The sequence below is a fragment of the Choloepus didactylus genome, chromosome 1 (assembly GCF_015220235.1).
Source record: "Choloepus didactylus isolate mChoDid1 chromosome 1, mChoDid1.pri, whole genome shotgun sequence".
Lineage (NCBI taxonomy): Eukaryota > Metazoa > Chordata > Mammalia > Pilosa > Megalonychidae > Choloepus > Choloepus didactylus.
The window spans coordinates 97,107,955-97,252,133 of NC_051307.1; the positions used below are offsets into that span (position 1 = coordinate 97,107,955).

The 144,179-nt window shown below is 37.1% G+C and overlaps 2 protein-coding genes and 1 pseudogene across 8 annotated transcripts; all 3 read left to right on the forward strand.

The window, feature by feature from the left end:
• The first annotated feature begins 18,494 nt into the window (after positions 1–18,494).
• Positions 18,495–109,587, forward strand: ATP13A3 (ATPase 13A3). Of its 7 annotated transcripts, XM_037838053.1 has the most exons (35): positions 18,559–18,581; positions 19,398–19,441; positions 35,000–35,055; positions 39,718–39,816; positions 41,130–41,303; positions 41,918–42,100; positions 42,370–42,440; positions 44,254–44,334; positions 47,230–47,299; positions 48,876–49,010; positions 50,114–50,186; positions 52,502–52,633; positions 54,291–54,470; positions 54,607–54,764; positions 55,489–55,677; positions 60,867–60,928; positions 64,248–64,398; positions 70,329–70,445; positions 71,027–71,044; positions 71,133–71,286; positions 72,297–72,417; positions 74,998–75,122; positions 76,646–76,818; positions 77,371–77,493; positions 77,573–77,652; positions 78,233–78,275; positions 78,368–78,477; positions 78,788–78,884; positions 80,525–80,597; positions 82,217–82,394; positions 83,082–83,269; positions 88,855–88,943; positions 97,844–97,924; positions 99,438–99,527; positions 106,101–109,587. In XM_037838053.1, the coding sequence occupies exons 4-35, from the start codon at positions 39,766–39,768 to the stop codon at positions 106,296–106,298; spliced, it is 3,768 nt and encodes a 1,255-aa protein (XP_037693981.1). In that variant the 5' UTR covers positions 18,559–18,581; positions 19,398–19,441; positions 35,000–35,055; positions 39,718–39,765; the 3' UTR covers positions 106,299–109,587. The 7 variants fall into 7 exon arrangements, with proteins under 7 accessions (XP_037693947.1, XP_037693981.1, XP_037693964.1 ...); XM_037838019.1 differs by lacking the exon at positions 35,000–35,055 and having other exon boundaries at positions 18,495–18,581; XM_037838036.1 differs by lacking the exon at positions 99,438–99,527.
• A 5,930-nt stretch (positions 109,588–115,517) lies between these two features.
• GP5 (glycoprotein V platelet) lies at positions 115,518–118,498 on the forward strand. Its single transcript, XM_037843085.1, has 2 exons — positions 115,518–115,586; positions 116,556–118,498. The coding sequence occupies exon 2, from the start codon at positions 116,558–116,560 to the stop codon at positions 118,280–118,282; it is 1,725 nt and encodes a 574-aa protein (XP_037699013.1). The 5' UTR covers positions 115,518–115,586; positions 116,556–116,557; the 3' UTR covers positions 118,283–118,498.
• Positions 118,499–136,966: 18,468 nt separating this feature from the next.
• On the forward strand, positions 136,967–142,979 carry LOC119518790 (annotated as a pseudogene).
• Positions 142,980–144,179: the final 1,200 nt, after the last annotated feature.

The window sequence follows — 144,179 nt, forward strand, 5'->3', positions numbered from 1 at the left end:
GGTTGTTTCCATCTCTTGGCAATTGTGAATAATGCTGCTATGAACATTGGCGTGCAGATATCTGTTCGTGTCACTGCTTTCCGATCTTCCGGGTATATCCCGAGAAGTGCAATCGCTGGATCGAATGGTAGCTCTATCTCTAGTTTTCTAAGGAACTGCCAGACTGACTTCCAGAGTGGCTGAACCATTATACAGTCCCACCAACAATGAATAAGAGTTCCAATTTCTCCACATCCCCTCCAGCATTTGTAGTTTCCTGTTTGTTTAATGGCAGCCATTCTAACCGGTGTTAGATGGTATCTCATTGTGGTCTTAATTTGCATCTCTCTAATAGCTAGTGAAGCTGAACATTTTTTCATGTGTTTCTTGGCCATTTGTATTTCCTCTTCAGAGAACTGTCTTTTCATATCTTTTGCCCATTTTATAATTGGGCTGTCTGTACTATTGTCATTGAGTTGTAGGATTTCTTTGTATATGCAAGATATCAGTCTTTTGTCAGATACATGGTTTCCAAAAATTTTTTCCCATTGAGTTGGCTGCCTCTTTACCTTTTTGAGAAATTCCTTTGAGGTGCAGAAACTTCTAAGCTTGAGGAGTTCCCATTTATCTATTTTCTCTTTTGTTGCTTGTGCTTTGGGTGTAAAGTCTAGGAAGTGGCCTCCTAATACAAGGTCTTGAAGATGTTTTCCTACATTATCTTCTAGGAGTTTAATGGTACTTTCTTTTATATTGAGATCTTTGGTCCATTTTGAGTTAATTTTTGTGTAGGGGGTGAGGTAGGGGTCCTCTTTCATTCTTTTGGATATGGATATCCAACTCTCCCAGCCCCATTTGTTGAAAAGACCATTATGGCTCAGTTCGGTGACTTTGGGGGCCTTATCAAAGATCAGTCGGCCATAGATCTGAGGGTCTATCTCTGAATTCTCAATTCGATTCCATTGATCTATATGTCTATCTTTGTGCCAGTACCATGCTGTTTTGGCAACTGTGGCTTTATAATAAGCTTCAAAGTCAGGGAGTGTAAGTCCTCCCACTTCGTTTTTCTTTTTTAAAGTGTCTTTAGCAATTCGAGGCATCTTCCCTTTCCAAATAAATTTGATAACTAGCTTTTCCAAGTCTGCAAAGTAGGTTGTTGGAATTTTGATTGGGATTGCATTGATTCTGTAGATGAGTTTGGGTAGAATTGACATCTTAATGACATTTAGCCTTCCTATCCATGAACATGGAATATTTTTCCATCTTTTAAGGTCCCCTTCTATTTCTTTTAGTAGAGTTATGTAGTTTTCTTTGTATAGGTCTTTTACATCTTTGGTTAAGTTTATTCCTAGGTACTTGATTTTTTTAGTTGCTATTGAAAATGGTATCTTTTTCTTGAGTGTCTCTTCAGTTTGTTCATTTCTAGCATATAGAAACATTACTGACTTATGTGCATTAATCTTGTATCCCGCTACTTTGCTAAATTTGTTTATTAGCTCTAGTAGGTGTATCGTTGATTTCTCAGGGTTTTCTAGATATAAGATCATATCATCTGCAAACAATGACAGTTTTACTTCTTCTTTTCCAATTTGGATGCCTTTTATTTCTTTGTCTTGCCGGATTGCCCTGGCTAGCACTTCCAGCACAATGTTGAATAACAGTGGTGACAGCGGGCATCCTTGTCTTGTTCCTGATCTTAGAGGGAAGGCTTTCAGTCTCTCACCATTGAGTACTATGCTGGCTGTGGGTTTTTCATATATGCTCTTTATCATGTTGAGGAAGTTTCCTTCAATTCCTACCTTTTGAAGTGTTTTTATCAAAAACGGATGTTGGATTTTGTCAAATGCTTTTTCAGCATCTATTGAGATGATCAATTGATTTTTCCCTTTCGAGTTTTTAATGTGTTGTAATACATTGATTGTTTTTCTTATGTTGAACCATCCTTGCATGCCTGGAATGAACCCCACTTGGTCATGGTGTATGATTTTTTTAATGTGTCTTTGGATTCGATTTGCAAGTATTTTGTTGAGGATTTTTGCATCTATATTCATTAGGGAGATTGGCCGGTAGTTTTCCTTTTTTGTAGCATCTTTGCCTGGTTTTGGTATTAGATTGATGTTAGCTTCATAAAATGAATAAGGTAGTGTTCCATTTTTTTCAATGTTTTGAAAGAGTTTGAGTAAGATTGGTGTCAGTTCTTTCTGGAAAGTTTGGTAGAATTCCCCTGTGAAGCCATCTGGCCCTGGGCATTTATTTGTGGGAAGATTTTTGATGACTGATTGGATCTCTTTGCTTGTGATGGGTTGGTTGAGGTCTTCTATTTCTTCTCTGGTCAGTCTAGGTTGTTCATATGTTTCCAGGAAATTGTCCATTTCTTCTACATTATCCAGTTTGTTGCCATACAGTTGTTCATAATATCCTCTTATAATTTTTTTAATTTCTTCAGGATCTGCAGTTATGTCACCTTTTTCATTCATTATTTTGTTTATATGGGTCTTCTGTCTTTTTGATTTTGTCAGTCTAGCTAGGGGCTTGTCAATCTTGTTGATCTTCTCAAAGAACCAACTTTTGGTGATATTTATCCTTTCTATTGTTTTTTTGTTCTCTATGTCATTTATTTCTGCTTTAATCCTTGTTATTTCTTTTCTTGTACTTGGTTTAGGATTGGTTTGCTGTTCATTTTCTAGCTTCTTCAGTTGATCCATTAGTTCTTTGATTTTGGCTCTTTCTTCCTTTTTAATATATGCGTTTAGTGCTATAAATTTCCCCCTTAGCACTGCTTTTGCTGCATCCCATAGGTTTTGGTATGTTGTGTTCTCATTTTCATTCGTCTCTATATATTTAGCAATTTCTCTTGCTATTTCTTCTTTAACCCACTGATTGTTTAGGAGTGTGTTGTTTAACCTCCAGGTATTTGTGAATTTTCTAAGTCTCTGATGGTTATTGACTTCTAATTGTATTCCATTGTGGTCAGAGAATGTGCTTTGAATAATTTCAATCTTTTTAAATTTATTGAGGCTTGTTTTATGTCCCAGCATATGATCTATTCTGGAGAAAGTTCCGTGAGCACTAGAAAAGTATGTGTATCCTGTTGATTTGGGATGTAATGTCCTGTAGATGTCTGTTAAATCTAATTCATTTATCAGATTGTTTAGGTTTTCAATTTCCTTATTGGTCTTCTGTCTGGTTGATCTATCTATAGGAGAGAGTGTTGTGTTGAAGTCTCCCACAATTATTGTGGAAACATCAATTGCTTCCTTTAGTTTTGCCAATGTTTCTCTCATGTATTTTGTGGCACCTTGATTGGGTGCATAGACATTTTTTTTTTTTTTTTAATCATCATTTTATTAAGATATATTCACATACCACGCAGTCATACAAAACAAATTGTACTTTCGATTGTTTACAGTACCATTACATAGTTGTACATTCATCACCTAAATCAATCCCTGACACCTTCATTAGCACACACACAAAAATAACAAGAATAATAATTAGAGTGAAAAAGAGCAATTGAAGTAAAAAAGAACACTAGGTACCTTTGTCTGTTTGTTTGCTTCCCCTACTTTTCTACACATCCATCCATAAACTAGACAAAGTGGAGTTTGGTCCTTATGGCATTCCCAATCCCACTGTCACCCCTCATAAGCTACATTTTTATACAACTGTCTTCGAGATTCATGGGTTCTGGGTTGTAGTTTAATAGTTTCAGGTATCCACCACCAGCTACCCCAATTCTTTAGAACCTAAAAAAGGTTGTCTAAAGTGTGCGTAAGAGTGCCCACCAGAGTGATCTCTCGGCTCGTTTTGGAATCTCTCTGCCACTGAAGCTTATTTCATTTCCTTTCACATCCCCCTTTTGGTCAAGAAGATGTTCTCCATCCCACGATACCGGGTCTACATTCCTCCCCGGGAGTCATATTCCACGTTGCCAGGGAGATTCACTTCCCTGGGTGTCTGATCCCACGTAGGGGGGAGGGCAGTGATTTCACCTTTCAAGTTGGCTTAGCCAGAGAGAGAGGGCCACATCTGAGCAACAAAGAGGCATTCAGGAGGAGACTCTCAGGCACAAATACAGGGAGGCCTAGCCTCTCCCCTGCAGCAACCGTCCTCCCAAGGGCAAAACCTATGGTAGAGGGCTCAACCCATCAAACCACCAGTCCCCTATGTCTGTGGTCATGTCAGCAACCATGGAGGTGGGGCAGGCGAACACCCCTGCACTCTCCACAGGCCCCTCAAGGGGGCACCACATCTTTTTTTTTTTTTTTTTTCCTTGTTTGTCTTTTTCCTTTCTTTTTTTTTTTTTTTTTTTTTTTAACTTTCCCTTCTTTTTTCAAATCAACTGTATGAGAAAAAAAGTTAAAAAGAAAACAAACATACAATAAAAGAACATTTCAAAGAGACCATAGCAAGGGAGTAAGAAAAAGACAACTAACCAAAGATAACTGCTTAACTTCCAACATGTTCCTACTTTACCCCAGGAAAGTTACATAACATAGCAACATTTCAGTGAACTTGTTCCTACTACATCCATCAGAAACTAACAGACCATAGTCATTTCTGGGCATCCCCAGAACGTTAAATAGCTTATCTGTTCTTCTTGGATTATTGTTCCCCCTTCCTGAATTGCTCTCTACTGCTAGTTCCCCTACATTCTACATTATAAACCATTTGTTTTACATTTTTCAAAGTTCACATTAGTGGTAGCATATAATATTTCTCTTTTTGTGCCTGGCTTATTTCACTCAGCATTATGTCTTCAAGGTTCATCCATGTTGTCATATGTTTCACCAGATCGTTCCTTCTTACTGCCGCGTAGTATTCCATCGTGTGTATATACCACATTTTATTTATCCACTCATCTGTTGAAGGACATTTGGGTTGTTTCCATCTCTTGGCAATTGTGAATAATGCTGCTATGAACATTGGCGTGCAGATATCTGTTCGTGTCACTGCTTTCCGATCTTCTGGGTATATACCGAGAAGTGCAATCGCTGGATCGAATGGTAGCTCTATATCTAGTTTTTTAAGGAACTGCCAGACTGACTTCCAGAGTGGCTGAACCATTATACAGTCCCACCAACAATGAATAAGAGTTCCAATTTCTCCACATCCCCTCCAGCATTTGTAGTTTCCTGTTTGTTTAATGGCAGCCATTCTAACCGGTGTTAGATGGTATCTCGTTGTGGTCTTAATTTGCATCTCTCTAATAGCTAGTGAAGCTGAACATTTTTTCATGTGTTTCTTGGCCATTTGTATTTCCTCTTCAGAGAACTGTCTTTTCATATCTTTTGCCCATTTTATAATTGGGCTGTCTGTACTATTGTCATTGAGTTGTAGGATTTCTTTGTATATGCAAGATATCAGTCTTTTGTCAGATACATGGTTTCCAAAAATTTTTTCCCATTGAGTTGGCTGCCTCTTTACCTTTTTGAGAAATTCCTTTGAGGTGCAGAAACTTCTAAGCTTGAGGAGTTCCCATTTATCTATTTTCTCTTTTGTTGCTTGTGCTTTGGGTGTAAAGTCTAGGAAGTGGCCTCCTAATACAAGGTCTTGAAGATGTTTTCCTACATTATCTTCTAGGAGTTTTATGGTACTTTCTTTTATATTGAGATCTTTGGTCCATTTTGAGTTAATTTTTGTGTAGGGGGTGAGGTAGGGGTCCTCTTTCATTCTTTTGGATATGGATATCCAACTCTCCCAGCCCCATTTGTTGAAAAGACCATTATGGCTCAGTTCGGTGACTTTGGGGGCCTTATCAAAGATCAGTCGGCCATAGATCTGAGGGTCTATCTCTGAATTCTCAATTCGATTCCATTGATCTATATGTCTATCTTTGTGCCAGTACCATGCTGTTTTGGCAACTGTGGCTTTATAATAAGCTTCAAAGTCAGGGAGTGTAAGTCCTCCCACTTCGTTTTTCTTTTTTAGAGTGTCTTTTGCAATTCGAGGCATCTTCCCTTTCCAAATAAATTTGATAACTAGCTTTTCCAAGTCTGCAAAGTAGGTTGTTGGAATTTTGATTGGGATTGCATTGAATCTGTAGATGAGTTTGGGTAGAATTGACATCTTAATGACATTTAGCCTTCCTATCCATGAACATGGAATATTTTTCCATCTTTTAAGGTCCCCTTCTATTTCTTTTAGTAGAGTTATGTAGTTTTCTTTGTATAGGTCTTTTACATCTTTGGTTAAGTTTATTCCTAGGTACTTGATTTTTTTAGTTGCTATTGAAAATGGTATCTTTTTCTTGAGTGTCTCTTCAGTTTGTTCATTTCTAGCATATAGAAACATTACTGACTTATGTGCATTAATCTTGTATCCCGCTACTTTGCTAAATTTGTTTATTAGCTCTAGTAGGTGTATCGTTGATTTCTCAGGGTTTTCTAGATATAAGATCATATCATCTGCAAACAATGACAGTTTTACTTCTTCTTTTCCAATTTGGATGCCTTTTATTTCTTTGTCTTGCCGGATTGCCCTGGCTAGCACTTCCAGCACAATGTTGAATAACAGTGGTGACAGCGGGCATCCTTGTCTTGTTCCTGATCTTAGAGGGAAGGCTTTCAGTCTCTCACCATTGAGTACTATGCTGGCTGTGGGTTTTTCATATATGCTCTTTATCATGTTGAGGAAGTTTCCTTCAATTCCTACCTTTTGAAGTGTTTTTATCAAAAACGGATGTTGGATTTTGTCAAATGCTTTTTCAGCATCTATTGAGATGATCAATTGATTTTTCCCTTTTGACTTGTTAATGTGTTGTAATACATTGATTGTTTTTCTTATGTTGAACCATCCTTGCATGCCTGGAATGAACCCCACTTGGTCATGGTGTATGATTTTTTTAATGTGTCTTTGGATTCGATTTGCAAGTATTTTGTTGAGGATTTTTGCATCTATATTCATTAGGGAGATTGGCCGGTAGTTTTCTTTTTTTGTAGCATCTTTGCCTGGTTTTGGTATTAGATTGATGTTAGCTTCATAAAATGAGTTAGGTAGTGTTCCATTTTTTTCAATGTTTTGAAAGAGTTTGAGTAAGATTGGTGTCAGTTCTTTCTGGAAAGTTTGGTAGAATTCCCCTGTGAAGCCATCTGGCCCTGGGCATTTATTTGTGGGAAGATTTTTGATGACTGATTGGATCTCTTTGCTTGTGATGGGTTGGTTGAGGTCTTCTATTTCTTCTCTGGTCAGTCTAGGTTGTTCATATGTTTCCAGGAAATTGTCCATTTCTTCTACATTATCCAGTTTGTTGCCATACAGTTGTTCATAATATCCTCTTATAATTTTTTTAATTTCTTCAGGATCTGCAGTTATGTCAGCTTTTTCATTCATTATTTTGTTTATATGGGTCTTCTCTCTTTTTGATTTTGTCAGTCTAGCTAGGGGCTTGTCAATCTTGTTGATCTTCTCAAAGAACCAACTTTTGGTGATATTTATCCTTTCTATTGTTTTTTTGTTCTCTATGTCATTTATTTCTGCTTTAATCCTTGTTATTTCTTTTCTTGTACTTGGTTTAGGATTGGTTTGCTGTTCATTTTCTAGCTTCTTCAGTTGATCCATTAGTTCTTTGATTTTGGCTCTTTCTTCCTTTTTAATATATGCGTTTAGTGCTATAAATTTCCCCCTTAGCACTGCTTTTGCTGCATCCCATAGGTTTTGGTATGTTGTGTTCTCATTTTCATTCGTCTCTATATATTTAGCAATTTCTCTTGCTATTTCTTCTTTAACCCACTGATTGTTTAGGAGTGTGTTGTTTAACCTCCAGGTATTTGTGAATTTTCTAAGTCTCTGATGGTTATTGACTTCTAATTGTATTCCATTGTGGTCAGAGAATGTGCTTTGAATAATTTCAATCTTTTTAAATTTATTGAGGCTTGTTTTATGTCCCAGCATATGATCTATTCTGGAGAAAGTTCCGTGAGCACTAGAAAAGTATGTGTATCCTGGTGATTTGGGATGTAATGTCCTGTAGATGTCTGTTAAATCTAATTCATTTATCAGATTGTTTAGGTTTTCAATTTCCTTATTGGTCTTCTGTCTGGTTGATCTATCTATAGGAGAGAGTGATGTGTTGAAGTCTCCCACAATTATTGTGGAAACATCAATTGCTTCCTTTAGTTTTGCCAGTGTTTCTCTCATGTATTTTGTGGCACCTTGATTGGGTGCATAGACATTTACGATTGTTATTTCTTCTTGCTGAATTGCCCCTTTTATTAGTATGTAGTGGCCTTCTTTGTCTCTCAAAACATCCCTGCATTTGAAGTCTATTTTTTCTGAGATTAATATTGCTACACCTGCTTTCTTTTGGCTGTAGCTTGCATGAAATATTTTTTTTCCATCCTTTCACTTTCAGTTTCTTTGTGTCCCTGTGTCTAAGATGAGTCTCTTGTATGCAACATATTGATGGTTCATTTTTTTTGATCCATTCTGCGAATCTATATCTTTTAATTGGGGAGTTTAATCCATTTACATTCAACGTTAAAACCGTGAAGGCATTTCTTGAATCGGCCATCTTATCCTTTGGATTATGTTTGCCATATTTTTCCCTCTCTCTATTAATATCCTTTATTGTACCCATACCGAATCTCTTTAGTACTGAACCTTTCTCCAAGTCTCTCTGTCCTGTCTTTGTTTCTCTGTCTGTAGGGCTCCCTTTAGTATCTCCAGTAGGGCAGGTCTCTTGTTAGCAAATTCTCTCAGCATTTGTTTGTCTGTGAAAAATTTAAGCTCTCCCTCAAATTTGAAGGAGAGCTTTGCTGGGTAAAGTATTCTTGGCTGGAAATTCCTCTCACTCAGAATTTTAAATATATCGTGCCACTGCCTTCTCGCCTCCATGGTGGCTGCTGAGTAGTCACTACTTAGTCTTATGCTGTTTCCTTTGTATGTGGTGAATTGCTTTTCTCTTGCTGCTTTCAGAACTTGCTCCTTCTCTTCTATGTTTGACAGTGTGATCAGTATATGTCTCGGAGTGGGTTTTTTTGGATTTATTCTATTTGGAGTTCGCTGAGCATTTATGATTTGTGTATTTATGTTGTTTAGAAGATTTGGGAAGTTTTCCCCAACAATTTCTTTGAATACTCTTCCTAGACCTTTACCCTTTTCTTCCCCTTCTGGGACACCAATGAGTCTTATATTTGGACGTTCATATTATCTATCATATCCCTGAGGTCCATTTCGAGTTTTTCAATTTTTTTCCCCATTCTTTCTTTTATGCTTTCATTTTCCATTCTGTCATCTTCCAGGTCACTGATTCGTTGTTCAACTTCCTCTAGTCTTGTACTATGAGTGTCCAGAATCTTTTTAATTTGGTCAACAGTTTCTTTAATTTCCATAAGATCATCCATTTTTTTATTTAGTCTTGCAATGTCTTCTTTATGCTCTTCTAGGGTCTTCTTGATTTCCTTCATATCCCGTACTATGGTCTCATTGTTCATCTTTAGTTCTTTGAGTAGCTGCTCTAGGTGTGTCTCTTCTGGTCTTTTGATTTGGGTGCTTGGGCTTGGGTTATCCATATCGTCTGGTTTTTTTCATATGCTTTATAATTTTCTGTTGTTTTTGGCCTCGTGGCATTTGCTGACCTTGATAGGGTTCTTTTAGGGTTTGTAGACCAGTTGAAGTCCTTATCTCTAATTTATCAGATCTACAGCTTCGTGGAGTACACTTTCTCTAACTAACCAGCAGGTGGCGTCCACGAGCCACCTGTTCTCCACAAGCCAGATCTCCCCTGCTTAGCCTTTTTGGTGAGTGGGGGAGTGAGTCTTGTGGGGCCCAATTGGTGTCCCAAGCTTGCGTGTGTAGTTGGTGTTGCCTGCCCTGTATGTGGGGCGTGTTTCTGGGCAGGCGGGGAGGGGGGGTGGCCCTAACAATCAAATCTCCCTGATGATCCTAGAGTTTTAAAGCTACTGCAATAGTCTAATCCTTCAGTTCAGTCCTGCCACAGTTTGTCTCTGCCACTGACCCACAAGTCTTTGGTATTGGCGTATGGCTCCTGAGACTTGCAAGTGGGCCCCTCTTCCAGGCTGTGCACCCCGGGTCCTCTGTTGAGGGATGACTGTGCTATGTCGCAGGTGAGTGCCGTCCCCCCAGGGCAGTTCTGGGCTGCTGGGCTGTGTTGGGAGGCTCCCAGTCTGCTCAAATGATGGCTGAATGGGGCTCTGTTAATTCACACTGCTCCCCCTTCCCAGCTCTGGGACATTCAGCTGAGGTTGCAGGGAAGGCTAATGTCCACGCCCAGTTTTGTGGTGTGTGCCTGTTATTTGAAGCACTTCCGTCACACTGGGTTGTCTGGGGCAGCTCTGGGCTATGGGGCTGGCGATGGGCAGGAGTGTTTCCTGTCCACCAGGATGGTGGCTGTGAGCGGACACCCCCCTTTTCTTGGGAAGTTGTGTTGTTTAGTGAATTTTCTCAGCCACTGGATTATTGCCTTTTGTCTCAGAGCTCTCTTAGTTCTGCTCTTGACTTGACGTGCCCAAATTTCAATTCTTTGAAGCTGTCTGTATTGAGCTTCTTAGAGTAATTGTTTTAGAAAAAGCAAAAAGGATTTAAAAAAAAAAAAAAAAAAAAAAAAACGGCCCTCCTCAGAGATCTAATGGGTTATTGAAATGCTAATAGACAAAGCAACCAGGGCCATTAAGGAAAAGTGCCCAGGGCAGAGAGATCAGCCTTGCTTCGGGATTTGCATATGCGCCTCAAGGCCTGATCTCTGCCCTTCCCCTTTCTGTGTTCACCAGAACTCCAAAAATCCTCTGCTTTTATTTTGGAGTTTTTCGTGTTGTTTTTTTTCTATGCCTGTCTCCTCTCTGCTGGGCTGGCTGCTCTCAGAGTCTCTGGTGTCTGGCCTCAGTCTATCTATGGTTGGAGTTTGAATCAGTAGAATGAGTTTCCGGTAAGAGCAGCCACTGCAATTCTCCCTTCTCCTTCCTGGAGCTGACAGCCCCTCCTTCCCCGGGACTGAGCCTGGCAGGGAGGGGCGCGGGTCCCCTGGCGGCAAAAACTTACAGATTTCGCTGATCTCAGCAGTTCCACGTTTTCATGAGTGTTGTATGAAGTATGCCCAAAGACAGATTGCTCTGTGGTGTCCAGTCCACGCAGTTCCTGGCTTTTTACCTACTTTCCTGGAGGAGTAACTAAAACATCCCCATTTCCTCTTTCAACAAGATTGCCACCTTTAAAGCCCCTCCTCAATAAATTCTGTGGTTGCCACTGTTCCCCATTTTCATGGAACTTACAGTCTGGTGGGGGAGATAGGTATTAAATAAATACATACATAAACTCACAGGCAGTTAGAAGTGTGATAATGGCTATACATTAAAAACAAAACAAAACAAAACAAACAAACAAACAAAAACCATGGAGGTAATGAGAAAATAAAAAGAATAAATGAGTGGTCAGGAAGGCTTTCTCAAGAACTAATGCATGTGTAGTTAAGTAAGAGCTGGACTTGTGTAAGATTTAGCTAGGCAAGCAAAAACAGGAAGAGAGAGAGAACAGTTTGTGCAAAGGCTCTGAGGTAGGAAAGAGTTTGGTGTTTTCGAAGAACAGAAAGAAAACCTATTGAAATTGAAGTGAGATGAGGAAGGGAGAATGCTATGGGGATTGGGAGGATAGTGCCAGTAAAGGAGGAAGGGAGTGGTGGGCAGGCTATATCCTACACTGGACCTTGTAGGTGAAAGAAGTTAACATCTTATTCTAAGTGCAATGGGAAGTGATTGAAAGCCTTCGTCTGGAGCTATGCTCCAAGTCACACATAAAATATTATTCAGGCTTCTTTGTGAGATTGGTTTGTAGCGGTGGGGAAGAGTAGAAGTGGGGAAAGCAGTTAGGGACTGTTCTGGTTTGCTAATGCTGCCATTATGCAAAATACCAGAAATGCATTGGCTTTTATAAAGGGGATTTATTTGGTTACACAGTTACAGTTTTAAGACCATAAAAAAGTTCAAAGTAAGGCATCAACCACAGGTACCTTCACTGAACGATGGCCATTGGCATCTGGAAAACCTCTGTTAGCTCGGAAGGCACAGGGCTGGTGTCCGCTTGCTCCCAGGTGTGTTTCAAAATGGCGTTCTTCAAAATGTTGCTCTGGGTCATTTTGTCCTCTCTTAGCTGCAGCTCCTCTTCAAAATGTCACTCTTAGTTGCTCTCCAAATTGTCACTCACAGCTGCTTTGCATCTGGGCCTGTGTAGCTCTTTTTAAAGTACTCCAGTGATACAGTGAAGACCCACTCACTGCTCCATAGAAATAATCCAATGAAAGGTCTCATCCACAGTTGATTGAATCACATCTCCATGGAAACAATCAGAAGGTTCCAACCTAATCAACACTAATATGTCTGCCCACACAAGATTGTATCAAAGAACACAGAGTTTTGGGGGACATAATACATCCAAACTGGCACAGGGGTTAATGCAGTAGTCCCAGGTGAGAGGTGACATGGACTATTCTAGTGTCAGTGGAGATGGAGAGATGTGGAAGGGTTTAAAATGGTCTTGGTATTGGATTGGATATGGGTGATGGAGAGGGAGGTATAAAGAATGACTCCCAGATTTCTAACTTAAGCAGCTGGATGGATGCAGTGCCTTTTGCTCAGGTTGGGAAGCCTGGGAGAGGAGCAGGTTTGGGGTAGAAGGGCAGGAGTTGAGTTTTGGATAAATGAAATTTATGAGAGTTCATATTATTAAAGATGTGTGGCCCTGGGATTCTGAAGAATGGCTGTGGGTATGTAGTTGAGAGTTATTTTCACACATTCAGTTGATAGCTACAACCATTGTGAATAAGAGTTCACCTGGGGGAGAAGAGCATGTATATCATTGCTCTTACCTATTTTTGGGACCAGACACTTTTGAAAAGCTAAAAGCCGATGAAAGCTGTACTTTCTTTAAAAATATTTGCATCAATTCAGTTATATAAAGGAATGAAGTTCGGATACATGCTACAACATGTATGAATCTTGAAGCCATCATGTTACATGAAATCAGTCAGACACAAAAGGTCAAATATCACATGATCTCACTGATATGAAATAACTAGAATATGCAAATTCAAATTCATAGAGATAGAAAGTAGATTGCAGATTACCAGAGGCTGGAGTTGGGGTATGGAGTGGGGAGTTAATGCTTAATGGGTACAGAGTCTCTGTCTGGGGTGATGGAAATGTTTTGGTAATGGATGGAAGCACAACATTGTGAATGTAATTAACACCACTGAAAGCCAGGAGCCAGGAAAGGTAGCAGAGGAAACTTTTATTTTTTTTTAATTTTTTTTATCTTCATTTTATTGAGATATATTCACATACCACGCAGTCATACAAAACAAATCGTACATTTGATTGTTCACAGTACCATTACATAGTTGTACATTCATCACCTAAATCAATCCCTGACACCTTCATTAGCACACACACACAAATAACAAGAATAATAATTAAAGTGAAAAAGAGCAATTGAAGTAAAAAAGAACACTGGGTACCTTTGTATGTTTGTTTGTTTGTTTCCTTCCCCTATTTTTCTACTCATCCATCCATAAACTAGACAAAGTGGAGTGTGGTCCTTATGGTTTTCCCAATCCCATTGTCACCCCTCATAAGCTACATTTTTATACAATTGTCTTCGAGATTCATGGGTCCTGGGTTGTAGTTTGATAGTTTCAGGTATCCACCACCAGCTACCCCAATTCTTTAGAACCTAAAGAGGGTTGTCTAAATTGTGCGTAAGAGTGCCCACCAGAGTGACCTCTCAGCTCCTTTTGGAATCTCTCTGCTACTGAAGCTTATTTCATTTCCTTTCACATCCCCCTTTTGGTCAAGAAGATGTTCTCCGTCCCACGATGCCAGCTCTACATTCCTCCCCGGGAGTCATATTCCACGTTGCCAGGGAGATTCACTCCCCTGGGTGTCTGATCCCACGTAGAGGGGAGGGCAGTGATTTCACCTTTCAAGTTGGCTTAGCTAGAGAGAGAGGGCCACATCTGAGCAACAAAGAGGCATGCAGAGGAAACTTTTAGAGCCAGCCCCGCCCTGACCACTTTCTACATTTTGCCCAACACTTCTCCACCCTTTAGCTCATCCAGTCATCTCAACATTTCAACACTGTGGTTTGAAAGTAGTGAAAATGGGAAATGTTTTGTTCGTATATATGTTCCTACAATAATTTTTTTTCTTAAAAATCTGCATTCGAGTTTAAGAAATTTACAGATTCCCTGAAGCCCATCCATGACTCTTGTAAGGACCATAGACCCCAAATAAATAAGTAAAACTTGTGTAGAGAGAGAAATGGGCCCTGGATGTCCTGGGGAACAGCAATATTTAGAGGTAAGTTAGAGGAAGCACCCAGAAATAATTGAGAAGTAGAGAGGGAGAAGGAATTTGAAAACAGAGTATGTTATCAAAACTAAAAGAAAAGCGTTTCAAGAAAGGGAGTTAAATGCCGCTAAGAAGGCTAGAAAGATAAGGCCTGAAGAGTGTCCATCAGAGTTGGCAACAGTGGCAACTTTTGGGAGGGTGCATATTGTACTTGGGAAGGGTTAACTCTGCCAAGAGGAAGCATTGCCTCTCTGCAAAAACTTGAGCAAGGGAATAGACACTGGATGCAGATGTGGGTTGATGTATAGATTTGTGGATGAGAAGATGAAAGTGTTCCCTCTTGACAGGGTCTGCATTTTCTCAGTGAAATAGGAGGTAAGGTGACAGTGGCAGTGAGATGGCAGGGATAGGAGTTTTGAGGATGGGGGAGATGTGGAATAGTCTTTGTGGAAAGTGAATTGAGAGCTTCCTAGTGGGATTGTTATCTATTTCGAGTGGTGACCACGGGTTGGGTCTTTTTTTTTTTTTTTGTAATGTATACAGACTTTAGGATTGGGTCTTAAACAGTGAGTAGGATCAGAGGAGGGAATCATCATGGAGATCAGCAAGCCTTTAGAACTTCTTAGGACTTTGCTCCACTGCCTTTCTCTCCCCTGTCTTGAACTTCTCCTCTTTTCCTGGTTTCTTCTTTTTCCTCAGCCTGTAAACATTTTCAAGCCTTTCCCAGTGAAATGTCCAAATTCTTTTCTCTCCATTCCCAAAGCATCTACAGCAGGGAACTTTTTGAAATAATAAATTGCTGTTTTTCTTCTACTTTTCCCTTGCCTGGCTGTGTGTTGCCTTACTTCGGGGATTTGGGTTCTTTCCTGAAGTCTGGGTCTATTTTGTGGTTTTTTAGAAACCTGAGTACTTTGACAAGTCTATGCTGGGTGCCTTGGAGGTTCCCACTGCAGCCAGAGGTTGGGGGAGTGGGGGACACCCCTGCAGGATTTTAAAGAGGGGAGCATTTTAGAAGGTCACTCTGGAGGCTGAGTGGAGGGTGAATTTGATAGAAGACGACGGTTAGGTGGCTGCTGTAGCACTTCAGGCTCGAGAGTAGGACAGTTGGAACTTGTGCCAGTGAGAATGGAGATAGGAATTTGAGGCTTACTGAGGAGGTGAAATTGATAGGACTTGGTGATTGGGTGGGGCAGAGGGCTGAATGGAGGATGACTCACTCATTCCCAACTTTCTAACTGCTATGACTGTGTAGACAGGGGTGACAATAGCTGAGGGAGGTATGAAGGCAGAGGATGAGTTCAGTTGTGGAAATGCTGAGTTTGGGATACCACTGTGATATCTACATAGAGCTGCCTGGTAGGTAGTTGGATATTTGGGTTTAAAATTTGTGGAAGAGGTCTGTTCTGGAGATCACTGATTTCGGAGTTGAAACCACGAGGATGGAGGTAATCTCCCAGGATTGAGTGGAGTGAGAGGAGCAGTGGCCTAGGTTGGAGCCCTGCGTTTAAGTGCAGATTTACAATTGGTGGCATTTAAGGATGCTGTTTTGGTTTGCTAATGCTGTGGAATGCAAAACACCAGAGATGGACTGGCTTTTATAAAAAGGGGGTTTATTTGGCTACACACAGTCTTAAGGCCATAAAGTGTCCAAGGTAACACATCAGTAATTGGGTACCTTCACTGGAGGATGGCCAATGGCGTCTGGAAAACCTCTGTTAGCTGGGAAGGCACGTGGCTGGTGTCTGCTCCAAAGTTCTGGTTTCAAAATGGCTTTCTCCCAGGACGTTCCTCTCTAGCAAGCTTGCTCCTCTTCAAAACATCACTCACAGCTGCACTGAATTTCCTCTCCTTGAGCCAGCTCATTTATATGGCTCCACTGATCAAGGCCCACCCTGAATGGGTGGGGCCATGGCTCCATGGAAATATCCCATCAGTTATCATCTACAGTTGGGTGGGGCGCATCTCCATGCAAACAACCTGATCCAAATGTTCCAACTTAATCCCCACTATTCTGTCTGCCCCACAAGATTTGCCTCAAAGAACATGGCTTTTTCTGGGGGACATAATACATTCAAACTGGCACAGATGCCAGCAAAGGAGGCAGAGGCCTTATTTACTGAGAAGGGAGAAGAACTGGGAGCGTGCACTCTTAGGGAAGTCACGGGAGTAGAGAGATTCCGGAAGGTAGGAATCATAGGTGCCAAATGTAGCAAAGAAATGCCCACCAGGTTTGGCAAAATTAATCATAGATTACTCTGGCCTGAGCAGGGTGGGGAAGGGTATGTGTATGGGTGTGTGGGTTGTTGTGTGTTGTGGGGAGAAGCAGCCAGACTTCAGAGTGTTAAGAAATGAGGAAGTGGAGACTGCTGTGGGAGACCAGCGTTTGAGGTCTGCATGAGAGGGAGAGAAGCACTTGGAAGCTAACTGGAAAGTGGAGGGTTGGCTTGATAGTTTGTTTTCAGGACTGGAGAGACTTGAACTTTGGAGACTGAGGGGAAACAGCCAGGAGCCAGGAGAGGTAGGTGAGAAGACTTTTAGGGCCAGCCCCACCTTGACCACTTTTTACAGTTTGCTCAACACTTCCACACCCCTTTTCTCATTTAATCATTTCAACACTGTGAAGTTTGAAACAGTGAGACTGAACTGGTATGGGAAAAGGGAGAACTGTGGATTCATCTCAGTCCAATGCACTGTCCACACTACACAGTGTGAGAAATGCGGCAAGCTGTCCAGCATCACACAACTGATGGTGGTGGCACGTGTTGGGGACCAGGGGCAGTGTGCTAAGTGTGCTACTTGCTCCCGATAACCTGTCGGCAACGTGTCACTGGTTCCGTGGTCTTGGGGCGGTGTGCTGCCCCTGATGACATGTCACCATGTGCCGTGGACCAGGGGTGGCATGCAGCCCCTGAGTAGTGTCACTGTGTGCTGTGAACCAGAGCCTGAATGCTCCCAGTCCTCCACGAGGTATCCCAAGTGCCGTGGAACAGGGCTTGCATGCTCTCTGCTCCGCTCAAGCAGCTAAGAAACCCGTTTGCTGCAAGGTGGAATAATAACAGTGATAGCCGAGCCTCAATGGCGCAGTAGAGCTTGTCCCCGAGTCGAAAGATGGCCGGGGTCCGAGATAGCAGCTGGCTAAGCGCGCTCCCCGTTTCCCGCGCGCGCGGCAGAGAGGACGCAGCCAAAACCGAGCCCGCGATTTGGAAATCCGGTCCTGGCGCTGCTGGGAGATAAATCTGCGGAGGGAAGTATTTAATTTGCATCCAGTACAGTCGGAAGAAACTCCTTCCTGCTGGAGGCCAAGTGATGTGTCTGTGAGAGATTTCTCTTGAGTAGTCCTCCACCCAAGGTCGGGCGCACAGAGCAGGTTAAGTGCGAATTGTTTTGTGTTTTGGGGGTGGGTGGTAAACGAAGGGAATGAAAGAGACCGGGATTGGGAGCTAGGATTTGGCCTCTACTCTGTGACTCCGGCTAAGTTTAGTTTATTTAGGCCTCTCACCGGGCCTCAGTTTCCCTGTTCATAAAATGGGGGTTTGGACTATGAGCTGTGGCGTTGCGCAGCCAGAGCACCAAATTCCACCTCCTCGCGCCAATAAAAGGGCTGTTCTCCCTTAGGAACCCCTCCACCCAAACACCTATCTCTGTCTGAGGGAGTCCCCTTTTCATTCCTTAGCCTATTTCAGCCGCGCTAAAGGCGAAGGGGGCGGGGCAACCAGTCTCCCCGCCCACTCAGACTGGTTCCGCCCCGCTTGACGTCTCCACCGCGCCCCTCCTGCCCTCGGCGCTTGCATGAAGCATCACGTGACCTCACATCCGGCGCGGGATTCCCGAGCTCGCCGCGCGCGCGCTCCCCCTCCCGCCCGCCGGCACTCGAGGCAGCGTGATCCGGGCGCCGCCGCTGAGGGGAGGGGGGTTCGCTACGTCGCTAGCGGCGGGAGGCTGTTTCGGAGTGCAGACCGCCCCCCTCCCCTGCCCTCCCTCCCCTGCTGCCCTCCCTTGTTCTCACTCTGCCCGGGCGACACGCCACCACCGCGGGCGCTGAGTCGGAGAGCGCTGACGCCCCTGCGCTCCGCTCGGCCCGGGCCTCGCCGCGGCGCCTCCCTCCCCTCACCCCGAGCCGCAGCGCGCGGCGGCAGCGGTGCCTCGAGCCAGAGCGACCCGCGGCCGCTGGTGCCGGCCGAGGGCGATGGGGCTGGGCTGAGGCGAGGGGGCGGCGGGGGCGACAGCGGCTGCCCCGGCTCCCTGTGGCCCCTCGGCTGCTCCAGCCGGGAGGCCGCGGGAAAGACGGCGCGACGGCAGCAGCAGGCGGTGAGTGGCTCTGGCTTCCCAGGCGCAGTATGGCAGGGCGAGCGAGGCGTGGAGAGGATGGGTGGTGATGACGGGGGAGGTTGGGAGAGACGAGTGGAATTGTCAGCGGTAGCGGGTACCAGGTGAGTTTACGGTCTGCCTCCTCGGGCCGACATGGGGCATCATTTCTCCTGGAAGGTGTGTGTGACGGGGAGAGGTGGGAGGGAGTCACTGAGACCGCGGAGTGTCTGGGACAGGTGAGGCTGGAAAAAGGAATTCACGTTGTGGTTTTGAAGGCCTGCTTTGAATAAGCTTCTTGCCGGGAGGGCGAGTATGTTTTGGGGCCAGGGAGCGGGATGGTGGTCCAGGCCCCTTAGAAAGTCCGGGAGGTGGTGTGGTCTTGTGGTCGACCGTGGGTATTGGCAGGGCCCTTCATGGCTTTGTGCGGGTGCTCGCCGAAGGAACCGTGAGTTCATCCTTACTCGCTGAGTATTGGAGGTCCCTGTCAACTACCGCCTTATATAGATAAACTTGAGTGAGGCCCCGGGAGAATGACTTTGGGTTGCCTAAGGCCCGCTCACTCTGACTCAGTGTCAGAACTAGAAAAACCCAGATCTTCTCCCCCGTAGACCAGGGCCCTCTCCTCCAGTACTTTCATAGCCATTCTTTTTATGGCCTTTCCCTCTCTTCATTCCCTTCACGGAGTTAGCTCCTGGTGGATGTAGGACCTCTGTTTGGGAAGGAAGCCGGTTGCAGATTGACAGCAGTAACTCAGTTTGGGGCTTCCCAATTTGGACAGCTCTTGTGACAGGTGTTAATTGTGTCTTCTTCCTGTAGATCTGGCAGAAACATCCTTGGAGCTTGGTGTCTGGACTTAGGAGGTATGAATCACCCATATAATTAACTACTTTTTGATCATCAGTGTCTTCGAGCTATATTTAGTGGTTACATTAGTGCAAAATGAATGGGTATGCAGTTGTAAATCTCAAAACAGAAACCTGTCCTCTTTTACACAATTCTGAACTAAACGAATAGAACGTATTTGTGTATGTAATAGCTTTTTTAGATGTATAAGACAGGAAGTTAGAGTTTTAGAATCGAATAAATGCAGGGGCTTTAAAGATTATTGGCAAATGAAGACTGTCTTTGAAGGGTTTTGTTGTTAAAATAAAGGTGTTCTGATTTGGTTGTTCTTTGAAGGGGGAGTGCTTAGTTGAAAGTGTTTTTCCTTGGTTAGAACTCAGCCTCTTTACCAAGAAACATGTATTAATTTTGTTTCACTGGACTTTATGCAACATTCTCTTCTTTAGAGGATTGTTGCTTTGCTGAATAGGCTACAGTTGCCAAAATAAATGTGTGTGGGCATTCCATTCTAGTTTAGGAACCCCTTTTAAACAGAAATCAGTTCCTGGAAGTTGTTGGAAGTAGTAGTCCTGCAACCATCATTAATAATAGAAGTTTACTTTTGCTACTATCCTTGTTTTTGTATTTTCCATTCTTAGATCAGAGTGAGGGTGAAGCAGTTAAGAAAGTAAAATTTTGTTTGTTTGTTTGTTTGTTTTTTAACATTGTCAGTGTAGCAAAGCCTGTTTTTGGTCAGGAGAGATTGGATAGGAAAAGTGAGGATGTGGTTTGGTTGCTTCAGTTTATAAATAAAGTTGACAAGCTTCAGTTTGATGCATTGTTCAAATTATGTAGTAGGAGGGCTGATTATTCTTTGTACAGGCCAACCAGTAAGCTTTCTTTGGGAGACCTCTGGCAATTAACATTTTTATTTTCAAACTATTTGAGATAAAGAGAATACATTCCCACAGAGATAGGAAAGTAGTTCCATAGTCATTAGAACAAAGATCCGTAAACTGAATGTCTCAACAGTATCTTGTGATGCATTTTCTGCTTGATTCTGCTTGTTGCTTATCAGATATTAGAGCTAAAATTCTAATGCTGGTTTAGTTAGCTCTTGATATTATCTCAGTATTATATCAGTTTTCCATTTATGTCAGATTAAAGTATGGGTTCTTATTATATAAATGTGTGTTGGCGGCTATAGCATATTTTAGTGAAAAGAACTTAATTGGGAATGAGACCTGAGTTCAAATTCTGACCTTCATAGCAAACTACTTGACTTTTAACAATGCTTATAGTTACTGAGTAAACTTACCTACAGTTGACAGAAATTACATGAATTAGCTCATTTAAATGTCGTTTTACAGAGGATGAAACTGAGGTTGCCCAGAGTCACAAATAGCTAATAGGATAAGCCTAGAAATTGGAACCTCTGTGTCACATACAGTTACGTAGAATTGGGATTCTGGTTCTCCCTTATACTGTAAACTGCTTAACTTCCCTGATCCTCCTGCTACCACCCCCCTCCTTTTTTTTTAAATTAATAAAGTAGAATAGTAATATTTCCATCAAAGAGTTTTGAGAATTAGCTGAGAACATATTCAGAGAAAGGAGCACTCTTCCTGGTACATAATAGTTTATTTTCCCCTTCCATTCCGTATACTCAATAAAGTTGTGCTCGTTTAGGATGGTGGTTTTGTAACCATTGTGACTATGAGTGATTAAAATATGAATGTACTTTATTCCTTAGGTTAATATTAATCCTAGGAGATGGGCTCTGGATCGTATTACTAGGGACATACCCTATTCATCTGCCAAACTTAGTGAGAACTGATCATTGATAGGAGTGTCTTTATTTTGTATTTTTTTTCCCCAATGGTCTGGATGATGGTAGAAATAAGAACTTCATGCATACTTGTGAATGACAAGATGGTGGTAATTTCTAAAATCTTGGAAAACAGAAATAGAATTTCAAAATGATCTTGAATGACCTAAAGCTGGATTCTGTTCCCTGGTACTTGGTGACCAAAATCAACTATACAAGTACTAAGTGGGAGATATGTCAGTGGACCACAGATGGATGGGAGTTAGCAGCTTACCATTTTTTTTTAAATGCAATTTTATTGAAGTATATTCACATACCATACAGTCATCCGAAGTATACAACAGTTGTTCACAGTATCATTGTACAGTTGTGCATTCATCACCACAGTCAGTTTTTGAACATCTTCATTACTCTAAAACAAAGTAAGAATAAAAATAAAAGTAGAAAAGAACACCTCAAACATCCTATACCCCCCTCCCCCCTATTATTCATTTACTTTTTGTCTCTATTTTACTACTCATTTGTCCATACCCTGGGTAAAGGGAGGCTTATCACTTATTAAAGTCTGTCTTAAAACTCTTAAAATAGTTCACAGGGTATGCTAAAAGGTGATAATCTAGTATCTGAAGTTTGTTAAGGTGATATACTTGATGCATCACAAGGGCTTGTTCCAATAATGGAATACATTCTGGTTAACTCTGGATCCAAGAGATAGCTCAGTGGATTTAGTCTTTGGTTTTGGAATATAGTTTGCATGTGTGAAATGGGGCTTACTGGCCTCTGGAGAGAGTAAATTTGTGGTTATCAAAACCATGTTCTAATTAACTCACCTAACTAGTCCAGATAACATGCATGAAGCAAGAAAATAATTATTAGAGTCTTACTTGATTTTTGTTGATCTTCATATTTTGAGAGTAGAAACAAGAGAATAGAAACAGAATTGGGGCACATATTTTAAGATTTCAGCAAAAACAAAAAGTAAAAGATTTTAGGCTTCGTCTGGAGAAAGGTAGGACTTATAAGGTAGAATGTTGTGAAGTTAATGGTTATTTCTGATTTTAAAAGTTTTAAGTTAAAAACATTTGTATCAGTAAGATTAAAAATAACGATAATGTGAGATGTCATAAATAAATGATAATTGGGAAAAAATGTTCACTCTTACAATAATGAGTTAAAAAATGATTTTATGGTGATCAATGAGGAGGAAGACAAATGGAATGAAGTAAAGAGATGTCCAGACAATCAAATGTCTGATACTGAGGAAAGTTGTTTGAGATTGCTGAAGAGTTTTCATTGAATAATTCTCCAGAGAGAACTACCTCAACACCTGATCTGTTAACATCTTAGTCCCAAGGCCTCACATTGGGGTCATTGCTAGAGTCTGAAATGGTAAAAAATGAACTTAAGTAGCAATCTTGAAGACCACCAAATACAAAAAGGGACTAATGTACCACAGGTCATTTCCCCAAGCAGAGACCATATGGACCTATGAAAATGAATTTCCTCCTATATGCATGTCTTTGAAATTTCAAATGAACATACTTCTCTTGCCTCTTCCTATCACTAAGAGCCATTAACACTTTTAAGTATCAACTGAGATTGCAGGAAGAGGTGCCTTGTGTTTGAATGTTTTATGTATGGGAAATGGGATGAAAGAAGTGAGTTGTAAAATTAATTTGTTAATCACAATTCTGTCTCTCTTTTGACTTTTACATTTACTCCTGGTGGGTCTTTTAAATGATTAGTTAATGATAATCAGACTAGTTAGGTAGGAAATTAAATTTCAGGGAAAAGTGAGTTAACTGTGTAAGGTACAATTTCCTGATTCTGTGGTGTAGAACTTGCTGATGAGTGTAAAATCTTTTTCTGGAAATTGTAATGAAGAATACTTTTAACTGTTGGGTGGCAAGGTGAAAGTTCTACAATGATGACAAGTTGGATTAGTTGATCCATCTTTATTTTATCTAGTTTTTCTTATTTTCTTCACAAAGGAATTCATGAGTTGAATATTGAAATCAAGCTATGAGATTGGAAAATAATGCTGAGAGGTCATAGATAATTTAGATTAGCCCCCCAGAAGCAGAAACTGATGCCTGGAGATGTAAGAGAGACAGCATGTTATAAAAGGTTAGATAGAACCCATGTCTTTCTCTTAGTTGGGTGTTATTTTCACTCTTGCCTTTATTTTGTATTCTGTATTGATGGCACATCTCAAAACTCAATGTGTTTTTTTCCCTATTGAGAATCAGTTTGTGTGAGTGTGTGTGTGTGTTTGTGTGTTTTTTTTAACTTGTTTTGCTTCTGGTCAGAGGTTTCTTTCTGGATGGCAGTCCCTGCCACCTACAGATAGTGAGTGCTTGTATCAGCAGGCTAAGTCTCTCCCAGGCTCTGAGTAACAGATTTCCTCACTCCCTGGGTAATAGTTTAAGAACTCAGGCACAGTAGTTTGAGACTAGTCTGTTGCTCTAAACCAAAGTGGTGATTCCCTCAAAGCTGGACTGCTTACAAACCTGCCTGCTGCCTGCCTGGCTGACAAAGAGACAAAGACAAGTGCTTTGGCACTTAGTTCTTTCTGATCAAAATAGCTGAGTAAAGTGAAATCACCTTTTATGGGGGGCTTTGGACCTAAAGTCCCATTTAAGGTAACAATCCTGAATAGTAAAAATTACCCTTGAAAAAATCCTTTAGGGAAGTACCCGTTTGAAAACTGGTTGAAAACTGATATGCTATCTTTTGATTCTCTCAGCTAGCTTTCCTTTCAACATTAGGTTACTTTTTTTTGATAAGCTGGAATCATAACAGCTATGTGAGATGCCTTTGACAGGTAAATGGGAATTTAGATTGCTGAGGAATAGCAGATTTATAGTTTCCATTTCATGCTAACTCTGGGACAGAGATGTAAATGGCAGGTATCTTGCCACCATTATTTGGATTGTTTCTCTCTCCTGTCCTCCCCCCCCCCCCCCGCCCCACTCCCAGCATCCATAGTTGAATTGTTACACTTAATTAAGTGCACATATGATGTGACTTCTCAATTTGATTAATGGAGAAGGATTAGACATTTATGAAAATCTGCTAGGTATTATACACCACACAAAGAACTTAGTATAATTAAAAGGCTTGGTGGTTTGTATGATTCTGTAGTGATGCTCAACTACTTTCACTGTTTTTAAGAGTTAATGTCTTTCTGCCAGCAAGATCTGCATACTGTTTGAAAAGAACTATATAAATAGTTAATGTTTCCATGAAATTTAAACTAACTGAACTTAAGTGTCACTCTGGGAATAGCAAAGTAAGAAAACAGCAGTCTAAGAAAACCATTACAGTGCCTAAAGATTTGTTAGCAGTCATATACCCTGGGAGAGGGTGTGTACTAGATAAAATGTGGGCTTCCAGAGCCAGATAGAAGTGCTTTTGAATTCTAGCCCCAGCACTTACTAGTTCTGTAAACTGGGTCAGGTCACTTTACCTAGTTTCTTCATTTGCCAAGTGGAGTTAATAATAGCTATTTTATAGAATTGTGAGGACAAAAGGTTCATTAAATGGTGACTTACTATTACTTGCTAGTTTAATACCCATTTTATTTATTTTTGTTTTAAAATTTTTATTGTGCTAACATATACAACATATAAAATTTCCCATCTTAACCACTCCCAAGCATATAATTCAGTGGCATTAATCATATTCACAGTGTTGTGCTAACCTTACCATCCTCCATTACCTAAACTTTCCCATCATTCCAGACAGAAACCCATCATCCATTATGCATTAACTCCCCATTCTCTGACCTCCCCCACCCCGTAATCTGCACTCCACTTTCTGTCTATGAATTTGCATATTCTAGTTATTTCATATAAGTGGAATCATACAGTATGTCTTTTGTGTCAGATTTATTTCACTCAACATGATGTCTTCAGGGTTTTTATCCACATGTGGCATGGATCAGAACTTCATTACTTTTTACCTCTGAATAGTGTTCCATTGTATGTGTTTTGTTTACCCGTTCATCTGTTGTTGAACATTTGTGTTGCATCCACCTTTTGGCTACTGTGAATAATGCTGCCATGAACACATTGGTGTACAAATACATTTCTGTTCGAGTTCTTTTTTCAGTTCTTTTGGGTTTATACATAGAAACTGGGTCATATGGTAATTCTATGCTTAACTTTCTGAGGGGCCATCATACTGTTTTCCACAGCTGCTGTACCATCTTACATTCCCACCAGCAATGCACCAGTGTTCCTATTTCTCCATATCCTTTCCAACACTTGTTATTTTCTCTTTAAATGACAGTCATTCTAGTGGGTGTGAAGTGGTTTTTATTTGCATTGTGGTTTTTATGTGCATTTCCCTAATGGCTAATGATTGAACATCTTTTCGTGTGCTTATTATATGTATTGGCCATTTGTATATATTCGTCGGAGGAACATTTGTTCAAGTCCTTTGTTCATTTAAAAATTAGGGTGTCTTTTTATTGTTGAGTCATAGAAGTTCTTTACATATTTTGGATCTTAAACTCTTATCAGATATATGGTTTCCAAATATTTTCTCTCATTCTTTAGGTTGTCCTTTTATTTTCTTGACAATGTTCTTTGATGTACAGTTTTTAATTTTGATGAAGTCTAATTTACCAATTTTTTTCTTTTGTTGTTCCTGCTTTTTGTGTGAAGTCTAAAAATCCAATGCCTAATAAGGTCCCAAAAGTATTCTCCTGTGTTTTCTTCTAAGAGTTTTAGCCCTTTATAAGTAGGCCATTGATCCATTTTGAATTAGCTTTTTTTTTTTTTTTTTTCCCTGTATGGTCCACTTTCATTATTTTGCATATGGATATCCAGTTTTCCCAATGCCTTTTGTTGAAGAGACTATTCTTTTCCTGTTGAGTGTACTTGGCATTCTTGTCAAAAATCAGTTGACCATAGATGTGTAGGTTTGTTTCTGAATTCTCAATTCAATTCCATTGGTCTGTATCTCTGAGCTTGTGCCAGTACCACACTGTTTTGGTTATTGTAGCTTTGTCAAGTTCTGAAATTGGAAAGTGTGAGTCCTCCAACTTCGTTCTTTTTCAAGACAGTTTTGGCTACTCAGGGTCCCCTGCCCTTCCATATGAATTTAATGATTAGATTTTCCATTTCTGCAAGAAAACTGTTGGAATTTTGATTGAGAGTCTAATACCCATTTTACGTATTCAAACAAGTCTTTTGTGTATGTGTCCACACGTGTGTGCTCTTGTGTGTGTTGTGAAAGAGGATTTTTTTTTTTTTTAAATTAACTGGAGCAGCAGGCAATAATTACATAGTATTATATTCAAGTTTTTCATAGTGAAAACACACCATGATATGGCATCTTAACTGGCAGCATCCTCAAAAGCTTAAGATGTTAACCTCATGTATCTCTAATGTACATTTTATGTATATTTGTTGTTTTCTTTGTGTCCCTGTGTATGTTTGTCAGCTTCCCAACCCCTCCTCCATCCTCTTTCTTTATACTGTTACCCATTATCTCCTTCAGCCACATTATAAAATTAAAAAGTATGTTTGTGTTTATTTAATAGGATTTTATGTTTCTTATTTTCATTTTGAAACAAAGATTAGTGAGAGTTTATATCTTTTTTTTTTTTTTAAAGAAGACTTGAAATTTTCTTTTACTTCTGTGGTTTTTGGATTGATTTCTTTAACTACGGGTCACTGGTTCTTCGGAGAAGAGTTTTCACCCATCTCTAGTTTATGCCTTAGCTTCCTAATCCATCAGTTTTCTAAATTCATTTATAATTTACTTTCGTTCATGATTTCCTAAAGTTTCTCTTTTCTAATGTTTTTCCCTTAAAATTTTTACTTATTTACATGTTAATTATAGTAATGTAATTCAGTTTACTAAGTAAAATGTAAAATACCTCAGGAAAGAAGAGTAATTTTGTCTAGAGCACTGAACTGAAAGACTAGACAGACTAGCAAATATTTTTATTCCATGGGTCTTTTTGAAAATACGTTTTTTACATTTATCACTACTGCCTTAGAGTTAGTTGAAATTTTGAGGTTTAACCCATGTTTTCTTTTTTCTTTTTTTTTTTTTTTTGCCAGTTCAATTATGGTGAGAAGATTAGAATAAGCTGTTTAATTAGTCAGGTTCAAAATTATTTACATGTGTTTTCCTGAATTCTTTCTTCTCTGGTACAACCCATAGTGAATGATCCTTCTTATGTGCTGTTAAAAGTTGTAGCAATTACCAATTATTGTAGTACCTGAATTATGCTTGTCCCTTTAGACCTCCACTCCCCTCTCCTCCCTGCCCACATTGCTCCTGTGATACCTACTTTGTTGCAGTATTCAACCATTGTGTTTGAAGCAGGTTTGCTTACTTATCTGTCTAGCCCACTAGAACTGGGTTTATTAAGGTAACAAGTTTAATCTTTGTAATTTACAGCATTTAGCACAGTCTTGGCACATGGTAGATAACAGACATTTTAACATATTAATTTCTATGAAATTTGGAGTTGTAATAAACTATAATGATTCTTGCTAGAATGCTAATTTACTATTTACAGACTTATTTTGAAATATTAGTATACTTGGGTAACATCTTGGTCTTCTCAATTAATTTGCCTTTTCCAAAATCAAGCAGTGGTCTGGGGTTATATTTCATGGAACTTCTTGGCTAGAATAAAGGCACTGTTTATGTTTTAAGTTCATTGGTGACCATATCGGTGAAACTTTCTGTTTGTAATAATAAAAGTTGACCATAGGTGGTCCCTAACTAAAACAAGTAAACAAAACTTGAGCCCAAGAAGAATGGGTGATAATAAGATTGCCAGGTGGCCCCTTTGCCATCTCTATCTCTGCCAGTAGCCCACTGCTACTGCTCTCCAGGAGTAGGTAAAGTGAAAAAAATGGTACCATTTCAGGGAAGCTCAGCATGGAAGAGACTCCCAAACTAGTTATGTGGGCTTGCGTCTCTGAATCATAGAGCTGCAATGCCCACTCCTCACACCTTCTCCATACTTCTGTGGTTGCTTTGTTACTTAGAGATTCTTATTAGGTTTGTAAGCTTTGAGGAGCTTTCACTCATCACTTACTAATTTCTGGATAGAATGGTTCTTGATTAAGAGGAGAAGAAAACAGATGATACTTAAGAACATAGTGCTGTGGTAGAGGGTTGTTTGGGGTTATATTACATCTCTGTGGGTCCTGGGAAGAGAATATGGGAGAGTTGGAAAAGGATCATAGGGATAGGATGTGGAGCATGCCGAAGACAAAACTTATCTGTTGTAAAATTTTGCCCAGTAAAAGACGAAGGATTCCACTTCCGTAATCCCCCATGTCTTGCTCTGTCTCATTCATTCAGCTACATTTCTGGGTGCTGCCTGATATCCCAACCTTTAAGGTTTTTAGTCTAATTTCAGTATCATGGGACAAGTGCTCTGACACATTCAGGATACAGAGGTTGACAAAAGTGGGAAGAGTCCTGCTGGGAGGTAGAAGGAATAATTGAAGAAAGCTTAGTAGAGAAGATACATGATCTGGGTCTTGAAGTACAAGTAGAAACTCCAGCCAGGCTAAAGTGATGGAAGGATATTCTTGACAGAAGGAACGGTGTAAAAGGAATAAAGTCAGGAAGCAGTAGGACTTTTGGGGAACTGTAAATTGTAGTATATAAATGGATGGGATGTAAGGTTATTGAGGGGCTAATTATTGCCATTGGTAAAAAGCAGATGGCATTAACAACTGGGCAAGGCCAGATTCTGAAGGATTTTACATGTCTTGTAATTAGTTTTGATTTTGCCCTTGGAGCCCAATTCCCTGTGGTAGAGAAATACATAGAATATTGTGTTTAATAAAAGTTTTCAAAGTCTTGCTACAGAGAGACCTGCTTATCTTTAACCCAGTATTTCTTCAATTTATATGAACAGGTGGTGCCTTTAAAGTTTTATTTTTATTTTTTATATTGGAGGCATTCATTTATCAATTTGGGATATGATGCTAACACACAATGGGAAGCTACAGAAACTTTAAGCAGGTGGAGAAATGGTCATATCCAGTTTGTGTATGGATTTGATTTGATGCCTATGTTTTGTAAACTAAAAATCCCTGTACAGATATCAGTTAAAATGATTGTGGCTTTTTGTATCAAATACATTGTTGTTGTTGTTTTTTTAAATCCTGAATACTGGATTATAAGGATGACCGTAGGAAATTTGAAAGTTAAGATTTTTGTGATGGTTGTACCATGGGTAAGGTCATTGTCTTCTTCAGTGACAATTTATGTTGCTGTACTTTTAAAATATTTGTTGCATATAAATGTTAAGGATTTTGTACTGCCTTTCTATGCATAAGTTTCAAATTGGGAAAAGGAGTAAAGTGGAAGAACACAAATTAAGTAATTAAAAAACAAACAAACCTGGCTCTCAGTTACAATTACAAGTTTGCAGAGATTGTACTTTTAGTACAGAATAGTTTCCTATTTATTTTGTGCTGCTTTGTGATTGGGTCTTTAAATCACAGTGTTCTGAAAGAGTGAAATGTGAACCATACTACAGTATAGATCATGAAATGAAGCTAATTTTCTTGCAAATATAATACAATATAAGTGAACCATACTGAGTTAATGAAAAAAATTATTTTTAAGGTTTGCTGCTAATAAGGAACATGTACATCTCTAAAATCTATGTGTAACTCTTTGAAATACTTGAAGACTCAGAAGTTTAATTTCTGGAAATTTTATCTATCTGGTTCTTCCCCTCTTTTCTTTACCCCTTCCTGTTTTACTCCCTCCCTCTCCACCCCTTGCTCACCCTAGGTCTTCCTCCTGCTCTCAACCTCTGCCCCTTTACTTAGGTTATTGACTGCAGTTTTCAGTCTAACTCATAGTTGGCTTCATATGAATGTTACGTGGAACAAGAGGAATTTTCTGCACTGTAAGATTTTAAGACTCATTAGTTTATGTACCACCATGAAAGAAAAAAATTAAGATACAGTGTTTTGTCTCTTGGAATCAGCAATTTATGCTTCTTTAAAGAGTTCTTTTGCCTCCCAGTCCCCGTCCCCCAATATCTCTCTTCTGCTTGTATAAAAAGGAAAATGTAAACAAAATAAATTGATTTAAGGCATTCGTAAAACCTCTACATTCATAGCCCCACTCTGCTGAGTCACTTTCACTATCTGGTCTGCTGTTTTGGTACTTTAATGTGCATACTACTGCGTTTTGTTTCAGTATGCAACTACATTATGATCTTTTTAAGGACTTTTAATTAATTTAAACTCAACAATGTTCTGCCAACAAGGCACATAAGTGAAGTGACAATACTCTGAGCAGTTGAGACCAGCTTTGAGCATGTGCATGCAGTTACCACTGTCACTTGTTGACAGCTAAGATTTCATCAAAGGTACATCCTGATTTTAGCTATATTAAAGTGTGAAAAGTATGAGTCTTAGAATTTGTGAATGTCTAGATTTCAAAGACTTTAAATTGTTTATTGAAATGTCAAGCAAGTTGTGAGGGATTTTGATTAAAAACATTACAATTTAAAAGAAGTAGTCACTAATTTGCTTTAAAATGGAAGAAACATCCATTTATACATTAATTAACAAAAGCCTCACCTTATCTTTTCACTTGAAAGTATAATTTTTAGCTTGGGAAAATTACAGTCACTTATCGATTTGGTTGTACACAATCTATTATTGGAGCTCATGATTTGTTGATCCTATAATATTAAATGTCCATGCCACACAAGTTTTTTTTGGCTTGTTTTAAAGTACTCTTTATCTGTTCCAAGTACATGTTTTTGCTTTTAAGTACCCCCTCTCACCTCCAAAGAAAAACCTCAGAACTCTTATACTCTTATTTCATAATAAGCCTGACAATGCAGAGGAATTGTATTTGGCTCTGCAAATACATACCTTCTAAAATAATGGTAACAGTTTGGTGTGTATCTTACACTTTTCTCTTTTTACTTTAAAAATACACATCCACAGAGTGTTTTGGTTCTTGTTACAAAAATGTTATGTTAGATAATACTTTTTTCCTCTCTTTATAGATTATGAATAATATCTGTCTTGTTTGAGACACACAGATTTAACTCATTCTCCTTAATTCCTTAAGTTATTCATCTATTCTAATATTTATAAATATTCAGGTTTTTCTAGTTTAAAAAAGTTTTTTTTTCTGCTAGTAACAGTGCTGCAGTCAGTGTACATCTTTGTACATACATATGTGATATGGATTTTAAAATTGAGAGTGTTGGGTCACGGTTTATTTGGATAATAGATACTGCCAATTGATATTCCAAAAAGGTAGTACAGATTCACACTCACCAGGAACGTACAGCAGTGCTCCTTGTCTGTCTTTAATTTTTTTTTTTTTTTTTGCCACTTTGATGGGCAAGTCAAGTTTTACCACATAGATCTTGTTCACTAGTAGGTTCATGTGCTTTTTAATTGTTACTATTCTTCCCTTCCCTGTTTTACAGTATTGTAAGATCCCTAAATTCTAGTTTCAGATGATTGTGAATTTGGGAGTAATCTATATAAAGGGAATAATAATATTCTTGCCTCCCCCCATCCCCTTATCATTTGTTTTGTGTTTGTTGAATGTCTTATTTTTCCATTGAGACACATGAAATGGGCTCTATTATATAGGCAAACCCTACTATTCCATATCAGCATTTCAAGTGGTACTAAAAAATCTCATATATGACTTCTCATCTTTAATCACTCCTAATCGCCTTGGATAACTGCAGCTACTCTTTTTCATGACTTGTGAATGTCAATTTAATTTCCTTACCAATGTTGGAATGTCACCTAGTGGTGAAAGAGTGCAGCAGCAGGCTATATACAAAGGCAGTGCTTGTTTAGGTCACAAACTTTCATGGCTGGACTATATCATAGGAATTACCTATAACAACTGCCTCATTTTAGTTGGGAGGGAGTTGAGCCCAAGACAGGTGAAGGAACTTGCAGAATATTTCATGTTGAATTAATTGTCATTTTAGGACAAGCTCGAACAGACTCTTGATTTCAGTGCTCTTTTCAAGTTTGTTTTGTTAGTTTGTTCAGTTTGTATTGTCTGCAGAAGTTATATATCTCTTGTTGTTATCATAGCGATGACTGTAGTGTATATCTGCTCAGTTAATACTTATAGATGAATCAGTTTGATGAAATCATTTATAATTTTTTGCTACTTATGCTGTATCACCAGTTGGTAGGTCTTTTCCTCAGTTGGACCAGAATGTAGAGGAGCTGTAAAAATAATTAACCTGTAGCCTTATAGAAGTGTACTTAATAAAGAAGTTTTCAAAATCACTACTCTCTCTTTCCTGGGATTAAAATAATTAAGAGTGAGATCTAGGCATAGAGAATGGTTAGATACGGCTCCATGAAGTGTTTTGGAGGTTCCTACGGACCTAGGGTTGACCATACATTGTAGAATTAGAAGTTTATCCATATGCTCAGACAGCTATTCAACTCTCCTTCCTTCCTTACATTTTTTTTTTCATTCAACTATTTATTTTTAAATATTTGACATATGCAGATGGTAAAAGTATTCAAAGAGCACTAAAGTCTCTCCCTTACCCTACTGCAACCCAGAGGTAGTGTCACCAATTTATCTATACTTTTGGCTTTTGATTATCTTAGGGGCAGGTCTGCCAGTTTTCTTTATAGGTCCTTTTGGTTCTGCAAGTTTTGAATATTCCATCTATAAGACTGGTCCTATTAGTGTGATTCTCATGTTTCCTTTTGCCTGCTGCAGCCTTTTCCATAACATTTTGAAATCTATGTAGCTATTATAATGGTTTTGTAATTCTCAGTCCTTGAGTGTGGAGTTTGAAAAGTCACATACATAAGAACGATTTAAGGGGAAGCATAAAAGTTTTAAAGGATCAAAATAGCTTGACTAATTGAAATAGAAAATCTCATTTATGTTAAATAGATATTTACAAAATGCAGACTGTTTATTATATTGTATATAAATGATTTTTTGTTACACATATCTTCTTTTAAAAAGAGGATGTAAATGTAAATATCATTTGTCAGTCAAGGCACCTTTTCCCTTTTTATACTAAGTACCTTGCAATTAACTGTAATACTCAGAACCACTGTTTTTGCCCAATGACAGTCTTACGATGTGGCATTTTTCTGGGGAAAAAAAAAGGTTGATTTTTTTTTTAATTAGAATATATATTAGAAGTGATAAAAGATCTACAGAAGAATGGTATATAGTGCAGGCTATGTTTTAACTCGATATTCTTAATATTGATCCTAATACAAGTAATTACATTATCTTTTCTAATTATAAGTTTTTTTTGTTATACCTATCACATTGTTTTGTAACATACAAAAAAACATAATTATACAAAGACTGCACTTTACAAATGTAAATACAATCTTGATTTGGTGTATATTGGATACAATGGTCTTCCTTAAGCCTAAACACAGAAACAAAAGCATGTATTATAAGAGAAAGTCCAAGATGGGAAGTGATAAAATGGGTATTGAGTAGAGCTTTGTTAAAATTTAGCTGGTATACTTGTAAAATTTCCATGTATTCATTAAATTATATTATGTCATTCTTATTGTTAGGAGCTGACTTGAAGTGTTAAATTTTGCCCTCATTAAGAGCTGTCACAATTTGGTTTCTGTAGTTGGGAGATTCAGATATTCTCTCTTTTTATAGAAATGTATGAATATTGAAACTGAGGTCTTCAATAACTAGAATTAGAATTGTATATTAGAACATTTTATTTCAATTGCAAAAGGTGGAATTGTAGAAGGCCATCTTGTTTTGTGGATGCTACAAATTTGAAAATGAAATAGTATTTCAGAATGCTGGCTGTGCCATTTATACTTCAGTATCTTTAAAACAATCTGTACTGCATGGTCCTTGACGATGGGTTTTTCAAGTATTTATTTAACATAATTCAATATGTTCCATTCTCAGAAAACCATCTAGACCTATAATATAAAACAAAGTGAGGCTGATTGACCATTCAACAATACAAAGTATCTAAAAAGTTTTAGCACAGTTCTAATTTTAATAACTCCAAAAGTATATATGCTACAAACTAACAAAAAACATTATTGAAAGTGTAATTATTTAAATTTCTTTTATATTTAGTTTTGTGAATTTTGAATCATGCATTTTTCATTTTAATATCTTCAGTCCCTCTGAAAATGGCAAATAGGATATAAGCTATAACTCTTAGCCTAGGCTAAAGACTATATTCATAGTTCTTAGAAATTTGTGTAATAGGAAAAAAATAAGACAACTTAAAATGAAATGCATTTTAGTGAGATTTATTTCTGATAGTTTCATGTGTCCTGTACTGCTTTTTTACTCACGTAACAAATCAAGTTCATTGTAAATGCAAGGAAGGGTTTGGTCAAGCACAATAGCCTATAAGCTCCTTGCTATTTAGATAACATCAAGGCTAAGACATGCTCTCTGTGGAATTGGCCTTCAGTGAGCCAGCTAGATATGACTGATCCAAAGAATAGGCACTCTACCAGCAGCAGTCAGATGACAGAAGGGTATATCCACTTAATATACCACTTAAAATCAGTGAATTAAAAAATCCTAAATTTTAATGTCTTAATCATTTTGAAAGCAGTTTGAAAAGAACCAAAACAGAACTATCTGGCAGAAGTTCTCAGTTGAATGGATTTTTATGCTTATTTATTATTAAGAGCCAGCTTTTGAAATCTTGCTAATACCAGCAATTGGAAAGAATGATGGTATAGTCCTGTTGGTAAGCAAAATTTCTTTGTTTTCTGTGGTCTAGAAATTGACTGGATTAAAAAACAAGTGCTCTCCAGCAAACCACCACAAAATACCTCTGTAAGTTAAATGGATTTTAAAAATTTGATATTAATGCTTCATATGCCTAACTAGATGCTGTGGTACTATACTATTTAACATGTATTTTCATCTTGAATAAACACTGTATTTTAAAATATGTTTAGTTATATATAGTTTTTATTTTCATGAGTCATTGAAATAATGTTGAGGACTTTCTATTGTTTATATACACATTAAAAATTTAAATCAACGTTTATAATATATATATAATTTAAATGTACATTTGTAGTATGTATATATTTAAAATGTAAGAGCTTTATTGCAATTGTTTCATTGGATTTTACTAAAAGTTCATGTGAAAGGTGAGTTCTGGTATCCTGTGAGTTGTATATGATGTGAATAATAATTGGTGATTTTTAGAGCAGTTTTTAATTTAAGTAATTTTTAACATTTGAACTTCTGTAAAATTTGATGAAACGAGAATTTTGCTTTAAGCTAGATTTCAAATAAATAACACTTGTAAATAGAGTAATGAGATAATGTCTAGAATTTTATTTAGAAAACAATGAAAATAGGTTACTATAGGCAGTAGGCTATGTGTAGTTCATTTAAAAATAAATAATTGGAGTGTTTGTTTCTGTGGTCAGTTAATGTAGAAGTTGAGATGAGAATACAGCTTATACTGGACTAAAGTGACTCATTCAAGAGACTCTTGGGTGGAATTTTAAGTAGTTACAAGTACATGAGTTTAATGAGAGCATCGAATTTTAATGGCAATGCCTATTCTAAAATTAAAAAGCATGCTTATTCATTTACTAATATATTCTACATTGAAAAATTAGGATTTGCAAAGGTGGAGAAGTACATCTATATTTCCAGGCAATGGATGAAAACACACAAGTGAAGATAAATTAGAGTCAAAACTCTACAGTAAAAGTTAGGTGAATATATCTTAAGAGTTTATGGATAATGCCTAGCACATAATGAGTTGAGCCTTAGATTTGAGACTCTGAGAGGCAGATTTGTCAAGATTTATGGCCCTTTGTGTCAGGAGTGAAAATCTTCTGAAAATTTCTTTTATCCAAACACTTCAGATGGGTGACTATTATTTTATTTTAAAAATCTTTTTATTATGGACTTTCAGCATATTAAAAAGTAGAAAATTAGTATAATGAGCTTCCATGAAGCCAGTTACCAACTCCTGACCATCCCTTAACCAATAAAGATGGGTTTTAAAGTTTTTTAGTTGGAAATAAGTTAAAATGTATAGAAAAGTTGCAAGAATAAGAACAGTGTAAAGAACACTCACACAAATAAATACCTCTGCTCATTCACTTATTATAAACATTATATCATTTGTATCATTTGTGTTCTTTCTCTTTTCTTCTTCCACTCTCCATCTTTTTCTTTCTCTCTTAGTATAAGTTACATGAGTGTATGTAACTTACACCATGGCCCTTTCTCTCTAAATACTTCAGTGTGTATTACTACTAAGATAATACCACAGTACAGGTATCAAATTTAGTAAATTTAACACTGACAGAAAACTTTTATTTAATCTATTACCATCCATATTATAGTTTTTCTAATTGACCCAATAATAACTTTTATAGTGTTATCCCTTCTCCAGTACAGGATTCAATCTAAGGTCAGATACCGAATTTACTTTTTTTTGTTTGTTTTTAAACAGATGGTTTGCTTGGATTAGGATATAAAAAAGTCTACTTATTGCATTTGTTTGGTCTTTTTTTTTAAAAAAAAAAATCTGTATATTCTCTTTTGCTTTTTTTTTTTCAACGTTGTTGATGCTGTTGGCTTTGTTGTCATATGGAATAGTTTATATATGCAAAAATGAGAGATCTTGAGAGCCTTAAGTTAATTAATTGCATTTATAAAGACTCTATTTCCAAATAAGATCACATTTACACATACTATGGGTTAGGACTTGGACATATATTTTTGGGAGACACAATTCAACCACTGCAGGAATTTTTCATGTATCTTCCTGTGATTGATTTCTAATTTAATTCCATTGTGTTCAGAACATACTTTATATGACTTGGGTCCTTTTAAATTTATTGATATTTTTTTTTTTTAATTTTTAACTTTATCAAAAATTTAAAAAAAAACAAACAACAACAAAAAAGCCCCACAACATTTCAAACAAGCAAAGGATTAGGAAAAACAAATAACCTAAAATAACTGCTTTGCTTCCAACATGTTCCTACGATACCCCAAGAAAATTAATAAACTATATCCAAAGGAATAAGAAAAACAAATCTAAAATAACTACATTGCATCCAACATGTTCCTACCGTACCCCAAGAAAAGTACTTGTTTTATGTTCCAGTTATTTGTTGTTGCTGTTTTTTGTTTTGTTTTTGGGTAAATGTTCTGTGTACATTTGCCAAGAACAATGTGTATTCTACTGGAGTTGGGCGGAGTGTTCTATAAATGTCAGTTAGGTCCAGTTGATGTGTATTTTGCTGGAGTTGGGCAGAGTGTTCTATAAATGTCAGTTAGGTCCAGTTGATGTGTATTTTGCTGGAGTTGGGCGGAGTGTTCTATAAATGTCAGTTAGGTCCAGTTGATTGATAGTGTTGTTCAGATAATGAAATATCCAAATGTGACTGTGAATTTCTCTTTGCCTCCTTTCAGTTTTATTAGTTTCTGCTTGATGTGTTTTGAAAAACTGTTACATGCACACATTTAGGATTATTACTTTATCTTGATTGACCCTATTATCATTATGAAATTACCTGATCCCTGGTAATATTCTTTGCTCTGAAGTCCACTTTATTTTATGTTAATAGAGTCACTCCAGCTCTATTTTGAGTAGAATTAACATGGTTTGTTTTTTCCCTTCTTTTTACTTTTAACCTATTTGTGCTTCTATATTTAAAATGCATTTCTTGTAGTCAGCATATAGTTAGGACTTGCTTTAAAAAAAAAAAGAAAATGCAAGTCAGTCTCTGCCTTTTAACTCCTTTGCTCAGACCGTTACATTTAATGTGATTATTATCGCCATCATACTGTTTTCTATTTGTCTTAACTCCCCCCCCCCTTTTTTTTTAAACCTTTTCTGCCTTCTTTTAGATCAGTTGAGTAATTTATTCCATTTAATTGCCTTGTTGGCTTTCTAGTGATAACTTATTTTAGTGGTTGCTTTAGAGTTTATAGTGTGTATCTTTAACTTATCACAGTTCACCTTCAAGTGATGTTATATCACTTTATGGGAACAGTATATTTCCATTTTCCCTATTCTTTGTGCCATTGTTGTCACTTATATTTCTGCTGCTTTTCCATTCCTTTGTGGAGATCAGTATTTCCATGGGATATATATCATTTCTTTGTGCTTGAGGGACTTCCTTTACCATATTTTTGTAGTGTTGGTCTGTTGTTTTTCAGTTTTTATGTGTCTGAGAAGTCTTTATTTCACTTTAGTTTTTGAAAGATATTTTTGTTTGGGTATAGAACTTTCTCTTGAAAGTTTATTTTTTAGTACTTCGAAGATGTTGCTTCACTGTCTTTTCACTTGCATTGTTTGTGGCCAGAATCTGATGTTGTTCTTAACTTTCTTTTTGTATGTAACATGTCTTTTTTCTCTGGCTGGTTTTAAGACTTTTGTTTTTAATTACTTGCTGGAGCAATTTGATAATGATACCCTTAGTGTAGTTTTTTAAGTATTTCTTTGCATGGGTAGGTTGGACTTCTAAGATTTCTGAACTTCTTAGATTTTATCTATTGATTCTATATGTTAAAATTGATATATTTAAAAATAATAATAAACTTATTACATGTTAAGTAACATTATAAAAAAATTTCTGTTTTCCAAAACCAAGATAAATTTGCATGAAAACTGGCGTTATTTTACATTTTTACACATCTCTTTAACTTCTGGCTGAATGTCTATTTTAAATTAATCTTTTTTTTTAATGTGGAAAAGAAAAAGAAAAAAAAATGTCAATAGGCCCAGTAGATTTTTTTTCTAAACAAGCTTCATTGGTCATTAGAAATAGCCAGAAGGTTGCTTAGTAGACTTGGAATCAGAATTGGAGGAGTCAGTTGAGCGATATCCAGTAGGAATACACCTACCATAGGGATAGACTCTTAGCCAGGGCTTGCCATTCATGTAGTAGGTACTTAGTAAATATTTTTGGATGATTAATTTAATAATCCCTGGGAGGTTTTTTGCTTGGTTTCACTTCTGGTGCTTTACCTCTTTACTATACTTTAGGCACTAAGTTGAGTTATATGAAGCACTTTTGGCCCACGATGGTTCAAGAAGGCTTTCTCTATCTGGGGAATGAAAAAGACTTGGTAGTTCCTCTCAGAATTTCAGTTGTTCTGTAGCAAGACTGTTACTGGTATGAGTTAGTTAATGAAATAGGCCAACTATTGCAATAGTAAGTAATGCTGATTTAAGAACTAGCATAACCTTTGAAAATGTCACTAGAGCAAGCTAACACTTTAGTGACTACTTAAACATCAGTTAAACCTTGTTTGATACATGTTTAACAACATGAAATTTCCCATCACTGCTCTGGAAGAATTCAAATTTAACCAAAATATTTTGAAAGAACACTTTGATAGTAATAGACACTGATGATAGAGTGAAGTTTATAGTCTACCAAGATACAAAATAATTGCCTAACATTTCCTAAAAATAACAACCCTAACATTTGTTCCTTTTTCCCTCAGTTATCTTCACCTTTTCTGAAGCACAAAACATTTCAAACCACTGTAGATATGGACAAAGAAGAAAGGAAGACTATCAACCAGGGTCAAGAAGATGAAATGGTGACTAGCTTTTATAATTATTTGTGAAGTGTGAATAACTTATCTCCGCAATTTATTATTCTGGAGAGTAGAAAAAGTGAAATTAAAAAAAAACAAAAACAAACCCAGTTAAATCATTCTTATTGGGACCTTTTAGGAATCTTTAAAGTCATCACTTCTTGAGTATGTGTGCGCTTTTTCCTCATCCTGTGTTTTTTTGCATTGAGATTATGTAGCATCTCTATTTGTTGGTTTTAGCATAATCCTTTTTAACTTGTAAACTTAAAATTTAGGAGAAAGAATATGTTTCTGTGTTTGGTGATTTAAGTACTTCTAAAGTAATTATATTAGCTAATGTTTACATATAATCCTTAATCCAAGGTTTGATTTATAAAGTTTAATATGAGGTTGAAAAAAATTTTTTTAAAAGATACTTTGTTAAATTTGAATTTCAAAAACACAAGGAATAATTTTTTAGTATAAGTTTATCTCATGCAATATTTGGAACATGCTTTTACTATAAAAAATTATTCCTGTGTATCTGAAATTAAAATTTAACTGGCAACCCGGGGGTGGTGGTGGTAATTGAAACCATTAGAGTAATTCTGGTCAGTGGATCAAATTGGTCAGTCACAGTGGCATTGGGAGAATGAGCTAACCTTTTGGAAAAAAAATAAAGTTAAAACCTATCTCAGCAGTATGACATTATGAATTATATCCTGGAACAGAAGCAAAATGTTAGTGGATAAACTGGGAATCTGAATAAAGTCTCAGTTTAGTTAATAGTAAGATACCAGTGTTAATATCTTGATTTTGACAAATGTACTGTAGTTATGTAAGCTGTTAACATTAGGGGAAGCTGGGTGAAGGATGTATAGTAACTCTATATAATATCTTGGAGCTCATCTATAACTCTAAAATTATTCCAAAATAAAAAGTTTATTAAAAAAAACTCTACCTCATAACACCATAAACTCTAGAAGAATTACAAAGATAAATATACAAATGAAGTCATAAAAGTTCTAGGAACAAATGTACTGAATCTGAATATATCATGTCAGTGAAAACTTAAGCGTAACATCAGATGTAAAAAACCATAAAGAGTAAATATTAATAGATTTAACTACTTAAAAAGTATAAATTTGAGAATAAACTTGCCAAAAGAAAATTTAAAGGTAAGTTATGGACTAGGGAATTATTAGCAGTTTGTGACAAGACATAGAAGACCCACATTTATTAAGTGAACCTATATAGAAAACAAAGAAGTTTGGAATGTTATTTATTTGCCACATCAAGGATATTTAATCACATGATCACTGTTTGTGTCCATGCAGGAGATTTGTGGTTATAATTTGTGTCGCTGGAAGCTTGCTTTAGTTTCTCTAGGGGTGGTTTGCACTGGTGGCTTTCTCCTTCTCCTCCTCTATTGGATGCCTGAGTGGAGGGTAAAAGCGACGTGTATTAGAGCTGCAATTAAAGACTGTGAAGTGGTGCTGCTGAGGACTACTGTAAGTCCGTGTATTTACTTGTAGCTGATTATTTGAGGAGTAACGTAATGCTCAAAATAATATATGAAGGGAACATGGCTGCCAGGATATAATGAGGAATACTAATTCTATTTCTAAAGCATTTGTGTTAGAAGAATTTTACTGATTTGAGTCTGAAGGAGCATTAAAGATAATCAAATCCACTGTTGATACTCAGATTAGGTGCTTGTCTGATCAGATGCTTGTCTGTTAAGGTTACTGTGTAATGCTGCTGCACCCCAGGGGGGTAGTGGTGGTGTTTTTGTTTGTTTTTAATCCTAATTGAAAACATTTTATAACAGATTTTAATCTCCAGTCTCAATATATAAATGGGTATTAAGGAATTATTCATGATCTTTCATAGAATGTTGACTTAATATCAGTGAAGTATGTCATAGAATGGTGAACAATGAAAAGCACTTTATGTTTGAGTTTATGTATCTTTATGAAATGGTTCTATATTTAGTGAGTAAAAAGTGATACTTTCTCAATTGAACATGAGTAAATATGTAAAGAATGGAAATTAAATTAAAATACAGGCAATTATATAAAAAGTGTAATTGACCCATCCTCTACCTTTCTCCCTTTCTTCTAAGGATGAATTCAGAATATGGTCTTGTGCAAAAATTCGCTTTCTTTCTCTGGAAAATCACCCATTTTCGAGTCTAAAATCTATAGCTAATAACATTTCAAATGGCAGTTCTGTTCATTTAACTGAGAATCTGGCTGAAGAAAATAGACATGAGATGAGCAAATATTCACAGACTCAATCACAACAGGTATTGTAATTTTAATATCAAAGTTACTTTAAAAACTGCATTTGTTACATTTTATGTATATCTTATAATTTTTTTCCTTGCAGATACTATTTGAGGTAATTTATGTGCATAGAAGGTACTTATCACTATATGTAATACAGTTTAGAACAATTTATAGGCCACATGTAATTGCTTTAATTTTAATATATTGTTATATGATAAAATTTTTGTGAGTAAAATTAGCTGTTAATGATCAATGATATGTTTTTTGATTTATTTATACTCTACAGATTCGTTATTTCACACACCATAGTGTAAAGTACTTCTGGAATGACACCCTACATAATTTCGATTTCTTAAAGTAGGTATTTTTCTTTTGTTTGGATTATAACATGAGTATCTTGAAAATGTTGTAGGTTACTTAACGTTCTAGGTTACATTCTAGTTTCACAAAATTGAAGAGATTTTTATTACATGGAAAGTATTATTCACTGAATCATTAGAAACTCTGCTGGCATTTGAACCTTTAACATTTTTAAAATAAATCCCCACTGCAATTTGTGCTTGGGCAAATATTTACATAAAAGTCAGAAGCAACATCATCTCAAAATTGTTTTGTATCTACTCTGAGTTTTTTTTTCTCTTTGGGGGTTCACCTCAAAGTGGAATTTGAGTATATCCAGGCTATATTTGAGTATAGCCTATTTTTTATATCAGAGTTTCTGAATTACCACCTCCAAATTTACTGACAGCTCCATCCAGTTGTATTTGAGGAATAAACAGAAACTTGGTTTTACTGTGTGGCTAAAGATGGGTTATTGTCAATGTATCAGGCCTTTGGATAGGGCAAATTGGAGTAATCCCTCAAAATTTATTTCAAGTAATAAAAATTCTTTATTAATTAGAATCCTATTTTTATTACTGTTGTTAAAGTGATTATTATAAACACTCATTAAGTATCATTGCTTTAAAGTGACAAAGGCAATCTTTTTTCTAATATCAACTGTACTTTTTTTAACTTTATCAAAAAATTAAACAAATAATAAAAAAGGATTTCATACAAAACCAAAACAAAGGAATAAGAAAAACAAATAACCTAAAATAACTATATTGGTTCCAACAGACAAAGGCATTTGTAACATCGGCAATAAAAACGATCAATTTATGAACATTTAAAATATTCATGCTTGGGTTCTTCAAACACACAAGACTTGGAATGTTCTGGAATGGGTCTGGTCATTTCCACATGTCTAGTTCTGGGGACCATTCTTGGTTAAGAATCATTGCCTTAAAGAAAACTATCAAAGAACTGCTGTTTTATTATTTTTTTTTTTAATGGACTTGGACATGATCCCTGCTGCTTTCTGGAGAAGTCTCCAATCTCAGTGGGAAAAAATGTGTTGAACGTATTTCCTGCATGGACTTTGCCAGACATGCAAATCTGTAAAATTTATGATTATTAATGGAGCCTAGTCTTCCTCTGAAATAACTGGGAAAAGGATTTGGATTTGAATGATAGGAAAGATTCTCTTTGTTTCAGAGTTCTATGACTAGTATCTCAGTTAAAGCAAACATAATTAAGATTTTCTAAAGAAAAGTAAAGATATCAGCTAATGAATCTGTTAGAGTTGTTATAGATTTTAGACTTTGTCTTTGACCCATAAATTCTGTACTTTTGATCTAGGTGTGATATTTGTGTTAGATCAGGGAAGGATATGGATTGATGTTTTTATGGAAATGAAAGAAAAATAAATGAATAGGATTTCTTAGTTTGACACTTAAAAATTGAAAAGAGGAAACTATGTAGGTAAAAAGTAAGTTTTTTTCATCTTTATTTTGGAATTCTCAAGTTAGTTATGATTTACCTTTAATTGTATTAATTTGATTATTAGCACTTACAGCTTTGATACAGCCTTTAAAAGGATAAGGATATTATGTTTTTATGTGATAGAAATGTTGGACAACTTAGAAACTGGTGTGTATGAGACTTGGACCTTCGTTATTATTTGTCTTAGGAATGTGAGATTATAAAATTCTCATTCACTAATCTCTTGCTAAGGCTTTCTATTTGTAAGGAAATTGTACTTTAAAATCAGGCATAAAGAAAAAATGAAGCATGAAGAAATTTGAATATTTTAAGCTTTGTTTAAAGTAAAAACTTTGGGTTTATTTAGGGGACTGGATGAAGGTGTTTCTTGCACATCAATTTATGAAAAGCACAGTGCAGGATTGACAAAGGGGATGCATGCCTACAGGTAATTTTTATTCAACTAAAGTTAGGTCTGTTATCAGAATTCCTAAATCCAATAGTATATGTATAGTCTACCCTTTTACCATATAGTTGTACATATTAATGGGTATTTAAATGTTATAGACATGGTAGTTGGGAGCTTATTGACTTTTCTTTGAGTAAGACTGTCTCTGAGCTTAAGAATTATAAAAGTGCTGAAGCTGTTATTTTTAAATTGATATCACTGAAAATAAACTATATTTCTTCAGTTCTAAGGTGCATTTTCCCACAGTTTAACATGTCTGAGATTGGGATGTGTCATATAGTTTGATGGAGTGTTATTCTTTAATTGACAGCATTTTTATCTTTATTGCTAGGACAAAAAGAATAGTGCATCCTAAAATTGATAGTATCTTAGGTTTTCTGAAATGTATTAATGAGAATTGTAAGCATGAGCTCAAATTCACCACAATGAAAATTTTTAAATAGGGAGACAATCTTTTTTAGTGCTATTCTTTGCTAAAATATAAAAATATGCCAGTATATCTCACATTTTAAAGATAAATGCATTTGCAAATTTAATGGGAAATTTTCTTATTCATTCAGAGGATTCGCACATAAAAATTCACTCATTCAAACTTAAACTTCGTAAAAGGCAAGAATTAATCTATCATGTAGGAAGTGCTGATACAACACAAGGAATTTAAGTGAAAATATTTAAGCAACTTTTCTTAAGCATTTTTCATAAAACTCAAATGCATAGTGTTTTTTTAAATTCAGTTTTACTGAGATGTATTCACATACCATACAGTCAACCATGGTGTACAGTCAACTGTTCACAGTAACATTATATAGTTGTGCATTCATCACCCTAATCTATTTTTGAATATTTTCCTTACACCAGAAAGAATAAAAATAAGAATAAAAAATAAGAGTAATAACACTCAAATCATCCCCCCAATCCCACCCTATTTTTCATTTAGTTTTTGACCCCATTTTTCTACTTATCCACCCATACAATGGATAAAGGGAGTATGATCCACAAGGTTTTCACAGTCACATTATCCACCCCTTGTAAGCTACATAGTTATACAATCGTCTTCAAGAGTCAAGGCTACTGGGTTGCAGTTTGATAGTTTCAGGTATTTACTTCTAGCTCTTCCAATACACTAAAACCTAAAAAGGGATTATCTATGTAGTGCATAAGAATGCCCACCAGAGTGACCCCAATTCCATTTGAAATCTCTCAGCCACTGAAACTTTATTTTGTTTTATTTTGCATCCTCCTTTGGTCAAGAAGGGGTTCTCAATCCCATGATGCTGGGTTCAGGTTCATCCCCAGGAGTCAATCCTACATTGCCAGGGAGATTTACACCCACATAACGGGGAGGGCAGTGAGTTTACCTGCCGAGTTGGCTTAGCTAGAGAGAGAGGGCCACATCTGAGCAACCAAGAGGTACTCAAGGGGAGACTCTTAGACACAGTTATAAGCAGTTTTAGCCTCTCCTTTGCAGTAACAAACTTCATAAGGGCAATCCCCAAGACAGAGTGCTCGGCATACCAAACCATCAGTCCTCAATATTTGTGAGAACATCAGCAGCAACCCAGGTGAGAAGTCCAACACTTTCACATTTTCCCCAGCTCCTCAGGAGTCCCTGCGTATATATTTTTATTCTTTGCCAAAATTACTTTGGGATGTGTCGCTATTTCACACTAACCTGTACAAACGTATCAGATCTCATTTCCTATTCAAAGTTCCATGTAATTATGGTGTTTGAACAAACTGACTGTACAAGTTAAATTGTTTAGAAAATAAAGATTCTGCAGCAAATAAACATCTCTTCCCTTGGTCTCACATGGAAGTTGAAGCTTTAAAACACAGTCAGTATCGTCCTTTACCCTTTGGCTCAGTTTGCCCTAGTCCTAACCAGATCTGCTTCACTCATATCTCTAGCTGAAGTCTGGACTCTTTTTCAGCTTTTTTAAGAGTTGCTGTATGCGCTGATACCAACATTCATATCTGCCGAGCTCTAGCTTTGAGTTTCAGGTGTCACAAAGATATCCAAAGTTCCAGAAACCGATCAGATTATAGACAAAGGGATCAGCATCTCAGAATTTGGAGAGAGCCATTACAATCCAGGAATAGATGTGACTGCTGTAAGAGTTACACTCTAGGGACCATTACAATAAGCATTCCTCTGATAAGCTATGCTCTGAGATTCAATTCTGAGTTTACACATTGTAGTTAGTCCATATTGGTGAGGCATTCACCTTGTTGTGTGTGTCACATGTCTCACAGCTTTACTCCTCTCAGTTGCTCAGTATTCCATTGTATGCATGCACCACAGTTTACCATTCTGTTCTCAGTCGATGTACACGTAGGCCACCCCCCCACCCGTGCAAATCACGAATACTGCCTCCATAAACACCATTGTGCAAATGTCCATACATGTCCGTATTCTCAGATCTTCCAAGTATATAACCCATAATGAGGTAAATGCATAGTGTTTTAAAATAAATGCTCTTAGTGTTCTCATTAGAAGAATTCTACGGGACCTCTCTTGGTCTCTTTTTAGTCTCTTGGGAAAAGTAATATCATTTCACAAGTATTGAAACCTATTACGCCTAAGGATGGAGAAGAGTGCCTTTTGATCACAAAGTTATTACAGATTGTCAGAAAAGATATGAGACAGAATGAAATAAAATTATGACAGAAAAGTTACATACTCCAGTATTGACTTCTTTGATTTAAATACTGCAGGTAGAGAATTTGAATTATAGAAGATAGGTATTTAGAAACCTGAATGTTTATGATCTAAAAACAGTCAGTAGATTGAGCGTTATCTAATACAGTGCATTTCCTAAATTATACTATTATTATATAACATAATAATACTATTATTGTATTTTCCTATTATAGGAAATTGCTTTATGGAGTAAATGAAATTACTGTGAAAGTGCCTTCTGTTTTTAAGCTTCTAATTAAGGAGGTAAGGCTATTGTATATAGCTCAACACTTAGGGTCAATAGATTTGTCAGTTTGTAAAGAGCCATGATTTAAGTAATGGAAAACATCCATAGTTTTCTGGTCTCTTTGCTTAACTTCTCTTTGCTTATTTCTTTACTTAAAAGGTAAAGGTAGTAACTCGGGTAGATAAAGGATTTGGAGCATGAATGACCTTTTTTTTTTTTTCCTTTTCTTTTATTATCTGTTTATTTTGACTCAAGAAGTTGCGTGTCAAAATCTTATTCCATCTCAGGTTTACATACCTCTCTCTCTTTTGGTTTCTTTAAAAAAATTTTTTTTACTTTGTTTTCCTCTTCACATGGCATTTTGTGGTACACTGTTTTAGACTAGTTTGGAATACAAAATGTGATATGATTGACTTGATTCTGGGAGGAAAATATGTCAGTTGTTACGGTACTGGTTCATCAGTTGTGTCATAGAAGAGATGTGATTAAAGGATTGTGGCAGTCTAAGGGAAGGAAGTGAGTTTGCCTAGCAGAATTAGGTGTGCCAATCTTCCTTCTAACTGTTTTTGTGGCTAAAGATGAAGAGTTGTATTGGGTGAAAACTTTTAGTAGAAATAACACGTTGTTTTCCATTAGTTCTTTTTTTTTTTATTTTTTATTTTTGAAGAGAAGTGGGTTTACAGAGAAATCATGGATAAAATACAGGATTCCCATATACTATCCTATTATTAACACCCTACATTCACGTGATATATGTTTGTTACAATAGATGAAAACATAATTTTATAATTGCGCTATTAGCTGTAATCCATGTTGTAACTTAAAAGTTCACTTTGTTGTGCAGTTCCATGGATTTTAGATAGTGTTGCTTAAGAAAGAACATAACATAGGATAGCGACTAGGAATTGGAAAGCCTGATTTGTAACATGGTTGCATCAGTAACTGACTTTGGTATTTTAAAAATTTTTGTGTTTGCTGTTTTTTTATATTTAAGATTGTAATAACTCCTTTAGGTCATTAGGGTGGGTAATTAATGAAATTGATGAAAGGCCACAGAATTTGGGAAAATGGTGTATATTGCCAAGTTTTCCATTGTTTTTTTTTATTCCGGGTTTTATTTTCCTTAGAGAAAGTAAAACTGTAACCCGTTATCTTATATTTTTCTTCCCTTTGGAGTCCAGTGGACCTTTAACTTTTAAGCAAATTTGTGTTCTGAGTTCATACTAAATAAACATTTGTTCCAACTGATGTTTTGTATTTTTTAGTATCCTAGAACACAGTAATCCTTGGAAGTAAACGCACTTTTTTTACTAAGCAGAACCGCTAATAAATTCCATGATTTAGCTATTTCTAGCTGAATCTATATTTGGGTTTGGTATGAACCTGAATGAATGCAGACACTTTAAATTAAGCTTATTTATTTAGCCAAATTCTGGTAGTTTAGTGGTAAACAAGAACTATGCCAACATATTGACCTACTCTTTAGGGTAATATATGTTACCCTAGGGTACTGTAGAGCTTATCTATATAACTATATTGTTGATTAAGGTTATAAATATCTCATTCAGTTTGACTTAAAATCTTGTTTTTTAGGTTCTCAACCCATTTTACATTTTCCAGCTGTTCAGTGTTATATTGTGGATCACTGATGAATACTATTACTATGCTGTAGCCATTGTGATTATGTCTTTAGTGTCAGTCATAAGCTCACTATATTCCATTAGAAAGGTAAGTCCAATTTATTATGGGTTTCACAACCATAGTTAAAACTGTTTGTATTTTGTAATACATGTAAGGTATGCAGAATAGTTCTTGGTACAAGGCAAGTATTCTTTAAGTATCAGCTATTATTATTTTAGTTATATTTTAGTTATATTCTTCCCCTTCACCTCCCTCTTTTTTTTTTTAATTAAATTCAGTTTTATTGAAATATATTCACATATCATACAGTCATCCATGGTGCACAATCAGCTGTTCACAGCACCATCATATAGTTATGCATTCATCACCCCAATCCATCCTTGAACATTTTCCTTATATCAAAAAACCAGAACAAGAATAAAAAATAAAAGCAAAAAAGAACACCCAAATCATCCCCCCCCATCCCACCCTAGTTTTCATTTAGTTTTTGTCCCCATTTTTCTACTCATCCATCCATACACTAGATAAAGGGAGTGTGATCCACAAGATTTTCATAATCATGCCGTCACCCCTTGTAATCTACATTGTTATACAATTGTCTTCAGGAGTCCAGACTACTGGGTTGGAGTTTGATACTTTCAGATATTTACTTCTGGCTATTCCAGTACATTAAAACCTAAGAGGTGTTATCTGTATAGTGCATAAGAGTGTCCACCAGAGTGACCTCTCTACTCCAATTGAAATCTCTCAGCCACTGAAACTTTATTGTGTTTTATTTTGCATCTCCCTTTTGGTCAAGAAAATATTCTCAATCCCACAATGTTGGGTCCAGATTCATTCCCGGGAATCATATCCTGCGTTGCCAGGGAGATTTACACCCCTGGGAGTCAGATCCCATGTAGCGGGGAGGGCAGTGAGTTTACCTGCCAAGGTGGCTTAGTTAGAGAGAGAGAGGGTCACATCTGAGCAACAAAGAGGTATTCAGGAACTCCCTCCTTTTTTTGAGGTTAAGGAAAGGCAATTTCTTTTTAGAGTCAGATTTAACTACTTGGAGGCCATAGGGAATGTTGTATAAAGGCAGAGCAATATGCATTTATTTTATTAAATTACTTTATTTTTTAGTAACTTGCTTTTAAATATCTTGGAGAGTGGGTTCATATTTGTTATTTTTGTTTCTTTTCCTCTTTCAGCAATATGTTATGTTGCATGATATGGTAGCAGCTCACAGTACTGTAAGAGTTTCCGTTTGTAGAGTAAATGAAGGTAAGTACTTCAGTTGACTGATGGAATAATAAACCAAAAAAGATATCCGTTAAGTGCTAATGTATAAAGTAAGGCCAATATATTACACATAAGTGATTAATTTTTTTTCTATACTTCTGTTTCCTATTTAATTTTACAATATAGTGGGGTTTTTTTTGTAATTCATTTTTAAAGAAATAAAACAATGCTTCTGAATTTGTCCTTATCTCTGAGCTTGCATTATGCTCATTCATTTATGTAATAATTGTATTTTTCTTTTTCTACAATGTGACAGGTACAGTGCCTAGGCTCTGGGGTTGCAGTGGTTACAAAAATAGACATAGTACTTGACATCATTGAACTCTAGTTGGAAAGAAAGATGATAAATAAACAGTAAAGTGTGACAGAATGCTGTGATAAGAAGTCAGGGTACTTATATAATAGTGAGACTTCATTTACTATAGACATCAGGGATGCTTTTTTGATACAGTATTTTTATATAGTGACTATTTGAATTAGCCACATCACAGGTAGGTGAGAGAAGGTAAGATGGTTGTGCGAGAGGGGTAGAAAAGTACTTTAAGTCCCCAAAGACCTGGAAATCAGAGAGTGTGGTCACTGGTGTAACTGTAAGAAATTCAATATGGCAGTGCAGCAACTGGATGATAGAAGGCCTTTTAAGGCACGATAAGGAGTTTGGACTCAAATCAAAGGACAATAGGAAGCCATCAGAGGGTTTTAAGTAGGGGAGTGATATAATCTTATATAACTTTTTGGAAAGATCATTCTGGCTGCCATGCTCAGACTGATTTAAGGGGAGTAATACTGAAAGCATGACCTGCTCATTGGGATTTGTGGAGATGGAGACATGATGAGATGGATTTGACTCCATTGTGGGCATTGACAGGACTTGGAGATTGATCGGGTGTGAAATGATGGAAAGATGTCTGGCTTGAGCAACTGGTGGATGAAAATTGGTGCCATTTAATAAAATAGGGAACATTGGAGGAGAACCAGGATTGTAGGGAAGGAAAAAGTTTTGGATATGTTAGTTTGTCTGGTGAGATGCTGAAGAGGGAAAATATAGGGTAAGGGAGATAGATACAGGAGCAGTAGCACTGCGTCATGGGCCTGGAGGCAGTAGCCACTCTGATTTGTTAGAATACTAAGTCAGTCTCCATTTCTGTGGTTCAATTGACTACATCCAAGGTGAAGCACAATTTGGCGTAGAATATTGCTTCCTTCTCTGTGTTTTTTGTCACTTGTCTCGCTATTATATAAGAACCCCGACTTCTCCTTATCATAGCATTTTGCCACACTTTGGTTCCATTTATTTATCATCTTTCTTTCCAACTTGAGTTCAGTGATATCAAGTCCTATGTCTGTTTTAGTAACCACTGCAGCCCCAGAGCCTAGGCACTGTACCGGTCACGTTGAAAATACAAATTCTAGCTGGGAGTTTCTGTCTCTTCAGTCAACAACTGTGGTCTTAGAGGTGTTGTTTACTGGTTCTCCTTCCTCCTCTTCCCACTTTGCTGCTGCTTAAGATGTTGGGGATGCTGAGACAGACCTACCACTCACCTTGTATCTTCCTTACCTGATTTATGTGTGGAGAGAATTCCCAAAATTAAGGGGACCCTAGAGGAGACCTCGTTTTATCAGTGGGAAGATCTTTAAAAAAAATGTTTAGGTAATTTAGATATAATACATGAATTTCTAAGGAAATAAAAAACTAGATAAAATATCACAAAGTAATTTATTTCAAAAATTTATTTAGTTATATTTAAAATGTATCTGAAAGACTTCTAGGAATATTGAGAAGGCATTGAAACTTTGGGGTTATAAATAGTGGCAGTGAGGAAAAGAATGGTATAAAAATGCAGTTAAGAAGGAAAACGTGCTAAATTTTTTGGTGCTTTCTTCTGCCTCCTTAGGAAAACAGAAATCAGAGTTTATTTTACATGTTACAAGGACATCTCATATATAGAGATTCACTGTGTGTCTTTTATTTTCTCATATGGCTGATAGCTAAAATTGGTCATTGACAGTTGAAGCACCCATTTGTTTGGTCAGAGGAGACTTGGCAACACCTGTGCTCAGTTGGAGTCCTATCAGGAGACAGACTAGCTGGCACATTTAAGCACTGTGCTTTGTTAATCTAAGAAATAGTAATCTTGTTGATACTGTTCATTTATTGGGATTTTTGGATTTAACCTCATTATTTTATTAACTTTTTGAGATCTGGTAACCATTGGCTAAATCTCTCTCTCTCTCTCTCTATTTCTTCCCAAATTAAAGAATATTGTTTTCAAATTTTTCTTCTTCTTCAAATTCAGAAATAGAAGAGATCTTTTCTACAGACCTTGTGCCGGGAGATGTCATGGTGATTCCATTAAACGGGACTGTCATGCCTTGTGATGCAGTACTTATTAATGGGACTTGCATTGTAAATGAAAGCATGTTAACAGGTAAACATATCACAGGTTATTTGTAATGATGTTAGGATTAAGTAGTTACTGATGGGCTATTTTAAAATTAACCATTCTGTTTATATTCTTTAAGTCATGAATATGATGGATATTGAAGATTTTTTTTATTCTGAGAGGACCAAATTTTACATTATACCAGCTGTGATACTAAATCACTATGCTGGAGTTGGTTACATCTTTCTGCCTGCTTCTGGCCAGTCTTTTGGCACAGAGGAAATGCTTTATATAGTAAGGAAAGAGGAAAGAAGTCCTTTGTCCGTAGAGGATGCTTAAGGGTATATTTGTTTCCCTATTTGATGTGTAAAAAGTGGGAATAAAGATTTTATCTTTTTCTTGAACTGGGGAAAATACTTTAAAATGACTTTCCTACAGAAATTCAGAATCTGGAGATAGAGTTTTTTTAATTTTTTTTTTTATTTTGAAATAAATTCAAAGTTATAGGAACAGTTGCAAAACCAATACAAACCCTATACACAGACCTCCAGCCTACCCTGACCTCCCTCCCCCGATACCCCAATCCACCAACTTTAACATGCTGTCACATCACTATTTCTTTCCCTCCCTCCCTATCTATCATCCATCATCTATTGCTCTGTCTTCTGAACATATGAGAGCAAGCTGCACACATCCTTGAACATACACTATAATTCACATATATACTTCTCATGAACAAGAACATTCTTTTATGCAATCCTGTTAAGCGCAGCTAAGAAGTACAAGAGATTCAACAATGATACATAGCTTACATTCTATATTTCCTTTTCCTTATGTCTCAACTGTGTCCCTTTGAGTCACCTGTCCTCCATCCTCTGATCCCATCCAGGTTCATCCTTGGCATTCAATTGTCATCTATTTAGACTGTCTTTTTTATTTTTATTTTTTCAATTGTGGGAACATATATACAGCCTAAATTTTCCCATTGCACCCCCTCCCTAGCATTCCATTAGTGGGATTAATCACATTTAGAATGTTGTAATGCTCTTTCCCACCATCCATTACTAGAAATTTCCCTTCACCTCAAACAGCAACCCTATACTCATTTCTTAACTCGCCATTGCCCCTTCCCTCATTTCTCTTAACCCATATTCTACTTTTCATTGGGGATAGAGTTTTATATCTTGTTTTAATCACGTGAAATTTTTTTAAATTGTCATATCTTTGTGCATGAAAGTGATTCTTGCTAATACATTTTAAAACTGTTAAGAGTCTTATTTCAAAATGTATGCTCACACACATACATCTGCTTTCACAGTTGTCTTCTTTGAAGCAAGAACTGAATGCTACAAAGAATTAAATTTAAAAAATAATTTTTACATTTGAGAGAGCCCCCATACTTACTATTCTTTATTTTGCTCCCTTGCCCTGATGTCCTTTTCTCTTTCTAACTTGTGTATGTTGTGTGTGTGTTTAGTGTGGGTTCGGGTAAGTCTTCTTACATCTCCTCGGTGCTTAATCTTGCAGAGTGCTTTCTAATTCAGTTTTTAGGGATAGAGAACAGGTTCTTGATACTGATCTCTATGCTTTCCTTTTTTTTTAAAAAAAAAAAAAAACTTTATCAAAAAATTAAAAAAACATTTCAAAGAAAATATGCTTTCTCTTAATTTATGAGTTAAAAACTTTTTCTTTTTTTTAAAAGGAGAAAGTGTTCCAGTGACAAAGACTAATTTGCCAAATCCTTCAGTGGACATAAAAGGAATGGGTGATGAATTGTATAGTCCAGAAATACATAAACGACACACTTTGTTTTGTGGGACTACTGTTATTCAAACTCGTTTCTACACTGGAGAACTTGTCAAAGCCATAGTAGTTAGAACAGGTAATATTTTATGTAATCTCTTTTTGCATATTCTAGCCTATTTGATGCCTATTGAATGTTTAAAAAGGGTTCTGTTTTGGGAGCTAATTCTCAGTTCCTTGTAAAAACATAATTTTCCCGTTTAATTTTTTTAAAGGCTTTAGTACTTCCAAAGGACAGCTTGTCCGTTCCATATTGTATCCCAAACCAACTGATTTTAAACTCTACAGAGATGCCTACTTGTTTCTACTATGCCTTGTGGCAGTGGCTGGCATTGGGTTTATCTACACTATTATCAATAACATTTTAAAGAAGGTATGTACACGAGACTCTTAATATGATTTGTTCCTTAATTGTTTAGCATATGTGGCTATTGAGGGTTGGAAATGTGGCTGGTGAGATTGGGAACTAAGTTTTTAATTTAATTTAATTTTAATCCATTTAACTTTAAAAAGCCATATGCAGCTAGTAGTTATGGTGTTAGTACTAAGTGTAGAACATTTTCATCATTGCAGAATGTTCTTTTGGATGAGTCTCATTTAGATGGTTTTTGCTTGCCCTCTTGTGATTTGGAAAAGGAAAAACTAAAAGACAACTAGCTTTTCTCCCTGTCTCTCTCCCATGCCATCTCCCTCTCCCTCTTTCTACCTCTGGGATAGAGTACACTATATTAAATTTATTTGTGATTACTTAATTGAAGGCATCTCTAAGGGACTTTGCCAAATTTATCTTCTATAGTCACAGTATAGTGCTTGTAGAATGAGTAGATATTTGACAAATGCTTGTTGAACTTACTTTGAAGTGTGTCATGCAAGAAGTATGTAGGGATAGTAAAATGAGAAGTTTACTTTAAAACTGCCAGCATTCCAGAATCCATTGACAATCCATTGAACCTTCTATTTTGCCAAATCTCTGGTTAATGGACACACATGTGCTTAGATATATAATATTGTTTATAGATTTTCACTAAAGAAATAGACACAGTTGATTAATAAATATTAATATTGGGAGTTTACATTTATTTTTGCATTAAATATAGGTAGAAGTTGGAGTAATAATTATCAAGTCTCTTGATATCATTACAATTACTGTGCCACCTGCACTTCCTGCTGCAATGACTGCTGGTATTGTGTATGCCCAAAGAAGACTGAAAAAAATTGGTATTTTCTGTATCAGTCCCCAAAGAATAAATATCTGTGGACAGTTGAATCTTGTTTGTTTTGATAAGGTAGGTTGTTTTATAATCATTCTCAAAGGTTACTTAGTGGTTTACAATAGATAAATATTTTCCATAGTCTTTGCCAACTAATTTGCACACATTCTTTAATGTTCCTCTAGTTTTTCTCTTTCTCAATTTGGCATATGCAGCATTTTATATTTCTTATTTTTTCAATCTTTAATACTTTGGATATTGCTTATTTGCTCAAATCAGCAATTGACTGATCATTCATATCCCAAATTATGTCTTGTAGTAACAGTAAAGATTATATAATTTCAAATTTTTATATAATAGTAGGCTCCATCCATATGTATTCATAGGGATTTTATTGCTCTTAAGTATAAATGTTCAATGTTTGCTCTATGACTTTACTGAGTATATGTTCCAGAATTATGAAGGTCAATGATTTTATGTTAAAGCAACTAATTCTATACTTGCGTGAAATATGCATTACCTCTTACAAAGGTTTTTCCTTTTCTCAGCTGAAATTGGTTTTCCTAAAAGTTGTATTTTGAGAATTAGACCATGATTTAATAAAAAAAAAAACCTTCCATCAAGCTTCTTTGGGTAATTGATATGACGAAAATTGGATTTTTGTGCTTTTTCATTATTAAAGAAAAAAAAGGGAAAACATATTTTGTAAAAAAAGAAGGTCATTCTCATGGCTATATTTCATATTTATCTCGAGAAATTTTCACTTGTTTTTGTCTGCTTTGGAAACTTCATTGTTAAAATTTTCAAGATGACACAAGTGGAGAAAAGATACAAGTATTACAAACACTCATTTACCCTTTATCCAGCTGCAACAGTTATCAATATTTTATCAGTTGTGCATTGTTCTATCCCATTTTAAAATGAGCATTATCAGACTTTATATTATTTCACCCATAGATAATCTCAGTATGTATCTCTAGGAATAAGGTATTTTTTAAAACCACAGCTACAATAATACCATTATCACACTTAATAAAAAAGAACAATTCCTCAGTATTATCTAATATCTGGTTCATATTCTAATTTCCCTGCCTGTCTCAGAAATATCTCAAATTTTTACAATTACTTTTTTTTTAAATTTTATTTTGAAATAAATTCAAACTTACAGGAACAGTTGCAAAAACAATACAAATCCCATACACTGAACTCCAGCATACCCCTACCATCCTCCCCCAACACCCCAATCCACCGACTTTAACATCCTGTCATGCCACCATTTCTTTCTTTCCCTCCCTCCTTCACTCCTTCTCTATCATCCATCATCTATTGCTCTGTCTTCTGAACATATGAGAGCAAGCTGCACACATCCTTGAACAAACAATATAATTCACATATACATTACCCATGAACAAGAGCATTCTTTTATGCAATCCCATTAAGTGCAGCTAAGAAGTTCAAGAAAATCAACATTGATACAAAGCTTAGATTCTATATTTCCTTTTTTTTTTTCTTATGTCCCAACTGTGTCCCTTTGAACCTCCTCTCCTCCATCCTCAGATCCCATCCAGGATCATCCTTGGCATTTAATTGTCATTATCTATTTAGACTGTCTTTTTTTTTTTTCCAATTGTGGAAATGTATATTCAGCCTAAATCTTCCCATGCCATCCCCTCTCTAGCATTCCATTAGTGGAATTAATCACATTTAGAATGTCGCAATGCCATCATCTTCTACCATCCATTCCTAGAAATTTCCCTTCACCCCAAACAGCAACCCTACACTCATTTCTTAACTCCCCATTGCCCCTTCCCCCACTTCTCGTAACCCATACTCTACTTTTCATCTCTATGGTCATATTCTCTGATACTTTCTTTGTGTTTACCATGGGGCTTAAATTTAACCTCTTAAATCTATAACAATCTTGTTTTTCTTTGATACCAACTTAACTTCAATAGGACGCGTAAACTATGTTCCTATACTGCTTCATTCCCCCACCTTTATGTAGTTCTTGTCAAAAATTACATATTTTACATTGAGTCCAAAACCACTGATTTATCATTACAGTTTATGTATTTTAGATCCTATAGGAAGTAAATAGTGGAGTTACAAATCAAAAATACAATAGTATTGGTATTTATATTTACCATGTGATCTTTACTGGAAATCTTTATTTCTTCATGTGGTTTCAGTGAATTGTTTAGTGTCCCTTTCAGCCTGCTCAATTCTCTTTAGCATTTCTTATAGGACTGATCTACTGGTGATGAAGTCCCTCAGCTTTTGATTATCCAGAAATGTTTTCATCTCCCCCTCATTTTTACCCTCCAGTAATTTGTGAATTTTCTAAGACTCTGATGGTTATTGACTTCTATTTGTATTCCATTGTGGTCAGAGAATGTGCTTTGAATATATTCAATTTTTTTTTAAATTTATTGAGGCTTGTTTTATGTCCCAGCATATGGTCTATTCTGGAGAAAGATCCGTGATCACTAGAGAAGAATGTGTATCCTGGTGATTTGGGATGTAATGTTCTATATATGTATGTTAAATTTCTCTCTATCTCTCTCCCCTTTCTTTCTTTGTCTGTTGGTAGGGCTCCCTTTAGTATCTGAAGTAGGGCAGGTCTTTTATTAGCAAAATGTCTCAGCATTTGTTTGTCTGTGAAAAATTTAAGCTATCCCTCAAATTTGAAGGAGAGTTTTGATGGATTGGTTGGAAATTTTTCTCTCTCAGAATTTTAAATATGCCATGCCGCTGCTGTCTGGCCTCCATGGTGGCCGCTGAGTAGTCACTACTTAGTCTTATGTTGTTTCCTTTGTATATGGTGAATTGCTTTTCTCTTGCTGCTTTCAGAACTTGCTCCTTCTCTTCAGTCCTTGACAGTCTGATCAGAATATGTCTTGGAGTGTGTTTATTTGGATTTATTCTATTTGGAGTTCGCTGGGCATTTATGCTTTGTGTATTTATATTGTGTAGAAGATTTGGGAAGTTTTCCCCCAAAATTTCTTTGAATATTCTTTCTAGACCTTTACCCTTCTCTTCCCCTTCTGGGACACCAATGAGACTTAAATTTGGATGTTTTATTTTATCTATCATATCCCTAATATCCGTTTTGATTTTTTCAATTTTTTTTCCCCATTCTTTCTTTTGTTCTTTCATTTTCCATTCTGTAGTCCTTGAGGACGCTGAGTCGTTGTACACCTTCCTCTAATCTTGTATTATGAATATCCAGAGTTTTTTTAATTTGGCCAACAGTTTCTTTTATTTCCATAAGATCTTCTAGCTTTTAATTTACTCTTACAAGTTCTTCTTTATACTCTTCTAGGGTCCTCTTTATGTCCTTTATATCTTGTGCCATGCTCTTGTTGTTTGACTTTAGTTCTTTAATTAATTGTGCCAAGTACTTTCTCTCTTCTGATCTTTTGATTTGGGTCTTTGGGTTTGGGTTCTCCGTATTGTCTTGTTTTATCATAAGCTTTAAGATTTTCTGTTGTTTTTGGCCTCTTGGCATTTGCTTTACTTGATAGGGTTCTTTCTGGATATGAAAAATCCTGATCTCTAATTTGTCAGATCTACAGCTTGGTGGTGTACACTTTCTCTGACTAACCAGCAGATGGCATCGTGAGTCACCTATTCCCCTCAAGTCACTTCTCCCCAAGTTTGTCTTTGTGGTGTGTGGGGATCTTGTTCTTGTGGGGTTCAGTTGGTGCACTAAGTTTGGATGTGTTGTTGGTGCTGTCTGCCCTGAATGTGGAGCATGTGTCTGGGTGGTTAGGGAGGCAGGGCAGCTTTAATAATCAAACCTCCCAGGTGTTCCCGGAGATTTAAGGCTGTTGCAAGAGTCTAAGCCTTCATTTCAGTCTCGCCACAGATTGTCTCTGCCACTGACCCACAAGTCCTTGGTATTGGCGTAGGGTCCCTGGAATTTCCGAGCAGGTCCCGATTCTCAGCCGTGCTCTTCCAGGACCGCTGCTGAGGGAAGGCTGTGCCACGTCACAAGTGCGCGCTGGCCCTCCAGGGAAGCCCTGGGCTGCTGGACGTGCAGGGGTGTTCCCAGCCTGCTTTAAAGATGGCTGAATGGGGCGTGTTAATTTCCCCCTTTTTGTACAGCTCCGCCTTCCCAGCTCCGGGACAATTAGCTGTGGGTGCACTAAAGGCCACTGTCCATGGCTGATATTGTGGCGTGTGCGCAATGCTGTGGGAGACACTCCCCATCACACTGGGTTTCTTGGCGCGGCTATAGGCTATAGCTCCGGCCCTGGGCAGGAGTGTTCCCAGCCCGCCAGGGAGATGGCTGCAGGGGGCTTGGTTTCTTTCTCCTTTTGGCTCCCCTCTGCCCCCCTGGCCCTGAGGCAGTCAGCAGTGGGCTATCCTCCACTCCAGACACCAAGAGCTTGCCATGCTTCATTGCACGGTTCTCGCTGTCGTAACTACAGCCGCTCCCAGGGTTTTTTTTCTTTTTTTAAAATAACTAGTCCATCTCCAAACACCAACCCACGGTTTCCCCACACAGCAGTACAGCCGCTGGACTTTCAGCTGGCTCACTCACTCGTTTCAGAATGCAGACTCCCCGTTTCACCAAATGCACGGTCCCTGTGGATTTAGCAGACCTTGTCTGTCTGGTGCATTGCTGGAACTGGTGTTCTGGGTCACTTTCTGGCTTTTATCTAGTATTTTTCACGGAGGTGTTTTTTTGCCCTGTCTCACCTAGCCGCCATCTTAGGTTCTCTCCTACAGTTACTTTTTTCTATCAGAATCCAATAAGGATTGCATTGGTTTTAGTTAATCTGTGATAGTTGCCTTTTCTCATCCCTCACCCCAACATTTTGTTCAAGAGATCATGTCATTTACATCCTGGATTTGGCTGACTGGTTCTTCTTGATGTCCCATAGTCCCTCCCTCTTTTATAGGCATCCTTTATTGATTGATAGATAGGTTGATTGGTGCTTCTTTCTTTGAATCAACGAATCAAAACATCCTTCTTGTGCTTTTGCTAATCTAAGCACATACATACACTGTTGTACACATATTTTACCCCCTTCTCTTACAAAGAGAAGGTAGCATGTGGTAAGTACAGTACTGTACTTTTTTTTCACTTTAAAAATATATCCTGGAAGTCATTTTGTAGCAGCACATTCGTTTCTGATTTTTTTTTTTTATCTTTTACAGCTGTTCAGTACTTCATTGTGTGTATGTGGCATAGTTTCACTGATATGGGGCATTACCCATGCTTGATGTGTGTGTGTGTGTGTTTTTTTTTTTTTTAGACCGGAACTCTTACCGAAGATGGTTTAGATCTTTGGGGTATTCAACGAGTGGAAAATACACGGTAAGGATTAGACTTGACACTATTGTTTAATTTATATCCAGAGAGTAATATAATAGTCAATGATGTACTCACCTCTGAGATTAAATGGTTGATATATTACCATATTTGCTTCAGATTTCTTAAAAGATTTAAAATACTACAGATATTGCTAAAATTATTTTATTATTTTTGCATGTTTTTATGTTTTCACTATATTTTTATCTATAAATAAGATAGGTTGTTTTGCATTATTTTACAAATTTACGTGAGTGATACACTGTATGTATTTTTTCTGCCTTTTTCCCCCTTAACATTATTTTCAAGATTTTTCCATGTTAATAGGTGTAGATCTAACTTATTAATTTAACTGCTATATAATATTTAGTTATATGATTAAAGCAAAATATCTATCCTCTACTGAGGGACAGTTTAGTTTTTTTCTTCTTTTGTTCCTTAACTTTTACGAATAGTTGCTGCAGTTAAAATTCATGTACACAACTCCATGTGAACATGAGGTCAAGTTTCAATATGTTTTATCTCTAAAAGTGGAAATGCTGGGTCACAGCACATGCATATCTTCAACTTTACTAGGCATTGCCTAGTTGTTCTCTAAGAGGTGTTGCTAATGTACACACTTTCTTATTAGTGGATACAAGATCCTGTCGCTCAACATCCTTGCCAAACTTATTGTCGGATGTCTAATTTTTGCCAGTTGGTTGGAGATGAAATGATATTCCATTGTGGCTTTATTTATATTTTCCTCATTACTGATAAAGTTGAGCATCTTTTCACATTTTTGAAGAGAGGGTCATTTAGCATTCTTCTGTGTATTGTCTGTTCATATCCTAATTTTTCCACTGTGTTGTCGGTATTACTTATTTGTTACAAGTCTGGATGGTAATCTTTTTCAATGCTATGCATTGCAAAAGTATTGTACCAGTCTGTGGCTAGTTGTCTTATTTTGTTTTTGTTGTCTTTTGAGTCACAGAAGTTTTATTACTATGGTTGTATTTTTGTTATTTTTCCGTCTCAAAAATCTGTTGGATTTTGCTTTATGTAGTTTGAAGCTGTATTGTTTAGTTCATGTAATTTCAAAATTGGTACATCTAGCAAATACAGTATATAACATTGTACGGTGTGTTAAATCTATTTTGTCTGATATTTACATAGCTACACACAAGCTTTCTTTTGCTTTGTTTGCCTAGTGTATTTTTTTCCATATGTTTACTTTTAAGTGTTTCTATATCACTGTGTTCACATTTATTGTGATTTCGGATATATTTGAGATTATTTCTACTATCCCTCTTCCATAACACACACACACACAGCCTGTCATCTATTCTTTCTCATGTTTTCTCTCATTTTCTCAGAATTTGTACATCCTAATCTTTTACTTGTCCTTTATTTATGTTCATAGTTAGAGTCTAGAGTTCATGAGTGTTTTTACTGCCTTCCAAACAAATTAAGAAAGGAACCTTGGAATACTTTGCTTATTTCTATCCATTTTTATATTTATTTGTTACATTGTATTTTGTGATTATGATTTTGGTTTTATACAATCTGCATGCTTAGATTTATTTAGGTTTATGATTATCTTTGCTAGCTTTTACTGCTTCTTGTATCCAGTTCCTTTGGATTAAATTGCCTTCTTCTGTAACTGCATTTATTAGTAGTTCTTTGTTTTACTGTTATTCTTGAATGTTGGGGTGACTGCATAGATTTGACAATTGTGTTCTCTCAGCACTTTGCAGGGGTTAATCCTTTTCTCTGGATCCTTTTGTTTTTGCTATTGAGAAGTCTTATTCTTAAAGAGACTAAGACTTTCTCTCTGATTGCTTCAAAATTGTTTCTTTATCCTTGATTTCTGTAATTAACCATGATCATTTTGTTCGTACAGTCCTCATTTTGTTTCTTGAGTCTAAGGATTCATGTTTTTTTATAAACCAGGAAAATTTTCAGCCTCTTTCTCTTCCATGATGGCCTTTTTTATTCTTTGTTTTTTCTTCATCTGAAAATAACCTTATATTGGACAAGAAATTTTATTTGTGTGTGTTTTTTTTGCCTAATTCCCCTCCCCCTCCCCCATGGTGTCTTGTTCTGTTTTTGAGTCTTTAATGTAGAGATGCCTGTTTTGCATCCTTTCAGACAGCCATTCTATCACCTCAAATGTATGGAATTCTAATTATGGCTTTGGTATATCTGTTAACTCTCCTGGTGAATTGTTTCCTAGGGTAATTTAAAATTACGAACTTATCGTCCTTAGTAGGATTTTTCTGTGAGACTCATTGTGCCTATGTTGTAGGAGCTCCTCTCTAAAATTAAAGTTTTGACTGCTTGGCCAGGAGCACCAGGGTTATCAGTGGTGCCAGACAAGCTTTAATGTTACTTTATTAACTTAAGGGTTCTGGATCAGGCAATAGCTTTTGGTCAAACCCAAACCCATCCTTTGTAGCATAGTGGTTCAAACCTCCTGTGTTTAATCCTTGCCCTGCAACTTACGGGCTGTGCAATCTTGGGAAAGTAATTTAGCCACTCTCCTTTTTTCTCATCTATAAAATGAGAATAAAACACCTTCCTGTAGTATGAGAATGAAAAGTCAATGTATGTAAAGCTGTTTAAATAGTACCTGATAAATGGTAAATATTATGTAGATACTAGCTATTTTCATGAACTTTGGGTCAGGGGAAAAAAGAGACAAGTTTATTCTTATTTGTGCCTTTGGGTCCATGGGTAAATTTATTTCCTAATCTGTCCCTTTTTTAGGGGTTAGCTCTTCAAGAGCTGGCTTAATTGGGTGATAGAGTCTCCCAGTTCCAGCTCCCCAGTTTGTATCGGATTAGATCTTTGTCTTCCAAGTCCTTTGCATACTGAGATGGTCCCCTCCCTTCTTCCTTATCCCCCAGTCAGAGTATTGGCTCAGATTCACTACCCCTCTGTTCTTTCCATCTATTTCTGGCACTAGAAGATTTCCCTTTCTTATGAGCCCAGCTTTGCATTTTAAAGATTATTTTTTATGCATCTTTTTTGTGTTCTTACAAACGTTTTTAGGTATTCTAATCTGCCATAGGTCCAGAAGCAGGAGTCTTAATTATTACTTAGCGCTCATATTTTCAGTGGTATTATGTCTGGCTTAGTTATTTAGAGTCTTAGATAGTAGTTTATTTTAGGCATATATAACTTTCACAGAAGAAAATTTTTTGAATGCCAAATTATATTGAAAATTAATACATGCAGAAATGTGAACTTTTTTTTTTTTAATTAGAAAACCTTAAAAAGCCTGTTAGAATAGTGTCTTGACTTTTAAAATTTGTGAATCTAATTCAGTGCATTTTCTATTTAGTTTCCTTATGCCAGAAGAAAATGTTTGCAATGAAATGTTGGTGAGATCTCAGTTTGTTGCTTGTATGGCTACTTGCCATTCACTTACAAAAATTGAAGGAGTGCTTTCTGGTGATCCTCTTGATTTGAAAATGTTTGAAGCCATTGGATGGGTAAGTTTGCTAATTTTAAAGTGTAAGTAGAATGTATTTTTTTGTTGTTGTTGCAATGTGAGACAAATAGGAGGTGTGTGTATATGTTTGCGTGTCTGTCTATCTATCGGTCTATATTTTTTCTGCCTCCTTGAGTGGTCATCTCATAGCCTTTAGGAAAATATAGGAAAAATTGAATTTAGCTTGTGGAAGATTTGTTTCTGCTAGGTGTTCTGATGGCAGTTTATCTTGTACTATTAGGGGAACTAATTGTGTACTTTCTGAGGATATCACATTACTGGAGAAATATGTATAGTTGTGTAAAAAGTATCTTTTTTTGGTTAAAATGACTCCTTTAATTGAGCATAACCTGCTTCATGTTTGTAAGACATTTTAGAAATCAGCAACTTGTAGCTGTAGACCAGAAGTCATTAAGATGATTTTAAGTGGCACAGTTTGTTGGCATAGGCAAAAAGTATAATGTAGTCATGTGTATTTAGTGTTCTTTTGTAGCCATCTTCTACTTTCCCTGTGTTCCTACAGACACACACACAGGTTTTTAGTTTTGTTTCTTTATAACTTCCTTCAATCATTTTTGCCATTGGCAGTTTAATTTCTAAATGTTTATGTTCTGTGGTTGTTAACATTTCACAGCACTCAGTTCTTTTTTTGTAGAAGCAGTTAGCAATTTGTTCATAAATTCCCTTTTGGCTTCTGAATTTCTTGTTTTCTCTGGGGTCAGTTTTTTGTTTTTCCATGCTTGGTCATTCTCCTTCATGCTTCTGGTTTTCTGTATACATCTTGATGATAAGTTCATTTAAAGTGAAAGTTTACCTTGATAATTCTGGGTAGCTGCAATGAGGTTTTTATCCTCACCATATGTATGTAGTTTGTTTTCTTGAGAAATGTCTCCCCTGAGTAGAGAGGCTAGCTGTCACAATCTTTTTTTTTTTTTTTAATTCAGTTTTATTGAAATATATTCACATACTATACAGTCATCCGTGGTGTACAATCAACTGTTCACAGTATGATCCTCCTATAGTTATGGATTCACCACAATCTATTTCTGAACATTTTCCTTACATCAGAAAGAATCAGAATAAGAATAAAAAATAAGAGTAAAAAAGAACACCCAAATCATCCCCCCCATCCCACCCTATTTTTCATTTAGTTTTTGTCCCCATGTTTCTACTTTCCATCCATACACTAGGTAAAGGAAGTGTGATCCACAAGGTTTTTACAATCATACTGTCACCCCTTGGAATCTACATTGTTATACAATCGTCTTCAGGAGTCCAGACTGCTGGGTTGGAATTTGATAGGTTCAGGTATTTACTTCTAGCTATTCCAATACATTGAAACCTAAGAGGTATTATCTATATGGTGCATAAGAATGTCCATCAGAGTGACCTCTCGACTCCATTTGAAATCTCTTAGCCACTGGAACTATTTTGTCTCATTTCGCATACCCCTTTTGGTCAAGAAGATATTCTCATTCCCACGGTGCCAGGTTCAGATTTGTCCCTGGGAGTCATATCCTTCATTGCCAGGGAGATTTACACTCCTGGGAGTTGGGTCCCACGTAAGGGGGAGGGCAGTGTGTTCACCTGCTGAGGTTGCTCAGTTAGAGAGAGAGAGAGGGCCACATCTGAGCAACAAAGAGGCACTCGGGGAGACTCTTAGGCACAATTATATGCAAGTTTAGCCTTTCCTCTGCAGCAATGAGCTTCATAAGGGCAAGTCCCATAATAGAGGGCTCAGCACACCAAACCATCACTCCTGATGTTTGTGACAACATCGGCATCAGTCCAGGTGAGGAAGTCCAACACTTCCACACCTTCTCCCAGCTCCTCAGGGGGGCCCTGTAAACATATTTTTATTCCCTGCCCAAATTACTTTGGAATGTGTCACTATTTCACTCTAACCTATACTTACCTACCGTATCTCACTTCCTATTCAAAGTTCCATGTAATTGTGGTGTAAGAACAAACCAACTGTAGAGTTACACTGTTTAGAAAATATAGATCCTGTACCAGATAGACCTCTCTTCCCTTGGTCTCACATGGAAGTTGAAGTTTTAAAACATAGTCAGTTTCGACCTTTACCCTTTGGCCAGGTTTGCCCTAGTTCTTAACCAGATCTGCTTTTCACTAATTGAAGTCTGGGCTCTATTGCAGCTTTTTTTTTTTTTTTAAACAGTTGCTGTAGCGCTAATACTGACATTCGTATCTACCAAGCTCTAGCTCTGAGTTTCAGGTGTCCCAGGGATACCCATTGTTCCAGAGACCAATCAGGTTATACACTAAGGGATCAGCATCTCAAAGTTTGGAGATAGCCATTACAATTCAGGAATAGATTTGACTGCTGTAAGAGCTTACAATCTAGGGACCATTATAATCGTTCCTCTCTTAGACTGTGTTCTAAGATTCATTTCTGAGTGTACACATTGTAGTTAGTCCATCTTGGTGAGGCATTATAGAGTTTGCCTTTGTTTCTGGCATACTCCACTCAAATGCTGTATATAGGATCCATTCACCTCCTTGCGTTTCTCACAGCTTCACTCCTTGTAGTTGCTCAGTATTCCATTGTATGCATACACCACAGTTCACCATTCTGTTCCTCAGTCTGTGTACCCTTAGGCCACCTTCACCCATTGCAAATCATGAATACTGCCTCCATGAACACCAGTGTGCAGATGTCCATTCACTTCTCTGCTCTCAGATCTTCCAATGACATACCCTGTAATGAGGTTGCAGGACCTTATGGCCCCCACATACTTAGCTTTTTGTGGAACCACCACACTGACCTTCAGAAAGGCTACATCATTCTGCCTGCTCATCAACAATAGATAGGTACATCTGTCTCTCCATGTTTTCTCCAACACTTTTACTCCTGTATATATTTTTTCCTAATATATACAGGATTATATATTTATTCCTATATATTTATATTCCTGTGTGTATATATACTGTGTGATATATATGTATGTATAGAATTATATTCACATATGTATGTATATATATACAGGATATATATATATACTGTGTGATATATATGTATGTATAGAATTATATTCACATACCATACATTTATTCACAGTGTACAGTCAGTTGTTCATGGTACCATCATAAAGTTATACATTTATCACCGCAATCAGCACTTGAACATATTGATTACTACAAAAAAAAAGTTTTTTTTTTTAGTGAATAATAAAAAAGATGATAAAAAGAAAAATAACATGTCATACAATACAATATAGTAGGACAGAAAACAACACCACTACCAAAAATCCCATATTCCTCCTCTTTGTCCCCCTCTCATGCACACTTAGCATTGGTATATTGCCTTTGTTACATTTAATGGAAGCATATTACAATATTACTGTTGACTGTAGACTCCAGTTTGCTTTGATTATTTTTTTTCCCAAATACCATCCCTTTTCCAACGCTCTGCATGGTTGACATTCATTTGCTCTCCCACGTGCGAAAACATTTTTATATTTGTACATTTAGTAACAGTCATTGGCCTCTCCAGTTTTTGCCAAGTTATGCTGGCTGTCACAGTCTTGATGTATGTCAAGGTATCTTCAGTTTCAGATGAGCAGTTTCAAAATTAGTCTGCCCCAACCCACTTGCACCATGCCTACATGAGTAGGGCTTTACTCTAGGGTGTACCTGTCATATTACCAGTCCTTATTTCTTTCAGATAGGTAGTTCATATCTCTAGAGAAGGACACCCTGGTTTTGTTTTATTTGGTTTGTTTATTTTTTTGCTTAGATTAGTTATTTTGTCCCCACCTCTCTTGTAGGTCTTTTTTATATTTATTCTGGATTACTTTTTCTTTTTGTTCTCCATATTCATAATCCCATTCCCCTGCCTTCCTTTCTTTTTGGTTTTATGGGTTTATTTCTCTTTTGTATTTTGTTAATATTTTGAATGTGAGAAAGTTAGATGAGTGTATAAGTGCTCAGTCTGCCACCTTGATCAGAAAACCTTAAATAAATACTTGTCCAAAAGGAGGACCCACTTTATTTGTAGAGAGAGAAGTAAAATAGGGCTGTGTATTAATCAGAGTTCTCTAGAAAAACAGAGCCAACAGGATATAGCTAAATATTAAGGGATTTATTATAGTAATTGAACTCATGTGTGCATGGGGATTGTCAAGTCCTAATTCCGTAGGGCAGGTCACAAGTTGGAAACTCTAATACGAAGGTGACAGTGAATTCCCCAGCAGAAGTGGGCTGGCTGAAGTAGAGAGAGAAATTCTGACTGCCAGAATCCTCAGTTCTCCCGTTTAAGACCTCCAGCTGATTAGATGAAGAATGTCCTCTTACTGCTGAAGGCAGCCTCCTTTGTTGAAGGTAGTTGTAGCCAGCTATAGATGAAATCAACTGATTAATGATTTAGATCCATGTACAAAATACCCTCATAGTAATAATCAGGCCAGTGCTTAATTGACCAAACAGTCTGGAAACCATAACCTAGCCAGGTTGATACATTCATTTTTGTTTTCCAAAGCTTCTCTCTCAGTGAATAGATTTTTAATAGATTTGGTGTTCTGTTTGTGGTGTTTATTTAAAATGCTAAGTTTGTATAATAGTGTGTTTTGTTGACTTTGTGTTGATGGCTGTGCTTACCAGAAAGTTTCACATAGCCAGGTACAACTTATTTGATGTGATTATGTGTGCCATATAAGATGCATTCCAGATTTAGAGATGATAAAATATGAAAAAGAAAGGTGTCTTAGATTTGTGTAAAATTGGCTAATTGGACACCTCCCCACTTCCTCATTTTTCTATTGAATAATTCCTCCTTTTATAGAGTCAGATTAGTTTGTGGGTTTAATAGAGAGTTTTGTTTGAAATTTTTCATCCAAAAAAAGTGTTTTTAAAATAAATTTTAAGGGGTTAGTATAGTAGCATCTTAACTAGATAAAGTGCTCAAGCTGAAACACTTAAGTTCACATCTTTGCACCCCAGTCTATTCTCATCCCAGTGGTTCTGCTGACCATATCTCTGAGCTCCATGTACTTTTGAATTCTCTCCTGAGAGCAGAAAGAAATCCCTGAATGATAGACTGAAAATTTTTAGAGCTGCAAGGACTTTCTGTTTCTTGTAGAACTAGTCTATAAACCCAGTAGCTTTAGTAGCAAGTTTTTCTCTGTTTCTTTACTCCACTTCTATCCTCTGTCTCTCCTCCCCCATAAAAGCTAGTTATGTGTAACTAGCTTTGTTTACCTTTGTTTTACTTATATTAGTGATCTAGTAGTGTTCATTTTTAATTCATTAAAATTGGCCATTCCCTGGCATCGTGGGACGGAGAACATCTTCTTGACCAAAAGGGGGATGTGAAAGGAAATGAAATAAGCTTGAGTGGCAAAGAGATTCCAAAAGGAGCCGAGAGGTCACTCTGGTGGGCACTCTTATGCACACTTTAGACAACCCTTTTTAGGTTCTAAAGAATTGGGGTAGCTGGTGGTGGATACCTGAAACTATCAAATTACAACCCAGAACCCATGAATCTCGAAGACAGTTGTATAAAAATGTAGCTTATGAGGGGTGACAATGGGACTGGGAAAGCCATAAGGACCACACTCCACTTTGTCTAGTTTATGGATGGATGAGTAGGAAAATCAGGGAAGGAAACAAACAGACAAAGGTACCCAGTGTTCTTTTTTACTTCAATTGCTCTTTTTCACTCTAATTATTATTCTTGTTATTTTTGTGTGTGTGCTAATGAAGGTGTCAGGGATTGATTTAGGTGATGAATGTACAACTATGTAATGGTACTGTAAACAATCGAAAGTACGATTTGTTTTGTATGACTGCGTGGTATGTGAATATATCTCAATAAAATGAAGATAAAAAAAAAATTGGCCATAATGTTCCATTTGGAAATGGAACCAGTTAATTGAATTTTATAAAACAATGTATTGCATATTTTCTATTCAGATTCTGGAAGAAGCAACTGAAGAGGAAACAGCACTTCATAATCGAATTATGCCCACTGTGGTTCGTCCTCCAAAACAACTGCTTCCTGAATCTACACCAGTAGCAAACCAGGAAATGGTGAGAATTAAGTTTAAGCTGGGTACTGTTGATGCTCAACAGTTATTGTCATTTTTAAACCTTGCTACGAAAGGGCATCACATGTCCTTTGTTTAACTGTTTTGCAGATAGTGGCATTTTAGCTGCAGTTATCAGAAAGATGTGTTGCAGGAATTCTTTGTAGAGCATCAAGATTTAATTTGCTGTACCCTTACTTTTTCTATTTACTGAGCAGATTAGTGCCTTGTGATGTATGTACATAGTGGTTAATCCTTTTAAATTGCATCTGCATGCCTAGATATAAAAAGAATAGTGAAAGCGTTCATTTTAGGTGAATTCTTTATTAATTTGTTCCCTTAGTTTATTTTAGCATTTATTGTGTTAATATTTTCAGAATATCAATAAATTTGAAAATATTCAAGAACATACTTTTTAAAAATGAAAAGTGGTAGAAAGGGAATCTTGAAGCATCCCTGCTTTTTGCAGTAACCAAAGTTTTTCTTGGTACTCTCCAAATAATCTTTTGTGAAGAGAGTGAGAGAGAGAGAGAGACTTAATCAGATCTATTTCTTTATTCTTTTTTTGTTATGTTTTGATTTTAGGAGCTGTTTGAACTTCCAGTAAGTGAAGAATGTTTACTTCTTCCATAAGTGTATTTGTTTTTATTCTTAAGGAATAGTAATTTGTACATCTTTTGGAACTATATAGGCTATTTATGAGATTGGAATTGTTCGCCAGTTCCCCTTCTCTTCCGCTTTGCAACGTATGAGTGTAGTTGCAAGGGTACTAGGGGATAAGAAAATGGATGCCTACATGAAAGGAGCACCTGAGGTCATTGGCAGTCTTTGTAAACCTGAAACAGGTAAGGAAATAACTAGGCTTTGAATTCTGATATTTGTATAAGCTTTTTTTTTTTTTTTTTTTTTTTTGAATAATTGACCAAGTTTACCCTTTATTACATATCAGACCCTATAGTACAAGTAAGCCTAATTACTGCAAAAGGCTCGTCTTGTGATTTAGAGATATAATCTAGGTATTGATGAGGAGTTTCCCTCTGAAATATAAACGTAAAGCTGTTTGACCCAATTTCCAAAGTTTGGGTGAGATTAAAGTCTATATCCATTTTTGTTACCTTACTTTCTTTTAATTTTCTTTGTCTCTACTTCTGAATTTGTACTGGCCATCTTGTTTTTGTCCCACATTAGATCTGGTCTTTGGTCCAACCTCCGTCACTCTCTTTCACAAGATATCCAGTCATGTGATTTTGTAGGTTTAATGAATGTTTGAGAAGTTGCAAGGGACAGCTCACTTTGCTGAATACGTGGTCTTCCACTAACTCAATTTCCTTTGAACTGTATTCTTTTAATTTTTTCACTTTCCTAAGGTCCCCACAGTTGACTTTGCTTGCCATGTGAAGTTTCCTAAACATGTAGTTTAGTCTTTCTTGCACTGCCTGCTTTTCTCCATCAGGCCCATCTGTTTTTTTTTTTTTTGTTTTTTTTTTTTTGTGTGTGTGTGTTTTTTTTTTTTTTTTAAATCATCATTTTATTGAGATATATTCACATACCACGCAGTCATACAAAACAAATTGTACTTTCGATTGTTTACAGTACCATTACATAGTTGTACATTCATCACCTAAATCAATCCCTGACACCTTCATTAGCACACACACAAAAATAACAAGAATAATAATTAGAGTGAAAAAGAGCAATTGAAGTAAAAAAGAACACTGGGTACCTTTATCTGTTTGTTTGCTTCCCCTACTTTTCTACACATCCATCCATAAACTAGACAAAGTGGAGTTTGGTCCTATAAGCTTTTATTAGCAATTCTAATGATGCAACTTACTTTTTTTTTTTTTTTTTTAAGTTCCTGCTGATTTTGAGAACGTTCTAGAAGATTACACTAAACAGGGCTTCCGAGTGATTGCTCTTGCACACAGAAAATTGGAGTCAAAACTAACATGGCATAAAGTACAGAATATTAACAGGTAAGGTTTATAAACGGTTTTTCTAGATTTTTTCAGTAACATTTCATTTTTGTTTATATGTCATGTACAATGATTTGCACATAGTTGGGTATTTAGTAAATATTTACTGAAGGTATGCAGGTGTACATAATGAAGTATTTGTTTTAGGTGATTGAGATAAAAGTCCATTTTTCCATTATCTAGTTGTCTTTTGTTCTATGTTGATCATTGCCTAAAATGGATTATCTTACTGTAATTTTGTATGTTTTTATTTGTAATGCTTTGGAGTTATTTTTATTTTATTTCTTAAATATTTATTGAGTGCCTGCTATTTGACAGATATTTTATTTTTCCCAAATAATCTACTCACTTTTTTTTCTGATAATTGGAACTAAGAGACTAGGCAGTAATTTGGTCAGAGTATCGTGGCTCACAATAACCAGCACTCCTTTTCCCACTCATATTCCCCTCACCCCCGAAGTCAAATGGCATTAGCAACATCACATTTCCTTTCAGGTATAAATTTGGATTTCAAATTCAAGGATTGCCATTTTCATTGTAACTTATGTAGAGCTGTCCTTTGGGGATAGCATTATTTAGGAGTATTTCATGGTGTACCTAGCATTTTGTAAGCAGTCTGGAATATTGATTGGCTATCCTGCTAATTCTGCCTATTGAATATCTTTCCCTTCGTTCCATCCCCACTGCCACTGTGTCTAATATAGGACTCAACTTCTTTCACCTGACTTGCCTCTTTGTATTCTGTAATCACACTGCTTCCAGAGAGCGCTTTTTTAACATTCAGATGTCATATCAGTCTTCTATTTGGAATTCTTACAAATGCCTCCATCACATACTAGAGGAGTTTTCAAGAAGGGATAGGCATCGGGGGAAACAAAAACAAAAACAAAGCATACACTTAGTTTTTTAAAAAAAAAGGCAGATGCTACAAACTTAGTATCAGAAGAAGGCATACAAATGGCCAGTGAAAATGATGTGACTCTACAGTTGTCAGGACACCAAACATGAAACCAAATAAACAAACCAGAATAAACCATGAGGCATCACTTCTTTTCTACAAAGCTGGGAAAATCGGAAAGATCAGTAATACGTAGTGTTAGTGAAGGCCTTGGAAAATTTTAACAGCATACTGCTAATATACTGTTGTACATTAATAAAACTTTTTTGAAGAATAGATGTATAGTACCTATCAAAATTTAAATTTGCTCATGCATTTTGACCCAGCAAGTGCAGTTCTGGGAATCCAGCCTAAAGAAAAATTTATTTATGTGTGCATAAGGTTGATTTAAAAGTTGTGCAAATGATGTAATTTTCCCAGTAGATCAGTGATTAAATTTTTAAACCATTATGATTCTGTTAATATTCCAGGCAAATTAAGTAAAAAGGGTAGAGCAATGTTTATAGTGCTTTTCTGAATGAGAACTAAAAGAGTGGGGTGGATGACCAAATAACTGAAGGGAAAAACTGCAGTAGAGTTCTGAGACCTATTAAAACAGAATATTTGGGGGATATGGTCTAAACATGGGTAGTAAAAAAATAAAGCACTACCCAAGTGATTCTCATGCATATGCATGACTGGGAACCACAGATTTATAAAATTAAATCCTAATTCCTATGAAGGGCATGTTAGACTCTTTTTCTCTTTATAGCTTCACCTTTTGCCTTTTCTCCCCTTAAAGATTCTAATAATACTGAATTGCCTATAGTTGTCAAGCATGTCATATTTAGATATTCTTCTTTGCCCTTGGGTAGGCTGTTCCTTCTGGCCTGTCCCTTCCATCAGGTTTCCTCCTCCCCCTCTTTCCCTTTCTCTCTGTTCTGTCCCCTCCTTTCTCATTCATTAGTTCTTCAAACGAGACTTAATTTCTGTTTCCTTTCTATCTTGTAGGAACAGGTGTTGACATTTCTCTTATACTGTGAACCTTTATATACTAAATTGAATATTGTACCATTCATTAGTTAGAGGACAAGATTTCCATGATCTGTATCATCTTTTCATCTTTGGCCTTCCAATGACTAGCATAGTACTTGGTGCATAGTAGACATTCAGGTCTTTCAAGAAGTAACATCTTTATAACTATATTGAATATTAATATTGTAGAAGGCCTATCTTTGGGTCCCAAGACCCTCAGTGTTAGGCAGCTAATGGTTCTTGTATCATATTTTCAGAATCACAGTTTTACAGAATTGATCAAAGGTATGTGATGAATCTGCTTTTACTGTGGCTCTTCTGAATGTGGTACATTTTTTTCCTTTTCTCTTAACATTTAAGTTGGATTATATTGGATGGGGGACAGTAAGGAATGGGTTTATTTATCGTTATTCATGTTTTGGTTATGATATAACATGAGCATTCCTTAGTATTAGAAGGATTTATTGTCTCACAAAGAGATATTGATCTTTATATTTCTGTGTTGCAATAGGTATCATTTATTTCAAAAATGTATTTCTTGGTAATTGTTTTTCTAGATGCACACATGTAAACTGTTTTAATTTGTGATTTATAGATATTTTAAATTGCTTTCTCAGTATAATTTGTTCTGTTGACTAAACCATCACATGTTAAAACTTCTTCTGCAGAGATGCCATTGAAAACAACATGGATTTTATGGGACTAATTATAATGCAGAACAAATTAAAGCAAGAAACACCTGCAGTACTTGAAGATTTGCATAAAGCCAACATTCGCACTGTTATGGTCACAGGTTAGACTTTATAAAAAGAACCCAGAAAAAATACTGAATTTAAGTTGTACATGAATAATCAGTTAGTTGTAGAAGCATATTGTATAGTGGCTCCATCTTACATTGCCCTATTTGAACTCTTAATGTTTTTTGAAGGAATAAAAACATTGCAATACTTTTTTTGAAATCTAGCAATGCTATTTGTAGTAAAGCATAATAAAATAGTGAGGAATACAGTATAGAAATTTAAACATCGCTGCATTTTTCTGTCTTTAGTCATCTTTCTTATGGTACTTACTGTACTTTGCCTGCTGTCAGTTATTTGTAGATTTGTTTTCTCTACTAGAATATACAATTTGTGAGGTTTAAGAGTATGCTTTACTTATTTTGGGACCCTCTATAATTTTTAGGACTGTGCCTGATGCATAGAAAATGATTATTAGATATTTGTTAGAATGACATTTTTAGATATAAGGTATTACATTTATTATCATGGTTTGCATTTATAATAGTGAAAGTAGCCTATTTTTTGTTTTGTTTTTTGAGTATTAAACCTGAAGGAGTTTCCTGCAATCATTATACTGTTGGTGATCTTAGATAATTCTTATTCCTTAACTGTGTGAAAATTGTAGCAGTGCTAAGGTCTTTTTTTTTTCCTTAGCAAATATTCAGATTTAAGATGTTTACTTTGTGCCATTTATGTGTTCAATAAGACATACTTTAGACTCTGAGAACCATCTAATAGGATCTTATTATCATAGCTCAAGGTTACCAAATCTATTAATGTCTCTAAAATTCTTAGTTTTAATGTCTTCTTCTTCAAGGCATTTTCCATCTGGGTCTCTTCCTTTCCCATTTGCCATGACAGAATGGCTTTGTGTTCTAAAGGGGTCTGTCTGGAAATAGCATGTGGGAATTGGGAGAAGAAAGATCTTGCACTTCAATTCTGTAGCAGTGGGATTCCCAAACCTTTGCCTACTTCTCTTGTGATTTTATCCTTTCTTAACTTGATCCTCTTTTTGCAGTGACTCTATTCAGTTCTTTCCTTCTTATAACTGAGAAGTTGTCTCTTTTATTCTGTCTGTTGTTACCTTGCTTATGTCTTTTATTTTATGCAGCTTTGCTTTTATAATTCACCTTCCCCCACCTTACTCTAATATTCTTGTATACACTTCCAGTCACTCCTTGTTTAATTTGACACATATTTATTGAGCACCTGCTCTGTATGTAGCACTGTGCCATGCATTATATGGGTCCAAATAGTGTATGACTGAAAAAGAGTGAGAATTGTTTTCGACCTTAAAAAACTGTGGGTGAGGATGTTCTAAATATTTAGCATGCAAATGTTTGAATTATTTGAGGCCAACTCTGGTAACTATGGCCTTATTTTGTTATTTTTAAACTCTTAAGAGTAAGGACCATGCATTGTCCTCTTTCTGCCCAGTTCGGTACTGGACATTGTAATTGAGTCACAAGTACTTGTTGTTTGATACATTTATGTTTCCATTTTAATTTTAATGGGTTTAAAATATTTTGAAAATCAGGTGACAACATGTTGACAGCTGTCTCTGTGGCTAGAGACTGTGGAATGATTCTACCTCAGGATAAAGTTATTATTGCTGAAGCATTACCTCCAAAGGATGGGAAAGTTGCCAAGATAAACTGGCATTATGCAGATACCCTAACACAGTGCAGTCACTCATCAATTGACTCGGAGGTAATGTAGGGATGCATTTTTCCCTTTTGAAGCTAGCTTGTTTGAATTTAGTCTGAAAAAAATGAAAAGTGGTGTTTTAAAACAATGCAAGATAAAAAAACTGAATGGAAAAAGAAGCCTGGACATTTTTCTCAGAGATTCTGATTCAGTAGAACCTGGGTTAGACCCAGGAATCTCAATTTTTACATTGTGATATTTAGCCAAAGCTGAGGACCACAGTTCTAAAGAATAAAATTCTCAAATCTTTATCATGTTTTTAAAGTAATTAGTAGTGAATTATTTAGGTGGTATGTAATATTCAGTTCATTGATCATTTTAAATTGAAGTGAATATTTAGCCTTCCTTAAGTTTTTTTGTTTTTTGTTTTTTTTTTTTAATACACAGGTATATTACCTCAAAATTGAATTTCCTTTTACTTTGAATAAACTTTAAGCTTTTAATGTCATATCTAAAGTATCAAATGGAAGAATGCAGTTTTGGAGCAAATATATTTAAAATAGGATTGTGTTACTTGGTTTGGCTCTTTAAATAATCTGCATATCTTATAAATAGGCTCTTCCAATTAAATTGGTCCATGATAGCTTAGAGGACCTCCAAGTGACTCGTTACCATTTTGCAATGAATGGAAAATCGTTCTCAGTAATACAGGAGCATTTTCAAGACCTTGTTCCTAAGGTTAGTGATTTTGGTTTGTTTGTGTGTTCACACAAATACATTGTAAACAGTACATTTAAGAAATTATTGTTTTTTCCAGTTGATGTTGCATGGCACTGTGTTTGCACGTATGGCGCCTGATCAGAAGACACAATTGGTGGAAGCTTTACAAAATGTAGAGTATGTATTGTGGATTTTTTTTTTAAGCGAATTATAGTTTCATGTTCAAACCCAGAAAAATAACTAATATTTCAAGTATATGTAATTGTCATCTATAAGATAGGTGAGGATTTTAAGTGCCTCTTTGAAGAGTGCCCGTTTGTTTTGCTCAAGTATAATATCCATGTTTCCTTCTTTGGGTAATATCTATGAGGTAGAGTTCATTTACTCACCTGCTCTATCTTGATAGAACTGACTTTATTGTTTTAATAAACAGTTATGTTTCTGGTTTCGAAGGGAGAAATCTGTACTGGTGGCCTTAAAATAAGTGTAATAAAGGTCAAACAGGTCCTAGCTCTTTGCTCTAAGACTTTTCTAATATTGTGATAGAAATACAACAGTAACCTAGGTCATTTGATTCATATGCCGGTGCTATGTCCCAAGCAACATAACTCTGGTCCTTGTGAGGAAAAGATTCATTAGATCCACTGGGAGAATCATGGTCTGTTAGTTCTTTATAATACTATAGTAGGAGTATTTTAACAAGTGAGATTTTGTATATTTTAAGATATTAATTAAAATCTTAATTATTTTCTCATAGTTACTTTGTTGGTATGTGTGGTGATGGTGCAAATGATTGTGGTGTAAGTATAGTTTTGTGATTTTATTTTTATAGTTTTTAATCTAGTCTAAATCATTCACAAAACTCAACTGGTTTTCCTCTTGAAACTCTTAGGCTTTGAAGAGGGCACATGGAGGTATTTCCTTATCAGAGCTTGAGGCTTCGGTGGCATCTCCCTTTACCGCCAAAACTCCTAGTATTTCCTGTGTGCCAAACCTTATCAGGTATTACAGATAGAAAATTTTCCTATTATTTCTTTATATCCTGTTCTAATAATTTAGAAAGGGAAATTATCATAGAAAGTAATGTGAACCTGTTTTAATTGTATATTAATGTATTTGATCTGTAACTTATTAGTAAGCAAATCAATTGCTACCCCTCAACTCTTCCATATCTGCTTTGGTTTGCTTCTTTTGGTAGAAAAGTGCTTTGATATAGTTGTTGAATGTTGAGGTACATCTATCAGGGTATTGTTGTGATTTGGAGGAGGAGATTAAAATGTTTTTATTCACATACCAACCTTTGTTTTCATAGGGAAGGCCGTGCTGCTTTAATGACCTCCTTCTGTGTGTTTAAATATATGGCTTTGTACAGCATTATCCAGTACTTCAGTGTTACTCTACTGTATTCCGTGAGTACTAACACTACACTGTTCACAGAGATGACACTTAATGTTAAGCGCTTTAAGTTAAGATATCGAGCACGTATTTTTTTTTAAATTTAATTTTATTGAGATATATTCATATACCATACAATCCATCCAAAGTATACGATCAGTGGTTCACAGTATCATCAGATAGTTTTGCATTCATCACCATGATCAATTTTAGAACATTTGCATTTCCCCAGAAAAACAAATAAAAGGAAAAAAGAAAACCCCAAACATCCTATACTCTTTATCCCTCTCTTTATTGACCCCTAGTATTGCACTCTACCCAATTTTGAGACTTACAACAAAGGAAGGTTAACTAAGTGTAGTATTGTCAGAGATAGATACATAGATCAGTGGAACAAAATGAAGCAACCAGAAGTAGATCCATACAAACATGGGCATCCGACTTCTGTGTTTTTTGTTTGTTTGTTTGTTTGCTTGCTTGCTATATAGCTATGCAGTCATTATCAAAGATCAAGGTTACTGGATTATAGCTCAACAATTTCTGGTACTTCCTTCTAGTTATTCTAATGCACTGGAAACTAAAATGAAATATCTATATAGTGAGTCAGTAATCATAATCATTTGTTAAATCCTAATTTACACCTGTTCTCTCTCATTTAATAATTTTCTCGATCTTCAGGGATATCTGGGAAATGTCCATTTTAACTTCTTCATGCTGGAAAGGAATGTTGACCTTATGGGGTAGAGGAATGAAACTGGTTGATATTCTTGGAGAGACTGGTTGCTCTGGGTTTCAGGGTTTATCTGACATAGGAGTATGTTTGGTTTTGAATGTATCCATTAATAATGGAATCTACATAAGTAGTGTTTGTAAGTTTACCTTCACTTTACTGTATTGTGAGTAGCAGATTGAAAATCTCAATCTCAAACAGCATTTTCCTTAAGGCTGACAACTGTGGCTGAAGCCTTTTTTTGCCTTTAGCACAGATTGGACATCTTTGTTAGAACACTTCAAAATGTCAAGTCATGGCATGTTTTACCATTGTCGTTAACTTTGCTATATATTTACAGGAACAGACAGAATGCGAACAGATGTTTCAGCAATAATTTGTAGGACTTTAATGCATCTGGAGAAAAGGCATAGAACATTGGTGTCCCTAGGTAGTCTTGGATTTTTTAGTCAAAGTATATTCACTGTAGATTTTTTTCTAAATGAACATTGGTGACACTGCAGGGAGTCTTTGTGAAACTATCCCTTTTTACCATTTGTAGAGAGTACCAGAAGGGATGATGTTAGGTATTAAGGAAGCTTCAGGATAGTAATTTTCAAGAATGTTTTATACTGTGAGTAAAAGTGTATGTTTTCTTTTGCCAAAAACTTTTAAAAGGTTTTATTGAATGAATTTTAAGGAGATGCCTTTTATGCTAACATACTAAATTGAATGTTTGTAAATATATAATGTTATATTTAAATTTATTTCAAGGCAGATATATTTCAATAATTTTTTCAATTTTTAAACAGGTCCAAGTGTCACTTTGAAATTGTCCATTATTGTGAAAAAACAAACTAAAACTAGTGAAAATTGGGGAAAAGGGGACAATGTTATAAAAAGACTCAGTGAAAACTAAATATGTTGTTAAAATTACTCCTGTAGATCTTAAGTAACCTTGGAGACTTCCAGTTTCTCTTCATTGATCTTGCAATCATTTTGGTAGTGGTTTTTACAAGTGAGTATTTTGCTTGGCTCTTGATTTCAAAGCATATTAAATTCTATATCTGTGACTTACTAAACTTTGGTAAATGTACATGAACAATTATTACAGCAGTTAACAGTTTACGCTTTTCCAGAATCCCTATAAATGTGTTCTTTTATCACTAGTGGTTTATATTTTGCCTTGTTTATTTTATTGTTCTCCATTTTTTCCTGAGTTATTTGAGAATAAGTTGGAAACATCATGCCCCTTTGTCCCTGAATATTTTAGTAGATAGTTCCTAAAAATAAAGACGTTCTCTAACATAAGTACACTTATAAAGATCAGGACATTTAACATTGACGCAATATTATTTTGTAATCCATGGCCCATATTTAAGTTTTGTCATTTATGCCAATAATGTCCTTACTATCTAATTTTCTCCCCTTGTCAGGATTTAGTACAGGTTCACAAATTTCGTTTAGTTGTCATGTCTCTTTAGTCATCTTTAATCTGGAACAGTCCTTCAGCTCTTTTTGGGCTTGTGGGCTATGACATTTATGAAGAGTATAAGCCATTTAATATGGGTTTGTCTGATGTATTCTCTTTAGAATCAGGCTATTAATTTTTGTCAGCTTTGTCACAGAAGTAATGCTGTGTCCTTCTAAGTGCACCATATAAGGAGGCACAAGTTGTTGGTTTGTAACAGTATTGGTGATACCACCAAGATATATAATGAGGATAATGGAATACAGTCCATTAAACAAAATAAAAACCATGCGCCCACACTAGAAATGAATAAATAATTGGGAGAGAAGGGAAATCTCTTCCTTATAGTAGATTGCTCATAAATATACGTGGAATGATGGAGTTAGACCAGGGTTTCTCGAGGGTCTTGACATCTTGGGCCTGATAATTCACTTTTGTGAGAGCTATCCTGTGCATTGTAGGATGCTTAGCAACATCTCTGCCTCTACTTTTTAGATGTTGGTAGCACCCCCTAGTGACAACCAAAAATATCCCCAGACATTCACAAATGTCTCCTGGGAGGGAGAGTCACTCCCAGTTGAGAACTACTGAGTTAGACAGTCTTCACTAGATGCCCAGGCTAAAGAATGACAGTTTGGTGAGAAACAGGATATTTACATGATCTCAAAGTATTTCTTCATAAATTACTTATTAATTACAAAGGGAAAACCAGAAGCTTTGCAGTACAGAAAGTGGATAAGGGGTCAAAGTGTCAATTTTTTATGTTGCTGCTCTGTTTATATTGCTTCAAACCTTGAGTGGAAGAAAAATGTATTATTTTAATTGTTGCTTTACAATTAAGGTTTCAGAATATAAAGAACTTGTAATTAAATATAAGGGTGGTGATTAATCTTGCAATTTATCTGCTTATATTAAGTATTCTTTTTATTTGTACTAGTAATTCTTCTGAATGTAATAGACTAGTATAAAAATTATTCCTTAGGCTTAGTTTTATTTTGAAAAAAGTTTAAATTATTTACTTACAGAGTATTTGAATATGTATGACACTTGGCTTGGATTTTGGACATTTTTTCTATTAAAGATTTGTTAGACAAGGACATATTTTGAAAGTTCCTGTGACAAGTAAACTTAGATACAAACCTTTCCTTCTTTTCTTCTCAATATAGTGAGTTTAAATCCTGCCTGGAAGGAACTTGTGGCACAAAGACCACCTTCAGGTCTTATATCCGGGGCCCTTCTCTTCTCCGTTTTGTCTCAGATTATCATCTGCATTGGATTTCAGTCTTTGGGTTTTTTTTGGGTCAGGCAACAACATTGGTATGAAGTGTGGCATCCACAATCAGAGTAAGTTGGTTAATCTGTGTCTAATGTGTGCAACATACATGCATGTAAAAATAAGTCTGTATAGTCTTATATAAAAATGTACATGTGACTTGATTAAAAACTGAAATAATATGGCCTGCATTTGCTTTTATATCATGTTAAGGTCATAAATAATGGTTAGGCAAGGTCCAATCAATCACTAACAAGATGGGAATCTTGGACCAGTTTTTTAATCACCTGCTGAGCCTTGCTTTACTTATTTGTAAAATGAAAAGGTTGGAATTTATCTCTAAGGGTCTCTTCCAAACCCTGAATGTTTGCACACCTAAATTTTCTACCCCTAGTTTAGGAGATGGCATTTTAAAACTTAAAAAGAAAAAAAAGTATTAACTGCTTCTACTGTTTGTTTATGGGTAGATTCCTTTACAGTTCATGAATTAGAATAGCAACAGCATTTTAGGTGATTAAACTTACAAGTTATCTACTAAGATAATTTTCTAGAATTAAATTTTTAGATGCAAACGTTTTATTTTTAATTTGTGTGATTAATTGAGGGAAATTGTCTTTTAACACTTTAGAATGTTAGCGATTCATGGCAGTTAAGGTAAAATTGTTTTTTTTTTTTTCTCTCTCCCTTTAAAAATTGATTTCTTTTGGGGTTTGGGTGTTGTGTTTAGTAATGTGAAATTTTTTATTGTTGTTTTCTAGTGCTTGTAATAAAACAGGAAGTCCGTATTGGAATTCTTCACACTTTTACAATGAAACTGAACTTGATACACATAATATACAAAATTATGAAAATACCACAGTGTTTTTTATCTCCAGTTTTCAGTACCTCATAGTGGCAATTGCCTTTTCAAAAGGAAAACCCTTCAGGCAACCTTGCTACAAGAATTGTAAGTTTGGCATTAATTGTAATTTCTACCTTGCTTCCCTTAAAATAATTTAGAAGAGGAGAATCATAAATATCTTTCCAAAGTAAAATAGATCTTCACAAATAGAATGAACCTAGTGATTTAGATGTTTACTGTTCTCTTCTACTCTCATGGTACTTTCCACCTAATTTAAAAATTAAAGCCACACCAGTGCTGAACATTCTGGTTCTTACCTTCTATCACTCTGGCTCCAGCTTTCTACATCCCATTGCAGAGAGATATATAGATTGCCAGTTTTAAAATTGAGAATATACTAATATTAATACACAGAACATAAATTAATCTTTTGTTCATTTGGGACTTGAGACTTCTGCAGTATTTTGGAGTGAATAACAGTTGTTCTTTCGCTGTAGTTGTGCAGAAATGTCAGTGGTCTGGTTGGCAAAATGCACGGTCACAGATTTTGGTATATCTCATAAAATAACAACCATTGGCATCTCTATCTTGTGTTAGAGTTTACAAAATATTTTCAAATTACCTCCTTTACTTCTACTCTGGTTTGTAGGACAGGTTATATACTACCTTATCTTTTGGACAGATACGTTTGTTCAAATGTAAGTATCAATAATATTGAAATGTTTTTATTGGCGTGTATGTGTGTGTGTGTGTCTATTTGAACTAATGTTTCTTATTTAACCAATAGAAAGTATATTACCAGTAACCATATTAGAACTGTGCTGTTGGACAAAATGACTTCTGTATAAGGTTAATCACTGTATTTCTGCGAGGATTTTATAATTAAAATGAACTAGTGTAAGATGAACTTATTAAAGTTGATAACTTGTTTTTTATTTCTAGTTCAGTGTTTATAAAATTCAAGGAAATATTGAGCATGTTCGAGGGTAGTTAAAAACATCTATCAAAGAACAATGATTTCTTTAAATATATTTTAATAAATGGTATTCAGATTGGTTGGTAGCAAGATAGCCACATCAGAAAAGTTAATTTTAGAGATCTAAGTAAATTGCACTATCCATAATTATACAATTAAAATAACAGATAGAGGGAGAAGATTAATTCCTTATTTTTAAAATGCCTCTTTTATATTATTTGAAAAACTTCAGAAAAAAATTAAAGATTTAAAATTTTTGTATTTCCGTTTAATTTCTGATTGACTTGAATAAATAATAAACACTTGATTGTTAACCACTAGATATATTCTTAAAAACCTGTATTCAAATATGCTAAATTATACTTTAGCAATTTAACAAAGTAGTTTGAAATAGCTCATTAACTATTCTTGCTCGTTCTTACTACAAGCAGCTTGTCTACTTTTGTTAGTGGATAAATGGAAGTACATGCTGTTAGAAAACATGCCTCCTGAAAAATACAGAAGAAAAAAAACAGTAAATTGGACATAATACGTTTTGTTAATTTTCATCTCATGCCTGCCTGTCTTTGGAGTTCCTTATCTTGGAATAAAGATGTTACTGATGGGTAAAGAAAGAAAAGTAGAAAAGAAAATAAGAAATAACAGAAATAAAGTGTAAGTGGGATTATAGATGGAAGTGAATGGGGAAAAGGTAAAGACAGCCTCAGCTTTTCCATTTCTTCCTGTAGAATATACAGCTAACAGTTGTTTGCTGCTGCTAGATCTGCTTGGACTGGCCAGTTGCTAGTCATGATACCTAAACAGTTTATGCATTACATCTATTTTGAGATTATTATTTTGAAAACTTTATATCAATCTTGGAGGTATAAGGCATTTTCAGTCTCTCCAGCATTTTTTACTCTTTTTTACATGTTCAGTTTGATTGTAGACAAAACCTAATCTCAGTTTATAGTTACCCATCTTCAACTTTAGCTTAGCCCAGTTGTTTTTTCTCAGTTGACTGTGCTATCATTTTAAGACCTTGATGATATGCACTTAATTCTTATATTCTCATTTAGCTACATGTGATTTCTTAGAATTTGGCTTCAATATTTGCTGCTGTTTCTTGCTTGACTCCTACAGCTTGTCTTGTGAAATCCAATCCCTTTCTCAGTCTATGTGGTCATTATTACTGGACTGCCATTATTACTTTTCCTTGAGGTGTCTGCATCTTTTTCTATTCATCTACTATGCCTGAGTTTGTTCAATACCTAGAAGCCCAGTAGAATAAGAGCTTTTCAAAGACAAGGACTGAGTAAGAGAAGGGGAGATAAGAATAAAAAGACTTGAAATTTGGGTTTATAGATCAGAAGATTCCAGTTATTGAATGGGGAGGCATACATTTTTTAGGAAAAAGAAGAGGTTATGTATCAGAGTGTGGGACAAGTATTTACTCTATGGAAATGTAAGCACAATACTTTTTTTTTTTAAATTCAGCTTTATTGAGATATATTCACATACCATACAGTCATCCATGGTGTACAGTCAGCTCTTCACAATACCATCTTATAGTTGTGCATTCATCACCCCAATCTGTTTCTGAACATTTTCCTTATACCAGAAAGAATCAGAATAAAAATATAAAAATAAAAAAAGAACACCCAAATCACCCCCCTCCCCATCCCACCCTATTTTTCATTTAGGTTTTGTCCCCATTTTTCCACTCATCCATCCATATACTGACTGTATAAAGGGAGTGTGATCCACAGGGTTTTCACAATCACACTGTCACCCCTTGTAAGCTACATTGTTATACAGTTGTCTTCAAGAGTCAAGGCTACTGGGTTGGCGTTTGGTAGTTTCAGGTATTTACTTCTAGCTATTCCAATACATTAAAACCTTAAAAGTGTTATCTATATAGTGTGTAAGAATGTCCACCAGAGTGACCTCTCAACTCCATTTGAAATCTCTCAGCCACTGAAGCTTTATTTCGTTTCATTTCACATCCCCCTTTTGATCAAGAAGATGTTCTCAATCCCGTGATGCCAGGTCCAGATTCATCCCCAGGAGTCATATACTGTGTTACCAGGGAGATTAACTCCCCTGGGAGTCAGGTCCCACGTAGCAGGGAGGGCAGTGAGATTACCTGCCAAGGTGGCTTAGTTAGAGAGAGAGAGGGCCACATCTGAGCAACAAAGAGGCACTCAGGGGGAGACTAAGGCACAATTATAAGCAGGTTTAGCCTCTCCTTGCAGCAACAAGCTTCCTAGGGGCCAGCCCCAAGACAGAGGGCTCAGCACAACAAGCTGTCAGTCCCCAGTGTTTGTGAGAACATCAGCAACAATCCAGGTGAGGAAGTCCAACACCTCTGCCTTCTCCCCCAGCTCTTCAGGGAGGCCCCAAATACATATTTTTATTCTCTACCCAAATTACTTTAGGATGAAGCACAATACTTTTGAATCCCTTACTGAGAGGAATAAAATGAAGGAAAGCCTTTATAGTGCCTTATTTTGATTTTTCCATTAAAAGGATCTGGTATCAACAAGTCTTTGTTGTCGTACACTGGGACACAGCTAGTAATAACCTGAATTTACATATTACTTTACATTTAAGTACTTAAATCTGCTTTTTCCTACAGGATCTTCATCATACCCCTATTTTATAGGTAAAATAATTTGATTCCAAATGACTTGTTCATGTTCACATAGTTCTGGCAAAATCTAAAGAGAATCTAAATCTTTAACTTAAACACCCCCCTGCCCTCCCAGTCTCCATCAACACAGAATTTGTTTTGATATATTATTTGTCTGGTTATAATTTGCGCTTGAATAGGATTACTGAGGGATTACTGACATTGCCAGGAGAATCTAGGAACTGAAATTCATACCTTTCTAAAATGAATACCTGATTTTACCATTCTTGTTTGAAATCCTTATTGATCTTTTCCTTTTGTGGGATTATATAAATCTGCTGGCTGTCTACCTCCTCTGTCAAACTCCTTTGATAGTCTGTCTTTCCTTTCCCAGCTAAACAAAGGAAAGATCCAGCTATTTATTTTTTCCTGTACATAGAAATCTTGGCAATAAATTTTTAGAGGTAGGATCAAATGGCTGGCTCTAGAGCTCTAGAGAGAAACAGATGAAAATTTGAGAAACACTAGAAATCTGTTTTTGCTTAATACTATAAAAATGTAATAGGTTTTGAAAAAAATTCTATATTGATATAGGTTATTGAAATAAAATTATGTCTCCATGTCTCTCCCTGGCATTTATATTCTGATTTCTTTTTGTCTTTTTTCATTTGTGTGTTTGTATATTTCCAACTACTACTTCGTAAATACTTTTCCTTTAACTTGCCACAATAGCTATTTAAATAACATGTTACTTTAGTTGCTGCGTTTATTGAAAAGAATGTTACATTTTCTGTTTGCAATTTAATAGAATGTTTAAACAAAAAATCTAGTAAAATGGCTTTTTACCTAATGTGGGTCCCCAGTTTTTTCATCCTGTGGGTCAGTGGCTCCTAGTAAAAAAGTTTCCCCACTTTTGACATGAATGATTGTGTAATTTTTAGCTTAAGCTTCTAGGTATGTTCTTTCCTATAAAATGATATATATCAGATGCCTATAAAGTATCTCATTAATAAAGTCTGTATTTACAAATGCCCCCCCCCCCCCATTTTAAAACTACTGAGACCCCTTGCTTATAGTTTATGAATAGGTTGTTAACTGATTTTATCCAACCTAAAGCCTTGATAATAAGGTTTTGGTTACTTATGGTCTTAGTGAAGTTTGAGTTTGAAGTTATCCTCAAATTAGGAACTTGTAAATTATCCAGACCAGAGGGAAAAATGAAAAAATGTTTGGGGCTATCAATATAATTGGGAAATTTTCAAGCCATTTTTATGGCTTATTATGTATACCAGGGTATCTTTGTGTATGTGTATATGTATGCATGTACTTACACACTTAATAAAATGACTGTGAGCAGGGAGATTGTTTTTGAGTGAGGAAAGTGATACAGAATACTTTAGGATGAAATTTGCTATTCCCAGCTACTGTAACAAACCACAGAGTTAGCCTTTAGTTTAAAGTGTAGATCAACAAAGCCTTGGGCTTCAGGCTGACATTTTTCTGTACAAAAATGTAGAAATATTTTCACAGAGGAAGTCATTGAAAAAAATGGATTCACTTAACAGAAATCTACTTAAATTCAAGTTAGAAAGCTTCTATTTAGGATGTATGTGTACTGAATTCATAACATTGAAAGTAAGTGTTATTCATATTTTTACTATCGGTAATAATTATCAGTGTAGGCAGGTTTTAAATAATCTCATTTTGCCATATATAGTCCAATTTCTTATTTGTGTGTTATATATTGGCCTGATTATCTTATAGAGTAACTGTCTTATCTGGGGGGAATATAAATAAATGTCTATAAAGGTGTACACCTTATTTTATAAGTGCTGATTATTTTCCAAAATACTTTTAGGGTTAAAGCTAATGGGCTTTAAATATCTATGGCATCACATCACATACATGAATCTTTTGCGTGGCCTTGAACAATGTCTCATGCTCCAGGAAGAAGCATAGAGCATTTGTATTAAATATTTCATCAACCTAGGTTAAAAGTTTCAAAACCAAATTTAGGACTTGCTGTTGTGTATACCAGTTGTTATTGTATGCTTTTTTATTTTAAGGAACTCCCTAATTTAATTTTTTTCCTTTCTTTTTCAGATTTTTTTGTTTTGTCTGTGATTATTTTGTATGTTTTCATATTATTCATCATGTTGCATCCAGTTGCCTCTGTTGACCAGGTTCTTCAGGTAAGGCTTAGGCACATCAATTATTGGTTGTCTGATGGTTCATAGTATATGAGATAGTAATAGTAAGACAGTAATAGAAAGTGGAACATTATTATTAGATTAAATTGTTAACAGTCAAATGAGGAGGCTTCTGAGTGTTTGCGAGGGCTTAAGATCTATCCCTCTCCTCTGCTCTTATGTTATCAGGGAAAAGAGTCTGTAAACTATGTTACTTTTTTCCAGGATCCTTTCTTCCCAGATTTTACAAGATGCAGTTATGATAACCCAAAGATACCCTTAAAAATAACTATACCTGTTATCTTATTTCTCTTTCTTGTTTCTTCAGTCCTTTCTTCTGTTCCCATATTCCTTTGTCTGCAAACAAATTGCTTGTCCTTTAGTCTTTAAAAAAAAAAAAAACTTTGATCCCCGTAGCTCATTACTATTCTGTCCTTTACCACCGACTTCTTGAACACTTTGCACATGCTGCCTCTTCTTCACTGTCGATTTAGTTCTTTGTTTCATTAAAAAAATTGTGAATGATGACTGATTCATGCAAAAGAATATGCACACATATATTTAAGTTATTAAGCATAATAGTAATAAAATGAACACCCATGAGTCCAACCTAAAAAAAGTAGCATTACCAGTACTATTAAGGCATCCTCATGCACCTTCCTGTAAACACCCTAAGGGAACCACTATTTTATTTGTTTGCCTTCATTCTCTTGCTTTTCATTATGCATTTAACATATATGTATGAAGTCATAAAAGAGTTTTTTGAATTTTATGAAAATAGTGTCTTGCTATCTATAATTTTCTATGACTTGTTCCCTCCCCATATCATTTCTAAGATTCATCCATTTTGATACATATATTTCATTTTCACTGCTATATAGTATTCCATCTCTGTAGGTAAACAGTTAGTTGTCTTTTGCTGTATTAACAATGTTGCCATGAGCATTCTTTTTCATATCTCTTAGTGTATGGATATAAGTAGTGGCCTACTGGAGGCTGACGGTGGGAGCGGTTCACTCTAAGTATAAGCAGTAGTAAGGGGTAGTAACATTGCTATAGAGAATTTAAAAACAATAATAAAGCCCACTAAAAATCCATTTGCTTTTTAATGTCACTATGTGCTGGCAGTTCTAAACAGTATCAGTGATAAAATATTCTTTCCCCATCTCTGCTTTGGTTTACCATTAGGAACAAAGCATTCCTCTTGTGTAGTCTATTATTCTAACAGAATTTTGAGTATTTATTCTTTTCTTTGTGTTTATTGCTTTTCATATCTTAGTTCAGCAGATCTATGTCTTTCAAGGTTATAAAGATATGCATCTTTCAAATTTAGTCTTTAATCCATCTGAAATTAATTTTCTTTATAGCTTCTGAGATGGAGATCAAATTTCTTTTTTTCCTTATGATTATCCATTTGTTTCAAAATTACTTGTTGAATACTTCATCTTTTTCCACTGATCTTCAGAGTTACCCTGCCGTGTATCACTTTTTCATGTATATTACTTTTGGCCATTTGGGAGTTCTTTAGTTTTCTTTATCTTACTCTATGCCAGTACACATCGCTTGAGTTACTATGACTTTATAAGAAGTTTTGATGTATGAATGTGCACAATCCCACCCGACCCCCCAACCTGCATTGTTGTTCAATATGATCTTTTTAATTGTTCTTGAGCCTTTCATCTTCTGTATACATTTTAAGTTTAGCATGTCAAGTACCAGGGAAAATCTTCTTGGAATTTTTTTTTTTAATTCATTTTATTGAGATATATTCACATACCATACAATCATACAAAACAAAGCTCACATTTCAGTTATTTACAATACCATTATATAGTTGTGCATTCATCACCAAAATTAATTTTTGACATTTTCATTACCACACACAGAAAAATAATAAGAATAAAAATTAAAGTGAAAAAGAGCAATTAAAGTAAAAAGAACACTGGGTGCCCTTTTTTTTTGTTTTCCTTCTCCCATTTTTCTACTCATCCATCCATAAACTAGAAAAAAGGGGAGTGTGGTCCATATGGCTTTCCCAATCACATTGTCACCCCTCATAAGCTACATTTTTATACAATCGTCTTCCGGATTCATGGGTTCTGGGTTGTAGTTCGATAGTTTCAGGTATTTTCTGCTGGCTATTCCGATTCATTAGAACCTAAAAAGGGTTGTCTATATTGTGCATAAGAGTGCCCACCGAGTGACCTTTCGGCTCTTTTTGGAATCTCTCTGCCACTGAAGCTTATTTCATTTCCTTTCACATCCCCCTTTTGGTCAAGAAAATGTTCTCCATCCCACGATGCCGGGTCTAGTTTCCTCCCCAGGAGTCATATTCCACGTTGCCAGGGAGATTCACTTCCCTGGGTGTCAGGTCCCACGTAGCCGGGAGGGCAGTGATTTTCACCTGCCAAGTTGGCTTCCTAGAAAGAGAGGGCCACATCTGAGCAACAAAGAGGCATTCAGGAGGAGGCTCTTAGATACAGTTATAGGGAGGCCTAGGGAATGTTTATTAGAATTAAATTGAGTTTATGAATAAATTTGGGGGAGAATTGATTTACTCTCCCTTTCTATGAGCACTATCTCTATATCTTTAGAATCTTCTTGAATATCTTTCAGTAAAGTATTTTCTCCTGAAAGGTTTTTTTGTTTTGTTTTTTTTTTAATTCAGTTTTATTGAAATATATTCACATACCTTATAGTCATCCATGGTGTATAATCAGCTGTTCACAGTACGATCATATAGTTATGCGTTCATCACCACAATCTATTTCTTTTTTTTTTTAATCTTCATTTTATTGAGATATATTCACATACCATGCAGTCATACAAAACAAATCGTACGTTCGATTGTTCACAGTACCATTACATAGTTGTACATTCATCACCTAAATCAATCCCTGACACCTTCATTAGCACACACACACAAATAACAAGAATAATAATTAAAGTGAAAAAGAGCAACTGAAGTAAAAAAGAACACTGGGTACCTTTGTCTGCTTGTTTGTTTGTTTCCTTCCCCGATTTTCCTACTCATCCATCCATAAACTAGACAAAGTGTAGTGCGGTCCTTATGGCTTTCCCAATCCCATTGTCACCCCTCATAAGCTACATTTTTATACAACTGTCTTCGAGCTTCATGGGTTCTGGGTTGTAGTTTGAAAGTTTCAGGTATCCACCACCAGCTACCCCAATTCTTTAGAAACTAAAAAGGGTTGTCTAAAGTGTGCATAAGAGTGCCCACCAGAGTGACCTCTCGGCTCCTTTTGGAATCTCTCTGCCACTGAAGCTTATTTCATTTCATTTCACATCCCCCTTTTGGTCAAGAGGATGTTCTCCGTCCCACGATGCCAGGTCTACATTCCTCCCCGGGAGTCATATTCCACGTTGCCAGGGAGATTCACTCTCCTGGGTGTCTGATCCCACGTAGAGGGGAGGGCAGTGATTTCACCTTTTAAGTTGGCTTAACTAGAGAGAGAGGGCCACATCTGAGCAACAAAGAGGCATTCGAGAGGAGGCTCTTAGGCACAATTATAGGGAGGCCTAGCCTCTCCTTTGCAGCAACCGTCTTCCCAAGGTTAAAACCTATGGTAGAGGGCTCAACCCATCAAACCACCAGTCCCCTATGTCTGTGGTCATGTTAGCAACCATCAAGGTGGGGTAGGCGAATACCCCTGCATTCTCCACAGGCTCCTCAAGGGGGCACTACATATTTTTTTCCTTGTTTTTCTTTTTTTTTTTTTAATTTTCCTTTCTTTTTTAAATCAACTGTATGAAAAAAAATTAAAAAAAAAAAAAAACATACAATAAAAGAACATTTCAAAGAGACCATAACAAGGGAGTAAGAAAAAGACAACTAACCTAAGATAACTGCTTTACTTCCAACCTGTTCCTACTTTACCCCAAGAAAGTTACCTAATATAGCAACATTTCTGTGAACTTGTTCCTACTATATCCATCAGAAATTAACAGACCATAGTCATTCCTGGGCATCCCCAGAACGTTAAATAGCTTATCTGTTCTTGTTGGATTATTGTTCCCCTTCCTTAATTGCTCTCTACTGCTAGTTCCCCTACATTCTACATTATAAACCATTTGTTTTACATTTTTCAAAATTCACATTAGTGGTAGCATATAATATTTCTCTTTTTGTGCCTGGCTTATTTCACTCAGCATTATGTCTTCAAGGTTCATCCATGTTGTTATATGTTTCACGAGATTGTTCCTTCTTACTGCCGTGTAGTATTCCATCGTGTGTATATACCACATTTTATTTATCCACTCATCTGTTGAAGGACATTTGGGTTGTTTCCATCTCTTGACAATTGTGAATAATGCTGCTATGAACATTGGCGTGCAGATATCTGTTCGTGTCACTGCTTTCCGATCTTCCGGGTATATACCGAGAAGTGCAATCGCTGGATTGAACGGTAACTCTATATCTAGTTTTCTAAGGAACTGCCAGACTGACTTCCAGAGTGGCTGAACCATTATACAGTCCCACCAACAATGAATAAAAGTCCCAATTTCTCCACATCCCCTCCAGCATTTGTAGTTTCCTTTTTGTTTAATGGCAGCCACTCTAATCGGTGTTAGATGGTATCTCATTGTGGTCTTAATTTGCATCTCTCTAACAGCTAGTGAAGCTGAACATTTTTTCATGTGTTTCTTGGCCATTTGTATTTCCTCTTCAGAGAACTGTCTTTTCATATCTTTTGCCCATTTTATAATTGGGCTGTCTGTACTATTGTCACTGAGTTGTAGGATTTCTTTATATATGCAAGATATCAGTGTTTTGTCAGATACGTGGTTTCCAAAAATTTTTTCCCATTGAGTTGGCTGCCTCTTTACCTTTTTGAGAAATTCCTTTGAGGTGCAGAAACTTCTAAGCTTGAGGAATTCCCATTTATCTATTTTTTCTTTTGTTGCTTGTGCTTTGGGTGTAAAGTCTAGGAAGTGGCCGCCTAATACAAGGTCTTGAAGATGTTTTCCTACATTATCTTCTAGGAGTTTTATGGTACTTTCTTTTATATTGAGATCTTTCATCCATTTTGAGTTAATTTTTGTGTAGGGTGTGAGGTAGGGGTCCTCTTTCATTCTTTTGGATACGGATATCCAACTCTCCCAACCCCATTTGTTGAAAAGACCATTATGACTCAGTTCAGTGACTTTGGGGGCCTTATCAAAGATCAGTCGGCCATAGATCTGAGGGTCTATCTCTGAATTCTCAGTTCGATTCCATTGATCTATATGTCTATCTTTGTGCCAGTACCATGCTGCTTTGACAACTGTGGCTTTATAATAAGCTTCAAAGTCAGGGAGTGTAAGTCCTCCCACTTCGTTTTTCTTTTTTAGAGTGTCTTTAGCAATTCGAGGCATCTTCCCTTTCCAAATAAATTTGATAACTAGCTTTTCCAAGTCTGCAAAGTAGGTTGTTGGAATTTTGATTGGGATTGCATTGAATCTGTAGATGAGTTTGGGTAGAATTGACATCTTAATGACATTTAGCCTTCCTATCCATGAACATGGAATATTTTTCCATCCTTTAAGGTCCCCTTCTATTTCTTTTAGTAGAATTACGTAGTTTTCTTTGTATAGGTCTTTTACATCTTTGGTTAAGTTTATTCCTAGGTAGTTGATTTTTTTAGTTGCTATTGAAAATGGTATCTTTTTCTTGAGTGTCTCTTCAGTTTGTTCATTTCTAGCATATAGAAACATTACTGACTTAGGTGCATTAATCTTGTATCCCGCTACTTAGCTAAATTTGTTTATTAGCTCTAGTAGCTGTATCGTCGATTTCTCAGGGTTTTCCAGATATAAGATCATATCATCTGCAAACAATGACAGTTTTACTTCTTCTTTTCCAATTTGGATGCCTTTTATTTCTTTATCTTGCCGGATTGCCCTGGCTAGCACTTCCAGCACAATGTTGAATAACAGTGGTGACAGCGGGCATCCTTGTCTTGTTCCTGATCTTAGATGGAAGGCTTTCAGTCTCTCACCATTGAGTACTATGGTGGCTGTGGGTTTTTCATATATGCTTTTTATCATATTGAGGAAGTTTCCTTCAATTCCTACCTTTTGAAGTGTTTTTATCAAAAAGGGATGTTGGATTTTGTCAAATGCTTTTTCAGCATCTATTGAGATGATCATTTGATTTTTCCCTTTTGAATTGTTAATGTGTTGTAATACATTGATTGATTTTCTTATGTTGAACCATCCTTGCATGCCTGGAATGAACCCCACTTGGTCATGGTGTATGAATTTTTTTAATGTGTCTTTGGATTCGATTTGCAAGTATTTTGTTGAGGATTTTTGCATCTATATTCATTAGGGAGATTGGCCGGTAGTTTTCCTTTTTTGTAGCATCTTTGCCTGGTTTTGGTATTAGATTGATGTTAGCTTCATAAAATGAGTTAGGTAGTGTTCCATTTTCTTCAGTGTTTCGAAAGAGTTTGAGTAAGATTGGTGTCAGTTCTTTCTGGAAAGTTTGGTAGAATTCCCCTGTGAAGCCATCTGGCCCTGGGCATTTATTTGTGGGAAGATTTTTGATGACTGATTGGATCTCTTTGCTTGTGATGGGTTGGTTGAGGTCTTCTACACAATCTATTTCTGAACATTTTCTTTACACTAGAAAGAATAAGAAAAAATAAAAGTAAAAAAGAACACCCAAATCATCCCCCTCATCCCACCCTATTTTTCATTTAGTTTTTGTCCCCATTTTTCTACTCATCCATCCATACGCTAGATAAAGGGAGTGTGAGCCACAAGGTTTTCACAATCACATTGTCACCCCTCTCCTGAAAGGCTTTTACGCATTTTTGTTAGATTTGTTCTTAGGAGTCTTACAGTTTTTGTTCCTCTGATAAGTATCTGTTTAAAAATAATATTTTCTAACTCTTTTATGCTAGTGTATACAAATGCTATTATTTTAGATATTCATCTTCTATCTAACAGCTTTGTCAAACTTTATTCTCACAATTTGTAGATTCACTAGGGTTTTCTGTATGACTAGTCATCGTGTGTGAATAACAACATACAAGAAAGGAAAATTTTGTTTGTGACATTTTTTTGTTTCTGACATTTCAGTCCTTCGATTTTTTTTCTGAGCCTTAATAAGTTGGTTGTATCAATAGTGGGATCCTTATCTTGTTCCTGACTTTAAAGGGAGTGGGTTCTAATATTTCACCATTGAATATGATGTTCACTGTAGATTTCTGATATATACTCTTTTTCTGCATCTATTGAAATGATAACACAGGTTTTTTCCCTGATAATTATAGCGAATTACAGTTGACTGATAATTAAATGTTGAATTAATTTTGCATTCCTAGAATAAGTCATCATGACTTATTTTTTATATCTGGATTTGGTTTGCTATGATTTTGTTTAGAATTTTTGCCCCTGGATGGTTGAGTGAGATCAGACTTTTGATTTTCCTTTCTTGTATGTCATTGATCGGTTTGGGTATATAAGCCTTATGCAGTGAGTATACCATTGAAGGAATTATTCCATAGTTAATTTAACCAGTACTGTTTTGCTGGATAGATTGTTCCTAGTGCTTTGCTATTATAAATAATGCTGTATTGCAAATCCATGTACACTACATTAAATGCATATTTAAAGAATACATTACAGAAGTGGGATTTGGTGGCCAGAGAGCATCTGAAATTTAAGATTCCCATAAATGTTGTCTCTGAAGTTTGAAGAGGTTGCCAGTTTATAGTTTCACCAGCAGTGTGCAAGGGTATCTGTTTCTCCACATGATTCATTGAGGGATTTAGATAAGCACTTTAAGCAAAAGAAGAAAACATCTGTCTTCACATTGACATTTTTCTCCAGCCACATGTTTCTTCAGCTTCACAGCTTCCACTTTCACTTCTTGAAAGTGTGCTAAACTCAGCTCACCTCCCACTCACTTGTCAACTAGTCTTCTACCCTTGCTACCCCATTAAAAATGCCCTTGCCATGATCATTAACATGCTTCTTGTTTGGAAGTACAATGGGCTTGTCTCTGATTTTTTTTTCAATCTTACCTGACTCCTCAGCAATATTTGACATGCTATCATTCTTGAGACATCTGCCTGGAATTTTGTGATGCTTTTCTCTCCTGTTTTTTTTCCCCCCTACCTCTCTGGCTTCTTGTTCTCATTCTCTATTGAGATTCCACTTCCTCTACCTGTTTTGTAAATGTTAGTGTTCTTCATATTTCTGTCCTTATCCCTCATCTCACTCCATACACTCATGTGATCTCACCCCTAGTCACAGTTTCAGTTGCCGTCTCTTTGTTGAAGATACCTGACTTTATACCCTCAGCTCATCACTGCTGAGCTTTAGACCTATCGACATTTCACTCCCTTGCATATAACACAATATCTTAGGTACTCAGTGAATATTTGCTGGCTGAAAGGATAAATGTATGAATGGGATTTTTTTCTTTTATTTTTTAGGCCTTAGAAATTAATCACAGATTTTAAAGTGAAAACTTTGGTTGCATTTCTTAAACTAATATGTCTAGTTCTTTTATGAATTTGTCTTTATAATAATGTAGAGTTTTGACTAATACTACATTAGATTGATATCTGCCTTATTGTTTAAAGACAGGGTTTTATTTTTAAAATTTGAAATTTATGATCTAGTGGAGCATGAGCTTTTGAGTCTGAGAAAATAGGTCAGGTCAGCCAGCTAATAAATTTTTTAACCTTAAATTACTTAAACTTCGAGTTTTTTCCTCTGAAAAGTGTCTGTAATATATACCCTGTGACGTGAGGATTAAGTAGATGATATGTATAAAGGTGTTTGGTACATAGTAGAAATTCAATAAATTGGAAATTATAGTATAATGCTACAATAGCAACTATGTTCTACAGTACTACAAATTTAACTTCACAATTTTTGTCTTACAGATAGTGTGTGTACCGAATGAGTGGCGTATAGCTATGCTCATCATTGTTTTCGTAAATGCTCTCGTGTCTATCATGGTGGAGGTAAACGCTTCAGATAATTGTATGGCTACTGTGCTGCCTTGGGATTTTTGGTAATTTAATAGGAGTAGGAGGAAGAAGACAGACCACATTATGGAAACCCACAAAAATTCTCAGTTTCATTTTAGCCAAATTCATTTAGCCTTCTCTTCTGACTTTCAGTGAACTGATAATAATTACATTAAAGGATATGACTTAGCTACACTCGTGCAGACAGGAGATAATAAGCAGTGAGATAGCAAAAGATAGTGATTGGTAGAAAGGAGAGAAGTTTGGTGCCCTGGCAATTCCTACGCTGGTGAACAAGAGACCATGAAATCAGACTGGGTATCTATTACTCATGTCCTGTGATGTTTAATAAAATCTCCCATTTAAGGAAGGAAAGGGATTGGAATGGGGGCTTTTCGCCTAACTGTAGTGAATATCAATAATCATGAGAGTTTATTGAAAGTATAAAATAATGACCAATGTGGACTTAACCTAATCTCAGCATTGATTACTAAACCGTCTTCCTTGTTGTTTACTTTTGAATGACCTCCAAAGAGTATGAAGTACTCTTTGATCCGTTGTATATTGTATAGTGACCTTCCCTTTAGGATTGCCTTTAGGTCAGCTTCTCTGAAAAGGAGCTGGCAAATTCTCTTTGCTGCTTATTAAACTTTTATATGCTCTTAGAAGTACAATTATAATTCACTCCTACATTAGCAATATAAGAAACGAAAGAGAGTGTAATTGTTAAGTAGGAGTTCATGGGGCAGGCTTTTGAATTTAAATTAAGGTAATTTGTGGGAAAAAACATATGCTTTTAATGATAATAGTTTTAGACTGAGAAATCTTGCTTAATTTCAGTTTTCCTTCTAAAGATGGTTTGGTATTTAAATTTGGAATACAGTGAGCATCATAAATAATTATGGTACTGACCTTTGTAAATTGCCCAAAGGAATATTTTTGCTATTTTTTGGATGCTAGAAAGCATACCCACAATGTTGAATTTTAGGGGTTTTCCTTTTTGTACAGTGCAAGTTCACCTTTTCACTTAAATGTTATTTATTATAAGAAAATTTTTTAAAAGACAGACTTTTTAGACACTCCTTTCATGATCTCTCTTAAATTATTATTCTTAGTATCAAAATAATTATTTGTACTAAACTTTGGTAAAACCATACTCATTCATAGATATTAGCTATTAACTCAGTATAACTCAGTGTTGTAACTTGAAGTTATAAGTATTGTTTTAATATGGGAAGAACTTGAGAATTCTAATAAAAGCCATATTTTGTGGGAAATTTTGAATACCCATTTTCTTAAGGATTTTATAACAATTCATATTTGTTTACAAGTCAAGTCCTGTTTTTATTCTTTATCTTTTTTGCAGTATTAACTGAAATTCTCTCTGTATAAACCAAACCATGCTTTTCACTAATGATGCAGCATTGTGTAAGCCTTTTAAAATGTGCACATTAATAAACAATGACTTAGTCCTTTTTAATTCTTAACTTACTGGAATATCTCTCAGAACTTCTTCCTTGACATGGTCCTTTGGAAAGTTGTGTTCAATCGAGACAAACAAGGAGAATATCGCTTCACCACTACACAGCCACCACAGGTTGGAAATCAGCACTTACTATCAATTCTTCACATGTGTCTAGGCTCTTTGAGTTGTGTACTCTATTCTGTAGTGTGTTGCTTAAACTGTTTTCTCTATGCCTGACATTTCATTTCTTTTAAGAAGTCCTAGAAAACTCATGGCAAACATTGCTACAGACTTTTCAGGACTTCAGATATTTCATAAGTCTGTTTTCCATTCCAATCCTAATCCTTTATGTGTTTGAAGGTCATAGTTTTATCCTCAGAGATGAGAGTTAATTTTCCATTTTTGTGTGCTTTAAATATTATGATTTCAGATTTCATGAGTTCCTTTGGGAACTAAATGAGACTCAAGACAACAAAATTTTGAAATTGGAACCATTGCTTCTTGAATTAGAGTCCAAAGGCCAAAATTTTGAGGAATTGTTTCTGATACGTAGTCAGTTGTTGTGCCTTATTTTGGGGGACTTTTTGGCTTACCCCAACATATGTTTCTCATCAGTAAGAAAAGTTTTCTAAGAGATAGTGCTCATTTTGACTTTCTGAATACATTAAATAGCCTGTTACTGAAAGGTATCTTCTGTAAAAACAGAAAAGAAATAATGAATAAAATCCATTTCCTTGTGTTAGGTTTAGGGTAGTATAGCTCTTGGGAGGAAATATAGATTAGACTTATTTTTAAACTGATAGCATTGAATAAAAAACCTATGAACCAGCTTTTTGGATATAGAAAACAATATATCAAGTCTCACCTCCTCATTATCTTAACCATTGCTTTGAAGGTTGGGTGATGTGCTTTACACACGTGAGCTTTAAATCTTTCGCTGATCCTCAAACCACACAAGAAAGCTTGCTGAGTTGAAGAGCATTTCCTGACATTTCTGAGTTGGGTCACTCTCTTTAATTTTAGCCTTCTTATTCCTAAGTAACCACTTCGTGAGATTTTTTTTTTGGGGGGTAATTCAGCAGGCTCATGCCCCCATGTAATATCACAGGATTGCTTTATAAGAGTTCCTGTAGTGGGCCATTTCCTTTTTCTAATGCTTTATGAGGAATAATGATGCTTTTGTAATGATGGCTTGAGTCTGGAATTGCCTTCAGTTTCTTTCTCTCAGAGAACTGTAATGCCCAGTTGCTCCTAATAGTGGGTATAATCAGAGCTAGGGTCTCAAGTCCTTTAGCTAAATCTTCTCCCTGTCCATAGTTTTTTTTCCTTTTGATTACCTCAAAGGGTTAACTTTGGCAAGGCCCAGGCAGAGGAAAACATTTAAACCGAGTTTTCAGCTTCTCCAAAGAGATACCTGATTATTGATCAAAACAGGAAATGCCTGTTCTCAAGAAGAGTTGTATCCTGATTTAGTCAAAAGTGGGTATCATCGGGCGCCATTAAAATATTTGAATTGGAAGTCCCTTTCTTGCTTTTCAACCAAAATTAAATGGCAGAAAATTTGCTAAAGTGTCTTATTTTCTAGAAAGTTTAGTTCTCCTTACTTTTTTTAGAGTTAGTTTCATGTGAATTCCTACCACTAAGGTGTTCAGGGGAGAGAGTGAAGCTAGAAAGTGGTCTGGAGCAGGCAGGCTCCATCATGCCCTATGTGTTGTCTGAATCTGAGAATCATTCAGTAGACAAGAATTTTAGCCTTTTATTTCTCTGGCGATGATTAAGAATGCAGCTTTTTTTAAATTACTGACTTTGGAAAAAAGTTTTTATAACCTCTTATCATAAAGTAATACCTACATCTTCTTAAGCATAAAGTAATACCTTCATCTTCTTACATTTCTATGTGTAATGTTTTTACTATTCATTTTTATGACCCTTTGAGAGTCAGTCAATTAGTCATATTACCATAAGGTTGTGCTTCTCAGTCAAGGGTAATTTATCCCCCTTACTGTCAGAAGACATTTGACAAAAATGTCTGCAGATATTTTTGGTTGTCACAATTGACGAGGGTCGTGGGGAGGAGGCTTTTACTGTACCTAGGGGTTAGAGGCAAGAGATTCTGCTAAATGTCCTGCCATGCACATTACAGCCCTTCACAACAAAAGAATTTTCCAGTCCAAAAATGCCAGTAGTGCTGAGGTTGAGAAACTGTGTCATAAGGTGAAAAATCATGTAAAGATGAGATTGACTTGCTCTTAGGACTTCTGTTTTTGGCTGCCCTTCCCTCAGCCCCCATTCCACATCTGCCCATTTTGCACACTTCTTTTCTATCAGGAAGCCCATGAGGTCTTAGACTACACTGATGTTGGAGAAGGAAAAGACCTGTTTCTTCTTTTCCTTTCTTACCATAGAGAACCAGGGACCATTGAGTTGGGTTGAAAGCTTCAAAGCTAGTGACTTTGGACTAGTGTTTAGAATTTAGTTGATTTGGGAAGTCATCAACGTCACCTGGAATTCTCTAGCAACCACGTCTAAAATATCTGGTCATCCACAAGGCACTGTGCTATATCAACATATGATAGGCAAAAATGACCTTGTTTCTCCATTGTAAAGCACACTTCAAAAGAACATTGTTGCTGAAGGAAGGAAAAAAAAAAACAACTAAACTCCATAATAGCATAATCTTGTGTAATATTACGATTTATAGATAATTTTTGTATACATCACCTCCAGGGTCCTCTGAATTTTAAGGTATTTCTAACTCCATTTTAAGGTAAAATAACAGAGCATTCAGTTGACTAGCCAAGGTTATGCATCTAATTGAATGGCAGAAGTGGAAACTGAATCCAGGGTTTCTGTTTCAAGAGGAGTGTTTTTCCCACTATGTCATATTGTATGAGGCCAAAGAGATGCAAACTAATACAACCACCAAATTACAAAATGGAGACAAATAGTAGGTACTTTTATCAGTCCCTACCAAGTGATAGGGACTGTATGAGGCATTTTGCATGCATTCTCTCTAATTTTTAGAAGAATCGAAAGAGATAGGAATATCATTAGTCTCTCTAGCTCAATTTTCACAGATGAAGAAAGAGTGTTAGAACTGGAATTCAAGTTAGTTTTACTTGGTCCCACGACTATATTCCTATACCTCAGAGCCAAACTGACTTTTAGGTGTCATTTTATTTAGCAGTTGACATTTTAGATACTATATTCTATTTGGCCTGCTGAACATTCATGTAGCTAATCTAATTTAGTTACAGGAAGTAAAATTTTTATATAGCAGTAATTTATTTCCCCTGGTCATTCTTTTTCTTGTTGATGCTCAGTGGTCTTGGTAAATGTCTATTGAATGAAATTGAAAACAGGTTAAATAAACCATTTTCAGATAATAAAAACTAAAACTTTCATGTAGCTATATATTTTTTTCCTATAAAATTCTTTAGCAGCTCCAGATGTTAATACTTCCTTCCGGATGTTATTACTTATTCTCAGACAAAAATGATAAGTGATTTTCAAGTTAGGATACTCATCGTAAATGTCTTGAACTCCATCGTAGACCTACTGAATGAAAACTTTCAGTGATAGGGCCCCATCATCTGTGATATTTCTACAAAGAATGGTGAATATCTGTGCTATTAGAAACTATGCTATTAGAAGTATTTGTACTTATCCTGTATTTAGTAAACCGAGGTCAGTTAGTAGTAGATGTGGTAAAATCACTGGTTTTAACTTTGTTTCCAAGCATATGAGTGAAGCTAGAAATTGTTTTACAGTGTTAACCATGTAATTTTATCCTGCCTGAGTATTTGTGTGTAATTTTTTTTTGAATCCAAATGTTAATTGTAGTCTTTCTAACCACTTAGAATATCATTTAAGTTTATTCAAACAGAATCTTACTTATGATTACCTGCATTTGTTTTATATTCAGGATTGGTATGGAAGAAGGCTTTTATGAAAACCACAGTACCATTATATTTATATATTATTTCATAAGCACGGCTTAATATTTTATGTGCTACCCATGAAAACCATTTCCTAAAAGATACTGCTAAGAGTAAACTGGCATTTGGGTTCTGGAATGAACAGCTTGGAATGGTCTGAGAAGCAGGAGAATTTTAGCTATGAATTTTTTTTGAAAGTTCTTTCTGGAAGAAAGACTATGGTAGCCTCTTTGCCTTCTCTGAGAGGATATTTTTGGAAATTTACCCATTCCTTTCAGAAGCAAACCAAAAGATCCAGATGCTGTAGCCACTGCTTCAGGGACTAAATGATCTTTTGGGGAGTCCCAGGTGTTCATTCTAGGCCCCGTAATGCCGCACCTCATTGCCTTCTCGTTGCACCGTGCTCACCTTTCTCCCCTTGCCACCATCATCTCCCCCCTGATTTATTTCTCATTCCAGCATGCCTGTAGCACCTTTTATTTTCTTTTCTGGTGGATTATCTTGTGTTTGAGGGTGTGTGGTGTATGTGTGTGTTTGTAAAGTAACAAACCTACACTTCTGTTTAGTATATTTTTGTGTGTGCGATGTTTGGGGGAGGTGAGGGTACAGGAAAATATTAGGTTTCTAATTACGGGTTGGGTGATCCTTAGTGCTCCTCATGACTTTAAAAAAAATTATGACAAATGTACCTGATTATGATAGTGATGTTAAGATTTTTTAAACATGTACTTTAATGTAAAAATAATTCTGTTAAGTTGCTTTTCTGTTTGCAATTAAATTTTAATTTTATTGCTTGCCTCATTTTCCACAGGTAGGGAACAGTGAATTTAGAGATGAGTGTATGTGTGTGTGTGTGTTTCTTACATTTGAATACACTTGCCTGTAATTTTCTAAACTATCCTGAACTCAACCAGCTATTAGCATTGCCCTTCAACCTGACAGACTTATCTGGGCAGACAAAACCTGTTATGTTTCTGCATTTTTTAAAAGTCAGCAATCACCATTAGCCTTTTTCTGTGATCCTTTAACAGTACTGCTTGCCATAAAATAAAAAGTGACAGCTTTCAGATTGATTTAGGAATAATGATCTTTTCCTAAATTAGATTGAAGAATTTAAACACCATGGGAAAAAGTAAGATCCAAATAGTGAACCATCATCTTAGATTAAATATTATGGTTGATATTCTATGTACTTTAAGCCCTGGAAAGGATTTGTTAATCTAACATTATTTGATTTGGATCACTTGAAGTATCCTATATAACTAATCTCTTCTGAAACCTGATGCTAAATATTTTCCTATGGGCTTCTTTTAAGGTGATGGTAATAACTTGTCAGCATATGAAAAAAAAAAAAAAGAGGGCTTGTAAGATGAATACTATTGAAAAAAATTTTTTTTCCTGGAATGTAACACAGCTTACTTGTGACCAAATTTTTGGTAGCAGTAGAAGTGCACCTTACTGTGTTTTGTTAAAGTAAACTAAAAGAGCTGTATAGTTAAAAGCACCAATTACTGTTTATCACTCTCTTACTGCTGCCACAGTCCCACCCCAAAGTTTTAAAGAAGGAAAAGATTAGTAGGGCTCCAAGTTTTCATTTTGAAGTTTTTTTTTGCCATTCTCCACTGACCAATTTAGAAATGTTTCAAAATAAGTTCTATAGCAAATTTGACTTTTTTGATCATGAAAATACTTTGGAGGTTAAAATCAGAACACCCATTACTTCAATTAAGAGTAGAGCTAATGTTAATTGGCAAAAAATAAAAATAAAAAATCTTGGGATTTAAATTTTGCTTTGGATAAGAAACAGCCAAGATAATTAAGAATTGACGTTCTTCAGAGGTGAACATAACAATGACCATTTTCAATATATAGTCATTTTGTTTTATTTCATTTAAGACAAATTCTAAGGGTAACTTTCAGCCCTCTTATTGAATTTACATTTCTACACAATAACCAAGGGCACTGCTTTCTTGTTCTCCAAGAATTATTTATCAAAGATCACATTTATGAAAAACATTGGGATTGATCAGAAGAAATGCTATGGCACCAGAGCATTTTCTAATTAAATAATATCAAGAAATAGTGTTTGCTTTGTACCTTTTTATGTACCTTTTTCCAATTGTGGAGCACTAGGGAAACCATCATTATAAAATAAAATGGTTGTTTTTCATATTAGTGAGAATGTGACTTCAAAAAATGTGATTGGCATTAAATGTGATCTGAGTCTTAATTTTGACCTAACAATATTTACTTCATGCTTAAATTTTTAGAAGGTAATATTAACAGTGACAATGTTTTTACAGTGTTTTCTTCCAAAAATGATCAGGTGGCTAAGTTTCTAGGAGCAATAGCACTGAAACTAGTTTGGGAAAAAATATGAGGGTATCTACATTAAACATTAAAAATGTTTTCTCTTTCTGAATAGTTTAAAGTTATTCTTAATACATTAGATATTTTGTGTTATGGAATCATAGATTCTAGAGCTGCAAGTTATTTTAAAAGCTTATTAGTATACAAGAGGATATAGGTACATACCACTAAATGATATATGAAGCAAATTCCATTAATAACAACATCTAATCTTTAAAAAAAAAAAATCTATCCCTAAATAATCGAAAGCTGACTTTTTTACATGGAATTTTTCTTTATTATACTCAGAAGCTATTTCCTATTATTTTTCTGTGCCAGTATTCTGTGGTTTGGCAAGCTTGTTTAAAATAAGAAACCCTTAATCACATAGGCTATTTTTTTTTTCTTCTCTTCTTAGGAGTCAGTGGATCGGTGGGGAAAATGCTGCTTGTCCTGGGTCCTGGGCTGTAGGAAGAAGATACCAAAGGCAAAGTACATGTATCTGGCACAGGAGCTCTTGGTTGATCCGGAATGGCCACCAAAACCTCAAACAACAACAGAAGCTAAAGTTTTAGTTAAGGATAAGGGATCATGTCAAATCATCACCATAACATAGCAGTGAATCAGTCTCAGTGGAGTGCTGGATACCATTATTCAGAAGGATGTAATTATAGAACTTTCTGATCCTATGTGTCAGAGTGGCACCATTTCAAATTATGTCCTTTCTAAACTTCGGGTTATAAGAGCTGATTTAGAGTTGTTTTATTTTAAACATACAAAAAAAAAAAAAAAAGGTATTGGCTTATCAGTTAAATTAATTATCATTCTGTAAATTTCTATAAGCCCTAAATACCATATATCTTTCCAGAATATTTTTGATTGTTATCCTTGTTGATACTCTTTATATTGGGTGCAGAAGAAAGTTAGTATTTGGTGGACTTGTAGACATTAGCTTTTGAGGCTTGACTAACCCCTTTATTTTTCATGACCCCTTATTAAAAAGAGTTAGTGTTTATATATAAGGCCTAAATTTGTGATTAGAAAAATAAAATGGGTGTTATTAGCCTCTGCATTTTGGTTGAAATCCTGTTTTCCAATATTTCTTCCAAAGAAATGTACATACCCTAGCATATCTTTGATAGCCTAGAGTGAGGACTGAGTTTATATGATGTTGCTGAGAGAAAACTCAGGTAATCTCTACTTGTGGTTTTATGTTTTATGTAAGAACTGCCTGGGTTTTATTTTTCTAAGCAGCAAGGTGCTTCACTGCCCTTCTTGATGAGATGTCCTTCAAAGCTATTAAATGAATCTTGTGCTATATCTGGTGTCAGTAGTATAATTTGCTTAAATTATATGTTAATAGAACCTTTTCCCCTAGAAAAAATAGAATATTTCTTTTGGCAATAGGTATAATTATATCTTTCTCATATCTCTTCATATCCCCCCTTTCCTTCATGGCTATATATTATTTTAAATGTCATTTTCTTTTCTTTACTTCTATCTTCCTTTAACTAATACACATGGATAACAATGAGGTTTTTTTTTTTTTAGTTTCTTAGCATTTTAATTCTAAGATTTTTAAGATTTGGTGTATGTCTCCTATGAATAATGAGACTTAAAAAAAAGTGAATTTTGATGACTGCTATGTTTTCAAAGCAGTTGAATTTGGTGGCAGTTTATCTTGTGCCATTAGGTGGCACCAGAGGTCAGGTCTTAACCTACTTTGGATTGGACAGTATAGGTGTTTACAAGTGAGTGTATTGGGTTGTGGAAATTTCTGGAAGAAAAAAATTGAAGAAATAAAGTTAAAGAATAGGCATTCATTGAGGCCAAAGAAGCGAGGAACATATTTTACACTTTTCTGTCTTGCCTGGCTAATGCTTAAATTCTAAACGAAAATTAAAGTATCTTTTAAAATGACTTGATAGGTATGATCTAGCAATTTGGCAAAGCCCAAAGTTATAATAAACACAGGAAACTACTATTGGTGTAAAAGGATGTTAAACAATTAAAACTATGTGAAGTCATCGTATGTTCTTTCTAAACCAGTGGCACACTTGTGCTTTCTACTTCTAACTGATGATTATTTTCCTGGTATACAGAGGTCATTTACCAAATGTTATGCAGAACGTTAGAGCCAAATGGTTCTCATCCTTTATACTACAAAGACCTGACTGGTGTTTGGTAACTGTAGGAAAATTTAAGTTACACTCAGGATCACTGTTATTGCTGTTGCCACTGATGATTCATACAAAAGATGTTGAAGTTTTCCATCAAAAAGTATACCATACTAATGCACATTAGATGATAAAACAATTATTTCATGAATGATTCTATGAAGCTATGCATCTTAGACCTCTTGAGCTGTGAATTAGCACTGTTTTCTATAGTTACTTATTCTCTTGATTCATAATTTCTGTATTCATTTTCAATATGTACAAGTGGTATTCTTAAGTGATTTCCCAGAATTGTAAATTTTATTCTTGGGTTTAAATACTGAAGCATATGATTAAAGTAATTAATAAGTAGCAGCTTAAAAACCCAATTATCAAATTATGTTTAACATCTTTGAGAGCATGATCATAAATAGCTATTTTTCAACCCTCTCTCCCCTTTTTTAACATTTAGAGTTTATAAGCATTTTATATTTCATCTGTCCATTTTGTATTCAAAGGAATGAGGATTTTAGGTAGGTGGAAGAAAGCGATTTTAGGAAGTTAGATTTGAACATAGACAAGGTAGATTGTTTTAAGTTGTAATTGTTAGCTTCCAGAATGTTGTTTGAAGAATGTCTGTGCATCCAGGTGTGGGTCCTACTCAGTGCCATAGATAAACTGAGTCCTCTATTACATAGTAATTTTGATTCTGAATTTCACATTAAATTATTTGAGTGTATACAGGCCTAAATTTTTAAAAAATCTGTACATATATTATTTTGATGTATTAAGATTAATAAATATTGCTGATTTAAATTTTATTTATGCACATAATAAAGGACAGAAATGTCCTGGAAAGTAATTGTTAAATAATGATATGTAACTTTTTAACTTTTTAAATAAATAACAAGATTTTTAATGTGTGTCTCCCTCAGGGTTGTTTAAAGTTTTTTTTTCCTTCCCTCAAATATAAATAGTGGTAACTATATGTTTTTTATCTTCTAGCACCAACTGCTATAAAGCAATGCTGCAAATAATGCTTGAATACAAGTTGCTAAGCCAACAACAAAATAAATACTTTTTATATTAGTTTTATAATCCTCAAATTTGAAACCTTTTCCAAATCTCACTTGAATTTAAACTAAACTGTTGCAGTTTTTAACTCTATTTATTTTGTTTCCTGTGTTTATGAAAGTACTGCACAGTTTCAAAGGCATGGTAAATAGTATATCAATATGTTTATGTTCTCTGTTCCAAAAACAGCTATAGATGCAATATCCAGAGAAGAGCAAAATTCAGGCTTTAGAGAACATTCTAAGATTCCATGCATGCAGTTTTGAGATACCTGAAAACAGGTTTTGTGTATTTATGGTGGGAGGTGAGTGGGAACTTTTAAACGAAAATGGGGTGTTAATTTTTTGTACAGTCTGTGGGCATTTACACCTATTTTTAATGTATTAAAATTTTGTAATTATGTGCACATTAAATTAATAAACTAGTTACTCCTGTTATGATTTGTGAATCCCTTAAACCTTGAATTTTTTTAAGTAACTTTATATTAGAAATGATACTTCATCTTTATATTTTTAAAAGTGTATTGCTGCTCAAGAATGGTACCCTGTTGCCAAAAAGGCATACATTCATAATTGTACACTCAGCATTGTAAATAATCTTATGAAATCTTTTTTGATTTATGCTATTCAAAATAAAAATTTAAATGAAATAAAATTTCTTTCTCCTGTAAATTTACACATATGTTTGCTTTTTACCTATATAAATGCTGCCCTCTGGATTTTCTTTCCTGATTAGAACTTCCCATTTCCTTTTTAACTTTCGATTTTTGAAGGAAATAAGTACAACATTCCACATTTCGCGTAATGTCTGTGGATGCCCATCAGTCAGATACATTGTAGAACCAATTGTTAAGTGTTAGGAGCTCAGAAGGAAATGGTGAAATATAAGACAAGGGACTTGAAATCTATTAATAGTTGGAAGGATCAAACTAAAGCTAATACTCTAAGACTTGGTAAGTTTATAATGAGGTGACATTGATACATACTGGTTGCAAAAAGAGCATTCTAAGGAGAGAAACTGGAGCTAACTAATGATCAGGGAAAGTACCACTTAGAGAAGGTGGATTTATGTTGGGCCTGTGTGCTTGGAGAGGAAGTGTTTCAGAGTATCCAGAGTTCTACAGGAGGCATGCATCCTCCCCCTGCTATGGGTTACATAGCTGGCTGTGATGTGAAGGTCTGATGGTTTGTGCAGCATATGATCTTATCCCCAGAGCCTGCTGAAGAGGCCACTGCTCTGTATGTCTCTCCTTCCCCTTCCCCTTCTATCCCTGAGCCAAGTGCTTTCTTCTGAGTATATGTTGCAGGGAAGGGCAGAGGAGTTTAAGGAGCTTGAATGGGGCTGTCTTTGTTCAAGGATGGGGTAGTGCTTACTCAGTGCATAAGGATCCTTACACAGCCTTGCTGCGCCTGGCCTCTGAATCTCCTGTGGAGGGAGAAAGCATATCTCATCCAGATAGCTCCTTTTTTTTTAAATGCAATTTTATTGAGATATATTCATATACCATACAGTCATCTGAAGTATACAATTAGTTGTTCACAGTATAATCATATAGTTGTGCATTCATCACCACAATTTTTGAACATTTTCATTACTCCAAAAAATAAGAATAAAAATAAAAGTAAAAAAAGAACACTCAAAGTATCCCATACCGCCCCCCCCATTATTCATTTACTTTTACACCCCATTTTTCTATTCATCTATCCATACAGTGGATAAAGAGAGTGTGAGCCATAAGGTTTTCACAATCACATGCAGACACCTACTTTTGAATGGCCAAACACTTTAGGCTAGGACTCTGACTTTTACATGGCAGATGCCACTTAGAATAGCATATTTCTGACCCATTTCATGGAACCAAAATCCAAACTCTTCAACTTAATTGCTCAAAATAATTCTCAATATGTAGTCAGTTTGCTCAGTGGATGGACTAAAGGTGCTTCATCCCTGCCTGCAACTTCCAGACACAGTTTTCCCCTTCTGAGCAATCAGAATGCCCTGCTTTCATAAAAGAATAAAACATGGAGGCTGTTCTGATTGATGGTCTTACTGGGGAAATAGGCTAAAAAAGCTTAACCTTAGTTTGATATACAATCTTACTCTGATTGTTTGACAATGCTACTTCTTCCCAGTCTGATCTAGCATGTTGGCTCCCTGTCGTTTTCATGAGTTGGGCCCTTTACTTGATGTGCCTGTACATGATAGACTCAATAAGTTGTCAGGGTAGCTGTTTTGGGTTCTGGATTTGCTTTCTTTGATCAGAACCTGGCAGGTGCAGTGGACCTTCCCTGTAGTTTAGGACAACATGACTTAGAAGTTTACTTCAGTGACTTCACTTATTGAGCTATGACTCTGTGACTCTGTCAAAGACTGACTGCATTCCAATGCCTTTTCTACACCACCTACAAATGTGGATAAGGGAACTTCTTTTCCAACTGGAATAGTATAAGAACAGCTTCTGCTACACCACTCCATTCCATTATTCCAGAGGTGAGTGTTTATTCTTTCACAATTCAAGCATTGACCTTCCACAGTACTTTTTAATACCTATATTTTTACCTAATTTTTCTTAAATGATGCCATTATCTTTTGCATCACTTTTTGTGTTAAAATTTTTAAAAATAATAGTGATATGTGCATGTTTAAAAAAATTTTTGAACCTTACAGAAAAGCATAAAGGGGGTTTTCCTATTCCTCACCCCTGGTTTTCTCCCTAAAGGTAAATACTAAATAAGCTTGGTAGGGAAAGAAGGGATTTATTTATATATTTTAATCATTGGTGCTAGGAGAGATAGTTATCCTAATGGGAAAAGATTAGATTGGTCCCATATCATATATAAAAATCAATTCTAGGCGCCAGTCTTCCATGTGTTTGGCTGGACGCCCTATCTTGCAAGATTGTAAATAAATTCTTTTCTCCTCCAGAACCGAGAGAACGTTTATTCCCTTACAGGTACCGCTTTATTTCCTACAACTTGGGGGCTCGTCCGGGATCCGAAGCTTCGGAGGGGGACCCCCGAGGTGGACAAAGGGAAGGCGCGCCCCGCTGATTGAGCGGTCTCGGACTCCGCCATTGGGGGCCCATCTCCAGCAGCTAAAGGGCCCGAGACCAGATGCTTGGATCTGCCGGTTGTGGATGAGAAAAGGGGGGAAAGGAAAGGCCTCCCTCTGGTTAACCAGGCAACTCCGTGCACGGACCAAGGCACCGTGAACTGCTGGCTCAGACCCTGCCTCTTAAATTTGCTGCCCATCTACATCAGCCTGGCAGCTAGGTTCTAACCCAGTCATGAAGAGAATCCAAACTTCAACCAATCTGGGAGGGACCCTGTCAAATCTTGCTAACAACTGAGATGGCAGTCCGAACAGCAGAAAGAGGCTGGACTCATTACACACGAGTAAAGGGACCAGTGCCTGAACCAAACGATAAGTATCCAGCAACTCAACCTAAATCCTGAAAAGTGACTCCCACCTCAGATCCCCTAAGGATCACTCTAAATAGGCAGCCGTTGAAAGAACATACTAGGAGGGAGAAAAAGCTGAATTAAATCCTGTGTTTGCATTGTGCTCTGTGTATAGCTTAATAATAAAATTGCTTGTACTGATCATAATGTTCTATATTCAAGGAGTAACAGGTTCTGCTAAGCTGGTTACAAGTGTAGCCAAAGGCTTAAAGTCTCAAACTGTACAATTTGATGGTTGTCAAGTAATTAGCTGTAAAAATCTGAAACATCAGCAACAACTGAGGGAGAATATAAGCATTTATGTAAGCAGACTGTTCAAATAGAGAGCAAAATTATTGGAGGGTGAACATTTGAGAGTATAACTTATGAGTCATCTAACCCCTGTTATTCTTGAAACACTGTTTGGTAAACCAACACAGTATGAAGGATGGGTCTTACCCAGGTTGAAGAAAAAACCATTAAGGGAAACTTGGCTGGAGTTTAACTCTCCAGTTCAAATTAACCCCAAGGTCATCAGAATACTTAAGGCCAAAGACTTAAAGCAAACCATAGAAATAGAGATAGGTTATGAAAATACAAATGCCTGGGTAAAATGGGTCAAATATACCATCCAGAGTCTAAACAGAAGTGACTGTTATGCTTGTGCAACCAAACAACCCATTGTTCAGATTATGCCTTTCCCCTTGAAAATGAAAAAGCGTGAAAAGGAGTTTAAATGTATAACACTCCTCTTTCAAAATGCTACTCCTGGTGAAAGTTGTAGTACGTTGTCCTCCCTTTTCCCTCCAGTCCAGAAGGGAAGTGTCAAAGCCATACCAGCGTCTTGCCTTGGTCCCGGAAACCACTCTGCCTGTCTCTCCAGATGGGAAGAAGGGCTCCAGGATCTTGGTACCATGGCTTTGTGTACACAAGTGTGGAATGTGAGCAAGGATAGTACTGGCAACTTCTCCAGCCTAACTATACCCTGAGCAGACCTCTGGTGGTACTGTGGGAAGGGCATCCTCTGGCCAACACTACCTGAAAGGTGGGGAGGAACCTGTGCTCTGGTTCAATTGGCTATCTCATTTACCCTGGCATTTGAAAGTAATAAGAAAGTACCAACCCAAGGCAAAGAAAAAAAAAAAATGTACAAAATGTACCCGGTTCCTTCAATAAAAAAAAATGTTTGTAGATAGTATAGGGGTCCCCCGGAAAGTTCCTAATAAGTTTAAAGCTAAAAATCAAGTAGCTGCAGAATTTGAATCGTCCTTATTCTGGTGAATGTAGATCATCAGCTAAAATTTATCAACTATACCAGGAATGCCATTAAAGAAATAGCAAAACAGTTAAATGCCACTAGCCGAATGGCATAGGAAAACAAAATGGCCCTAGACATGATGCTAGCTGAAAAAGGAGGCATCTGTGCTATAGTTAGGGGAAATTGTTGCACATTCATCCCCAATAATACCGCACCTGATACATCATCCCATCAAAACCCATCAAAACCACTCAAATCAAAAATAAGAAAAATCCCTATAATGAGAAATGTAAAAAAGCCCTTAACAAATTTGAGAATCTAAAATGTAAAAACTAAAAGGGTTTAAAAAAAAAAAAGAGGGAATCTGTAAGAAAGGGATAAGTTTAGTTTTCACATAGAGACAGCATGGAATAAGGGAAATGGAGGCAAAACCAGTTTAAACAAGCCCCGTGATAAAGAGAAGAATCTGCCAGCCCCTTATATGGAAAAGTAACCATGGTTACCGGAATGTAAAGAAATATGAAGTAAAATCAGAGGCAGGAACTCACAGCAAAAAGAAAAACTTTTTTTTTAAACTAAATGAACTCTCTGGAATAGGCTGATCAGTTCAAAATCTCAATAATGAGCTAATTGGCTCTCTGGGATTGGCTGTACAAATTAAAATCTCAAAAGATGAATTAGTTAGTGTTCTCGGATAGGCTGTAACCTCTGCAGTACCCAGTCAATGGGGAAACGGGAGGGACTTGTGAATTAGGAGTAGGAAATTTAAAGATCGCCATTCTCTTCCTCTGGCGTGCCAGTCTTCCATGTGTTTGGCTGGACGCCCTATCTTGCAAGATTGTAAATAAATTCTTTTCTCCTCCAAAAAAAAAAAAAAAAAAAAAAAAAATCAATTCTAGGTGTATTAAAGACCTAATTGTGATGGACAGAAAACCATAAAGCTTAATAAAGAATTTGGGAGAATATTTTTCTGACTTCAGGGAATGAAAGATTTATTTTGATAGACACAGAAAACAAATCATAAAAGAATGATAACTTGGCTGTATTAAAACTTGCGTCTATCAAAGACACCGTAAAAAAATAAAAAGTCAAATCACAAGCTGGGAGAAAATATTTGTAACACCTGTAACTGATGAAAGATTTGTTTCCATAATATGTAAAAAATGCCTACTGATCAGTGTTTGTAAAGGATACATATTTAGATATTTTGAATATAGAAAAAATGGGTAAAAAAAAAAAAAAAGCCCCCCAGATTTCTCAGAAGATAAAGCAGAAGTGACCCTTAAATATATGAAAAGGTGCTCAAGTTCATCATTAAATAAAGGCAATGAAGAATTAAAACCACACTGAGGTAACCATTTCAGACTCACAAGAATGGCAAAAATTAAATAGAAAAAAATCATCAATGCCAAGTGCAGGCAAGGGTATGGAACACCACAACCCTCATGTGGTAGGTGGTGGCATAACTTGGTATAGCCACTTTGGAAAGCAGTTTGACATTCCCAAGATAAATTGAACATGTACATCCTCTTCAACTAGCAAAGCCATTATTGAATGTGTTCAAGAATGTTCTTGGCAGTATTATTTTTAAAATGAAAAAAAAATTTTTTTGGAATGGAGAATTGGAGCAATGTGGCTTGAAAAGGAAGACCCAGGGAAATGTGGCCCCTCTGGAGGTGTGGCTGCTACAATGACCCAAAGTGTTACTGAGCTTCTCTAGCATCACAGAGTCATAGTAAGCCATTTATGGAAAAACTCTTCTATTCTCAGGTTATATATGGCCTTTGTCAGTTTGAAAATATTTGTCATTCAAAACCAGAATATGCCTTCCGAGATACAGTCCTTTCCGTGACTTTTATTCCTGTAAAGTCTTTATCTGCAGGATGCAAGGATACCTCCCTCTTCCTTTGGAAAGTGTCAAATCACATGCAAAGCTCTAAGCCTTTCAGTTGCTTTGGAGTGTAGCACCATTTCAGGTAAGTCAAACATTTTAAAATTTAATATAGGAAACTGAAGGTCTAGGTTAGTCTGTGTGTGCATAAGAAATAAAAGTGCAAGAAATAATTTTGTGCAAAATTACAATTGGGAAACATTGTTTTGAGAGATTAATATTACTATGGGTATTTCACAGATAATGCTATGAGTACTAATTTTTATTAAGCACCTTAGAAATGGTAACTCCTTATTTTATAGCTCAGTCAGAAATACTACCTTCAAACTCTACCTATATGAACCTGGTTAAGTTACACTTTTCTGTGCCTTAATTTCCTCTTCTGTGAATTGAGGATAATAGTACCTACCTCATAGGATTATTGTAAAGAGTAAATGAATTAATACAAAATAGAGTGCTGAGAACAAGGTGTAGCATAAAGTGATGAGTATTTTCTACTTTTCTCAGCTCTGCTGTCAACGAAAGCGTTCACTGTTTTTGCAGAGTAAATTGGTACTTTAGAAATAGCATAATTGTAACAAAAGAATCAGGTGGTGGTGGTGGTCGTGGTTCTAACAGACTTCACTGTTCTATGACTGTTGGTTATTGCCAACCCTAGATTTACTAATGGGCACTGCTTTGTGATATCTGTGAGCTTGAATTCAAAAATGATTATTTTAATTAGGTCTCTTTATGTAAAAAGTCTTGATCTATGTTTAAAAGTATTGGCTTTTCTATAGCTTGAAAACACTATAATTTCAATGATTTAAACTGAGTAGAAATTCAGTAAAACAGAAGAAGAGTTCATAGTGTAGAATGTTTTTTTTTACCACCCAGGGAAATCTTCACTCCTGAGAAAAGGGGGAGACTTCTTAGTTGTATCTGGACAACAAAGTAAGTGATAACCCTGGCAAAAGGATTGTGCCTCTGCAGTGTTCAGGGTTACAAGATCCAATGTGCTCTTAAACGCCCTGGGCTGCCTGTCCTCAAAAGCCTCCCGCTGTTGCCTTTTCAGACATGCTGAGGAGGACTCTGCTGTGTATGGTGCTGGGGCTCCTGCGGGCCCAGCTCTTCCCCTGCCCGCAAGGCTGCAGGTGCGTCTTCCGGGACGCCGCGCAGTGCTTTGGAAGAAATGTGGACAGCATCCCTGCGCTGGGCTTGCCCACCAACCTCACGCACATCCTGCTCTTCCGAATGGGCCGCGGCGCCTTGCAAAATCACAGTTTCAGTGGCATGACGGTCCTGCAGCGCCTGATGCTCTCAGACAGCCACATTTCTGACATCGCTCCTGGTACCTTCGATGACCTGATAAAACTAAAAACCTTGAGGTTGTCGGGCAACAAAATCACTCATCTCCCTGGTGCGCTACTGGATAAGATGGTGCTCCTGGAACAGTTGTTTTTGGACCATAATTTACTAAGAGGTATTGCTCAGAACATGTTTGAGAAATTGGTTAACCTGCAGGAGCTCTGTTTGAACCAGAATCGACTAGCTTTCCTTCCTGCTAGCCTCTTCACACATCTGAGGAACCTGAAATTGTTGGATTTGTCGGGAAACAATTTGACTCATCTGCCCCAAGGATTGTTTGGGGCACAGGCTAAGCTTGAGAAACTTCGGCTCCGCTCGAACCAGCTCATCTCTCTGGATTCCGGGCTGTGGGATAGCCTGGGCGCCCTGAATGAACTGCAGCTCGATAGAAATCACATCCGTTTCATCGCACCTGGTGCTTTCGACCATCTCCGAAACCTGAGCTATTTAACTCTTTCCAGAAACCACCTCGAGTTTCTGCCTTCCGCACTCTTTCTTCATTTGCACAATTTGACTCTTTTGACTCTTTTCGAGAACCCGCTGGAAGAGCTGCCGGAGGTGCTCTTCGGGGAGCTGGCCGGCCTGCAGGAGATGTGGCTGAACCGAACCCGGCTCCGCACTCTTCACGATGCCGCCTTCCGCAACCTGAGCCGCCTGCAAGTCTTGGGGGTGACCCTGAGCCCCCGTCTGAGCGAGCTCCCAGAGGGCGCCTTCAGGGGCCTCGGCGAGCTCCGGGTGCTCGCCCTGCACTCCAACAATCTGGCCTCTCTCCCCGAGGGCTTGCTGCGCGGCCTCCGCCGGCTGCGGGAAGTCTCGCTGGGCAACAACAAGCTGCAGGCTCTGCCCCGCGCGCTCTTCTACAACCTCAGCAGTCTAGAGAAGGTCCAGCTCGACCACAACCAGCTGCAGACCCTGCCTGGCGACGTGTTTGAGGCTCTGCCTCGGCTGACGGAGGTCCTGCTGGGGCACAACCCCTGGCGCTGCGACTGTGACCTGTGGCCCTTCCTGGGGTGGCTGCGGCAGCGGCCAGGCCGCGTGGGCCGAGCCGAACCCCCGCGGTGCCGCGGCCCGGGGCAGCGCGCCGGCCTGCCGCTCTGGGCCCTGCCGGAGAGAGACGCGGAGTGCCCGGGCACCCGGCGGCCGCCTCCCCACCCTCCCGCAGGCGGCTCCTCAGAAGCCCCCACCCACCCGGCCCCCCCCGGCAGCCCCCTGCCCGCGGCCCTCGCCCTCACTGCCTCGGAGCCCAACAGCTCAGAATTCTGGGCGTGGACCCAGCTGGTGGCCAAAAGCAAGCGTCAAGACCACAGCCTGTTCTGGGGTCTTTATTTTCTGCTTTTGGCCGTACAAGCCGTAATAACCGGGATCATTGTGTTTGCTATGATTAAAATCGGCCGCCTCTTTCGAAAATTAATCAGAGAGAGCGCTCTTTTCTAAGTCAGTGGGAAAACTTCGTAATTATTTAAAGCATGGCCAGAGTATTGTCTAACATGGCTCTGGGGAGAATCCAGACTGGCTGCTGCCGCTACTGTCCTCTCCCGTTCCTCCTGCTCTCTCCCTCTTCCTTCCCACTTCTTCCCCCTTCTCTCTCTTCCCCTTCCCATTCCTTTTCCTCATTTCTCCCTCTTCCTCCTCTCCCCCACGTCTCCCTTTCCCTCTCTCCTTCTCTTCCCTTTTCCTCTCTGACCCTCCTCCTCTTCCTCCTCTTCTTTCTCCGCCTCTCCCTCTCTTCCTCAGGCCCCTCCTTTCTGTCTCCTCCCCACCCCTTCTCCTCCCTTTCTCTCTTCAGAACTAGCCTTTACAATTGTAAATTGTGATTGCCTGCCTCCTCCTCTGCTGCATGCTCCTGGGGAATGGACTGCGTATGGCCCATCCTTGTGCCCACAGTGCCTGGCCAGGTGCGTGCATGGCAGAGAGAGGGGGCTCTGCAGTGTTTGGTGATTAAGGGAGCAAATGAAGGCGCCAACTCCAGGGCAGGCCCTTCTCCTGCACGTGGTAGGTGTCCAGTAAATGTCTGTGAAATGAATGAATGAATGAATAAAATGATACATGTGATCCAAGTGATGATGGCTTTCCTTGGACGAAAGGATGGGTGATTCTCTTTGCTTTTATCTTTAAGGTAGCCAGCATGTTCATCCAGTGCTTTCCCTTGTCCCATTTTTCTCACTTTCTGTACCTCTGACCTGCAGGTTATTTTAAGGAGCTCTGGACTCCATTTATTCAGAGACTATTTTCAGGGAGGCCTACTTGGTGATAGGCTGAGGGATAAAGAAAACCCAGGGCTTCCCTCCAGGAGCTCAGCACCCAGTGAGGTTACAGCCAGAGGTCAGGACTGAGTGCAGACACTTTGAGGGAAAAGCAGGAGCTCACGGGGAGGTCAAAGTGTGTGACAGTGTGGAGGCCACCCATTCAGAGACTCCGTTTGTGCAGAGGCTCCTGGAACATGCATGCTCCTGGGGGATGGACTGCATATGGCCCATCCTTGTGCCCTGTGAATTTCCGCTTGCTTCCTTTGTCGGTGAAATACATCTTTTTGACATTGAGTTGGTTTTCATTTTCTGGAACTAAACACCACCTCATTTCACAAGAGCACTCGTCCTCAACTCTTGGTAATGTCAGATCTTTTAATTTTTGTCAATCTGGTAGGTATAAAATGGTAGCATGCTGTTGTTTCATCTACATTTCCCTGATAATTAGTGAACTTGAGCTTCCTTTTAAATTATTAACATTCACATTTCTTTTGAGAATTATCTGTGAACATACATTGGCCAATTTATAGTTGGGTATTTTTATTGATATGTAGGAGTTCTTTACATATTCATATACTAATCCTCTGTAAGTCATGTGCTTTCCAATGATTCTCTTTCAATTATGGCTCCTTCTTTCATTTTGTTTATACTGTCTTGTTGAACAGAAATTTCAATTTTAATCTAGGCAGATTAAGTAATATAATTTTATGATTTAAGCCTTTAAAAAAATCTTGTTTAAGAAATTCTTCCTACTTGCAGTTCATAAAGATGGTCTATATTTTCTTCTGAAAGTTGTAAAGTTCTGTTTTTCACCTGTAGGTCTTTAATTGACAAGGAATTTATTTTTGTGCAGACTGTGACATAGGGAACTAATTGTATTTTTCCAAATGTATATCTAAATTGTCCCAGACCATTTATTTCCCCACTGATGTGCAGTGCCCCCACTGCCATTGATCAGGTTTCAACTGTCTTAGTTTGCCAGAACTGCTATGACAAATACCACAAACTGGCTTAAATGACAGCAATTTATTGTCTTATAGTTTTTTTTTTAATTAAATTCAGTTTTATTGAAATACATTCCCATACCATGCAGTCATCCATGGTGTACAATCAACTGTTCACAGTACCGTCATATAGTTATGCATTCATCACCCCAATCTATTTTTGAACATTTTCCTTACATCAGAAAGAATCAGAATCAGAATAAAAAATAAAAGTAAAAAAAGAACATCCAAATCTTCCCCTCCATCCCACCCTAGTTTTCATTTAGTTTTTGTCCCCATTTTTCTACTCATCCATCCATACACTAGATAAAGGGAGTGCGAGCCACAGGGTTTTCACAATCACACTGTCACCCCTTGTAAGCTACATTGTTACACAATCATCTTCAAGAGTCCAGATTACTGGGTTGGAATTTGATAGTTTCAGGTATTTACTTCTAGCTATTCCAATACATTAAAACCTAAAAGTTGTTATCTATATAGTGCATAAGCCTGTCCACCAGAGTGACCTCTTGACTCCATTTGAAATCTTTCAGCCACTGAAACTTTATTTCGTTTCATTTTGCATCCCCCTTTTGGTCAAGAAGATATTATTGTCTTATAGTTTTGGAGGCTGGAAGTCCAAAATAAAGGTCTGACCAGGCCATGCTTTCTCTGAAGTCTTCAGTGGTCTGGTGGTGGCTTGCGGCGATCAGTCTCTGCCCTGTCAAATGGCTGTCACTTCTGTCTCTGTCTCCTCCTGTGGTTCCCTTTTCAAGTCCTTTTTTTTTTTGTTCTGGTTTTTTTTTTTTGCTTATAAGGACTCCTGTCATATTAGATAAGGCCCATTCTGATTCAATTTGGCCTTATCCAAATAGGATCTACAAAGATCCTATTTACCAGTGAGTCTTCACCCACAGGTTGGGGGTTAGGACTCAAACATGATTTTGTGGGGAACACTATTCAATCTACCATGGTTGGTTTCTGGGTTCTGCAACCTAATCTATTGGTTTGCCTATTCCTGTATCATACTCACTGTCTTCATTATTGTAGATTTAATGATTCCTCTTATGGGTTCAATACTCCACCTCATTTCTTCTTGACCCTTTACAATTCCATGCACATTTTAGGGTCAGCATGTCAAGTTCCATAGAAAAATCCTGCTGGGATTTTGATCAAATTGCAGTGAATTTACAGACTAATTTGGGAGGAAGTTTGCATTTTTTGTGACACTTAGTATGTTCTTGTTGACAAACTTGTTCATCTTTCCATTTATTTAGGTTTCCATAATCTTTAAATGATGTTTTAGAATTTTTTCCAAAAAAATCTTGCAGGTATTTTTTAAGATTTACTTCTAGGTATCTTCACTTATTTTTTGCATTGTTGTTGCTATTGTAGATAATATTGTTTTTAAAAATATTTTTTCTCATTGTTTATTACCAGTATATAGCCATAGAATTTATTTTTACATAATTATCTTATATATAGTAATAATTTTTTTATCTTCATTTTATTGAGATATATTCACATACCACGCAGTCATACAAAACAAATCGTACTTTCGATTGTTCACAGTACCATTACATAGTTGTACATTCATCACCTAAATCAATCCCTGACACCTTCATTAGCACACACACAAAAATAACAAGAATAATAATTAGAGTGAAAAAGAGCAATTGAAGTAAAAAAGAACACTGGGTACCTTTGTCTGTTTGTTTCCTTCCCCTATTTTTCTACTCATCCATCCATAAACTAGACAAAGTGGAGTGTGGTCCTTATGGCTTTCCCAATCCCATTGTCACCCCTCATAAGCTACATTTTTATACAACTGTCTTTGAGATTCATGGGTTCTGGGTTGTAGTTTGATAGTTTCAGGTATCCACCACCAGCTACCCCAATTCTTTAGAACCTAAAAAGGGTTGTCTAAAGTGTGCGTAAGAGTGCCCACCAGAGTGACCTCTCGGCTCCTTTTGGAATCTCTCGGCTACTGAAGCTTATTTCATTTCCTTTCACATCCCCCTTTTGGTCAAGAAGATGTTCTCCGTCCCACGATGCCAGGTCTACATTCCTCCCCGGGAGTCATATTCCACGTTGCCAGGGAGATTCACTCCCCTGGGTGTCTGATCCCACGTAGGGGGGAGGGCAGTGATTTCACCTTTCAAGTTGGCTTAGCCAGAGAGAGAGGGCCACATCTGAGCAACAAAGAGGACTTCGGGAGGAGGATCTTAGGCACAACCATAGGGAGGCCTAGCCTCTCCTTTGCAGCAACCGTCTTCCCAAGGGTAAAACCTATGGTAGAGGGCTCAACCCATCAAACCACCAGTCCCCTATGTCTGTGGGCATGTTAGCAACCATTGAGGTGGGGTAGGCCAATACCCCTGCATTCTCCACAGGCTCCTCAAGGGGGCACTACATATTTTTTTCCTTGTTTTTCTTTTAACTTTCCCTTCTTTTTTAAATCAACTGTATGAAAAAAAAGTTAAAAAGAAAACAAACATACAATAAAAGAACATTTCAAAGAGACCATAACAAGGGAGTAAGAAAAAGACAACTAACCTAAGATAACTGCTTAACTTCCAACATGTTCCTGCTTTACCCCAAGAAAGTTACCTAATATAGCAACATTTCTGTGAGCTTGTTCCTACTATATCCATCAGAAATTAACAGACCATAGTCATTCCTGGGCATCCCCAGAACGTTGAAAGTAATAATTTTTTTTTTTTTTTTTTTTTTGTTGTTGTTGGAACTTACATTCTTTTTCTTTTTTTTTTTTTTTTTTAATTCAGTTTTATTGAAATATATTCACAAACCCTACAGTCATCCATGGTATACAATCAACTGTTCACAGTATGATCATATAGTTATGCGTTCATCACCACAATCTATTTCTGAACATTTTCCTTACATCAGAATCAGAATAAGAATAAAAAATAAAAGTGAAAAGAGAATACCCAAACCATCCCCCATCCCACCCTATTTGTCATTTAGTTTTTACTCCCATTTTTCTACTGATTTTTTTTCAATTTTTTAACTTTGTTTATCAAAAAATTAAAAACAAACAGGCAAACAACAACCAAAAAAACCCCACAACATTTCAAACAAAGCAATGGATTAAGGAAAACAAATAACCTAAAATAACTACTTTGCTTCCAATATGTTCCTACCATACCCCAAGAAAATTAATAAACCATGTCCAAACAGAGGAGTAAGAAAAACAAATAATCTAAAATAACTACATTGCTTCCAACATGTTCCTACCATACCCCAAGAAAATTAACAACCCCTAAGAAAACAAAGGAATAAGAGAAAAAAAAAACCTAAAATAACTCTATTGCTTCCAACATGATCTTACTATATCCAAGAAAGTTTACAAACCATAATCATTCCTGAGCATTCCCATAACATTGAGATTACCCTCCATAGTTTATCTGTTCTTATTAGATTATCATTCCCCCTCCACTAATTGGTATCTCTAGGTCCCCTACATTCTACAGTATAAAACATTGTACATTTTTCACAGAATTCACATTAGTGGTAACATACAATATCTCTCTTTTTGTGCCTGGCTTATTTTGCTCAGCATTATGTCTTTTTTTTTTTTTTTTTTTTTTTTTTTAATCTTCATTTTATTGAGATATATTCATATACCACGCAGTCATACAAAACAAATCGTACTTTCGATTGTTCACAGTACCATTACATAGTTGTACATTCATCACCCAAATCAATCCCTGACACCTTCATTAGCACACACACAAGAATAACAAGAATAATAATTAGAGTGAAAAAGAGCAATTGAAGTAAAAAAGAACACTGGGTACCTTTGTCTGTTTGTTTCCTTCTCCTATTTTTCTACTCATCCATCCATAAACTAGACAAAGTGGAGTGTGGACCTTATGGCTTTCCCAATCCCCTTGTCACCCCTCATAAGCTACATTTTTATACAACTGTCTTCGAGATTCATGGGTTCTGGGTTGTAGTTTGATAGTTTCAGGTATCCACCACCAGCTACCCCAATTCTTTAGAACCTAAAAAGGGTTGTCTAAAGTGTGCGTAAGAGTGCCCACCAGAGTGACCTCTCAGCTCCTTTTGGAATCTCTCTGCCACTGAAGCTTATTTCATTTCCTTTCACATCCCCCTTTTGGTCAAGAAGATGTTCTCCGTCCCACGATGCCAGGTCTACATTCCTCCCCGGGAGTCATATTCCACGTTGCCAGGGAGATTCACTCCTCTGGGTGTCTGATCCCACGTAGTGGGGAGGGCAGTGATTTCACCTTTCAAGTTGGCTTAGCCAGAGAGAGAGGGCCACATCTGAGCAACAAAGAGGCATTCAGGAGGAGACTCTTAGGCACAAATATAGGGAGGCCTAGCCTCTCCTTTGCAGCAACCGTCTTCCCAAGGATAAAACTTATGGTAGAGGGCTCAACCCATCAAACCACCAGTCCCCTATGTCTGTGGTCATGTTAGCAACCATGGAGGTGGGGTAGGCGAATACCCCTGCATTCTCCACAGGCTCCTCAAGGGGGCACTACATCTTTTTTTTTTTTCCTTGTTTTTCTTTTTCTTTTTTTTTTTTTTAACTTTCCCTTCTTTTTTAAATCAACTGTATGAAAAAAAGTTAAAAAGAAAACAAACATACAATAAAAGAACATTTTAAAGAGACCATAACAAGGGAGTAAGAAAAAGACAACTAACCTAAGATAACTGTTTAACTTCCAACATGTTCCTACTTTACCCCAAGAAAGTTACCTAATATAGCAACATTTCTGTGAACTTGCTCCTACTATATCCATCAGAAATTAACAGACCATAGTCATTCCTGGGCATCCCCAGAACGTTAAATAGCTTATCTGTTCTTCTTGGATTATTGTTCCCCCTTCCTTAATTGTTCTCTATTGCTAGTTCCCCTACATTCTACATTATAAGCCATTTGTTTTATAGTTTTCAAAGTTCACATTAGTGGTAGCATATAATATTTCTCTTTTTGTGCCTGGCTTATTTCGCTTAGCATTATGTCTTCAAGGTTCATCCATGTTATCATATGTTTCACGAGATCGTTCCTTCTTACTGCCGCGTAGTGTTCCATCGTGTGTATATACCACATTTTATTTATCAACTCATCTGTTGAAGGACATTTGGGTTGTTTCCATCTCTTGGCAATTGTGAATAATGCTGCTATGAACATTGGCGTGCAGATATCTGTTCGTGTCACTGCTTTCCGATCTTCCGGGTATATACCGAGAAGTGCAATCGCTGGGTCGAATGGTAACTCTATATCTAGTTTTCTAAGGAACTGCCAGACTGACTTCCAGAGTGGCTGAACCATTATACAGTCCCACCAACAGTGAATAAGAGTTCCAATTTCTCCACATCCCCTCCAGCATTTGTAGTTTCCTGTTTGTTTAATGGCAGCCATTCTAACCGGTGTTAGATGGTATCTCATTGTGGTCTTAATTTGCATCTCTCTAATAGCTAGTGAAGCTGAACATTTTTTCATGTGTTTCTTGGCCATTTGTATTTCCTCTTCAGAGAACTGTCTTTTCATATCTTTTGCCCATTTTATAATTGGGCTGACTGTACTATTGTCATTGAGTTGTAGGATTTCTTTATATATGCAAGATATCAGTCTTTTGTCAGATACATGGTTTCCAAAAATTTTTTCCCATTGAGTTGGCTGCCTCTTTACCTTTTTGAGAAATTCCTTTGAGGTGCAGAAACTTCTAAGCTTGAGGAGTTCCCATTTATCTATTTTCTCTTTTGTTGCTTGTGCTTTGGGTGTAAAGTATAGGAAGTGGCCGCCTAATACAAGGTCTTGAAGATGTTTTCCTACATTATCTTCTAGGAGTTTTATGGTACTTTCTTTTATATTGAGATCTTTGGTCCATTTTGAGTTAATTTTTGTGTAGGGGGTGAGGTAGGGGTCCTCTTTCATTCTTTTGGATATGGATATCCAACTCTCCCAGCCCCATTTGTTGAAAAGACCATTATGACTCAGTTCAGTGACTTTGGGGGCCTTATCAAAGATCAGTCGGCCATAGATCTGAGGGTCTATCTCCGAATTCCCAATTCGATTCCATTGATCTATATGTCTATCTTTGTGCCAGTACCATGCTGTTTTGGCAAGTGTGGCTTTATAATAAGCTTCAAAGTCAGGGAGTGTAAGTCCTCCCACTTCGTTTTTCTTTTTTAGAGTGTCTTTAGCAATTCGAGGCATCTTCCCTTTCCAAATAAATTTGATAACTAGCTTTTCCAAGTCTGCAAAGTAGGTTGTTGGAATTTTGATTGGGATTGCATTGAATCTGTAGATGAGTTTGGGTAGAATTGACATCTTAATGACATTTAGTCTTCCTATCCATGAACATGGACTATTTTTCCATCTTTTAAGGTCCCCTTCTATTTCTTTTAGTAGAGTTATGTAGTTTTCTTTGTATAGGTCTTTTACATCTTTGGTTAAGTTTATTCCTAGGTAGTTGATTTTTTTAGTTGCTATTGAAAATGGTATCTTTTTCTTGAGTGTCTCTGCAGTTTGTTCATTTCTAGCATATAGAAACATTACTGACTTATGTGCATTAACCTTGTATCCTGCTACTTTGCTAAATTTGTTTATTAGCTCTAGTAGCTCTGTCGTCGATTTCTCAGGGTTTTCTAGATATAAGATCATATCATCTGCAAACAATGACAGTTTTACTTCTTCTTTTCCAATTTGGATGCCTTTTATTTCTTTATCTTGCCGGATTGCCCTGGCTAGCACTTCCAGCACAATGTTGAATAACAGTGGTGATAGCGGGCATCCATGTCTTGTTCCTGATCTTAGAGGGAAGGCTTTCAGTCTCTCTCCATTGAGTACTATGCTGGCTGTGGGTTTTTCATATATGCTCTTTATCATGTTGAGGAAGTTTCCTTCAATTCCTACCTTTTGAAGTGTTTTTATCAAAAAGGGATGTTGGATTTTGTCAAATGCTTTTTCAGCATCTATTGAGATGATCATTTGATTTTTCCCTTTTGAATTGTTAATGTGTTGTAATACATTGATTGATTTTCTTATGTTGAACCATCCTCGCATGCCTGGAATGAACCCCACTTGGTCATGGTGTATGATTTTTTTAATGTGTCTTTGGATTCGATTTGCAAGTATTTTGTTGAGGATTTTTGCATCTATATTCATTAGGGAGATTGGCCGGTAGTTTTCCTTTTTTGTAACATCTTTGCCTGGGTTTGGTATTAGATTGATGTTAGCTTCATAAAATGAGTTAGGTAGTGTTCCATTTTCTTCAGTGTTTCGAAAGAGTTTGAGTAAGATTGGTGTCAGTTCTTTCTGGAAAGTTTGGTAGAATTCCCCTGTGAAGCCATCTGGCCCTGGGCATTTATTTGTGGGAAGATTTTTGATGACTGATTGGATCTCTTTGCTTGTGATGGGTTGGTTGAGGTCTTCTATTTCTTCTCTGGTCAGTCTAGGTTGTTCATATGTTTCCAGGAAATTGTCCATTTCCTCTACATTATCCAGTTTGTTGCCATACAGTTGTTCATAGTATCCTCTTATATTTTTTTTAATTTCTTCAGGATCTGCAGTTACGCCACCTTTTTCATTCATTATTTTGTTTATATGGGTCTTCTCTGTTTTTGATTTTGTCAGTCTAGCTAGGGGCTTGTCAATCTTGTTGATCTTCTCAAAGAACCAACTTTTGGTGATATTTATCCTCTCTATTGTTTTTTTGTTCTCTATGTCATTTATTTCTGCTTTAATCCTTGTTATTTCTTTTCTTGTACTGGGTTTAGGATTGGTTTGCTGTTCATTTTCTAGCTTCTTCAGTTGATCCATTAGTTCTTTGATTTTGGCTCTTTCTTCCTTTTTAATATATGCGTTTAGTGCTATAAATTTCCCCCTTAGCACTGCTTTTGCTGCATCCCATAGGTTTTGGTATGTTGTGTTCTCATTTTCATTCGTCTCTATATATTTAGCAATTTCTCTTGCTATTTCTTCTTTAACCCATTGATTGTTTAGGAGTGTGTTGTTTAACCTCCAGGTATTTGTGAATTTTCTAAGTCTCTGGTGGTTATTGACTTCTAATTGTATTCCATTGTGGTCAGAGAATGTGCTTTGAATAATTTCAATCTTTTTAAATTTATTGAGGCTTGTTTTATGTCCCAGCATATGATCTATTCTGGAGAAAGTTCCATGAGCACTAGAAAAGTATGTGTATCCTGGTGATTTGGGATGTAATGTCCTGTATATGTCTGTTAAATCTAATTCATTTATCAGATTGTTTAGGTTTTCAATTTCCTTATTGGTCTTCTGTCTGGTTGATCTATCTATAGGAGAGAGTGATGTGTTGAAGTCTCCCACAATTATTGTGGAAACATCAATTGCTTCATTTAGTTTTGCCAGTGTTTCTCTCATGTATTTTGTGGCAGCTTGGTTGGGTGCATAGACATTTACGATTGTTATTTCTTCTTGCTGAATTGCCCCTTTTATTAGTACGTAGTGGCCTTCTTTGTCTCTCATAACATCCCTGCATTTGAAGTCTATTTTATCTGAGATTAATATTGCTACACCTGCTTTCTTTTGGCTGTAGCTTGCATGAAATATTTTTTTCCATCCTTTCACTTTCAGTTTCTTTGTGTCCCTGTGTCTAAGATGAGTCTCTTGTATGCAACATATTGATGGTTCATTTTTTTTGATCCATTCTGCGAATCTATATCTTTTAATTGGGGAGTTTAACCATTTACATTCAACGTTACAACCGTGAAGGCATTTCTTGAATCAGCCATCTTATCCTTTGGTTTATGTTTGTCATATTTTTCCCCTCTGTCTATTAATATCCTTTATTGTACCCATACCGAATCTCTTTAGTACTGAACCTTTCTCCAAGTCTCTCTGTCCTTTCTTTGTTTCTCTGTCTGTAGGGCTCCCTTGAGTATCTCCAGTAGGGCAGGTCTCTTGTTAGCAAATTCTCTCAGCATTTGTTTGTCTGTGAAAAATTTAAGCTGTCCCTCAAATTTGAAGGAGAGCTTTGCTGGATAAAGTATTCTTGGCTGGAAGTTTTTCTCACTCAGAATTTTAAATATATCGTGCCACTGCCTTCTCGCCTCCATGGTGGCTGCTGAGTAGTCACTACTTAGTCTTATGCTGTTTCCTTTGTATGTGGTGAATTGCTTTTCTCTTGCTGCTTTCAGAACTTGCTCCTTCTCTTCTATGTTTGACAGTGTGATCAGTATATGTCTCGGAGTGGGTTTTTTTTGGATTTATTCTATTTGGAGTTCGCTGAGCATTTATGATTTGTGTATTTATGTTGTTTAGAAGATTTGGGAAGTTTTCCCCAACAATTTCTTTGAATACTCTTCCTAGACCTTTACCCTTTTCTTCCCCTTCTGGGACACCAATGAGTCTTATATTCGGACGCTTCATATTATCTATCATATCCCTGAGGTCCATTTCGAGTTTTTCAATTTTTTTCCCCATTCTTTCTTTTATGCTTTCATTTTCCATTCTGTCATCTTCCAGGTCACTGATTCGTTGTTCAACTTCCTCTAGTCTTGTACTATGAGTGTCCAGAATCTTTTTAATTTGGTCAACAGTTTCTTTAATTTCCATAAGATCATCCATTTTTTTATTTAGTCTTGCAATGTCTTCTTTATGCTCTTCTAGGGTCTTCTTGATTTCCTTTATCTCCCGTACTATGGTCTCATTGTTCATCTTTAGTTCTTTGAGTAGCTGCTCTAGGTGCTGTGTCTCTTCTGGTCTTTTGATTTGGGTGCTTGGGCTTGGGTTATCCATATCGTCTGGTTTTTTCATATGCTTTATAATTTTCTGTTGTTTTTGGCCTCGTGGCATTTGCTGAACTTGATAGGGTTCTTTTAGGATTTGTAGACCAATTGAAGTCCTTATCTCTAATTTATCAGATCTACAGCTTCGTGGAGTACACTTTCTCTAACTAACCAGCAGGTGGCGTCCACGAGCCACCTGTTCTCCACAAGCCAGTTCTCCCCTGCTTAGCCTTTTTGGTGAGTGGGGGTGTGAGTCTTGTGGGGTCCAATTGGTGTACCAAGCTTGCGTGTGTAGTTGGTGTTGCCTGCCCTGTATATGGGGCGTGTTTCTGGGCAGTCAGGGAGGGGGGGTGGCTCTAACAATCAAATCTCCCTGGTGATTCTAGAGTTTTAAAGCTGCTGCAATAGTCTAATCCTTCAGTTCAGTCCTGCCACAGTTTGTCTCTGCCACTGACCCACAAGTCCTTGGTATTGGCGTATGGCTCCTGAGACTTGCAAGTGGGCCCCTCTTCCAGGCCGTGCACCCCAAGTCCTCTGTTGAGGGATGACTGTGCTATGTCACAGGTGAGTGCCGTCCCCCCAGGGCAGTTCTGGGCTGCTGGGCTGTGTAGGGAGGCTCCCAGTCTGCTGAAATGATGGCTGAATGGGGCTTTGTTAATTCACACTGCTCTACCTTCCCAACTCTGGGACAATCAGCTGATGTTGCAGGGAAGGCTAATGTCCACGCCCAGTTTTGTGGTGTGTGCCTGTTATTTGAAGCACTTCCGTCACACTGGGTTGTCTGGGGCAGTTCTGGGCTATGGGGCTGGAGATGGGCAGGAGTGTTTCCTGTCCACCAGGATGATGGCTGTGAGTGGACACCCCCCTTTTCTTGGGAAGTTGTGGTGTTTAGTGAATTTTCTCAGCCACTGGATTATTGCGTTTTGTCTCAGAGCTCCCCTAGTTCTGCTCTTGACTTGACCTGCCCAAATAGCAAGTCTTTGAAGCTTTCTGTATTGGGCTTCTTAGAGTAATTGTTTTAGAAAAAGAAAAAAGGATTAAAAAAAAAACAAAAAACAAAAAACAAAAAAAAAACGGGCCCTCCTCAGCGATCTAATGGGTTATTGAAATGCTAAGAGACAAAGCAACCAGGGCCATTAAGGAAAGGTCCACAGGGCAGAGAGATCAGCTTTTCTTCGGGATTTGCATATGCGCCTCAGGGCCCTTCCCCTTTCTATGTTCACCAGAACTCCAAAAATCCTCCGCTTTTATTTTGGAGTTTTTCGTGTTATTTTTTTTCTATGCCTGTTTCCTCTCTGCTGGGCTGGCTGCTTTCAGATTCTCTGGTGTCTGGTCTCAGTCTATCTATGGTTGGAGTTTGAATCAGTAGAATGTGTTTCCGATAAGGGCTGCCGTTGCAGTTCTCCCTTCTCCTTCCCGGAGCTGACAGCCCTTCCTCCCCCGGGACTGAGCCTGGCAGGGAGGGGTGCAGGTCCCCTGGCCGCAAAAACTTACAGATTTCGCTGATCTCAGCAGTTCCACGTTTTCATGAGTGTTGTATGAAGTATGCCCAAAGTCAGATTGCTCTGTGGTGTCCAGTCCACGCAGTTCCTGGCTTTCTACCTACTTTCCTGGAGGAGTAACTAAAACATACAGCTCACCAGTCTGCCATCTTGCCCCGCCTCTCTGAAAGTAATAATTTTAATAATTTGTTTCTTCCTCCTAAAACCATGTGCATTTTATTTATTTTTCTAGTTAAAAAAGTCTCATTGGCACTGGCTGAAACCTCCAATACAATGTTGAGAAGAAATGGTGATAGTGTGAGCATCCTTAAAACCATTCCTGATTGCAAATGGAATGCCTCTAATGTTTCATCAGTAAATGTGATGTGTCTAACTCTAGTTTTTAAAATATTTTTAAAATTGATGAGTAGGTGTTAAATGTTATCAAATGTTTTTTTCTCTTCATTTATTAAGAAACTCATGTAGTTTTTTTTTTCCTACAGTGTGTTGAAGGGGTGAATAAATGTATAAATTTTAAACAGTAAATTCATTTTTGCATTGCTGAAGTAAACCAAGTGTGGCCAGACATTTAAGAAATACATTGTTCGATTTAGTTTACTAATATTTTGTTTAGAACTTTTATTCTCTGTTCATGGGTGAGATTTACTTGTGAATTTTTAAAAAATACACTTGAGGCGGACTATTTTCATGTTGTTCTTGAACTGGCCGCCATTCAGAGCAGCTCCTGAAACCATCCAGAGAAGCTCCTGATTCCAGGGCAACGTGGCTCAACTTTCCCACCCTGTGGGTAAGCCCTATAATAAAAGCTCATGTCTCAGAACGTGTCTGGTGCTTTCTTTAGTCCTTTGGCTACAAAAGCCCTCTTGGGCCGTGACAATTGGCATGCCAGCTTGGAGACTAAAGAAATCCCAGCCACTGATGACAAGAACTTGGGGAAGTCCCTGGGCGGAATACTGGGGTGGCCTGCGACACTTACTTACGTGGGGACGGATAACTACCATTCTAGATGAATGGGGTCTGCCGAGGGAGTATGGAGATGCATATGACTCCCGGTAGGACTAATAGCTCTCCTGCTTCAGGCCACAGGACTAGTAGGAATTCATGAGAAAAAGGAAAGCCTCCAGGCTGCTGCAGCAGTACCTGGCCGTTCTTGGAGACTGTGTGTGCAGCTACAGAAAAGGCCTTAATGGCTGATGCGGCAGTCTGCTGCTTAGAAGAGGAATTGAAGTTAGAAAGGGATATGCAATTGACCCAAGCTGAATTGAAAGACACTCTGGATAAAAGTTCAGAAATACTGGCATGCCAGTACACTAGAGTAAGAGGGCATAAGCTGCCCATAGGGCAAGTTAGGCATACCCTAGCTTCCCCTGACTGGAGCCCTAAAGTGTGGGACCCTGTTGATTCCTCTTCAAAAGGTGATGAGCCCCTGTCTGACCGGGAAATTGAAACTGAAGAAAGTAAGCATGCACGTCCTCTGGTCCAACAAAAGGTGCCTTCCTCCAGATGTTCTGTGGCAATTTATCAGTATAAATTACCAGGGTCATTTAATAGCCCTGTCTGGCCAAAGAAAAAACTAATAGTACCTGGCGAATGACTATTAATTATATTGAACTTAATTTAATAACTTCTTTGTTTGCAGCTGTGTCGAATATAGCTACCTTGTTGCAGGATATGAGTGCTCAATTAAGCCAATTTCACTTTGTGTTAAACCTTGTCAAAGCTTATTTTAGTATTTTAGATCCCTCCAGCCAGACTGCATCCACCTTCACGTGGGAAAACCAACAATGGACATTTTCTGTGCTTCCATAAGGACACCTCCACAGTCCCACCATCTGCCATGGTCTGGTAGCACAAGATTTAAAGAAAAGGACACCCCCTATGTTTCACTATAATAGTGATATCATGCTAACCAGTAATTCTTTTCCAGAACTAGAAACTGCCGCTAGCACAGTGGTGACCCACCTTGAGAGTCGAGGATGGATGATAAATCAAAGCAAATTACAAGAGCCTGGACAATCTATCAAGTTCTTGGGTATTGTCTGGTTGGGTAAAACTAAAGCTATTCCTTTAGCTGCTGTTGTTAAAATACAAAGTTATCCTATACTGCTAACTTCTAAACAATTAATAGCTTTTCTTGGTTTATTAGGTTATTGGAAACTGTTTATACTCTATTTAAAAATTTTAAAACTTTTGTACACCCTAATTAGAAAAGGAAAAGCATGGGAATGGGGTTTTCCACTGCAGGCTGTGTTTGTAAAAGCACAAGCACAGGCTTTAAGGGGGGTAGACCCCAATATAGCCTGTGAATTGGATGTGGCCAGTGCCATTATTGGCTTTGGGTGGGGTTTGTGGCAAAGGCAACAGGCTAAATGTGTAAGCATTAGATTCTGGTCCCAACTTTGGAAGGGCACAGAACTCAGATATAGCCCATTGGAAAAACAATTGTGTGCAGCTTATAATGCTCTGTTACAATTGGAAGGTTTAACTCAAAGGTGCCTAGTGGCTACACTCGCACAGGAGTGGACACAGGCGACTATAAATAAGCCCCATTCAGGGAGTGCTCAGCTAAGCATGCTGACATAATGGAAAGCCTATGTCCTACAATGCCAAATTTTTAACAATAGCCCTGTGAGTGCAGAGATGCATAAAATTTTAGGACGGGTCTCCCATGTGGAAGAGCAGCATGCCCTGCCTCCTGTTGATCCTCCCGAGGTGGCTCCTCCCATGCCCACCATTGATGGACAAAAGAGTGTACCTGACTCTGCATGGTATACTGACAGATTGGCACTTAGGCAACATGCTACCTGGACACTGTGACTGTCTAGCTAAGTACTGACATCATCTGGTGGGAGACTGGGACTTTGCAAAGGAGCCAGTGGGCTGAGATGCGGGCAGTACAGATGGTAATTGTCCATGAACCAGGAGACACCTTGACTGTCTGCCCAGATAATTGGACCATATAGTGAGGCCTAACAGTATGGATGGCTACGTGGAAGCAGGAGCAATGGATGCTGGTCGACCACCCCCTATGGGGGAAGGAACTGTGGAAAGACATCTGGATGGACTGCCAGAAATGTAAGGTAACTGCTTTCCGTATTTCTGCTCATAATGTTAACTCATTGCCAGGTAATGCAGCTGCAGATGCCCTAGCAAGATTCCGCAACCTGACAACAATGATGCATGAGGTGACCAAATGGCTGCATCGGAAAACTGAGCACTGAGTGTACCAGACCCTGTGCAAGCTGGTGCAGCAGTTTCAGCTGCCTTTCACCTGACAAGAGTTAAAAGGAGTAGAGGACACTAGCCCCTCCTGCTTACTGCAATGGCCCAGAATGCTTCCTCACCATCGGCCGAGACTAGATTCCTCTCACCTCGTGGCAAGTCCAAAGGGGCAAAATATACCTTCACCACTGCAGATACAACTATGGGACTGCTGCTGGCATTCCCAGGGGGCAAGGCCAACTAGTGAGCTACCACATAGCTTAAAAAAAACAAAAAAATTAAGTGTCTTTTCTGGGGTTCTCACACACATGGACAGCGATAGGGGGACCCCTTTCACTGGGCACTTAACCCAGCCTGGGCTACAGAACATAATATCCTTTGGACTTTTCACTTGCCCTATAATCCCATAGCAACTGTGTTAATTGAAAGAATGTATGGACTTTTAAAGGATGATAGAAACTCCTTACAAGAATGGACTTGATGACTATGCCAGCATTAACTCCTGACCCAAAGCAGCGGCTCTCGCTCATGTGGAAATGGTAACCATGGGGCCCATGCAAGCCTTACAAATTCAAATAAGGGGGGGCCCTGCCTTCATGCTACAGTGAGGCAGCAATAATAATCTGCTCTTGCCTGTGCCAAAAACACTAGAAATTGGGGAAAATAAGGTCAATTGGCTCTGGTTCTGGCCCATGCAGCCAACCTGGTTAAGAATCCTAAGCCCATGGAGTATTATGCCAAAGGTTGTTTGTATTCCCCATCTGGGATCCCCACCCCTCAATGGAACTGTATAACTTTGCAACCCCAAACTAACTAGATCTGACCCCAAAGGGCTTCCTGCAGGGGGAAGAAAATATGGCATTTAAAAACCCCCACTTGGAACTCTTCTATCCACTAATGAAAACTCAGCTTATATATTGTTCCTACATGTGCTATTAATTCTTGTTTAAAAAAACCTGTATATTATTGTTTCAATAATGCACTAACTAAAGTGTTGTATTTAGCATTATTCTAACAAGTTTTAATTTTAGTAGTAATTGTGTGCTGTAGAATGTCTGCTTGAAAATGGTTTTCAAAATTATTTTAGTAACTTAAATATAAGAGGTATAAAGAATCTTTTGTACAAAAAGGATAAAGAAAGTAGTTTTGTCCTAAATGACTGGTTGTTTCAGAATGGAAAAGAGAAAATGTAGGACAAAAGCCTAGATGGTTATAGAAAGTTGCAGAAAGTTTCTGGAAGGGAAATTTATTTCTGTGGACAAAGTTAGGAAATGGTTAAAAAAAAAAAAAAAAGCTAGATATAGAATAAAGCAGACTGCCTGGTAGTTTTATCTTTTAGCTATTTAGTCTCAAATGCATCTGTGCTTTAATTAATATTCAATGTTGTGTATATGTACCTGATAACTCACAAAATGTAACACAAGCTCCTGATCACATGCCAGATCATATTGAACATTTATCTGATAATCCTTTGTCCAAATGGTTTAATTCTTTAACTTGGCCATGGTGCCACGGGGATTACTGCCCATATGTACTGGTTTCCTTTTACTCTGCTGTTCACTGTGTTGTTGTTGTGGATTATGGATGCAATGTCTGTCCTATGGTCAATGAAAATTGCTGCGTGGGGGTGGAATGTGGGAGCCCCTGGCCCCCAAGTGTCTTGAGAACTGCATACAGACTTTTGCTTGACCTAGGACAGCTAAGGTTTGACCTATTCTCCTTGTAATATCAGATGCTAATTGTAATCTATACCCAAAACTACTTCCTCCCTGAGACTCCCTGAGATACTGTTATCTCTATAATCCTCCCCTCCTCCCTGTTGATTACGATCAACCCCTCCCTACATTGCAGTTGCATGACCCTGCTCCCTGCCTTATGCTCTCATACCCATTGGAATGTCAAGCCCTTATAACCAGCTTATTCAGCCCCCCAAAGGGTGGACTATTTCTACATTGTGCTCTGAACTGGCCACCACTCAGAGCAGCTCCTGAAACCATCCAGAGAAGCTCCTGATTTCAGGGCAATGTGGCTCAACTTCCCCACCCTATAGGTAAGCCCTATAATAAAAGCTCATGTCTCAGAAAAAAAAAAAAAATATATATATATATATATATATATACACACACACACACTTGACTACCTTTTGTATCTGAATTATGCCAACCTCATAAAATTGGGGGGTGGGGGTGGATGGGGGGATGTGCTGGTTTGAATCTGTTATGTATCCCTTAAAAGACTATGTTCTTTTAATCCAGTCTTGTGGATACAGACTTATTGTGGGTGGGAACTTTTGATTAGGTTGTTTCCATGGAGATGTGGCACCACCGATTCAAGGTGGGTCTTAATTAGTTTACCACAGTCCTCAAGAGAGCTCAGAGAGAGGGCACACAGGCACCCACGATGGAAGTGCCTTCCAAGGAGGTTGCCGACATGCTGGGAGGTACAGGAGCAGGAGAGGAGGTGATGGCGATGGACCGAGGGAAGGGAGACTCTGGTTGAGGAGCCACCAGGGCTGGGGTCACAATTGCAGGTGCCACACCGGCTCTGAGGTCGGCGTGCCCCCATCCTGGGGCCCTCTGCCATATTTAGGACCTGGACCTCCTTCCCGCAGGAGAATCTTGACTCTTCTTCAGCCAGAAGGAGCGTGTGGGGAACGAGTGTGGTCGGGTTGCAAGGATGGGGTGACTTCTTTTTTTAAAGAACAGCAACCTGTGCATAGGGTGTCCAGGGAGGAGCATCTGTTCATTGTCTCACCTTCCCGGCTCTGGCTGGGGAAGACTCCCTCGAGCCTCCTCTGGGTGGGGCTCTTTTTTTTTTTAAACGTAATTTTATTGAGATATATTCACACACCAAACAATCCATCCAAACTATACAATCAGTGACTCACAGTATCATCACATATTTGTGTATTCATCACCATGATTATTTTTACTCAAGAAAAAGAAATAAAAAGAAAAAAGAAGGCCCCAGACAACCCATACCCCTTACCCCTCCCTCTCATTGATCATTAGTATTGCACTCTACCCATTTTTTTATTTTAATTTTTATTGAGATTGTTCACATAACATACAATTATCCAAAGATCCAAAGTGAACAATCAATTGCCCCTGGTACCCTCATACTGTCACAGCCCATGAGGGCCATGCCAGTCCAGAGGCCAAAGAAGACAATGAGCATTTTCTGATACATGAACTTTTATTCAGGGCTGACTTACAGGGTGAGAAGCTGTGGAGAGATCATGACGGCTCTCTCAGGCCGAGCAGGCATCGCATTCACAGGAAAGTCTACTGCACAATGCAAAGAGGACAGAAAGCCTTTTATAAGGGTTTAAGACAAAGGCCTTCCTAAGGGTGGGGGGAGCATAGATGCAGGAACAGTCCACTCTGACCTGAGGGGTGGTGCAGGAAGGACTAGAATAACACTTGAACAATTACATTTTGCTCTTTTTGTGAGACTAAGAGCCTCTTACCTCCCGCCTGCTTCCCATAAATTTACATTTTAAGGTCAATTTACTCTTTTTCTCTTTACTGGCTTAGAAAGATAATAGGTTAGACATTTAGCTGCCTAGGTCACACAGACTGCTGTGCACCAGAGATCTGCAGGCCTGTTTTGCTCAGGCCTTGGGTTGCCATGCCATACAATTATCCAAAGATCCAAAGTATACAATCAATTGCCCCCGGTACCATCATACAGCTGTGCATCCCTCACCACAATTAATTTTTGTTCAATTTTTAGAACCTTTTCATTACTCCAGACAAGAAATAAAGACAAAGAAGTGGAAAAAAAAAAAAAAGAAAAGAAAAGGAAACTCAAATCCTCCTATATCCCTAACCATCCCCCCTCCATTGTTGACTCATAGTATTTGTATAGTACATTTTTTACTGTTTATGAAAGAACTTTGAGATACTACTAACTGTAGTATATCATTTGCAATAGGTGTATGTTTTTTCCTTATATGTCCCTCTATTATTAACTTCTAGTTGTATTGTCATACATGTGTTCTAGTTCATGGAAGAAATTTCTAGTATTTGTACAGTTAATCTCAGACATTGCCCACCATAGGATTCAGTTTTATACATTCCCATCTTTTGACCTCCAATTTTCCTTCTGTTGACATATATGACTCTGAGCTTCCCCTTTCTACCTCATTCACACACCTTTCAGCACTGTTATTCTCACAACGTGCTACCGTCACCTCTGTTCATTTCCAAATGTTTAAGTTCATCCTAGTTGAACATTCTGCTCATACTAAGCAACTGCTCCCCATTCTTTAGCCTCATTCTATATCTTGGTTAACTTATATTTCATGTCTATGAGTTTACATATTATAATTAGTTCCTATCAGTGAGACCCTGCAATATTCACTCAGTATATTGCCCTCAAGTTTTCATCATCAACCCGTTTTTTTTTTAAGATGGTTTTGTTCCCATGCCATACATTCCATCCTAAGTAGACAATCGATGGTTCCCTGTATAGTCACATATTTATGTGTTCACCACCCTCACCACTATCTATATAAGGGCACCTACATTTCTTCCACAAAGCAGGAGGAAGAATCAAAGAAGGTAGAGAGGCAAAAGAAAAAGAAAAAAGGAAGAGAAAAAAAAAAAATGACAGCTAGGAAGCAGCAAAAGGAAAGATAACTTTAAATCAAAGTAGAATAAAGAGTCAGACAATACCACCAATGTCAAGTGTCTCACACCTCTCCTCTATCCCCCCCTCTTATCTGCATTTACCTTGGTATATGGCTTTTGTTACATTAAAGGGAGCATAATACAATGATTCTGTTAGTTACAGTCTCTAGTTTACATTGATTGCATCCCTCCCCCAATGCCTCCCCATTTTTAACACCTTGTAGGGTTAACATTCACTTGTTCTCCCTTGTGAAAGAACATATTTGTACATTTTATCATGATTGTTGAACACTCTAGGTTTCACCAAGTTACACAGTCCCAGTCTTTATCTTTCCTCCTTTCTTCTGGTGTTCCAGATACTCCCAACCTTCCTCTGTCAACCATATTCACAGTTATCTTTGTTCAGTGTACTTACATTGCTGTGTTACCATCTCCCTAACTTGTGTTCCAAACCTCTCACTCCTATCTTCTCCTATCATTCTGTAGTGCTCCCTTTAGTATTTCCTGTAGGGCGGGTGTCTTGTTCACAAAGTCTCTCATTGTCTGTTTGTCAGAAAATATTTTGAGCTCTCCCTCATATTTGAAGGACAGCTTTGCTGGATATAGGATTCTTGGTTGGCAGTTTTTCTCTTTCAGTATCTTAAATATATCACACCACTTCCTTCTTGCCTCCGTGGTTTCTGCTGAGAGATCCGCACATAGTCTTATTAAGCTTCCTTTGTATATGATGGATCCCTTTTCTCTTGCTGCTTTCAGGATTCTCTTTGTCTTTGATGTTTGATAACCTGATTATTAAGTGTCTTGGCATAGGCCTATTCAGATCTATTCTGTTTGGAGTATGCTGTGCTTCTTGGATCTGTAATTTTATGTCTTTCATAAGAGATGGGAAATTTTCATTGATTATTTCCTCTATTATTGGTTCTGCCCCTTTTCCCTTCTCTTCTCCTTCTGGGACACCAATGATATGTACATTCTTGTATTTCATTTTGTCCTTAAGTTCCCAGAGATGTTGCTCATATTTTTCCATTCTTTTCTCCATCTGCTCCTTTGTGTGTAGGCTTTCATGTGTTATGTTCTTCAGTTCCTGAGTGTTTTCTTCTGCCTCTTGAGATATGCTGTAGTATGTTTCCATTGTGTCTTTCATCTCTTATGTTGTGCCTTTCATTTCCATAGATTCTGTCAGTTGGTTTTTTGAACTTTCGATTTCTACCTTATGTATGCCCAGTGTTTTCTTTATAGCCTTTATCTCTTTTGCCATATCTTCTCTTGATTTAGCATTAGTTGTTTAAATTCCTGTGTCTCAGCTGAAGTGTAAGTTTGTTCCTTTGACTGGGCCATAACTTCATTTTTCTTAGTATAGTTTGTAGTTTTCTGTTGTCTAGGTATCTGACCCCCTAGGCCACCCCAATCAGGTTTTCCCAGACAAGAACAAGCTCAGATCACAGAATGAGGAAATATTCAGTGTCCAGTTTCCTTGATAGTGTGTCTTAGAGGATTGACACACCCTGTGCCTTTCTGCCCAGCAGGTGGCATCTGTCAGCCTGTCACAGGCTGGTGTAAGGGGGTATGGCCCGTGGCTCTCCTCCCCTAGGCTCTGGGGTCTGGTTCTGAATGTAAGGCAGGTAGTAGAGGTGGGCCTCTTCTCTTTCCTCTTGGGAAGCTATGCCCCCTAGAGAGAGGCCATTTGCATATAAGTAGATTTTTTGTTTCTCTGACTCTGCTATCTCCACCCTTGTCTGGGTCAGAGTGCTGCAAGTTTAAAATGGCTGAGGCTTTCTCTACTGCAGAGCACTGCGAGCTGAAAATGGCTGAGGCTTTCTCCACTGAGCTGCCCAGGTTGACAGAGAGAGAAAGGGGCAGAGAGCCCCCAGATTCACCCATTGGCCAGAGATAGCACCTGATCCTCTGGGATCCCTGTCCTGAGACAGCTGTGTCCCCTGACTCTCCCAAGGTCAGTTGTCACCAAAAGCCTCTGTCTGCTTGTTGGGGATTTGCTGTCTATATTGAGCAGTTAACATTAAAACCCCAGTTGGAGCTGGGCTGAGGTACACTTTCTTGTTCAGAGAGTGCTGCTCTCTAGCACCACATGGCTTCCATGAGGGAGGAGCTCTCAGCTCTTGGGGCAGGTACGCAGTTTTTACTTACAGATTTTATGCTGCGATCTCGGGCATTCCTCCCAGTTCAGGTTGGTATATGATGAGTGGACAGTCATGTTTATCTCCCTGCAGTTATTCCAGGTTATTTACTAATTTTTCTATCATTTATGAATTGTTCCTGGGGGAGTAACTGGCTTCCACTCCTCTCTATACAGCCATCTTAGCTCCTCTCCCGGGTGGGGGTCTTTGAGTGCTGCTCTGGGCCTCTGGAGAACTGTCATTTGCTTGGATTCCCCAAGATTGCATTTTCAGTTAAGAACTACTTCCGGGTTCTTTGCTAAATAAGGGCCCTCAACTGTACCTCTCTCACTTGACTTGAGGTGGAAGGTCTTGGCTCAGCCAACAAAAGGACAGAACAAAAGACAGCAGATTAACAAAGATAACTTCGGAAGCACTGAAGGCAGCAAAATAGGAACAATGGATCAACAACTCCAGGAAATATATTTCTATCATTGTCCCTTCCAAAACCCAAACTGTCACCACACATCAAGTCAATAGATGACATAGTAGTACTTGGCATAAATCTCAGCAGATTTAACAAATTTACTCAATTTTTCATATGTGTTGCTGAAGTTTTTGTATTTTATCTAATTTATGGATATTTATAGGAATTGATATTTTCAGTGGAAGGTTTTAAGTCCTATGGCTGGTACCTTACTTTAGTGCAGTTTGGGTTTTATTCCATATTTGGCCTAATAGAACTTCAACTTATTCAGGACACAAGTAGAAGGAACTCATTATAACGTTTCAGATGTGTCTGCTGCTGTATGTGTGAGCCTGGGCCTAATATGGTTTACCCTAGCTGATAGCACCATTGCACCAAATTTCAACTTGACAGATGTGTTCCTTATTTCCTTAGTACTATGTACAGATGCTGTCAATGGAAATGTTCAAGAAAAAGTTATGAAACTTCATAAAGCTTCTAATTCAGAAATGGTTTTGTATTTGTATTCAATTGATTTTGTGTACATTTTATTGGGATTGACATGCACTAGTGGATTATACCCTGCAGTAATATTTTGTTCAAAGAATCCATTTTGGACCTATGGTTTTGCTTTCATTTTTTTCCCTCACTGGGTATTTTGGAATCTCCTTTGTTCTGGCTTTGATTAAAAGTTTTGATGTGCTTCTTACTGTTAACAGTGACAACAGGAAGAAAAGCAATGACCATTGTACTTTCATTTATATTCTTTTTTAAACTATTCATATTTCAGTGAATGGTTTGTTAGTTATCCTTGGTATATTTCTCAATGTTTACAGCAAAAATATGGATAAAATAAGACTACCATCACTCTGTGGTCTAATTAAAAAATCAATTGAGGAGAGACAGTCAAGGACATTGGCACAAACTGTAGGGGTAGTGATTCATCCTGTTTGAAAGAGAATTTTAAGGGAGCAGTCATCAATTAATTTCCAAAGGGATTATTATGAAAACCAAAGGATCTGAAGGCATGTTATCAATTTTTGGATGGATTGTATATGAATTGGTTTCATGATCTCAGTCTTTTCTTCAGAACAATTGTTGGACCGTTTGACTTCTGAAGGAAGCAAGAGGGTCATTCTCTAGCACACGAGAATAAAATGTCAATATGAAGAATTGTAATTCTTATCAGTTTATTGAGGATTTTCACTTTAAACAGACCATGTTGTAGTACAAATTGGATATCATTTATGGCATATCAAAGAAATTGATATGTAATATATTGTTTTGTCTTCATCTCATTTTGGTGGTGGTGTTTAAATGAATTCTCTGTTATAATAGTGAACTAATGATTTAAAGTCTGGAGGGAATATCATTTATTATAAATAAAAATTATTCTGTGATTTAAAAAAAAGAGAGCTTAGGGAGAGAGAGAGAGAGAAAGAGAGAGAGAGAGCAAGCTCAGAGCCAACGCAGATCCAGACATTTCAAGATGCAGACAGAAAGATGCTAAGGTAAGAGATGAAGCCCAGAGTTTGCCCTGGAGAGGCTAAATGAGAACCCACACACTCGTAAAAAGAAAGCTACTAGAATCAGAAGCTTAAAGCAATGCAACCTGGGAGCAAAGGACCAGCAGACACCAGTCACATTCCTTCCCAACTGGCAGAGGTGTTCCAGATGCCATCAACCTTTCTTCAGTGAAGGTATCCGCTTGTTGATGCCTTAGTTTGGACATTTTTATGGCCTTAGAACTGTAAATTTGTAACCTAATCCATTTTATAAAAGCCAATCCATTTCTGGTATATTGCATTCTGGCAGCTTTAGCAAACCAGAACGAGGGAGATGGGACAATTTCTCAGGAACAGTTTGTAAAAACAATGGGATGATCTGTTCCTTGAATGTTTTGTAGAATTCCTCTGTAAAATTATCTTGATCTGGTGTTATTGTGCATGTGTATTAGTTATCTAATGCCACATAACAAATATCCCAAGTCTTAGTAGCTTAAAACAATAGTATTTATTATCCCACAAGTTCCTGAGGGTCAGGAGCTTGGGAGTGGCTTAGCTGGCTCAGGGTCTCTCATGAAGTTGCCATCAAGATGTCAGCTGGATTGGAGTCATCTGAAGGCTCGACTGAGGCTGGAGGATCTGCTTCCCAAATGGCCCACTCATATGGTTGTTGGCAGTTCCTTGCTAGCAGTTGTCAAGAGGCCTCAGATCCTTGGCACATGGACCTCTCCATAGGGCTACTTGAGTGTCCTCATGACATGGCAGCTGGCTTCCCCTAGAGCAAGAGGAAGAGATCAAGGCAGACGCACAAGTTCTTTTATGACCTATCCTCAGAAGTTGCACTTCCTCATTTCCACAGTATCCTACTGGTTTACACAGGTCAGCCCCATTCAT

Excerpts from the sequence above, each read along its gene's own strand:
- ATP13A3 (XM_037838019.1), top strand. The coding sequence starts at position 39,766 with ATGGACAAAGAAGAAAGGAAGACTATCAACCAGGGTCAAGAAGATGAA. Across the intron at positions 42,441-44,253 it reads CATAATTTCGATTTCTTAAA|GGGACTGGATGAAGGTGTTT; the intron begins GTAGGTATTTTT and ends GGGTTTATTTAG. Across the intron at positions 55,678-60,866 it reads ATCTTGTTTGTTTTGATAAG|ACCGGAACTCTTACCGAAGA; the intron begins GTAGGTTGTTTT and ends TTTTTTTTTTAG.
- GP5 (XM_037843085.1), top strand. The coding sequence starts at position 116,558 with ATGCTGAGGAGGACTCTGCTGTGTATGGTGCTGGGGCTCCTGCGGGCC.